General features: G+C 42.0%; 3 protein-coding genes across 6 annotated transcripts; 1 reads left to right on the plus strand and 2 right to left on the minus strand.

Annotated features, from left to right (window-relative positions):
• Positions 1-19850: 19850 nt before the first annotated feature.
• On the minus strand, positions 19851-27257 carry LOC121534965 (profilin-2). Of its 3 annotated transcripts, XM_041841609.2 has the most exons (4): positions 26929-27257; positions 23822-24014; positions 21898-21953; positions 21539-21635 (listed from the first exon to the last, which is right to left on the minus strand). In XM_041841609.2, exons 1-4 carry the CDS (start codon positions 27055-27057, stop codon positions 21624-21626), a joined length of 390 nt encoding a protein of 129 aa, XP_041697543.1. In that variant the 5' UTR covers positions 27058-27257; the 3' UTR covers positions 21539-21623. The 3 variants fall into 3 exon arrangements, with proteins under 3 accessions (XP_041697542.1, XP_041697543.1, XP_041697540.1); XM_041841608.2 differs by lacking the exon at positions 21898-21953 and having other exon boundaries at positions 19851-21635; positions 26929-27254; XM_041841606.2 differs by lacking the exon at positions 21539-21635 and having other exon boundaries at positions 21818-21953.
• Positions 27258-44454: 17197 nt separating this feature from the next.
• LOC121534966 (TSC22 domain family protein 2-like) lies at positions 44455-98812 on the plus strand. Of its 2 annotated transcripts, XM_041841610.2 has the most exons (4): positions 44455-47291; positions 83592-83657; positions 96376-96427; positions 96860-98812. In XM_041841610.2, exons 1-4 carry the CDS (start codon positions 45418-45420, stop codon positions 97334-97336), a joined length of 2469 nt encoding a protein of 822 aa, XP_041697544.1. In that variant the 5' UTR covers positions 44455-45417; the 3' UTR covers positions 97337-98812. The 2 variants fall into 2 exon arrangements, with proteins under 2 accessions (XP_041697544.1, XP_041697545.1); XM_041841611.2 differs by lacking the exon at positions 83592-83657.
• Positions 98813-104207: 5395 nt separating this feature from the next.
• Positions 104208-110288, minus strand: LOC121534967 (UAP56-interacting factor). The gene is made up of 9 exons (XM_041841613.1): positions 110096-110288; positions 109460-109597; positions 109105-109277; positions 108653-108909; positions 106841-106913; positions 106669-106733; positions 105488-105565; positions 105158-105290; positions 104208-104653 (listed from the first exon to the last, which is right to left on the minus strand). Exons 1-9 carry the CDS (start codon positions 110166-110168, stop codon positions 104552-104554), a joined length of 1092 nt encoding a protein of 363 aa, XP_041697547.1. The 5' UTR covers positions 110169-110288; the 3' UTR covers positions 104208-104551.
• Positions 110289-144179: the final 33891 nt, after the last annotated feature.

Raw genomic sequence — 144179 nt, forward strand, 5'->3', positions numbered from 1 at the left:
GGGAACCAGGAAGACACCTCTGCTTTCAGACAACCATCATTGGCTACGTCCCAAATGAAACACTATTCCCTATATAGTGCACTACTTTAGTGCTCTGGTCAAAAGTAGTGCACCATGTAGGGAATAGGGTGCCATTTGGGACTGAGCCATTATCATCGCCATGCATTGATTATCTCTGCAACATCGTACACCTAACACCTTTTTAATAAAGAAGCATCGACACTGCAAAGCTCCATTGCAGCGACCTCTTTCTCAACCACTAACCGTACTACAGTATCAATACTCCTTAATGCAGGTACTTCTGCTCAAAGGGAGTGCAATGCATGGTTAATGAGCTTTAAGTGCCGCTGTTGATAATGATCTTCATATTCCCCAAGGGTAGGAATTTACTAAGGGTAAGAATTTACCAGTGTAAGTGTTGATAAAACAAGTTTACTGGAGAACGGAGACCAAGTAGAGACTTTCGGACACGGTGGATAATTGTATAATATGAGGCAGTTTATTCAGAGGTAAAGATATCTGTAAATAGCGTGCACGGACCCGTTCGTCAACCTCGTAGGGAGATATCTGAGAGCGCGCCTAAACATTGTGTGCTGACATTTTATACAATAAAATAAAGTAGGTTGATTCTAGGAGTTCTGATCTTCTGATTGGTCCTGATGAGTTGGGCGAGGTCCCCTCCAGGTTAGCATCACTGTTGCATTGGCTCTGAGTCGGGTTCTCCGTCTTCAGATGTTCAGCCTAGAGAAGGGATTTTGTGTGTGCGTGTGTTATCAGTAATAATGTGTGTGTGTGTAATAATGTGTGTGTGTGTGTGTGTGTGTTTTGGGAAAATGTTCAGCCGAAAGAGGGGATTTTGTGTGTGCGTGTGTTATCAGTAATAATGTGTGTGTGTGTGTGTGTGTTTGTGTTTGTCATGGGAGAACTCGTGAGTTGGAAGGACTGAGAGACCTATGGCGTGGGTGTTGTTCTTAGCCACCTGCTGACAAGGCCGACAAGATAGAAGTCTTTGTCCATTGTATTAAATCCGAAGGCCCAACACAAGATGGGTCATGCACAAAATTTTAGCCAGACCAAGCTATAACATAATATATTTACTACGACATAAGCCTGTTCAGTATGGAAGCGTATAGCTGTCGAAAGCTGTACATTTACATTTCAGCATCAGAGTGCATAAACTGGAAGTTGAAATACCCTAATGTCAGCCTACTACCTGCCCCTAAATCGTATGTAATTCGCTTAAATTAACTTAAACTTGGTGCAATGGACCAGGTACATAGATTTTAGCTGGATAATTAATTATGCTTATGTATTACCTGTTGACCGAGAGGAAAGATTGTTGTAACACTCATTCTCTGACCAAATACTACTACTGTATATAATGCTAATTTAAACTGGATTGTTATAGCATTTTCCCTTTACTTCTAAAACATTTTGAATGACGGTGAATGAAGCCCAACGTTTCTCACCATGACAAACCTGTATTTACTTTATCTGGTCCATTTTTAGCTCTGGTCCAGGACCTTAAGTGCGGTTTAAGCTTTGAAGGCTCAAGCCGCACGTAATGCCCTGAACCAGAGCTACTCCGTGTCATACTCTCAGCTGTTTAAACTAATATACCTGTGACTGAAACTTTCTCTGCTGAAACTGTAATGACTGACTCCCTGTACACACTTTGTTTCAATAAAGTATTTATTAGTTGGAACACATTTGATTATAGTTTATGGTATTCCCTTTTTCCTTTACTGATTCTTACACAGTGACATGAGTATACAGTATGACAATGCACTTGGAATATGATATGTTTGGCACATATAAAATGGTAGGGTTTGGTACCTTGTGTCCCCTTTGGCTTCATATACATTCAAACAGACAATGAAGGCTCAACCAGGATCGTATTCATTAGTGCACACTGTAGCAAAACGTTTTGCAACAGAAAATGGTTTGAACGAAAACAATAGTTTCTTATTGGACAATTACAGGTAGTCCTGCCCTGTTTCGGTCAGTTTTCTTCCGTTTTGTGTCTAGTGAATACACCCCAGTGAAATCGTGTGGTGAGAGATCCAACACTCAGTTCTGGTGAAAAACTGATGGCATGGTTTTGAGCCCCCCTTCTTTTACTTGTATAAATACTGTATGTAAATACATTTAAAACACATTACCTGTTCCTGTTTGAGCTTGCCTGGCTTAATAAACCAATACAAAAGTCCCAAAACTGCAAACCCCGCACATCTGGCACTCCAGGCAGACTCAAGGATTGGAAAGGATTTTTCAAGTATTTGAACCCGGGGTCTGGTATGCAGTGAACTGTTAGCAGTGTTGGTCCTCTCACCAGTTGGCAGTAAAGTACAGCCAGGTTGACCAATGCTGTGGCCACACTGGGGTGTTTTGGTCCAAACCTCTTCAGCTCATAAAGGAACAGCTCATACAGGAGCAGCCTTCACCAGTTTGCCACACATCACATACACGTCACACATACACATCTCCTCTGTGAGCTTCACAGATCAGGATTACACACAAGCTACAAGCTAATAGAATGTGAGGTGAGTGAGGAACAAGAATTGAAGGTCTCTAGGCTAACTGTCAAACAGCAATGCACATCAAGTTACCAGACATGGGACGGTTGACCAGACTCAGATTAAGCCTACATCTGGAGTGGACTAAAAGCAATTTTAACACTCTCTTTAGATGAGGACTTTACCAAAGTATTTATTGCATTGTCTTTTTATTTTGTGTGTTTATCATGGGCTGGAGCATTGTGTGGTGTTCACTGTGTTTGTTGGGTCTGTTCTGTTTGTGTGTGTAAAAGCAATAGCAATGTTAAAATGTTTTTCATAAAACTAAAACTTAATGGGATAATATACAGCTTGGTTAGAAACGTCCCATCTTCTCAAAACTTTGCAGACCATGGCTAGGTGTTTGAGGGTGTAGGCCAGGGAGGGGTGGTCAGGGGACAGGGCTCTCTTCCTGATGTCCAGGGCTCTCTCGTACATGTCCTCTGCAGTCTCATACTCCCTGCTCTCAGTGTGGAGGGCAGCTAGGTTGTTGAGGGACTGGACACAGTCCGGGTGGTCCAACCCCAACACCAGTGAACGGGTCAGGAACACTTTGGCTGCCCTGGAAAAAACAGTAGGGAGGGACACAGTTAACACAACAACTTGATCAAAACCATTGGATGTAGCGAGTGAAAAACAGCAAATCATGTGCAAAAAAACATTGGTGACACTTTCCATGGAGCTTCTGTTACAGTGGGGAAAAAAAGTATTTAGTCAGCCACCAATTCTGCAAGTTCTCCCACTTAAAAAGATGAGAGAGGCCTGTAATTTTCATCATAGGTACACGTCAACTATGACAGACAAAATGAGAAAAAAAATCCAGAAAATCACATTGTAGGATTTTTAATGAATTTATTTGCAAATTATGGTGGAAAATAAGTATTTGGTCAATAACAAAAGTTTCTCAATACTTTGTTATATACCCTTTGTTGGCAATGACACAGGTCAAATGTTTTCTGTAAGTCTTCACAAGGTTTTCACACACTGATGCTGGTATTTTGGCCCATTCCTCCATGCAGATCTCCTCTAGAGCAGTGATGTTTTGGGGCTGTCGCTGGGCAACACAGACTTTCAACTCCCTCCAAAGATTTTCTATGGGGTTGAGATCAGGAGACCACTCCAGGACCTTGAAATGCTTCTTACGAAGCCACTCCTTCGTTGCCCGGGCGGTGTGTTTGGGATCATTGTCATGCTGAAAGACCCAGCCACGTTTCATCTTCAATGCCCTTGCTGATGGAAGGAGGTTTTCACTCAAAATCTCACGATACATGGCCCCATTCATTCTTTCCTTTACACGGATCAGTCGTCCTGGTCCCTTTGCAGAAAAACAGCCCCAAAGCATGATGTTTCCACCCCCATGCTTCACAGTAGGTATGGTGTTCTTTGGATGCAACTCAGCATTCTTTGTCCTCCAAACACGACGAGTTGAGTTTTTACCAAAAAGTTATATTTTGGTTTCATCTGACCATATGACATTCTCCCAATCCTCTTCTGGATCATCCAAATGCACTCTAGCAAACTTCAGACGGGCCTGGACATGTACTGGCTTAAGCAGGGAGACACGTCTTGCACTGCAGGATTTGAGTCCTTGGCGGCGTAGTGTGTTACTGATGGTAGGCTTTGTTGCTTTGTTACTTTGGTCCCAGCTCTCTGCAGGTCATTCACTAGGTCCCCCCGTGTGGTTCTGGGATTTTTGCTCACCATTCTTGTGATCATTTTGACCCTACGGGGTGAGATCTTGCGTGGAGCCCCAGATCGAGGGAGATTATCAGTGGTCTTGTATGTCTTCCATTTCCTAATAATTGCTCCCACAGTTGATTTCTTCAAACCAAGCTGCTTACCTATTACAGATTCAGTCTTCCCAGCCTGGTGCAGGTCTACAATTTTGTTTCTGGTGTCCTTTGTCAGCTCTTTGGTCTTGGCCATAGTAGAGTTTGGAGTGTGACTGTTTGAGGTTGTGGACAGGTGTCTTTTATACTGATAACAAGTTCAAACAGGTGCCATTAGTACAGGTAACGAGTGGAGGACAGAGGAGCCTCTTGAAGAAGAAGTTACAGGTATGTGAGAGCCAGAAATCTTGCTTGTTTGTAGGTGACCAAATACTTATTTTCCACCATAATTTGCAAATAAATTCATAAAAAATCCTACAATGTGATTTTCTGGATTTTTTTTCTCAATTTCTCTGTCATAGTTGACGTGTACCTATGATGAATAGGAATTACAGGCCTCTCTCATCTTTTTAAGTGGGAGAACTTGCACAAATAGTGGCTGACTAAATACTTTTTTTCCCCACTGTATGTGGCCTACGTGACAATCAAATTTAAAGTACACAACACCGTCAATTACAACTGTACTTGGTCATATACACTACATGACCAAAAGTATGTGGACACCTGATCGTCGAACATCTCATCCCAAAATCATGGGCATTAATATGGAGTTGGTCCCCCCTTTGCTGCTACAACAGCCTCCACTCTTCTAGGAAGGTTTTCCACTAGATGTTGGAACAGTGCTGCGGGGACTTGCTTCCATTCAGCCACAAGAGCATTAGTGAGGTCGGGCACTGATGTTGGGCGATTAGGCCTGGCTCTCAGTCGGTGTTCCAATTCATCCCAAAGGTGTTCAATGGGGTTGAGGTCAGGGCTCTGTGCAGGCCAGTGAAGTTCTTCCACACCAATCTCAACAAACCATTTCTGTATGGTCCTCGCTTTGTGCACGGGGGCATTGTCATGCTGAAACAGGAAAGGGCCTTCCCTTCCCAGGAAAGGGCCTTTCCTGAAACAGGAAAGGGCCTCACCAACATTTTTTGAAATTTTATTTCACCTTTATTTAACCAGGTAAGCCAGTTGAGAACAAGTTCTCATTTATAACTGGCCAAGATAAAGCAAAGCAGTGCGATAACAACAACAACAACACAGAGTTACATATGGGGTAAACAAAACAAAGTCAAAAATACAAACAGAAAATATATATACAGTGTGTGCGAATGTAGTAAGTTATGGAGGTAAGGCAATAAATAGGCTATAGTGCAAAATAGTTACAATTTCGTATTAACACTGGAATGATAGATGTGCAAAAGATTATGTGCAAATAGAGATACTGGGGTGCAAATTAGCAAAATAAATAACAATATGGGGATGAGGTAGTTGGGTGGGCTAATTTCAGAATGGCTGTGTACAGGTGCAGTGATCGGTAAGGTGCTCTGACATCTTTTTAACCCATAAGAGTCTAAGCCCTGTCTAAGCCGGGGGAGGGGGGGTAATACTAAGCTAAATGGAATTGTTTTAAGAAGGTCATACCAAGGATCATTTTGCAATTTCATTTTGAATTTTAAGATCCATTGAATGATTAAAAAAAGACATCAAAAAAATATTTGTTTACAAAAAAAAATGTGGCCTTACTGCTCTTAGCCAATACAAATGCATTGAATAACAGATTAACTACATGGAAACAGATAGTCCCAAAAATAAATCAAAAGGAAGTTTGTCTGAAGTGTCTGTCCTATATCTGAGAGATATTACACACAGCAGGATATTCCTACACAGCAGGAAATGCAAACTTGTGGTGTATTTTAGCTTTTAAAAGGCTTCTAAAGATTGTCATTTCCACTTTGGATTTTCATACTTGATTTGCCCTAATTAAAAATGTATCAACCCCTGTAAAAATTCCATGAATTATAATCCACATAATAATTCACATTTCCTGTTGCTGCAGGATTATTTTCCCGCTGTAGCAAACTGGCTCAAATTAAGATCCTACATCTGTATGCTTGAAAATATGTAGAGTGGTATTCAGTAATGTGTTGTTTTGGATTTACCCCAAATACTATATAACACTTTGTATTGACCATGGTACTTACCTACGGAGAAGCAAGAGGAACCTCCCCTCCCTACCTTCAGGCTCTGCTCAAACCCTACACTCCAATCCGAGTAGCCTTATTGTTTTCTGGCACATTCATTTATTTTCTTTCGCGTGTTTCATATAGCAGCCACCTTTCATTTATTTTTCAAGATAATGTTGGCAGTGGGCTATTTAAATAATTTGACAATAATTTGAAAAACAAACATAATTGTGGCATTTAATATATTGCAGAAAAACTGTAAATAAGACTTTCATCTCAAGAGAAGACAGGTTAAATATTTAAAACAGTTTTAATGTTCTTCTACTTAGAAAATAGTCCTGATCATATAGGCCTAGACAATATCCAAAACAACTAACAATACACTAAATTCATATATTTTCAGTCATTTCAAGTGTAAAGTAATGTCCACAACACATTTTTCCAATCTGGGAGGAAAATTTGATAACATATTCAATAATTTCGCTGTGTATTTGGGATGGATTCAAGCCAGATTAGAATGTACCAGAGGCCACCCCACAAAACATTGTCCGGCAAAAAAATATTTACCCATGGGGGCAAGGCCTGGCTGGCTACTTTTTTCTATTTGGCTGGCTGCTCCAGTTACTTGTGGAAAACCCCTTTCTCCAGCATGGTTTTTGCTTTGTGGCTCCAATGGGAGCTGCAGTGGTGGTTGGGGATGGTGGGTCGTGGACCTGTGCCACAGGGCTGCAGCAGAGGTAAGAGGGGTGTGTGACTGGTAGGGGCTGTCCATTGGTGTGCACTGTGGAGGGAGGGTAAGGGGAGTGTAAGGAGGGAGGCTGACTCAGGAACAGATCAGAACAGGTCTGAGACACAGAGATCTGCTTTAGATCTGATCTCAATACTGCCTGGGTGTTGTCTGTGGGTGGGACGCACTCAGAATCTGGTTCAAGGTCATTTTTTTTGGTCATTTAGCAGACGCTCTTATCCAGAGCGACTTACAGTTAGTGAGTGCATATATTTTTATACTGGCCCCCCGTGGGAAACGAACCCACAACCCTGGCATTGTAAGCGCCATGCTCTACCAACTGAGCTACAGTTGGGAGGACTGGAGCAGAGATGATGGAAGGCTCCGTTTTAGGTTTGGGCTTTCTCCTGTTCTTGGGTTGGGGCGGGACTATTAGCGCTAGCCTTGTGTTTGATTGGACAGCTGAGAGCTTACAGCTCATGAGCGATTGACTCTGATTGGTCGTGGTCTCTGAGGGATAGCTCCCCATTTCAGTACCTTCAGGTGGGCCCAACGAAGGAAAGCAAGACACCCAACCTGGTCTCATAGACTAGACATAACATAGTTAAAGTAAATCCGTGACACTCAAATTAGTATGATATGTTAAGTTTGGTATGGTTGCATAAGACAGAAGGTTACCTAAGGCAAAAACTGAAGTAGGGTGGTTGGTCTGGGTGGATGGGTCAGACGTGTAGCAACCCAATGGTTGTGTGTTCGAATCTCATCACTGACAACTTTAGCATTTACTTTGCAACTACTTACAAATGTTTAGCTTCTTTGCAACTACAAGCACATGTTAGCTAACCATAACCCTAACCTTTTAACCTAACTCCTAACCTTAACCCTAACCTTAACCCTAACCCAGCTAACGTTAGCATTAGCCACCTAGCTAACGTTAGCCACAACAAATTGTACGAATTGCAATTTGTAACATATCATACGATTGTAATCCGTAACATATCATATGAACATCCACAGATTAATACATACCATACGAAACATAATATATCATACTAATTGGAGTGTTCCGGATGTATTACTATGTTACGTCTACCCCTGAGTCCAGGTTGGACTATCCGACACACTACGATTACAAACTGGCACGGCACAATAACAACGTATTTATTGGCTACCATGAATCCTGACTACCGTTATGCTGAGCTAGTTATCGTAGCTAGTTAGCTAGCTAATTTAAACCATGTTTGAAGCTAGCCCTCACATGTCACCTCAGATTCTCCAACAACACACAGGGATTTGCGACCATAGCGTACCAAAAAAAACTCCAACCAAAATGTTTTAAACATTAAGACGCCAGCATGTTTAGTATTGTCTTGCCTGACTCAAATTAATACACAAATATGTAACTACTAGTAGCGCCAATACCTGGACCACAACGTTTTAATGTATACTTCCAATGAAATCCCAAGTTCAAGAACACTGGGGGAAAAAGGACAAAAAGACGTCACCTCATTTCACCTTTTTATTTTCGGACGAAAATAAAAAGTTGAAATAAGGTGACATATTTTTGTCCCTTTAAAATACATTTTGGAGTGCCGCCGTTTCCCAACGTTCTTGAACTTGGGATTTCATTTGAATTCATTGTCATATATGGCAGAGCACCCAGCAAATAAAGTGAGATAGCGCACATTACCCACTTTATCTTAATGTATACTCTCTTTGCCTGGATGACCAGACGCCTGTAGCTGAATACATAACGACTGATCACTGTTTGTCATGGTTGTGTGTTGATTTCATGCACATGGTCGCACGTTGAATACATCACGTCACTTTAATAGGGTACCTACCAATCAGAATTTAGGTAAAGGGGGATCAGAAGAATACATTAAATTATAAATAAATACATTGATTCAATTACAATAAATAAGGGTAATTTAAATATAGCCCTATGGGTTTCTGAAAAGGCAAATAAAAGGATGAGAGATGAAGACCAAAACCCTTTTGGGAAAATGATAATGCCACATTGCCTGCCACCTTATGCCATTTTGGTGAAATTACATCTATAAATGTCGATGTAAGAGATATTTATGCCTGCCTGCCTGTTGCACCTGTTGCACCTGTTGGTGAGTGGGGCAGGACAGGGATCTGTGCATGCTGTAGTAGGCCCATCATCTCCTATCAGCATGCTTGCAAATTGCTTGCCTCCAGCTTAGTGGCAGAGCCTCTATAATCCACCAGGTGTCATTGCATCATTGTTGATGGGGCTTTTCCATCTAATAGGAATTAGCCTACATTGGTAGCCTGGTGCCAGATCTGTTTGTGCCGTCTTACCAACAATTGAACAGCACAAGACAGCACAGACAGATCTAGGACCAGAATACACAAGATCACTCTGTCATGCTGATTGAGTTAGAATAACAGACTGGAAGCTTTAAACGGAGGGTGGTGCTTGAAATCATTGTTCTTCCTCTGTTAACCATGGTTACCTGCAAGGAAACACATGCTGTCATCATTGCTTTGCACAAAAAGGGCTTCACAGGCAAGGATATTGCTGCTAGTAAGATTGCACCTAAATCAACCATTTATCGGCTCATCAAGAACTTCAAGGAGAGAGGTTCAATTGTTGTGAAGAAGGCGTCAGGGCGCCCAAGAAAGTCCAGCAAGCGCCAGGACCGTCTCCTAAAGTTGATTCAGCTGTGGGATCGAGGCACCACCAGTGCAGAGCTTGCTCAGGAATGGCAGCAGGCAGGTGTGAGTGCATCTGCACGCACAGTGAGGTGAACTTTTGGAGGATGGCCTGGTGTCAAGAAGGGAAGAAAAATAAGCCACTTCTCTCCAGGAAAAACATCAGGTACAGACTGATATTCTGCAAAAGGTACAGGGATTGGACTGCTGAGGACTGGGGTAAAGTCATTTTCTCTGATGAATCCCCTTTCCGATTGTTTGGGGCATCCGGAAAACACCTTGTCCGGAGAAGACAAGGTGAGCGCTACCATCAGTCCTGTGTCATGCCAACAGTGTGGGGTTGCTTCTCAGCCAAAGGAGTGGGCTCACTCACATTTTTGCCTAAGAACACAGCCATGAATAAAGAATGGTACCAACACATCCTCAGAGAGCAACTTCTCCCAACCATGCAAGAACAGTTTGGTGACGACCAATGCCTTTTCCAGCATGATGGAGCACCTTGCCATAAGGCAAAAGTGATAACTAAGTGGCTCGGGGAACAAAATATCGACATTTTGGGTCCATGGCCAGGAAACTCCCCAGACCTTAATCCCATTGAGAACTTGTGGTCGATCCTCAAGAGGCGGATGGACAAACAAAAACCCACAAATTATGACAAACTCCAAGCATTGATTATGCAAGAATGGGCTGCCATCAGTCAGGATGTGGCCCAGAAGTTAATTTACAGCATGCCAGGGAGGATTGCAGAGGTCTTGAAAAAGAAGGGTCAACACTGCAAATATTGACTCTTTGCATAAATGTAATGTAATTGTCAATAAAAGCCTTTGACACTTATGGAATGCTTGTAATTATACTTCAGTACACCATAGTAACATCTGACAAAAATATGTCATAACACTGAAGCAGCGAACTTTGTGAAGACCAATACTTGTGTCATTCTCAAAACGTTTGACCACGACTGTATATTACAATGTCTTGTAAAGCTATGTTCTAAACACACAGGCTAAAAAAGATTGAAAGACGATCTAGGCTACAGTTTTCCTTTTCATGGCATCTTCTTAATAGCCTGGCTGATGCAGGGAGAGCTGTGACCACACTGGTCTGGAAAGGAGGCCGTTTGTTAATGCAATATTCACTCAGAAATTGTGCGGCGGGTTTGATTGGTTCTCTCAAATGTTTTTTTTTTCCCTCATGTGTTTATCATGGCTTTGTGACTAAGTTTAAAGTACAATATATATATATATATATATATATATATATATATATATATATATATATATATATATATATATATATACACTAAGGTGCATGGACTCAGTCCTGCTTCTGCTGTACCCCCTGACTACCTGCTACATCCTCTCACCCTGTCCCAAACCTCCTGATCATGAGTCGCTTGGGTATCGCCTTGGAATTACTGTTATGCTGTTTAATAAAAGATACAACTACCCAGGTTCTACCAGTCTACAGTTTTGTAGATGTTTGAGATGGATAAAATAGACATGATAATGTCTTAACTTTTAAAACCATGACCAGAGACAGACTGTCAAAGAATACAGCAAAGAGCTGCTGTTTTTATGACTGAGTTCATGTCTAATTTTTTTTCAGCACTGTCAACACTGTTTTTATTCAACACTATTACAAAACATAAAACACACTTCTCCCATAGCCATGCTGAGGGTGCTGCAGCACCCCCTAAAAAAAGATTCTGCTTTTACAAAATGTTATGCTGTTTTCAAATGAAGCACAATACCTTGCTCTTGTTAAAGCTTGTAGAATTTTTGATAAATTTTTTTCTTCACAAAAGTAGTGCACTGGGCCTTTACTAGTCCTTTATTAGCGGATCGATTTAGCCGTCTGTAGCGCGGGCAAAAAATAAATATTTGCAGCACCCCCACCCCCAAACATCTTCCCGTGGCAATTGCTTCTCCCTACTTTCACACGTGCTGCAGCTGCAATGAATTAGTAGCTAAGTGTATCGATAGCAGTGGTGTGTATTCATGGATGCCAAGGGAAGCTAGGCTTCCCCAAATATTACACCAATAAATAAATACAAATTGTAAAATTATTTATCTTTCATCTCTCTGTTTTTTCATAATTTCCATCAATTCGCAAGTGGCTGAATCTTACTGGAGAAATCATCAGAGCGAGGGAAACAGCACCCCTCTGTCTCAGTATGTGTAGCCCATGTATCTGATGCTGTCTGGACCAAAAGACTATAACATGTTGTCGAGGTAGTATTTGATTGATTGATGCCAGCAAGCAGTTGGCCTCCCTTGATAAAACAATTATAGAAGAATTAGCCAATCAGCATTGAGCTGAGATCAACTGTGCGTTGTCCTTGTGCAACAAAATGCCCCCCAAGGGAGGCCAATTTGGATTTGGCTTCAGACAAATCAAATCACTTCCTAAGCAAAATGTCAATTTCAGAAAAACGTGTCTGTTTCTGGTCTGCTTGTTTTGATGTCCTGCAGTAGCTAGCTTGCTAAATCGGCCCTTTCCTAAGCCATGAATGGAGATGGGGATTTGTGGTTTTGACTTAATTCTTTGAACAGGCCAATTATTATGACAGCGATTCTGATCTATCCATAAATTAATATGTTGTGCCACTGGCCTGAGATGATTGAAATTCAATATGTAGATGTAGCCTAGTAGGCTCACGTTAACTAGCTACAGTGGGGGGAAAAAGTATTTAGTCAGCCACCAATTGTGCAAGTTCTCCCACTTAAAAAGATGAGAGGCCTGTAATTTTCATCATAGGTACACGTCAACTATGACAGGCAAAATGAGATTTTTTTTTACAGAAAAAACACATTGTAGGATTTTTTATGAATTTATTTGCAAATTATGGTGGAAAATAAGTATTTGGTCAATAACAAAAGTTTCTCAATACTTTGTTATATACGCTTTGTTGGCAATGACACAGGTCAAACATTTTCTGTAAGTCTTCACAAGGTTTTCACACACTGTTGCTGGTATTTTGGCCCATTCCTCCATGCAGATCTCCTCTAGAGCAGTGATGTTTTGGGGCTGTCGCTGGGCAACACGGACTTTCAACTCCCTCCAGGCTTGACTGGCTTAGGGTCATAAGGATATTGGTAGCAAGGATGCTGCACTTGGCCCTGAGGAGCTTTGGTAGCAGGAGTAGGCACTTGGGGGGGGACGAGTTACAGGCTTGGCTGGCTGAGTGTAGAAGGGAAAGTAATGATGCTGAGGGTTCCCAGGAGGCTGAGTAAGAAGTGTTGGCTTCGCAGCAGGCTTTGAGTAGTAAGGATGCAGTGGGAGATGGAGTAGGCTAAGGAGGCAGCAATTTGGGGTTTTGCTGAGGTGCAAGAGTGGGAGGAACAGGATAAGGGATCCAATTGTTTTGGGGGTAATTGGGTTGAGGGACAGGTTGTTCAACAGAACCAGGAGATTAATGTGCAGAGTTGGGAGTGGGCTTTGGCTCAGGTGGCGGTGCAGGGTCCACAACATTAGAAGGGGGCTTTGGCTTAGACTTTCCCTGGTGTTGGAGTGGTCGGGTAAGGGAGGCTTGTTTGGACTCTGATGGGCTTGGTGAAGGCTAAGGATCAGATGGCTCATCAACATCAGAAACAGGCAGAGATGGACAGGACACTTTAATCTCACCCTCTCCAGCAAGTTCAAGGGTGAACATCCCATCATGCAATGAAAAGGTAAAGGTTTGAATCAAGTTGATTCCAGTCCATTTCCTTAAAAACCAGCAAGGACAATATTTACAGTGCCTTCAGAAAGTAGTCACACCTCTTGACTTGTTCCAAATTTTGTTGTGTTACAATTTAAAATGTACTGAATTTGGATTTTTTGTCACTGGCCTACACACACAATACCCCATCATTTCAATGTGGAATTATGTTTTTCAAAATGTGTACAAATTTATTAAAAATGAAAAGCTGTCTTGAGTCAATAAGTATTCAACCTCTTTGTTATGGCAAGCCTGTCCAGGAGTAAAAATGTGCTTAACAAGTTATAAGTTGCATGGAATCACTCTGTGTGCATAAATAGTGTTTAACATGATTTTTGTTATGACTGCCACATCTCTTTACCCAACACATACAAATTATCTGTAAGATCTATGATGGAATTTTTAATATTTGTGCTTTTCTATTTACCAATTTCTATGTTCTATGTTTGTGCTTTTCTATAAACCAATTTCTGTGTTCATGCAAGTGATTGATTGAATGAATCCTCACTATCAGTATCTGCAATTTGGCAGTACGCCCAGAACCTTGTTTAGAGAAAGAGATATCTCAGTTTCAAGGTCTCAGCTTAGAGAGAAGAAGCGTTGTGAGGTATTGGTCTGTCACATGCATGACCCAGTATTGGTCAGCCACATGAATTAAGCAAACGTTAATGATTAATTAATTATGAATAAGCTAAATCATGCAAATATGACTTGTCTGCAGTATATAAGAGAACTAACGGGACTGCCCCGTTAGAGCTTCTGACAGACGTTCACTATGGTGCATTAAGTTTGTTGGAACCTCTCCAGCGTGCTGACAATAAGCAATGATTCATTTAAGATTGACTTCGAGTGTCCCTGTGTAAGAATTTCCACGACAATTTGGCGTCACAAACTGGATTATTGATTCTGCCTGCGGAGCTTTCCGAGGAAAATCTGTGGCGCATTTTATGAAGTGTGAGGGAAATTCCCGTCTGACCAAAAGACGACTAGACCCGCCCAGAACAGACCCTTACTGTGAGCAGCCCAGGAGGAGACACATAATCCACGTACAATTGAGGGATTTGTGATGTAACACAAATGTATAATGGGTTACTAGAGATTGTCACGTCTCCTCCCGTTGCTCCCCTCTGGTGCTCTGATTCGCCGGTCTACTGAGCCACCGGTCTGAGCTCACCACCTCGGCAACACCGGAATGGAAAACCAACGCACCCTAATCACCTCCAGCGCACCTGCACCTCATCATCTCATCACCACGCCTATTTATCCCTGGACTGTTCTGGATTATGTTGTATGTGATTGTTTAGCTTCGTGTCGTTTACTCTGTCTTTGTTATTTCTCTTACTCATTGTTAAGTAAACCTTGACCTTGTTAATTCCTGCGTCCTGCCTCTTCGTATACTCAGTACGCGTCACAGAGATAAAGTAACATAATATTGAGTATAATGGGTTATTATGATGATCTGATGAAGTAACAATATAAAAATATTAATAAAATACAACTTGCAGACCCACACGTAGACGTACGTAAGTGGTGTAAAAGGTATTCTGAGGAATACTCAGAGTGGTCCCTTTATGGATCATTTGAGAACGATAAGGTTAAAACATTGTATGGGACTTGACTTATCCCTAACCAATAAAACTATAAATGCTTATGAGATTTCTTCCACCCTGGTAATACAGTGGCTTGCGAAAGTATTCACCCCCCTTGGCATTTTTCCTATTTTGTTGCCTTACAACCTGGAATTAAAATAGATTTTTGGGGGGGTTGTATCTTTTGATTTACACAACATGCCTACCACTTTGAAGATGCAAAATATATTTTATTGTGAAACAAACAAGAAATAAGACAAAAAAACACAACTTGAGCGTGCATAACTATTCACCCCCACAAAGTCAATACTTTGTAGAGCCACCTTTTGCAGCAATTACAGCTGCAAGTCTCTTGGGGTATGTCTTTACAAGCTTGGCACTTCTAGCCACTGGGATTTTTGCCCATTCTTCAAGGCAAAACTGCTCCAGCTCCTTCAAGTTGGATGGGTTCCGCTGGTGTAGAGCAATCTTTAATTCATACCACAGATTCTCAATTGGATTGAGGTCTGGGCTTTGACTAGGCCATTCCAAGACATTTAAATGTTTCCCCTTAAACCACTAGAGTGTTGCTTTAGCAGTATGCTTAGGGTCATTTTCCTGCTGGAAGGTGAACCTCCGTCCCAGTCTCAAATCTCTGGAAGACTGAAACAGGTTTCTCTCAAGAATTTCCTTGTATTTAGCGCCATCCATCATTCCTTCAATTCTGACCAGTTTCCCAGTCCCTGCCGATGAAAAACATCCCCACAGCATGATGCTGCCACCTCCATGCTTCACTGTGGGGATGGTGTTCTCGGGGTGATGAGAGGTGTTGGGTTTGCACCAGACATAGCGTTTTCCTTGATGGCCAAAAAGCTCAATTTTAGTCTCATCTGACCAGAGTACCTTCTTCCATATGTTTGGGGAGTCTCCCACATGCCTTTTGGCGAACCCCAAACGTGTTTGCTTATTTTTTCCTTTAAGCAATGGATTTTTTCTGGTCACTCTTCCGTAAAGCCCAGCTCTGTGGAGTGTACGGCTTAAAGTGGTCCTATGGACTGCTTTGCAGCTCCTTCAGGGTTATCTTTGGTCTCTTTGTTGCCTCTCTGATTAATGCCCTCCTTGCCTGGTCCGTGAGTTTTGGTGGACGGCCCTCTCTTGGCAGGTTTGTTGTGGTGCCATATTTTTTCCATTTTTTAATAATGGATTTAATGGTGTTCCGTGGGATGTACAAAGTTTCTGATCTTTTTTTATAACCCAACCCTGATCTGTACTTCTCCACAACTTTGTCCCTGACCTGTTTGGAGAGCTCCTTGGTCTTCATGGTGCCGCTTGCTTGGTGGTGCCCCTTGCTTAGTGGTGTTGCAGACTCTGGGGCCTTTCAGAACAGGTGTATATATACTGAGATCATGTGACAGATCATGTGACACTTAGATTGCACACAGGTGGACTTTATTTAACTAATTATGTGACTTCTGAAGGTAATTGGTTGCACCAGATCTTATTTAGGGGCTTCATAGCAAAGGGGGTGAATACATGTGCACGCACCACTTTTCTGTTATTTGTTTTTTAGAAATTTTTGAAACAAGTATTTTTTTTCATTTCACTTCACCAATTTGGACTATTTTGTGTATGTCCATTACATGATATCCAAATAGAAATCCATTTAAATTACAGGTTGTAATGCAACAAAATAGGAAAAATGCCAAGGAGGATGAATACTTTTGCAAGGCACTGTACATTTTTGAAATAAACCACATACCCTGTTAAATAGAAGCAATGATTTTCTGTATTCACCTACTCAACCGTTTAACATGCTAGGTAGAGACTTATTATGGACAGAGCATTCCATCTACAGGGGACTGATAGACAGTGCCAGCTCAGTTAATACATATTGATCCCTCCAAAGCATTACACATGAATCTTAAAATAATAGACTTTTAATAAATATTTTAGCAGAAAGTGAATATCCAACAGAGATTGGTAATACAAATACAGAGTAACTTCTTGAAGTTATACTAAACTGAAAACAATGCCTTCCAATATGGAGAAAGTTATCATCTTTGTTTTATTTTGTTTTAAACCTTGCAATAGGGGGAAGAGCAGAATGTTGTTTGAGAGTGAACTGTGTGTATTAGTAGTAGTAGATTGAGAAGGTCTTCCTATTGGGAAGAAGGGAGTCCTAGTTTAAGGAAATTGATATGGAGACTAGTGAAAGTAACAAAGTGAATGGTAATTGGCTTTCAGATAGCATTCTAATAATGCAATATCTTAGTAATTTGAAGAAGATTGAGCATTGAGACTGATATTAAATTAGAGTCTACTCACTCTTAAAGGCCTGGTCCACTGCTCTCGTGTTTAAGTTATCTGTGGTTTGGGTTAGATATAACCTTCCTGTGAAACAATAGAGATAGCCACCAGTACACACTGAACTCAAACAGGCTGTAAGAGAGACAGTGGGGAAATTAGGGACAGTTTGTACAGAATTGTATGTCAACGCAACAGGTAAAAATGACGCCAGCACCCACACACAACCCACCTGTTAATAAATATTTGTTAGTGGTGTTAATCCTGATTTATGGTGTGGGGTCTATTTATTAGATTTTAGGATACTGTACACAAATGACATTTTCTGAAGTTTCTATTTTCAGAGCTTGTGTTCACACATGTAAATTCTATTGATTAGAATACATGGACTGAAAAACACAATGTAAAGCTGATACACAAAATGTTTGAAATGTTTGAAATATCTATAAATAATGTCTGAGGTACAGGAAAACAAGCACTCACTTAATAGGGCTGACTGAGATCGGAAATTATAAACAGAAACATATCTAAATTAGTGGTGAAAGTAGCCTAAACCAGCAGGTTATAAGGTCCAGTAGAGTGTATCAGCAAAATAAGTTATGGAATTATTATGGTGGATCTAACTGTGCAGGTAGAGCCTCCTTTTTAAGTGATTGGTTTGAGATTCCGATTAAAACCATCACACAACACCCATGATATGTGAACCTGAGTATGCGCAGACCGCGAAAAACAACAGTTAACAGGATGCCACAGTATCCCATCTAAGATCAGCATATCCCAGGCATCTTATCTGGGTTTCTCATAACCAGGATACAAGTTTTTTCTGGTCATTGTAAACGGGATAGGATGTTTATATGCATCTGCTCAAAAACGGAATACTTGAGTATCCCGATTAATAACGGGACATTGGTGTGCATGTAAAGGTGGTCACTGTCAGCAGATTCTGGGTTTATACAGCTGTAAGGATACTTGTGGGCAGAAGATGTTTACCGACCAGACTTCAGAACTCCCATTCACAGGTGTCTCTAATCAAATGACCCGTGTCACGTTCAGAAGGGTGAATTTGTTGTATATAGCTGAAATTCCCTATTCTACATGAGGCATGTCTTACCTACAGTACAGCCTACATTTCTATCTGAACGTTGCACCCAAGTGAAAGCAACTATGATGATACGCGCCTATTCTCAATTAGTGTTTCTTTCCATCAACGGTCATCATGTGCTAAATTTCACTACTAGAAGACATTAGCTCAACCCCGAATAGACCCTACACATTTGTGGACATCAAAGGATGCATTTAGACAGGCAGACCAATTCTGATATTTGTTTCACTAATTGGTCTTTTGACCAATCAGATCAGGACCCTATTCGAAGTACGTGGTTTGAGGAGTTAGCGAGGTAACTTTGGTCAACTCTGAGTTCAACAACGGGATAGCCAGTACCACGAAAGTGGCTCACCTTTTAGCAAGGTAAATTTATATGGCAACGCATCCTCTGAACGAACCTGCTCCTGGGCAGGCTTTATCCTGAATGAAGTGTCTGAGCTGCGAGTTGAGGACCAATGAAATCAGATTCCCTCCTTCTCGCAAATATTGCGTTATCATCCCCTTCATTTGAGTTAGACTGAATCAATATTTTATTAATCAAATGTTTTTTTTTTTTATAATGTTAAAATACCTATCGTATTTGAAACTTCAGGCATTGTAAAAGGTGCTTGTGCATTGATAAGCACACCAAAGACATCATTAACGTTAATCAATAAAAAAAGACAGCACTTCAACAAGCCTATTTTACACCATAACCTGCAGAATTTGCAAGATAACTTTTATTTAGTTTTGATTTCAGCACAAATTAAAATGTGGCACTGACTCGCCCATTGATTGATATTTCAGCATTGTCTCAATGAAAACTTTGGCGTTTGACTAGCCACGTGCGAAATGCACGCACAATTACAAACCTGCTACTTAGCCTAATATCCATGGTCGTAGTGCAGATAAACCCTGAGCTGGAATGTGAAACTGACTGAAGTTGGCTAGCTTTAGAAAACCCCAAGTAGATTTAGCTTCAATCACAATATACCCCTCAGCTCTGAAACATATCCGGATGTGAATTTTTTGTTTGTTGGAAAAGACCAATTTGTGGAAATAAAATTCAGAATTAGGCTGCCTGTGTAAACGCAGCCTGCGTGACAGCCATAACCAATATTGCTTTCACAGATAAAAATCCTCTCAGGCTGTGTTTACACAGGCAACCCAATTCTGATCGCTTGCCCAATTATTGGCAAAATAGCTTATCTGGTCAAAATACCAATTAGTGGAATAAGATCAGAATAGGGCTGCCTGTGTAAATGCAGGATATATTGTAAGGTGTCCTGCATGTTTCCCCACATCTCTATTGCAGCACTTTTACCATAAAGATCAGTTTTAATCCAACACCAACAGAATTCAGGTAATAAAGCAAGAACACGTTTACAGTTCTGGTTGGAATAACTTTTATTTGATCTGTCTGTAAACAAGGTGATTTATCAATTTATGGCATTTTCCCCAAAACATTTTTGAAAATGCATATTACATTTTTTTGACTGAATCCAAATGCATAAGGGAAAGAAAAGCACAAATCAGTGAGTAATTATTTTTAGTTCTGTACATATTCCACAAAGCCTTTACCGAAGGAAAAGTGCCATGGTCCCTGCTGGGGCAGAAGTCAGAAATCTAACCTCAGCAGCAGCAACAGATCAGATCTATGTTATGGCACAGGATCGTTTTCTTAGAAAGTTTTCACAAGACAACTCATTAGTGTTTTTATTCCAACCAACACCATTTTCCATCAATTTAGTGTAAACACTTTCAATTGTTTTTAATATACTGTTAGGTACTGCACTGACAGTTGCTGATACATCTTTGATGAGTAGAGCACAAGGCAATTCATTCAAAGAGTTTGTTGACAGCAGAGCTTGGGTTTAGTCATTCACTTAGAATACTCTTGTTACCAGTTGTCAAATGAGACTGCGATTTCATCTGTTAACGACAAACTAGCAGTAAATCAATTCGTTTCAAAGTAATCTAAAGAAGCAGTATGTGTTTTACAGCCATCTGAAGTAGTGTCTACTGACTTAGTCAAACAAATGAGGCCAACAATCATCTTTCACAATGGTTTGAAGCTATTCTGAAAATCACCCTAACACCCTATTTGGTCCTATGAAAAAGAACTTGCCAAAACATGGTTTGTAGGGACGATACACTGCGCAATGTCAGCAGCGTGAAAAATTGCAGGAGCTGGTAGATCATAGATATGTGTCTGAGCTATTGCAAAGATGGAATGTCCATGGGGACTTCAAGACGTATTGAAGGTTCATGGGAGGAATAAAAAAAAAACCTCAGCAATGCTGATCTTATCTGCCATTAAACTCAAACAATATTCCAACACCACATTGAAGATACAACAGCAAAAGCATTTGGTGGAAGATAATGCAACCTAAAAAATAAAAAGGTGGGATGACTCAGCTGGAGGGGTTTCAAGAAGTGTATGTATAGAGGATTTTGCTGGAGAAAATATTTACCTTAATGATGCATGTATCAAATGACAAAGCAAGAAACAGAGGTCTGAATGAAAATAACATTTCTGGATGGAATATAAAAGGTTTGGGAAGGGCAAGGAAAGAGAAGTTCTGTATACTAAAAGATATGCATGCAACTTTCAAACCCTGACATGCTGAGGAAAGGAAGACTACACCAGACGGTCATCTCTTCAAAATGCATCGTCATATGCAAAACTATCTGCACCATCGAATGACGCAGCCATTTAAGGTGTGCTTCCTCTTGTCATTTTCATATTGCTACGTATTTGTTTATACAAGCCAAGTCCAAATTTGGTATACAATTTAATTACAATTCTCATTTATTTTGGTAAATATAGATTAACCATTTCTGATGAACACGCTCTTCTTACTCTAGTGTCAGAAACAGTACATAGTGTTAACGCTCTGAGAAAAGTATGGGGAGGAGATGGGAGAAAAAAACATGAATTAACATAAAAAATAAAACTAATAAAGGGTGTACAGAAAAATAGAACTGGGGGAAGAGTAACAATGTGTCTGCTAACTAATCCTCAAAGTACTGTCAACACAATGGAGGTGAGTAAGATGGATGGGTAGAGGCTGCTTCAATATCCAGACTTCCTCAGGTACTCAGCCATGGTAAATGCTTTCTTGTTGAGCTGTCCGCCATGGACCCCTTCCTTTCCCATGACTAAAACCAATGCTGGAGCACACAAGGAAACAAAAGGAAAAACGAACAAAATTGTAAATAGTATTTTTCCCCACTAAGAGTGGGGATAAAGGTGACATAGGATGTTACCACCACTACTCTTCATTGCTATCAAAGTTTCCACGACATTTGACTGCTTGCAGGAGAAATCTTAACAGCAATATTTATTATCTTCCTTTTGTCCCTCAATTTTAACTAAGCAAGCTTGGTGACACTAGAACCCTGAATCCCTCAAGTATTTTGCCATTGAGTATGCCTTCTTATTCAATCCGCCTCCGTGGACCCCTTCTTTGCCCATTACAAGAACCAAGACTGAAAGAGAAGAAAGGAAAAGGGAAAGTTTAGAGGTGAAAGAGGATTAAGGAAAGGCAGTCAAGAGAAGAAAAGGTAAGTCATTATATGGAAGTGTACAGTTGGCATTATTGAAGTTAAAGTTATGGCTACTTGTTTCGCATGTGTTACAAGGAAGAGCATGCATGGAGGAAAATACCCATAAAACCTCTGTCAGTGGTCAAAACACCTACAATACTACAGCCAACTATTATGGTATGATTTATCCTTTTTGTAGGAGTAAATAAGTGTTTACTATAAGCTCTGAAGCCTTACATTAAATCAAGTAGACAGTAACTTCAGAGAATAGCCTATCCTTCACAAGTCCACTGAATACTTGCATACAAGTTCAATGCGCACTTGCAAATGTTGACGTTAAATGTTTTAGAAGCTGTTCAACTGTACAGACACCAGGTAAAAGCAAAATTGACAAAAAATAAAAAAAGGTATGTCAAAAATATTTCTGCCCCTTAGGAGTGCATGCAAAGTGAGGCTCAGGCCAGGCTCATATAATCTCTAGTTTATTAGGCTACTTTTAGCAGGGGTCATCAAAACCACTCCACAGACCAGCTGATTTACTACATGCATATATATGGGACCTTCCATCTGAAGAGAAATGGGTGAGGGATGTGTGTGGTATGTTTTTAGAGCCACTTCTTCACTGGCATCTGAGTCAGGGTTATTAGTGACGTTAGAGGCAAAGTGTCACAGGGAGATTGGACAGCCACCTACCATTTCTCTTCATAATACTTGCCAACGTCTTACCCAAAAACATGAGCCAGAATATTATATATGCACGTAGCATATGAAACGTGACAGACAGACTTGAAAATGGAAGTCCATGGACTGCTAGTTTATCCAAATTTAGGCTACAGACCCATATTGCTTGCATACAAGTCTAGTGTGCCAAAATGTGAAGAGACATTGTAGGCTACTGTCCAAGGAGACAAGAGGGCTAGGAATAATGTAGGCGTTAGACTACCCAAAGCATGCAGCTAAAATGTTAGTGAGGTTGACAACCACACAATAGTTAAGGTACAGCTTAAGAAAATAATCATGAAAGGTAAAGACCATCAGAGTTGTTGATTAGACTCAGGTGAAGACAGACGGTCAGAGTAAGGGCTCAGACACACCAATAGCAGGCCAAGAGTACTTAGCGCCTCAAAGTAATTTGTGAGCTGAGTGCGCACCGATTTTACATGTAGAATCTGTGAAAAATGTCAGCAGTCAGACATCTACAGCAGGTGGTCCATAAAAAACAGCGCACTCAACGTTCGGCATACGAACGCTAGATTCACATTCGGTGCGATGTGCACGAGCCTTAAGGACCACAAAAGCAGATTGACTTAGTAGGTAAACCTTGGCTTCTTGTTTATTTTCTCATGCCATTTCTTATCTCAATTCAATACACTAAATAGAATGAAGCCTAATTCACAACTAGCATTTCTCTCATACAAAGTATGGATCCGAGGAAGTAACATCAACTTTTCCTCAATGGACATCCGACCAGTGAGGAAATGTAACAGTTCTCAGATTTCCATCTGAAAGCCACAGCAATGTCATACTTTACAATTGTACCCATTGTCTAAATTGATGGAACAAATGCAAATTTTCCTCTGCAATTTTACATGCTCAGACTAACAATAATATATTCTGCTGTATTGTTTTTCAACAAAAAAAACTGCATATACTAATATGGGAACAGAGTGCATTAGAGAATAAATAATCACCAACCATCTGCTTGCATTGACTAAAGACAACTTGAGTATGTTATAGCCCTAGATACATCCTACAATGTTGCAATCACTAAAATATTTTGTTTACCACTATAAAAAGTGGTCCCCCTTTACCTTTGCCGGCTTTGCCTACAGTAATGTTGTATGTTGGCTCTCCTCCTTGACTCTTTGTCCTGATGTCCATTGTCCAGTCCCCTTCACTATGGAGGCTGTCTCTGATGACCGAGCACTTCTTTGAACCCAAGGCCATGCCGTTGGTGAAGAAGTTAGTCCTGTCCTTTCCAATGAGGACATCAATTTCTTGAGGCTGAAAAACAGTGGAAGTACATATAGAAAGTTAATGCAGACTCAAAAGTGGACATGGTAAGTTTAGAAATGCTGGCGCTACTAAAGGCTTCAATTGAATGGGGTGCTCATATGGATTTAAGTCATATTTCAACAAAGGGTGATGGCATCTCCCGAAAAAGAGCACAACAGAAGTATTCTAATGCACAAGTGATCTTTTAATAATGTAAGAAAGCTGATGCTTTTCAACCTCAATCCGTCTTTGTCAAAGCGTGCTCATATTGGTGGGTGTGGCACCACTGGAAGGGGGATTTTTTTTTAATGAATAAATAGAGCATGCAATAGTTCTTTTTTGTACAATTCTAAACCACCCTGACCCTTTCATCACACACAGCTGTGGTAAATCACAGGCGTGTTCATGTTTGCCGATATTGCTTGTTAATTTATCAAGTTTGAAGGGGAGTATGAATGGTACTTTTGAACCAGTGGTGGTCAGTGCCGTTTAAGATGAGGGAGGAATAATTCTCTCTCATGGGCATGTCCATATTTCTATTACAGCATATTGTAGGACTGTCAGTCATATTCCATTCACCCAGTTCAATGTAACATCGATAGGTTTAGGCTACTACATGATACTCGAGTTTTCCCTACACCCATCATGAGGTTGCTACAACCTAGCCTATGAAAGAAAGTTTATAACGAAGCTGCACACAGGTTAAATACTGCCTTCCACACTCTTGCCTGCATCTAGTTAATCTAGGGTGCAATCATTAGTCCAACAGTTGCAAACAAGAGTTTCTGTAGGAAGAATTCCAGTATATTTATCTCAGTTTTGTTTGCTTCCATTTATGACTACACCCTTGATCACAGTTCACTTTCATAGCAGCCACGTTGTATTCCTTCTTAAATATATGTGCTCCCCTTTCACCTTTGCTTGTGGACTTCAAATGCACAACACATGAGCTGTATGTGACCAGGCGGAAAAAAAAAAACTTTCCAAGGCAAACCATATAACCGCTACACACAGCCTACGTTGTCACCATATTAGCTAAAGTAACGTCAATGTCAACATAGCTAATAGAAGTAACGTGTTAGTAAACCAACTACAATAATGCAGTAACGTTACAGTATGCAGTCAGTAAGCAGTTTAGCAGTTACACCAGCAGGGCCCGGTGGCAATACATTCGTAAAACCAAAAGCTTACCTTGACTTGGAAGAGTTCCAGCATTGTGTTGGATAGTCATAGCCAGCTAGCTAACATAGCATCCCTATGTTTGAGTAGGCTAAACTAGCTTGCTGCATTGGCTAGCTAAGTGTAAGTGAAAAAAAAAAAAAAAATACAACCCTCTTCATTTAAGAAATTAATTGGTTAAAAACTGTTCAACTATTGTCTTTCTCCTCCTTTAATTCAACTACTCACCATATTTTATGCACTGTGCAGTGCTAGCTGTAGCTTACACTTTCAGTACTACATTCATTATCTGATCCTTTGATTGGGTGGACAACATATCAGTTCATGCTGCAAGCGCTCTGATAGGTTGGAGGATGTCCTTCGGAAGTTGTCATAATTACTGTGTAAGTCTATGGAAGGGGGTGAGAACCATGAGCCTCCTAGGTTTTGTATTAAGTCAATGTACCCAGAGGAGGACAGAAGCTAGCTGTCCTCCAGCTACACCATGGTGCTACCCTACAGTGTGTTTTATTCAATTATGGTGACATGTGGATATATTTATAGTTTTAGCTAAAAATGATAACTTCAATGTTTTACTATTTTTTTGAAATTCACTGAGGATGGTCCTTCCCTTCCTCTGAGGAGCCTCCACTGTTTTGAACACATGCCGAATTACATTTACGTCATTTAGCAGACGCTCTTATCCAGAGCGACTTACAAATTGGAGTTACAATTACCAGTTGGTTTGATTATACCTGGGGAATAATGTGCAAGTAGTACAGCACTTAGCATAGCGAGTCTAAATTCAAAATGCAATAGCTAGTTGCAAACTAATCTAGGTAGTTAGCAAGCTTACCCATTGTGGAAGACATGGGGAGCAGCCATCTTGGGCAGCAACAAGCCTAGCTAGGTCCTGACTTGAGCAAAACGTTAAAGCGTTCTTTCTTCAGCTAGCTAACATAAGCTAATATCTACCTACCAACCACATTTACTTATCCAACTAGCTAGATAGCTAACATAAAATGTCGGAATATATGCACAATCATTGGCTAGCGTCTCCAATTTGAAACATTAGGTAGCCAACTTGGCTACTAGCCACAATAACTTAACTACTAGTTAGCAACTAACGTTAGCTAGCATACCCGTATAGAATAAACAGTTGAGGACGCTAGCAAACGTTGGCAAGACAAGTGTTGACTTTCCAATTCACATAGCTAGCCAACAAACGTTAGTTGGCTAATGGTTAAGTTAGCCTCGTAGTGAGTCGAATAATATATGGCTGACGTTAGCTAGCTAGCTTCAGACCACGACACTCATTCATTGTGTCTAACGTTGGTAAGCAAGTTCCAGCATGACATTTAGCCAGTTAGGCTAATCAGACTGCTAGTACATAACTCTAGCTAACATTGTTAGCAGCCAGCAAGTGTTGCATAATTGGCATTCGAGTAGTTGCCTGGTTAAATTCACATTAGTTTGAGTTTGATATTATTGGCGAACAAGTCGTAGTGTACCAATTTCACGTTAGCAATAGCATACTAGCTTGCTAACTTAACGATTTTACTGGCCAAACGGGGATAGGCGGTGAAGCTAGCTAGCTTACGGTAGCAGGCTGCTAGTTAACTGGCTAACACTAGGTAGCAAGTTAACCCTTTCCTTAAGCTAGGTCCGGCGAGGTTGTGATTATCACAGGCAGCATTCATTCTGATTCATACAAAGATCCACATAGTGGCATTCATTAAAAAATAGTTTCCCTTTCATTTCTTACCGTTATGTTGTTAAAAGTACCACCGGCATGTGCTGCCCAAACGTATTTGGCGTCCGTATACCCAACAATGGCGGAATCCTGACAGCTGCCGTCGGCCATCAGGTTATCCACGTAGCTTTGCCAAGACATTTTTGAAAGTTAAAATATACAGCTCCCTATGCACTCAGAAATGTAGTTTCTAGGATAAGACCTTTACAGCCAATGTTGCACTGCTAACGGGTCAATTTAGTGTCTCCAATTCTAGCTACCCCCACTTCGACGTTGACACACGTCTTGGCTCGGGCAGGAAAGAAAGCCCATGTAATCATGCAGCGCCTGGGTGTAGTCCGTATCAGATCCCTCCGCACAATGGGCTCACTGGCAATTTATAGTTAAAGGGGCGGAAGCATAAAATAAAAAAATGGGACGTGTGTCGTACACTTCAGAGTTGTCTGGAGAATGTCCTCACGGTTTTGCAATGCATTGGATTATAGTCCTTATGTGATTTGTGTAATATTCTTCTCGAAACTATATTGTGAGATAAATTGAGGAATAGACAGGGTGAGTGTCTATAGCATATTGCTGCAGTAAAGCAATATCTTTCATGATTTGTGGACCTCTGTATTTCAGACAATACTGTAACAACCCATGTATACCTATGGGCTCGTTACAATCTCCTTAACAGGAAAAGTGGTTAGCAAATTGCACAGGTTCGAGACCCATATGAAGGGTCGGCAGTGTTGCCAACTCCTCAGTAAGGAAAGTAGCTATTGGCTGTCCTAAAAGTCGCTAGAAGTCGCTAAATGACGTAATCACCTAATTTGCATAATTAGCAATGTGCATGTAATTGTGATGGAAGCTGTAGGAGAGGGGAATAACCTTGTGGGAGAGACAAAAAGTGAATAAAAAACACCCTAAATATGTTTAGAACTACAAATGAACTTTCTTCTGTCGATTCTTGTTTTTTTTATGTCACAATTCCAAACCTCCTCCTTTATCCGGGCTTGGGACTGGCAAAAGTGACCCAAAAGAGACACTCTGGCGGAGTTACTTAGTTTACATTTTTTTATATTTTTTTATATTTTTTTGTTTAGTTTTCTTAAGTTTGGTTTGGTTTTTAACCTTATGGTCCACTTAGGAGCCTACAACAAGTCACAGTCAAACATTAACATTTTTAACCATAACATTTTAAACATTTTTTTGTATACAATTAACAATCTAAATGGACTAAAAAGAGACAATAGAAAAAACTGTCAATGGCAATGTGAGAAAATGATGGTAACTAGTCTGGCCCTAATCCATTATTATTATTTTTTTTTGACCCCCCTCCACACACACACACACAGGCTGTGCTGGCTCACAGAAAGAGTGGGTCATCGTCATTTTGGTCAAGGCTCTCTATGGCAGGTTCAGCAACTGAGGGAGATTACTTAAATGAGTAAGCAGCTGATGTGCCAAAAAGCTGCAAAACATTATCAGGCAGCTGGTGCTCATAGCAAGCCTCATCAGACAGCTTCAGTTCATATCGAATGTACAGGATGGAGTTAAGGGTCTGCAAGGACATCCGATTTCTAAGTTTGCTTTTTACCACACTCATCTGGCTGAATACTCTCTCGACTTCAGCATTCGAGTGTGGCAAGGACAACACAGACACAGCAGCCATGGCAAGTTCTTGAAACGGGTTGATATCAGCTGCATCCTTGAACTTCCAAATCTCACTCCAGAAGCCCAGTGTGTTTTTTGTCTCATTCCATTTACTAAGATGGATGGCACGCCACTGCTGGACAATCTTGTCTATCTCTGCAGGGGAGTAGCCAAGGAGCTTGGCAATTTTTTCTATTGCTTCAGGGCTCTTATTGTGCTTTAGAGTTTCCTCCACATTGAAAACTGACATGTACTGCAATGCTTCGATGTTGTCCGGCAGTCTCACCCTCAACTCATTATTGAGTGAGATGGTGAAGGCTACACATCGCTTTCGGACATTGTTTTCATCCTCAGGTGCAAGGTGGAGCTCAGCTGCCTTTGACTCAAAAAGGTAACCAAGGTACGGTTTGGGACTGATGTATCCATCTATTGGCCCTTTGAGTACATCAACATTTGCCAGTGGATTCAGCACCCTGCTGCTCACAGACTTGATCAGGCTAACCAAGCTGTCAAGTAGCTTAAGAGGATCTACTTGCTCTCCCTCAAAAGCCTTGATGGCCAACTGTACCTCACCCAGCACTGACTTCAAAAAAGTCAGTTACAATATGTTTTGAGGATCACTGTACATGGAGTATAAAACCTCAGCCATGTAGCAGTGTTCATTGGACTTGGTGACTGCGAAATGCAGCCTAAGCTCCTCCCACTGGTCCAAAATGCATGAAACCGTGGGTTCAATGGAGAGCCAACGTGTGGCACACACCTTGGTTATCTGTAAAGGTTTCTCCCCACAGTTGATGGTCTCATATATGGCCTTGTAGGCCTCCCTGCGCTTTGGAGACACTGAAAAACAGTTCTAAGGAAAGCCACAACAGCACGGGCTATAGATTTTTCATCGCCTCCCTCCAACTCAACATGCCCCAGAAATGTTGATACAATTGTCTGCTTGGTGTCACTAAAGTACCTTATCACAACCCCCAGGTACTTAGAAACACTTACATCCGTGGACTCATCGAGGAGGAGGCTGAAACGTTGGTCACCCACATCTGCGACCAACTTTTTCAGAAAGTATGGCGCTAGAACACCATTAATAATTTCTGTGCACTTTGTCCTGTGCATTTTGAAGTGGGTAGCAGCAGTGGAGTCTGAGAAAGCAGCTCTACATGCTTCTCCAATGTGATCACATGCCAGCATGGAACAGTGTTCAGCGATAGCTAATGCCATGGTGGCCTCAGCCTTTTTTGCAGAGTCAATTTTTTAAACCATAAATGGCAGCTTGTTTTGGGTGGAACTGTTATAAGGCTTTGCCTTTTGAGGATGTTTTTGAGTTGTCATGTGTTTTTTTACATCACTAAGTTTGGCGTAGAAATCAGCCTTACAATACAGGCAGTATGCCTGTGTATCATCTCCAATAAACGGCTTCAACCAGCCTTTGAATTCAGGGTTTGATTCCCACTCCTTTCTGTATTTTTGAGTGTACAGTTTAGACTGAGACATGATGAGCTAGCCAGCTAGATGTTTAGCTTATGTCACAGAGAGGCACACACACAGTGGACGAGGTGAGTAAGTGACTGAGGCTGTGTGAGTGAAATGCAGTGATTTATTTTTGTGCAGTGATTTATTTTAGACAAAGAACATTTTACATTTACATCCCGCCCTGAATGTAAGCCAAGGCGGGATCAGCCAGCGGCGGCTTCCCGCATGCGCGATTCATTTGCAGTCTGGACGCGGATGGGTGAACATCTCCTGCTCTGACTGCAGCTGGGAGGGACTGCTGCGCGAGGACTGGGCCACCTGTGAGTGCTTTGGGACGGGGGTGGGGCCCACGGCAGCACCCGCTGATCGTTGAGAAGAGTAAGAACGATACGTGCTTTCACGTCAGAGTCTCCAAGTCTCCAATAACACCAGAAAAAGTCGCTAGATTTGTCGCTAGTCGATTTTTTTGAAAATGTGTCGCTAGAGGGGTATGAATACTCGTTACATATAGCGACAAAGTTGCTAAGTTGGCAACACTGGAAGGGTCGGACCTAGCCTTTTGTGGGCTCTAAGTGAGATTTTTTAATTTCCTGCAATTCTACAAATTTTGCCATGGGGCGTAGAGAAAATGTGGCCATTCTAAAGCAAGTTTTCTGTAATTGTACACATTTCAGTTACAGCTCATTTCCTGCAATCCTACCCATTTTGGAATGACTTATGCCATGTTAATATGATATCTGAGTGGAAATGACTAACAAAACCAATGGGGGACCCCTGGAGCCAGGGCACGTGCCCTGCATCCCTGGTCAGGATTTGGCCATGATTAATACAAGTTTAGATGGCTGGCTAGACTAACTACCAGTCTAAAAATTGTTAGCTGACATGGCTAATTGAGTGACTGTCAGTGACTGATATAACAAGAGACAAACTGCTGATGCACAAGCAACTTTCGAAATTGCAGTTCCTAAAAAATAAAAGAATAGTGTATATATATATATATATACAGTGAGGGAAAAAAGTATTTGATCCCCTGCTGATTTTGTACATTTGCCCACTGACAAAGACATGATCAGTCTATAATTTTAATGGTAGGTTTATTTGAACAGTGAGAGACAGAATAACAACAAATAAATCCAGAAAAATGTCAAAAATGTTATAAATTGATTTGCATTTAAATGAGGGAAATAAGTATTTGACCCCTCTGCAAAAACATGACTTAGTACTTGGTGGCAAAAACCTTGTTGGCAATCACAGAGGTCAGACGTTTCTTGTAGTTGGCCACCAGGTTTGCACACATCTCAGGAGGGATTTTGTTCCACTCCTCTTATTATTTTATTTTTTTATATAATTATTTTTTAATAATAAAAAAAAAATTCGGGGGGAATGGATCAGCTTCCACTCCTCTTTGCAGATCTTCTCCAAGTCATTAAGGTTTCGAGGCTGACGTTTGGCAACTCGAACCTTCAGCTCCCTCCACATATTTTCTATGGGATTAAGGTCTGGAGACTGGCTAGGCCACTCCAGGACCTTAGTGTACTTCTTCTTGAGCCACTCCTTTGTTGCCTTGGCTGTGTGTTTTGGGTCATTGTCATGCTGGAATACCCATCCACGACCCATGTTCAATGCCCTGGCTGAGGGAAGGAGTTTCTCACCCAAGATTTGACGGTACATGGCCCCGTCCATCGTCCCTTTGATGCGGTGAAGTTGTCCTGTCCCCTTAGCAGAAAAACACCCCCAAAGGATAATGTTTCCACCTCCATGTTTGACGGTGGGGATGGTGTTCTTGGGGTCATAGGCAGCATTCCTCCTCCTCCAAACACGGTGAGTTGAGTTGATGCCAAAGAGCTCGATTTTGGTCTCATCTGACCACAACACTTTCACCCAATTCTCCTCTGAATCATTCAGATGTTCATTGGCAAACTTCAGACGGCCCTGTATATGTGCTTTCTTGAGCAGGGGGACCTTGTGGGCACTGCAGGATTTCAGTCCTTCAAGGCGTAGTGTGTTACCAATTGTTTTTTTGGTGACTATGGTCCCAGCTGCCTTGACATCATTGACAAGATCCTCCTGTGTAGTTCTGGGCTGATTCCTCACCGTTCTCATGATCATTGCAACTCCACGAGGTGAGATCTTGCATGGAGCCCCAGGCCGAGGGAGATTGACAGTTATTTTGTGTTTCTTCCATTTGTGAATAATCGCACCAACTGTTGTCACCTTCTCACCAAGCTGCTTGGCGATGTTCTTGTAGCCCATTCCAGCCTTGTGTAGGTCTACAATCTTGTCCCTGACATCCTTGGAGAGCTCTTTGGTCTTGGCCATGGTGGAGAGTTTGGAATCTGATTGATTGCTTCTGTGGACAGGTGTCTTTTATACAGATAACAAACTGAGATTAGGAGCACTCCCTTTAAGAGTGTGCTCCTAATCTCAGCTTGTTACCTGTATAAAAGACACCTGGGAGCCAGAAATCTTTCTGATTGAGAGGGGATCAAATACTTATTTCCCTCATTCAAATGCAAATCAATATATAACATTTTTGACATGCGTTTTTCTGGATTTATTTGTTGTAGTCTCTCACTGTTCAAATAAACCTAACATTAAAATTATAGACTGATCATTTCTTTGTCAGTGGGCAAACGTACAAAATCAGCAGGGGATCAAATACTTTTTTCCCTCACTGTATATATATATTTAGAGAGAGAGATTTGTATTTTATATTGATTTAGTGTTTTTTGGGGGGTTGGGGCCCCCTAGTGGCCGGGGTCCATAAGCAACCGCTTATGTCGCGCTTATGCCTAGAACCGGCCCTGCCCATGTGGTGAATTGCACAGTTGCTTTTTGCTACATGGTGTAACAATCTGGACGGCACACCTGTAAGGTCTATGGAGAGGCCTGTACACATCTCATGAGGAACTTTAGCTACAGATTGTTGAACCAGATAATGTGATTTAACCAAATATTTTTTGGTATCCATTAATGGGAGTTACAGGTTAGGTTCTGTTTGGTGTAGCATAGAACATTTTCGACCCACCTTAACTTGTCTTCTAAAATGTATGTGTCCAGTTGCATGTGGTGCGTTTAAATTTAGAAAAATATTAGATTTTTTTGCTCCATGAAGTAATCCAACAATGTGTACGCCGCCATATTGTCTATTGTCTATTTCTTCTCTCATTGATTGAGAAAGGTAGGTCCACCCCAAAGTGCCACATGTCATTTTACATTTACATTTACGTCATTTAGCAGACGCTCTTATCCAGAGCGACTTACAAATAGGTGCATTCACCAGTGGGGAAAAAAAGTATTTAGTCAGCCACCAATTGTGCAAGTTCTCCCACTTAAAAAGATGAGAGAGGCCTGTAATTCTCATCATAGGTACACGTCAACTATGACAGGCAAAATGAGAAAAAAAACTATGACAGACAAAATGAGATTTTTTTTCTCCAGAAAATCACATTGTAGGATTTTTAATGAATTTATTTGCAAATTATGGTGGAAAATAAGTATTTGGTCAATAACAAAAGTTTCTCAATACTTTGTTATATACCCTTTGTTGGCAATGACACTGGTCAAACGTTTCTGTAAGTCTTCACAAGGTTTTCACACACTGTTGCTGGTATTTTGGCCCATTCCTCCATGCAGATCTCCTCTAGAGCAGTGATGTTTTGGGGCTGTCGCTGGGCAACACAGACTTTCAACTCCCTCCAAATATTTTCTATGGGGTTGAGATCTGGAGACTGGCTAGGCCACTCCAGGACCTTGAAATGCTTCTTACGAAGCCACTCCTTCGTTGCCCGGGCGGTGTGTTTGGGATCATTGTCATGCTGAAAGACCCAGCCACATTTCATCTTCAATGCCCTTGCTGATGGAAGGAGGTTTTCACTCAAAATCTCACGATACATGGCCCCATTCATTCTTTCCTTTACACGGATCAGTCGTCCTGGTCCCTTTGCAGAAAAACAGCCCCAAAGCATGATGTTTCCACCCCCATGCTTCACAGTAGGTATGGTGTTCTTTGGATGCAACTCAGCATTCTTTGTCCTCCAAACACGACGAGTTGAGTTTTTACCAAAAAGTTCTATTTTGGTTTCATCTGACCATATGACATTTTCCCAATCCTCTTCTGGATCATCCAAATCCGCTCTAGCAAACTTCAGACGGGCCTGGACATGTACTGGCTTAAGCAGGGGGACACGTCTGGCACTGCAGGATTTGAGTCCCTGGCGGCGTAGTGTGTTACTGATGGTAGGCTTTGTTACTTTGGTCCCAGCTCTCTGCAGGTCATTCACTAGGTCCCCCCGTGTGGTTCTGGAATTTTTGCTCACCGTTCTTGTGATCATTTTGACCCCACGGGGTGAGATCTTGCGTGGAGCCCCAGATCGAGGGAGATAATCAGTGGTCTGGTATGTCTTCCATTTCCTAATAATTGCTCCCACAGTTGATTTCTTCAAACCAAGCTGCTTACCTATTGCAGATTCAGTCTTCCCAGCCTGGTGCAGGTCTACAATTTTGTTTCTGGTGTCCTTTGACAGCTCTTTGGTCTTGGCCATAGTGGAGTTTGGAGTGTGACTGTTTGAGGTTGTGGACAGTTGTCTTTTATACTGATAACAAGTTCAAACAGGTGCCATTAATACAGGTAACGAGTGGAGGACAGAGGAGCCTCTTCAAGAAGAAGTTACAGGTCTGTGAGAGCCAGAAATCTTGCTTGTTTGTAGGTGACCAAATACTTATTTTCCACCATAATTTGCAAATAAATTCATTAAAAATCCTACAATGTGATTTTCTGGAAAAATTTGTCTCATTTTGTCTGGCATAGTTGACGTGTACCTATGATGAAAATTACAGGCCTCTCTCATCTTTTTAAGTGGGAGAACTTGCACAATTGGTGGCTGACTAAATACTTTTTTTCCCCACTGTACCTGTCTCAATCAATGAGAGAAGATTTGAAGTAGACAAGATGACGGCATACACATTGTTGGATTACTTCATGGAACAAAACATTTATTTATTTTAATAACGGAGCATTTTCTAATTTCAAACGCACCACTGTGCTTTGGTGTATTCCATTTATTTTTATCCTAAAAAACTCCCTAGTCCTTGCTGATGACAAGCATACCCATAACATTATGCAGTCATAATCATGCTAGAAAATATGAAGAGTGGTACTCAGTGATGTGTTGTGTTGTATTTGCCCCAAACATAACGCTTTGTATTCAGGACAAAAGTTAATTTCTTTGCCACATTTCTTGCAGTATTACCTAAGTGACTTGTTGCAAACAGGATGCATGTTTTGGAGTATTTGTATTCTATACAGGCTTCCTTCTTTTCACTCTGTCATTTAGGTTAGTATTGTGGAGTACCTACAATGTTGTTGATCTATCCTCAGTTTTCTCATATCACAACCATTAAACTCTGTAACTGTTTTAAAATCACCATTGGCCTCATGGTGAAATCCCTGAGCAGTTTCCTTCCTCTACGGCAACTGAGTTAGGAAGGACACCTGTATCTTTGTAGTGACTGGGTGTATTGATACATCATCCAAAGTCTAATTAATAACTTCACCATGCTCAAAGTGATATTCAGCGTCTGCTTTTTTTTTTTTTAACCAATTGGTGGCCTTCTTTGCAAGGCATTGAAAAACCTCCCTGGTCTTTATGGTTGAATCTGTGCTTGAATTTCACTACTTGATTGAGGACCTTACAGATAATTGTATGTGTGGGGTACAGACATGTTAACCACTATTATTGAACAGAGAATGAGTCCATGCAACTTATTATGTGATTTGTTAAGCACATTTTTACGCCTAAATTTATTTATTTTGACCCCTTTTTCTCCCCATTTTCAATCTTGTCTAATCGCTGCAACTCCCCAACGGGCTCCGGAGACGAAAGTCGAATCATGCATTCTCCGAAACATGACCCGTCAAACCGCGCTTCTTAACATCCGCCCGCTTAACCCAGAAGCCAGCCACACCAATGTGTCAGAGGAAACACCGTTCAACTGACGACCGAGGTCAGCCTGCAGGCGCCTGGCCGCCACAAGGAGTTGCTAGAGTGCGATGAGCCATGTAAAGTCCCCCCGGCCAAACCCTCCCCTAACCCGGACAATTGTGCACCGCCTTATGGGACACCTGATCACGGCCGGTTGTGATACAGCCCGGGATCGAACCTGGGTCTGTAGTGACGCCTCTAGTACTGTGATGCAGTGCCTTAGACCGCTGCGCCACTCGGGAGGCCCAGACATTTCAGGTTTTCATTTTTGTATTGTTCAGCGTTGCTAGCCTCGAAGCGAGCATAGAAGGCATTTGGCTCGTCTGGTAGGCTTGCGTCACTGGGCAGTTCGCGGCTGGTTTTCCCTTTGTAGTCCGTGACAGTTTGCAAGCCCTGCCACATCTGACGAGTATCAGTGTAGTAGGATTTGATCTTAGTCCTGTATTGACGCTTTGCCTGTTTGATGGCTCGTCGGTAGGCGTAGCAGGATTTCTTATAAGCATCCGGATTAGTGTCCCGCTCCTTGAAAGTGGCAGCTCTAGCCTTTAGCTCAGTGTGGATTTTCTTGTAATCCATGGCTTCTGGTTGGGATATGTACGTACGGTCACTGTGGTGATGAATTTGTCGATGCACTTATTAATGAAGCCGGTGACTGATGTGGTAAACTCCTCAATGCCATCGGATGAATCCCGGAATATATTCCAGTCTGTGCTAGCGAAACAGTCCTGTCATTTAGCATCCGCTTCATCAGACCACTTCCGTACTGAGCTGGTACTGGGTACTTCCAAGTTTTTGCTTGTAAGCAGAATTAGGAGGATAGAGTTATGGTCAGATTTGTCAAATGGAGGGCCAGAACTTTGTCGGAGCCTACGACCACACGTAGTGGTACTTAATCGTCAGACCTAGACCCTGTCACACTGACCGAGCCAAGACTTCCGACAATCGTTTACGACCTAAGAATTTGCCCACAACGTGGACATTTTGTCTGGGACTGCAAAATCTTGGCATAAGATGGCTAAAATCGTACGGTCTGTGCAGGCCTTTAAGTGTGAACTGTAATTTTGTATTTAGCCTATACCCAAATTGAATACAAAACTGCACGCCCCAATGAAAAGTATGCAAAATAATAGTCCCTTTTCCCTTTTTCAAGTGAACTGGAGAGACGCTTCCTGCATTCCTTTTAGTGTGGTGGGAAAGGTCTGCAGTGAGACCTCTGTCAAACCACACCACATTACTTTGCAGGATACCATATGGAAATGCAATACAAACACCATGAGGAGAAGGAGGAGCATAAAATAAGTCATTTTTATAGTGTGTTTATGGACCGGCATATCATTATTTGGTGGGTATAGTAGTTCTGCATTTTGTTTGTCAAATGGTCCAAATTAGGTATCTTAGCATGTCGCCTCACTATTAAATATGTCAGAGACCAGGACAGAAATTAAATTGACAATGCGTCTTATAGCGAACAGGGTTGGGGGTCAATTCTGAATTGCGTTGCGAATTACTCTTATTCCAATTTAATTCTTGAATTTTAATTTAATTTCAATTAAAGGAAGTAGAATTGAATTCAATGAAATTCAAACGGTTTAATTATTCTACACATCACCATAGAAATGTTTATTTTGAAATCATGTATGGTTACCAATTAGGGCTGCAAAGCTAGCTACCGGTAATTTACCAAAAGTTACAAGAATCTTTGGTAATTAACAGGTAATATATGGCAATCTATGGTAACTTTGGTCATTTATACCTGAATAACTTTTAAACAATTTATTCATATATAGTATTCAAAAAAGTATATATGTGTCCACATTGTCCATGAGTTTCTAGTGGATAGGCCATATGGTTAAAGAGAAAATAGCCTAATGAATTACAAAAGCATATAATCAACAATGGCATTATTTTCAATTAACTCTGCAACTCTTCCAACAATTGACTTTTTTTCACAACTGCCACCATTATAAACTATTTTAAATAATTACAGTGGTCTGGAAATATTCTAAGATCATGTTGTGGGTTGTTTATAATAATTAATAATTCCCGTAATGTTTTTTTAATATCAGAAATAAATAAATAAATCCCAGAATGCATCAGATCAAACACTGCAGCATTGAGATCCTATTAAATTACGGATTGTAATTCCTAATTCTATGCACATCCGTATCAACAATCTAACAAAGAAATTACATGACAAAGAAAAATACTGTTTGACAGATTTGAGTTATAATCAAAGTAATATTTGTAATGGTACAGTGCCTTCAGAAAGTATTCACACTCCTTAACTTTTTCCACATTTTGTTGTGTTACAGCCTAAATGTAAAATGGATTAAATGTAGTATGGCCTAGTCACAATACCCCATAATGTCAAAGTGGAATTATGTTTTTAATTTTAATAAGTATTTAATTTAAGAGTCAATAAGTATTTAATCCCTTTGTAATGGCAAGCCTAAGTTCAGGAGTAAACATTTGCTTAACAAGTCACATAATAACATGCCTGGACTCACTGTGTGCAATGATAGTGTTTAACATGATTTTTGAATGACTACATATAGGCATACAATTAGCTGTATGGTCCCTCTGTCGAGCAGTGAATTTCAAACACAGATTCAACCAGATTTTCCAATGCCTTGCAAAGAAGGGCACCTATTGGTAGATGGGTAAAAAATATAAAAAAGCAGACATTGAATATCCCTTTCAGCAAGGTGAAGGTATTTATTACACTTTGGATGGTGTATCAATACACCCTGTCACTACAAAGATACAGGCGTCCTTCCTAACTCAGATGCCGTAGAGGAAGGAAACCGCTCAGGGATTTCACCATGAGGCCAATGGTGATTTTAAAACAGTTATAGAGTTTAATGGCTGTGATAGGAGAAAACTGAGGATGGATCAATAACATTGTAGCTACTCCACAATACTAACCTAATTGACAGAGTGAAAAGAAGGAAACCTGTACAGAATAAAAGTATTCCAAAACATGCATCCGGTTTGCAACAAGGCACTAAAGTAATACTGCAAAAGATGTGGCAAAGCAATTATATTTTTGTCCTGAATACAAAAGTATTATGTTTGGGTCAAATCCAATACAACACACTACTGAGTACCACTCTCCATATTTTCAAGCATAGTGGTGGCTGCATCTTGTTATGGGTATGCTTGTAATTGTTAAGGACTTGGGAGTTTTTAAGGATAAAAAATTAATGGAATGGAGGTAAGCACAGGCAAAATCCTAGAGAAAAATCTGGTTCAGTCTGTTTTCCACCAGGCACTGGGAGATGAATTCACCTTTCAGCAGGACAATAACCTAAATCACAAGGCCAAATATACACTGTAGTTGCTTACCAAGACAGTGAATGTTCCTGAGTGGCAGAGTTACAGTTTTGACTCACATCTACTTGAAAATCTGTCGCAACACCTGAAAATGGTTGTCTAGCAATGATCAACAACCAACTTGACAGAACTTCAAGAATTCTAAAGAGAATAATGTGCAAATATTGTACAATCCAGGTGTGCAAAGCTCTTAGACTTACCCAGAAAGACTCTAGCATGTACAGTGGGGAGAACAAGTATTTGATACACTGCCGATTTTACAGGTTTTCCTACTTACAAAGCATGTAGAGGTCTGTCATTTTTATCATAGGTACATTTCAACTGTGAGAGACGGAATCTAAAACAAAAATCCAGAAAATCACATTGTATGATTTTTAAGTAAATAATTTGCATTTTATTGCATGACATAAGTATAAGATACATCAGAAAAGCAGAACTTAATATTTGGTACAGAAACCTTTGTTTGCAATTACAGAGATCATACGTTTCCTGTAGGACTTGACCAGGTTTGCACACACTGCAGCAGGGATTTTGGCCCACTCCTCCATACAGACCTTCTCCAGATCCTTCAGGTTTCGGGGCTGTCGCTGGGCAATACGGACTTTCAGCTCCCTCCAAATATTTTCTATTGGGTTCAGGTCTGGAGACTGGCTAGGCCACTCCAGGACCTTGAGATGCTTCTTACGGAGCCACTCCTTAGTTGCCCTGGCTGTGTGTTTCGGGTCGTTGTCATGCTGGAAGACCCAGCCACGACCCATCTTCAATGCTCTTACTGAGGGAAGGAGGTTGTTGGCCAAGATCTCGTGATACATGGCCCCATCCATCCTCCCCTCAATATGGTGCAGTCGTCCTGTCCCCTTTGCAGAAAAGCATCCCCAAAGAATGATGTTTCCACCTCCATACTTCACGGTTGGGATGGTGTTCTTGGGGTTGTACTCATCCTTCTTCTTCCTCCAAACACGGCGAGTGGAGTTTAGACCAAAAAGCTATATTTTTGTCTCATCAGACCACATGACCTTCTCCCATTCCTCCTCTGGATCATCCAGATGGTCATTGGCAAACTTCAGATGGGCCTGGACATGCGCTGGCTTGAGCAGGGGGACCTTGCGTGCGCTGCAGGATGTTAATCCATGACGGCGTAGTGTGTTACTAATGGTTTTCTTTGAGACTGTGGTCCCAGCTCTCTTCAGGTCATTGACTAGGTCCTGCCGTGTAGTTCTGGGCTGATCCCTCACCTTCCTCATGATCATTGATGCCCCACGAGGTGAGATCTTACATGGAGCCCCAGACCGAGGGTGATTGACCGTCATCTTGAAGTTCTTCCATTTTCTAATAATTGCGCCAACAGTTGTTGCCTTCTCACCAAGCTGCTTGCCTATTGTCCTGTAGCCCATCCCAGCCTTGTGCAGGTCTACAATTTTATCCCTGATGTCCTTACACAGCTCTCTGGTCTTGGCCATTGTGGAGAGGTTGGAGTCTGTTTGATTGAGTGTGTGGACAGGTGTCTTTTATACAGGTAACAAGTTCACACAGATGCAGTTAATACAGGTAATGGGTGGAGAACAGGAGGGCTTCTTAAAGAAAAACTAACAGGTCTGTGAGAGCTGGAATTCTTACTGGTTGGTAGGTGATCAAATACTTAGTATGTCATGCAATAAAATGCAAATGATTACTTAAAAATCATACAATGTGATTTTCTGGATTTTTGTTTTAGATTCCGTCTCTCACAGTTGAAGTGTACCTATGATAAAAATTACAGACCTCTACATGCTTTGTAAGTAGGAAAAACTGCAAAATCGGCAGTGTATCAAATACTTGTTCTCCCCACTGTAGGTGATTCTAACATGTATTGACTCAGGGGTGTGAATACTTATGTAAATGCATATTTCTGTATTAAATTTTCAATACATTTGCAAACATTTCTAAAAACATGTCTTCACCTTGTCATTAGGGGGTATTGTGTGTAGATGGGTGAGAAAAAAATCAATTTAATCAATTTTGAATTCAGGCTGTAACACAACAAAATGTGTAACAAGTCAAGGGGTCTGAATACTTTCTGAAGGCACTGTAGATATTTTAGATTGTCCAGATTCTTCAAGAATCTTCAAGAATCTACTCTTCAAGAAAGAGTCATTTATATTAGCTCTGGCTTCTTATTTCTTACAAATTGAATATAGAGCCCTTTTCTATAAGTCTAGGAGCAGTGGCAAACTGCAGTTTGGAGTTAATAGTTTACCCTAAATGTTGATACACATACTGATACCTAAATGTTAAAAATACAATTAGGGTAGAGAAGAGTTCTATCATGACACTACTGATAAGATAAGAACCAAATGATTTGTTAATATCACCTACTAAATAATGAAATCCTTTCATGAAAAACAATGGAACCATTTTTGTTCCATCATCAACATCTATTGAATTATCATTCTGTTTATAACTGATGTTGCTCAGAGCTTGGCCCTGATAAGTTACAGGAAAATCTACCAGAAACCGTATGTCAAAGCCGTTCTGATGCAGTCTTTTTTCTAGCACAAACCTTACAAAACATTACAAAAGGGTTACAAAAGATAACCAATTCAACCAATTCAGTTTCCTCAGGTTTGTGAACATGCCACTGGTTCATACTGTTTTCTTCTGTTCCCTTTCAATGACTCCTTTAAATATACTGTATTATGTGGGTGAAAGTTTAGTGCAAACAAATATCCAGAAAAACCTGTTTTGTCTATAATGTATGTAAAATGTATGCAAAGTTTTACCTTAAAATGCCCAATTAAATCAAACCAAGTTTCTAGGAAATTTGTAAAGAACATTCCCTTTGTGCTATTTGGATGTAAATTGGGATTTGTGTATATAACAAAACTGCTAAGACCATTATATACATATTCTAAACCACATATTCCCTTTGATATGTAATGCTTTTATGTTCCTCTAGTGACAAAGAACACATGATCTATCTATGTAACTACCTGATGCCACACCAGAAATATGTCAGCGATGTTACACAGACTATGCAGGGTTACGCAGTGTTTTCTTTTTCAAATATAAGAACTGAATCATGGGTTTTTCAGTGGAGGCTGTTCATAAAGTGCCTAAAATGCTTTGATACAGCACTATGACCAATTTGTAAAGGACACGAATACAACCAAGTCTGGTAATCAGAGAATTGTAGTCATAAGACATTGCATATTGCTGCTGTGGCCCAAAGCAAAGAAAGTTACCAAGAGCTAATTCAGTAAATAAGCATCTAAAGAAATACAATATTACAGCCCACCTGGAAAATGAGATCTCATGGTGACATTAGAGCAGAGATAAATGAAAATGACATAATTTTGAAGAAGTTGGGTAATATTAGGACCAATCCAATAATCTCAAACTACTAAAACAAAAATCATCATGACGTGCTTGGAATGCCCCTCTAAATTAAGACAGTTATACCATGAACAATGTCAAACCTAAATATCTTTAGGCACAGGTTCTAACTTGCCAAATCCTAATGCAAACTACACTACATGTCATTCCAAAATCATGGGCATTAATATGGTGTTGGTCACACCTTTGCTGCTATAACAGCCTCCACTCTTCTGGGAAGGCTTTCCACTAGATGTTGGAACATAGCTGCGGGGACTTGCTTCCATTCAGCCACAAGAGCATTAGTGAGGTCGGGCACTGATGTTGGGCGATTAGGCCTGGGTCGCAGACGGCGTTCCAATTCATCCCAAAGGTGTTCAATGGGGTTGAGATCAGGGCTCTTTGCAGGCCAGTCAAGTTCTTCCACACCGATCTCAACAAACCATTTCTGTCTGGACCTTGCTTTGTGCACGGGGGAATTGTCATGTTGAAACAGGAAAGTGCCTTGTCCAAACTGTTGTCACAAAGTTGGAAGCACAGAATCGTCTAGAATATCATTGTATGCTGTACCGTTAAGATTTCCCTTCACTGGAACTGAGGGGCCTAGCCCGAACCACGAAAAACAGCCCCATTAAAAACAACCATTATTCCTCCTCCACCAAACTTTACAATTGGCACTATGCATACAGGCAGGTAGTGTTCTCCTGGCATTTGCCAAACCCATATTCGTCCGTCGGACTGCCAGATGGTGAAGTGTGATTCATCACTCCAGAGAACACGTTTCCTCTTCTCCAGAGTCTAATGGCGGCTAGCTTTACATCACTCCAGCCGACCCTTGGCATTGTGCATGGTGATCTTAGGCTTGTGTGCACTTAAAGTTGACCGGGGCAGCTCTAACAGGGCAGAAATTTGACAAACTGACTTGTTGGAAAGGTAGCATCCTATGACGGTGCCACGTTGAAAGTCACTGAGCTCTTCAGTAAGGCCATTCTACTGCCAATGTTTGTCTATGGAGATTGAATGACTGTTTGCTCGATTTTATACACATCAGCTACGGGTGTGGCTGAAATAGCCGAATCCACTAATTTGAAGGGGTGTCCACATACTTTTGAATATATAGTGTATTTTGCGAGGGATTCACAACCATCTACAGTTCTATTGAACTGACTGAATATTTTAAGATTTGCATACATTGGTGTGCTGAATGAGAACCGTTTCAACACAAAGACCCCCGGGGGTACATGGCAGGGTTTTATTTAGGATTGTTCCTGCTCCCTTCAATATTGTTATTCACCCATCCCTTGAGGATAGTAAGGGGTGCAGTCCCCTTCCCCCCCAAAAAGGGTGATGTCAGCCAAGTGAGTAATACAAATAGCAAACAAGTTTAACATGTTAACATTTTAAATATTTCAAATGTTGTCTTAAATTGAGAGATCTTGAAAGAAACATACAAAATGTAATGTATAAATGCCTTTCAAATAATACAAATGGTCTAAAAATAAATAAGACATATGGTCTAAAAATGTAGTATGTCACGACAGAGCGAGAGCGAGAGAGGGTGCCAGAGAGAGAGAGAGAGGGAGAGAGCGAGAAAGATAAATGAAATTCTCAATCATCATGTACGTAAATATGGTTGCGTTAGCTACCCACGATGCCGTGCGATTGTACGTAACCAAATATTTTCTGTTATATTGACAAGATTGTCGAGTGACTGCTCTAACAACGGAAATACATGTCCTTGAAGATGGAAGGCAGGCGGGAAGATACGAGATCTTGTGGGGCCATTCTAGGTAATGAGAGGGCAGATACGCTTGTGAACAACAGTTACAACTCCGATATAAAGTAGTTTTTACTAAGTTGCCGAAATTCTACGTGCTTCTACTTATATCCGTGCGTTCGATATTCTATAAAATAAGCCTCACGTAGCAAATTAGCAATTACATTTTTTGTTGACCAAATTCGACACTGTCATTGACCTCCATACAACAATTCCTCATTGGTAGTGTTATTTTCGTGGACAGATTTTGGGCGGAGTAAACCCTCTCGCTTTGCCTCTTCCTCTCTGACATAACTAGCTAGTCATCTTCTTGACAAGAATGAGGTAGGGGAGGCGCTGTTTGGAATGTCAGTTCCATGAAGTGTGAAATAGAGACAGTGTATTCTTGGAAATGTGTTACATTGACCTTTTAAACAGGTGTTAGTATTGAATAATTTTTAATTCTCAAGTCAAGAGGGGAGAGTAGACTTGTTCCGCATGATGTCTTACATACTTGTTCCAACGTAGAGGAGTGTTGTAGCTAGCAAGCTAGCTAGCCAACGTTAGCTCTTTGAGTGGAGGGGTACGGGCCCGCCTCAGACTAAAGTAGCTCCTGCAGCTGGGGAGCTCTATCTGCGACAGCGGCTATCTGACAACTACGGAGTCGGGACATTACTTATTGGGCAGGCCGGTTCGGACGGATCAAAGCTTTGGACCAGTTATTGAATAGCTAGCTACTTATTGGCAAACACCGCATTTCTGGACTTGAGAGGGTCGGTCTTCAATGTTATGAACTCGTAAAATGCAACAGGAGACGAGAGGAGGAAGGATGACATACTCATCTTGATAATAGAAAAACTGAAATCGATGCAAATACGCTGTTTCAGATAGCCATTTGTCAGCTGATACTAGCTCACTCGCTTTTGACGCAGGGTATTTAGACTAGAGTTGTAAACGCAGGCTCTCAAAATGTCTAAAATGCCGGCTAAAAAGAAGAGCTGTTTTCAGATCACAAGTGTGACACAGGCTCAGGTGGCGGCCAGCAGTGCCACGGACGACACAGAGAGCCTGGACGACCCAGACGAATCACGGACTGAAGACGTGTCGTCGGAAATATTCGACGTGTCCCGGGCCGATTATGAGCCAGAGGTATGTGATCGAAGTTCATCTGAGGAAACACTAAACCATGTAGGGGAGCAAGAGGCACCTGGCCTTATGGCACCGCCACATAGCAACGTTATACCTCAAGTTGGGCAGCTACCTTCAATGTCGGGTCCCCCAAATGGGGGTTTTGCTATTCGAAAGGTGGGAGTGGCAGGCTCTCCTCATGCTAGCCAGCAAACTCTGGGAACTGGTTCCTCAAGCGGCCTCCCTAGTATCGCTCAGTCCAGGCTCATGCAACAGCCTGCCCCAGCAACCAGTGGGGGGGCTACCAACGTGTCAGTGAGCACATCCCAGCCAGTAGTGACTAGTTCAACCCCTACTTCTACTACGACGTCGACAACAAGTTGCAGTTCACGCTTCAGGGTCATCAAACTTGATCATGGTACTGGAGAGCCCTTCAGAAGGGGCCGATGGACTTGCACAGAGTTCTATGAGAAAGACTCGGAGGGTAACACAGTGGTTAACAGGACTATGGATAACATTAGGCATGCCAATGCGTTGGACCCCAGCGCCGACAGGGACAGTGGGCTGGGGTTGACAGTAACTCTCTCAGGCCAGGGCCTAGACTCTATAGCGGACGCAGCTGCACTTAATGCCTTGCACATTCCCCCAGGGGACACACTGCAACAGCAGCAGCAGCTCCACTACCAAAACTACAACATGGGTCAGCCTGGAACAGCCACATCCAACGCTTTCCCCACCAACAAACCCATAGCTGTCCCAGTTCAGCAGCCTGCGCTGGGCACTATCCAACCCGCTGCCCCCCAGAACCTCCTTGTGGGGTTCAACGGTCTGCCTCAAACTGGCATCCACATACAGAAATCTCATAGCGTGCCCCCGGCAGCCCAGACCAAGCCGCTGACCTACCCTCTCCAGCAGCAGCAACCCATGCTACAGCAGCTTCCACTGGGACACCACCTGTCCAACCAGCCCCCAGGCCTGCCCCAGAACCAGGCGGAATACTACCAACACCAACAGCACCAGCCTGTCATGGAGGCAGTGGCCTCGGCTGGCCAGACCCTTTCCGTGGCCAGCCTCTCCGTGGGACAACCTATGGGTCAGGGCCCGTCGCCGGTCATGACTCCCGCCGCCGGGGCGCCGATGCTGGGCCAGGTAGGGGAGTTGGCAGCGGCGGGGGGAGGAGTCCCTTTACCCCTCAGTCAGCCAGCTCCAGGCCTGATGGGTGCAGGTATGGGAGGTGTCGGGGCCTCCATGCTGCTGGGCAGAGGCTCTACTCTGCAGCAGCCTGTGGGTCAGTACGCCCTCACAGGGATGCCTCAGCCCCTCGGCCTCCACTCCATGCCCGCAAGTGTCCAAAACGTGCCTACCGCCGTCGTAGCCATGACAACCAGCATCGCCGGCATGCCCACCACTGTGCCCAGTGCCTCCAATGTCGGCGCAGCAGTCCCTGCCACCATGCCAAACCTGACTGCCTTCTTGTTGCCCGGGCAACAGGCCCCCATGGCCCACAACGACGGGGGGGCGCAGGGCCTCCTGGCTGCTGGTTTTGGCCAGGTGGAGGAGGGCGGTAGGAAGGTGGAGGGCCTCGCGGCGGCCCAGCCTCTCGCCATCTCGGAGAAAAACCTGATGAAGACCCCAGAGGGCCTGCAGCTGGCCGTCAACCCCTCTGTGAACAGCCTGTTTGGAATACCCATACAAATGGACTGGGACGAGGACAGGTAAGCCCCCACCACCATTGTTCACCCTGTCACAGTTCACCATTAATCATATAGAAGGGAATAACCTAGCTAGAAAGTCAACAAAATGCTGTCAGGCCACATACTATGGACTCTCAGGGGCAGAGCCATTCAGATACATGACTTAGGCCTAGCCTAAAATTGCCAAAGACTCCAGCCACCCAAGCCATAGACTGTTCACTCTGTTACCAACCTGCAAACAGACCAACAGGCTCTGAGACAGCTTCTACCCCAAGCCATAAGACTGCTAAATAGTAAATTAATGGTACCCAAACAATCTGTACTGACTCTTATCTTGCACTGCCCTTACGAAAACTCACTAGACTATATATACACACACACTACATTGACACTCCCACACAAAACCCACACACATTAAAATACACTACATACACCCACACACACATAGCACACGCATACCAACACAACACAAACGCACACATTACACACACGCACACACACATTTACACTCATAATTTCCTGCTGCTACTCTGTTCTTTTATTTTACTCTTATCTATCCTGATGCCTAGTCACTTTACCGTGCCTTCATGTACATATCTACCTCTAATACTTTTGTACCTCTGCACATTGATCTGTATATGGCTCTATTCTTGTGTATTTAATTGTATTCCTCGTGTTACTATTTTATTATTTTAAAACCGGTTCGTTGGGAAGGGCTCGTAGGCAAGCATTTCACCATAAAGTCTACACCGTCTACACCAGTTGTATTTATGTGACAAATACAATTTGATTAGCTATAGCGAAACATAATCTCAATCTTCTTGGTTGAGGTATAAATAACTTTGGTACTGTTTCGCTCAGTAAGCAGTACAATTGGCAGGTTTCTATAGCAGTGTGGAAAAACATTGCAGCTGTGGAGTGGTTTTATAAAGTGCAGGGTGTGTGGGGGCTATAAGCGTGTGTGTGTTCACATGGGGGAGAGTCTGTGTTTGAATTTATATGGCCGCATGTTGCAGCCAACCAGCTCCCTGGACATACAGTTCATTCGGAAAGTATTCAGACCCCTTTACTTTTTTCACATTTTGTTACGTTACAGCCTTATTCTAAAATGTATTACATTTGTTTTTTTCCCCTCCTCAATCTACACACAATGACAAAGCAAAAACAGGTTTTTAGAAACGGAAATGTCACATTTACATAAGTATTCAGACCATTTATTCAGTACTTTGTTGAAGCCCCTTTGGCAGCGATTACAGCCTTGAGTATGACCCTACAAGCTTGGAACACCTGTATTTGGGGAGTTTCTCCCATTCTTCTCTGCAGCTCTGTCAGGTTGGATGGGGAGCGTCGCTGCACAGCTATTTTCAGGTCTCTCCAGAGATGTTAGATCGGGTTCAAGTCCGGGCTCTGGCTGGGCCACTCAATGACATTCAGAGGCTTTTCCCGAAACCACTCCTGCGTCGTCTTGGCTGTGTGCTTAGGGTCGTTGTACTGTTGGAAGGTGAACCTTCGCCCCAGTCTGAGGTCCTGAGCACTCTGCAACAGGTTTTCATCAAGGATCTCTCTGTACTTTGCTCCGTTCATCTTTCCCTCGATCCTGACTGGTCTCCCAGTCCCTGCTGCTGAAAAACATACCCACAGCATGATGCTGCCACCACCATGCTTCACCATAGGGATGGCGCCAGGTTTCCTCCAGACCTGATGCTTGGCATTCAGGCCAAAGACATCAATCTTGGTTTCATCAGACCCAAGAGTCTTGTTTATCATGGTCTGAGATTCCTTTGGGTGCCTTTTGGCAAACTCCAAGTGGGCTGTCGTGCCTTTTACTGAGGAGTGGCTTCCGTCTCGCCTCTCTACCATAAAGGCCTGATTGGTGGAGTGCTGCAGAGATGGTTGTCCTTCTGGAAGGTTCTCACATCTCCACAGAGGAACGCTAGAGCTCTGTCAGAGTGACCATCTGGTTCTTGGTCACCGCCCTGACCAAGGCCCTTCTCCCCCGATTGCTCAGTTTGGCCGGGCGGCAAGCTCTAGGAAGAGTCTTGGTGGTTCCAAACTTTTTCCATTTAAGAATGATGGAGGCTACTGTGTACTTGGGGACCTTCAATGCTGCATACATTTTTTTGTACCCTTCCCAGATCTGTGCCTCGACACAATCCTGTCTCGGAGCTCTACGGACAATTCCTTCGACCTCATGGCTTGGTTTTTGCTCTGACATGCACTGTCAACTGTGGGACCTTATATAGACAGGTGTGTGCCTTTCCAAATCATGTCCAATCAATTGAATTTAGCACAGGTGGACTCCAATCAAGTTGTAGAAACATCTCAAGGATGATTAATGGAAACAGGATGCACCTAAGCTCAATTTCGAGTCTCATAGCAAAGGGTCTGAATACGTATGTGTAAATTTTTGTTTTTGTAATACATTTGCAAAAATATTACAAAAAAGGAAGTCTTTAAGTCTCGTATGAGTGTTTTAAGTTTGGGTGGCGTGGCTGGACAGAAACTGGGCTTTCCCCTGCTACTAGGATTGCGTCCCAAATGGCACCCTATTCCCTACATAGTGCACTACTTTTGGTCAGAGGCCTGGCTCTGGTCAAAAGTAGTGCACTATAGGGAATAGGGTGTCATTTTGGACGCAGCCTAGCTATACAGGGAAGGGGATTGGAGGGAGGGAGCAGAGGGGTCACACAGAAAGTAAATATCATGTTTGGTGTTTCTCAGTAGGCCGACTCTTGAAAGAGAGCTGGAGTGTAGCCCACTACAGGAAAACACAAATGACCACCACCCCCATCTTAAAAACAACTGGGTTAGAAAGCAATGAGCATATTCACTCCTTACTGGTGTGCAGTAGTAGTTTGTACATGTTGCTTTGATATATTCTTGGCCTGTTTTCATTTGTTGACAGTCTTAGTACAGTGTTGCTAAGTTGATCTAGGCTAATCTCCAGCATTCCTTGTTCTCTTGCTATCACACAAGAAGTCAATTTCGAAGTTGATGGACTCTGTAACAAACTGGAAATATAATCTTTATAGCTAGCTTCTACACTAGATGCGAAACATTCCTTTTGTCTTAGTCCTCTCGTGGGCTTGACCTTTTTGAAATGTTAGCGCCTGCCCCGGATGTAATGCGTTTCAATGGGGACGTCCACAAAGGCTTGGAAACACAACGCCCCCTTGCGGTTGAAGGCTCCGTTGCGAGAGTCCATCGAAGAACAGGAAGTTACCAAACCACAGAAGATGAAAATATGTGGTTTTCGGTGATGGCTTTATGGGATATCTAGCAACTTGTAAACAATTACCCATTCCTATAAGTTAGTACTATTTTAATAGTAATGTTAAATAATACACATTGGCTGTTAAGACAATTTAGATTATGACTGTTGCCTCCCGTTTAAGTTAATTGTGATGGTAATGACATTTGTTTTTGATAATTATTAGGTGGAGGTCGCTAGCTACAATGCTATCTTCAACCTAGCATGTATTTTAGCTAGCTAGCTGCTCTGCAGTGCAAGCTAGCTTGACTTGCTATGAAGTTTGAGAAACAAGTTGACAAAAGTAATTAAACAAAACTTGTTTTATTATCGCCTGAAACAATATTTATCCTGCCTTGAATGAAAAGGTCATATTTTGTAATCTCCCAAAATAAATGCAATCTCTGACGAGAGACAGGCTCTCCTCCATCTTGCGTTACAAACACTAAACTTGTCTGTTCAGTAGCGGGGCAAGACACCGTGAAGATTACGTACGGCACAATGAAATACGTCACAAACGGGGCAACTTTAGAGTTCAGAAATCAGCATTTTCAAAACACAGACCATCAAAAATCTGTGTTTTTAAACCATTTGACCTGCGTTTTATATTGAAAGTCAACAGTGAAAATTATGGAGTGATCAGGGCGTGCATCTAGGACTGACCCCATTGTAATCGACTGGTCGATTGTGTAGTCGATAGGCTGTTGGTCGACCTAGATTTCTTTAGTCGAGCAGTCGCAAAAAAAGTCATGGTGCACACGACACCTGTCTGATTCGCGCATGTCTGAGTGGACTAATCCATTGTGGGGGCTGTGGGGATGTGCTACTGAAATTGTACATGATTATATTATGTAAGAACAATGGTGCAACTAATAAAAAAAAATATTTTAAAACATGCGCTTTCTCCAGCGCTGAATAGCGGTCACTGTCCATGGTTCTGAAACAGCAGTGGGCTGTTGAATTGGCGCCTTTTCCATGTTGCTATGTGCATAATAGCAAAGTGAACCAGCATATTGGTGTTGAGAACAAAGTGGAGGAGGCAGAAGGGGAATTAGGAGATGAGAAAACAGCCCTTGCCTTAATGTTCTAAGAAAAGGGAAGAGAGGGGAAACCCCAACTTAATTAGGTCTATAATCAATAGTCTAACTGTTAAATGTGCCTGACTTTATAAATCATCCATATATATCGAAATAAATAAGAAATCCTGCTTCTGTTGCCTGTTTGAGTGTTTGTTTAATTGCCTACTGATTCTGTGAGCGCCAAGCCTCATTCAAACACATGTCAATATTTGCTATGCTTTAATAAAGGCTTTACACTTGATTTTCGTTAGAGGAGCCTCTAATGATATTCTAACAGCACCTGTTTGTCACACATAATATGCACGCAGCTCTCGCTCCTATACCCTCCTTTTTCTTGATCTCTTATTAGTGTTAGTATTACAATTATTATTATTATTATGATCATTATATTAATAATGTCGTCATTAGTAGGTTTAGTATAGTAGCCTTGTATAACCACCATCGAGCTGTAGGCCTAAGAGCGCATCCTGTTTAGTCTTAATACCGTAACTTACTTAGGCCTATATGTCAATATATAGGCTACTGTATCAATTAATCATTCATTCGTTCATGTCCTCACACAGGGATCCAAGTCATTCATGATTTGAAATGTAAATCAAGTATTTTACTTTTTAAATGAAATTACAAAGGGACCTTTTGAAGAATTTAGCGGAAACAATAAATATACCGTTCCATGTTGGCAATTGCATTCACGAATGCATGCTACTGTTTTTAGTCTGTAATAAAGGCTTTACAACCAAAATAAAATTGTCAGAACAGACTCTGGTAGGCTTATAATTGAGTGTTTACATTGTTCCAAACAGTCCAAAAAACCCAAAACAAATTGAAATGGAACCTGTTCGGCACACAATATGCATTCATCTCCTTACCTTCCTCCTTTTTCTTAGTCACAACTAAATCAAATGTATTCCACACATCTGACTTCCTCTTTCCCTCCTGCAACCAGTAAATATTCCCCCGTTTCGAGTTAATTTTTTTATAGGGAATGTGTTTTCGAAAGAAAATGAGGGATTTTGGTGAAATGACTGTAATTAAGTTGCAGCTTCAGCAACACGGACTGCGCGATAAACACTGATGTTCTCTGGTGGTCGCTGCAGCAGGGAGGAGAGAGCGAGACAACGGGTGCACAAAGGCTCTTTAAAAAAAAAAATTACACAATGAAGGAAGTCTGACCCCGGCCTGGCACAATCAAATAAATTGTGGTCGGACTCCCTCTAGTCATTTGTGTCTTTAAATATTTAATCTAACAGTGCGCTTAAATCATCATACAAGCTCAGTGCATATACCTGATTTGATTAAAACATATAGAAAAATCAGTGTTTAAAAATTTGGACCAATCAATTGGTCGAAAGAACAGACGACCTTCGGTCAACCAATATCTTTTTTTAGTCGGGGACAACTCTACGTGCAACTAGTTTTCCTTCACAGAAAATAGATTAGTGCAACACATTCGGCAGAAAATTGCTTCATTTTCATCAGATGACAACAGAAGTGCAACGCTATTTGGCTAGTCTTTTTATTTGTAATGTTTATCATAGAAGGAATGCAGCCAGCTACATTTGTTTTGCTTCAAGTTAATCTTGCGTTTTCCTGAGAAAAGTAGGCTACACCTAGAAAAGTACTGGAGAAAAGTAGCTACATATCACTCAGAGCGCTGTCTGCTTATAAAATGAATTCTCATCCGAGTGGAGAAGTGCAACTGAAGCACAAAATCAGTCTGATGCCGAGCAGAAATTACAATAAGAAGCATTTTAGATCTGCGTTTACAAAACGCAACAAGATATTTCTTATCCATTTTATTGTATTATTTTTGTGGGTAAAAACGTGTGATTCATCACTCCAGAGAACGCATTTCCACTGCTCCAGAGTCCGATGGCGGTGAGCTTTACACCACTCCAGCAGACGCTTGGCATTGCGCATGGGGATCTTAGGCTTGTGTGCGGCTGCTCGGCCATGGAAATCTATTTCATGAAGCTCCCGACGAGCAGCTCTTGTGCTGACGTTGCTTCCAGAGGCAGTTTGGAACACGGTAGTGATTGTTGCAACCGAGGACTTTGCGGCTGAGCCGTTGTTGCTCCTAGACGTTTCCACTTCACAATAACAGTGCTAACAGTTGACCAGGGCAGCTCTAGCAGGACAAAAATGTGACAAACTGACTTGTTGGAAAGGTGGCATCCTATAACGGTGCTATGTTGAAAGTCAGTGATCTCTTCAGTAAGGCCATTCTACTGCCAATGTTTGTCTATGGAAATAACATGGTTGTGTGCTCGATTTTATACACCTGTCAGCAACGGGTGTGGCTGAAATAACAAAATCCACTAATTTGAATGGGTGTCCATGTACTTTTGGCCATGTAGTGTGTGTGTGTGTATATACTGAACAAAAATATAAACGCAACGTGACGTGTTGATCCCATGTTTCATGAACTGAAATAATAGATCCCAACATTTTTACATAAGCACAACAAGCTTATTTATCTCAGTTTGTGCACAAATGTGTTTATATTCCTGTTAGTGAGCATTTCTCCATTGCCAAGATAATCCATCCACCTGACAGTTGTGGCATATCAAGAAGCTGGTTTAAACAGCATAATCATTACACAGGGGCACCTTCTGCTAGGGATAATAAAAGGCCACTCTATTCTCTTTTAGAGAATTTGGCAGTACTTCAAACCAAACTCACAACCACAGACCATGTATAAACACGCCAGCCCAGGACTTCCTCAATTTGAATGCACAGCGATACCGTGACGAGATCCTGAGGCCCATTGTCGTGCCATTCATCTGCCGCCATCACCTCATGTTTCAGCATGATAATCCACGGCCGCATGTCGCAAGGATCTTTACACAATTCCTGGAAGCTGAAAATGTCCCAGTTCTTTCATGGCCTGCATACTCAACAGCCATGTCACCCATTAAGCATGTTTGGCATGCTCTGGATCAACGTGTATGACCGCGTGTTCCACTTCCCGCCAATATCCAGCAACTTCGCACAGCCATTGAAGAGGAGTGGGATAACAGGCCACAATCAACAGCCTTATCCAATTATATGCTAAGGAGTGTGCCACGCTGCATGACGCAAATGGTCACACCAGATACTGTCTGGTTTTCTGATCCACGGCCCTACCTTTTTTTAAGGTACCTGTGACCAACAGATGCATATCTGTATTCCCAGTCATGATAATCCATAGATTAGTGCCTAATGAATTTATTTCAATTATTGCGTGTTGCGTTTATATTTTTGTAAAGTGTACAATTAAAAACATGACATTTCACAATAGATTTCACAACACATTGTGTGTCCTCAGGCCACTACTCTACTACCACATATCTACAATACAACATTCATGTGTGTATACTGCATATGTTATTGTGCCTGTGTGTGTCTCTTCAGTCCCCACTGTTCCATATTTGTATTTGTTTTTTAAATCAGATTTGACTGCTTGCTTGAGTTACTTGATGCGAAATAGAGTTCCATGTAGTCAGAAAAGACATACCAAATAATAGAACAAATATACTAATTGATAAAGCATTATTTTTCCCAAAAAATATTTAAAGGTATAATCTTTGTAAATGATATCATAAATAGGACTGGTGGAGTTATGTCACACATGCAGATAACACAAATATATGGAAATGTCTGCTCTACCCAAAATTACAACCAACTAATTATAGCATTACCGCCAAAATGGAAGAGGCAAGTGAAAGGGGGAGAAAGTAAGTAACTTGTCTGTAATTGGCTAAAGAAAATTGTGATGAATAAAAAAGTATACCAGTTTCATTTAAGGGCCAAAAAATTGACAGCTGTGCCATATAGATTGCAAAATAGTTTTCGACGTACCGATTCCATGACACATGGTTGATGAATTGATACGCAAAACGACGCCGGATTCAAAACTTAGAATTGTTCAATTTAAATTATTATACAGAATTATTGCAACCAATAGAATGTTATATATGGGGGATACAATCATCCCAGCTCTGCAGATTTTGCTGCGAAGAGACAATCATTAGATCATTTGTTTTGGTACTGTCCATATGTTGCTTGTTTTTGGTCGCAGGTCCAGGAATGGCTGAAGAATTGCAACATTTACCTGGAGCTACCTCTGCAGATAGCACTACTGGGTGATTTGAAAAGTCATAGTCAATCGAGCAATAATATAATACTTTTAGCAAAAATGTTTAATTTACAATCTGTAGAAACTATGAGAATGGAAAGGTTCAGAACTTTTGTAAAACAGCACAGTTCAAAATATGGCAAATAGAAATCAAACTGGATGGTCTTCAGAAATAGATGGGAGGGGTAGAGGGTAGCGGAAGGATAGGAGTAAAAACAAACAAAAGATTGTCCGTAAAACGTATATAGTAAGTAGAAGCTGGAAGTAGAAGCCTAAGTGGTGGTGTTCATCAGGTTACTCCAATTAGGGGAGGACTGGTAGGGTTAGTGGAAAATAATAAAAATATATATATTTTAAAATTGTGTGTTGAGAAAGTATTCAGACCAATTGACTTTTTCCACATTTTGTTACGTTACAGCCTTATTCTAAAATTGATTAAATAAATAAAAATCCTCAGCAATCTACACACAATACCCCATAATGACAAAGCAAAAACAGGTTTTTATAAATCTTTGCATATTTATTATAGATAACTATTCAGACCCTTTGCTATGTCACTCGAAATTGAGCTAAGGTGCATCCTGTTTCCATTGATCATCCTTGAGTTGTTTCTACAATTTCCACCTGTGGTAAATTCAATTGATTTGGACATGATTTGGAAAGGCACCGGTCTATGTAAGGTCCCACAGTTTACTGTGCATTCTAGAGCAAAAACCAAGCCATAAGGTCGAAGGAGTTGTCCGTAGAGCTCCGAGACAGGATCGTGTCGAGGCACCGATCTCGGGAAGGGGTACCAAAAAATAAAAATGTCTGCAGCATTGAAGGTACCCAAGAACACATTGTTAAATGGAAGAAGTTTGGAACCACCAAGACACTTCCTAAAGCTGGCCGCCCGGCCAAACTGAGCAATCGAGGGAGAAGGGCCTTGGTCATGGAGGTGACCAAGAACCCGATGGTCACTCTGATACAGCTGCAGAGTTCCTCTGTGGAAATGGGAGAACATTCCAGAAGAACAATCATTTCTGCAGCACTCCACCAATCAGGCCTTTATGGTCGAGTGGCCAGATGGAAGCCACTCCTCAGTAAAAGGCACATGACCGCCTGATTGGAGTTTGCCAAAAGGCAACTAAAGACTGTCAGACCATGAGAAACAAGATTCTCTGATATGATGAAACCAATATATAATTCTTTGGCCTGAATGCCAAGCGTCACGTCTGGAAGAAACCTGGCACCATCCCTACAGTGAAGCATGGTGGTGGCAGCATCATGCTGTGGGGATGTTTTTAAGCGGCAGGGACTGGGAAACTAGTCAGGATCAAGGGAAAGATGAACGGAGCAAAGTACAGAGAGATCCTTCATGAAAACCTGCTCCAGAGCACTCAGGACCTCAGACTGGCGCAAAGGTTCACCTTCCAACAGGACAACGACCCTAACCACACAGCCAAGACAATGCAGGAGTGGCTTCGGGACAAGTCTCAATGTCCTTGAGTGGCCCAGCCAGAGCCCAGACTTGAACATCTCTGGAGAGACCTGAAAATAGCTTTGCTGCAACGCTCCCCATCCAACCTGACAGAGCTTGAGGATCTACAGAGAAGAATGGGAGAAACTCCCCAAATACAGGTGTGCCATACCTAAGAAGACTCGAGGCTGTAATCGCGGCCAAAGGTGCTTCAACAAAGTACAGAGTAAAGGGTCTGAATACTTATGTAAATGTGATATTTCAGTTTTTTTATTTGTAATAAATTAGCAAACATTTCTGAACCTGTTTTTGCTTTCCCTCGATCCTGACTAGTCTCCCAGTCCCTGCCGCTGAAAAACTTTCCCACAGCATGATGCTGCCACCGCCATGCTTCTCCGTAGGGATGGTTTCTAAACCTGTTTGTCGTTATGGGGTATTGTGTGTAGATTGAGGGGGGGAAAAATGTATTGAATCTATTGTAAAATAACACTGTAATGTAACAAAATGTGGAGAAGGGGTCTGAATACTTTCTGAATGCACTGTATGTGTATGCATTGATGGAAGCTACAATCTATCTGCAATATTAAAGCTGATCTACCCCAACAAAAATAGAGTTCCATGTAGTCATGACTCTATGTAGTACTGTGCACCTCCCATAGTCTGTTCTGGACTTGGGGACTGTGAAGAGACCTCTGGTGGCATGTCTTGTGGGGTATGCATGGGTGTTTGAGCTGTGTGTTAGTAGTTTAAACAGGCAGCTTGGTGCATTTAAACATGTCAATACTTCTCACAAATACAAGTAGTGATGATATCTGTCTGTCCTGTACTTTGAGCCAGGAGAGATTTAACATATGTTAGCTCTCCATGTACATTTAAGGGCCAGCCGTGCTGCCTTTTTCTGGGCCAATTGCAATTTTCCTAAATCCCTCTTTTGTGGCACCTGACTACACGACAGGACAGCAGTCCAGGTGCGACAAAACTAGAGCCTTTAGGACCTGACTTGTTGATAGCGATGTTAAGAAAGCAGAGTAGCGCTTTATTATGGACAGACCTCTCCCCATCTTAGATACTGTTGCATCAATATGTTTTGACCATGACAGTTTACAATCCAGGGTTACTCTAAGGAGTTTAGTGTCTTCAACTTGCACAATTTCAAAATTATTCATTACAAGATTTACAGTAGATACAGTCTTTACTCAGTGGTAGGTCATTAGTAAAGATTGAAAAGGGTAAGGTGCCTAGACAGCTGCCCTGGGGAATGCCTGACTATACCTGGATTATGTTGGAGAGGCTTCCATTAAAAAACACCTGTGTTCTGTTAGACTGGTAACTCTTGATCCACAATATAACAGGGGATGTAAAGCCGTAACACGTTTTTTTCGCAGCAGAGATTGTGATCGATTTAATGTCAAAAGCTGCACTGAAGTCTAACAAAACAGCTCCCACAGTCATTTGATCAATTTCTCTCAGCCAATCATCAGTCATTTGTGTAAGTGCCATACATGTTGAATGCCCTTCCCTATAAGTGTGCTGAAAATCGGTTGTTAATTTGTTTACTGTGAAATAGCACTGTATCTGGTCAAACACATTTTTTTCTTAACATTTACTAAGGGTTGGTAACAGGCTGATTGGTCGGCTGTTTGAGCTAGTAAAGGGTGCTTTGCTATTCTTGGGTATCTGAGTGACTTTTGCGTCCCTCAAGGCCTGGGGGCACACACTTTCCTGTAGGCTTAGATTGAAGAGATGGCAAATAGGAGTGGTAATATCGTTTGCTATCATCCTCAGTAATTTTCCATCCAAGTTGTCAGACCCAGGTGGCTTGTCATTGTTCATAGACAACAATTATTTTCTTTACCTCTTCCACACTCACTTCATGGAATTCAAAATTAAAATGCTTGTTTTGCATAATTTGGCCCATTATGCATGGATATGTAGTTTCAGAATTTGTTGTTGGCATGTCGTGCCTAAATTTGCTAATCTTGCCAATTAAAAAATCATTAAAATAGTTGGCAATATCAGTGGGGTTTGTGATGAATGAGCCATCTGATTCAATGAATGATGGAGCTGAGTTCGCCTTTTTGCCCAGAATTTCATTTAAAGTGCTCCAAAGCTTTTTACTATCATTCTTTATATAATTTATATTTGTTTCATAGTTTAGTCACATGATTTCTCAATTACAGTACATTTTCCAATCGGCTGTGCAGCCAGACTAATTTGCCATTCCATTTGCCTCATCCCGCTCAACCATAGAATTGTTCAATTCCTCATCCAGCCATGGGAATTTAACCGTTTTTACAGTCATTTTCTTAATGTTTGCATGCTTATTAGTAACTGTGTCAAGTGCAGCGTCTGGTTGCTACTCATTACACACCACAGACCAGCAAATATTCTTTACATCTAGGAATCGTAGGAGTCACTACAAAACCTATTGTATAACCTCTTATACACTCTATAAGGCCCAGCCTTTGGAACTTTTCCTAGATATGGCTACTATATTATGATCTCTACATCCAATGCATTTGGATAATGCTTTAGACCAGATTTCTGCAGTATTAGTAAAGATGTGATCAATACATGTGGAGGATTTAATTCCAATGCTGTTTGTAAATACCCTGGTAGGTTGACTGATAACCTGAACCAGGTTGCAGGCACTGGTTACAGTTTTAAAGCTTTTTTTGGAGTGGGCAGCTTGATGAAAGCCAGTTAATACACTGCTCAAAAAAATAAAGGGAACACTAAAATAACACATCCTAGATCTGAATGAATGAAATAATCTTATTAAATACTTTTTTCTTTACATAGTTGAATGTGCTGACAACAAAATCACACAAAAATTATCAATGGAAATCAAACTTATCAACCCATGGAGGTCTGGATTTGGAGTCACCCTCAAAATTAAAGTGGAAAACCACACTACAGGCTGATCCAACTTTGATGTAATGTACTTAAAACAAGTCAAAATGAGGCTCAGTAGTGTGTGTGGCCTCCACGTGCCTGTATGACCTCCCTACAACACCTGGGCATGCTCCTGATGAGGTGGCGGATGATCTCCTGAGGGATCTCCTCCCAGACCTGGACTAAAGCATCCGCCAACTCCTGGACAGTCTGTGGTGCAATGTGGCGTTGGTGGATGGAGCGAGACATGATGTCCCAGATGTGCTCAATTGGATTCAGGTCTGGGAGGCACGGGCGGGCCAGTCCATAGCATCAATGCCTTCCTCTTGCAGGAACTGCTGACACCTCCAGCCACATGAGGTCTAGCATTGTCTTGCATTAGGAGGAACCCAGGGCCAACCACACCAGCATATGGTCTCACAAGGGGTCTGAGGATCTCATCTCGGTACCTAATGGCAGTCAGGCTACCTCTGGCGAGCACATGGAGGGCTGTGTGGCCCCCCAAAGAAATGCCACCCCACAACATGACTGACCCACCGCCAAACCGGTCATGCTGGAGGATGTTGCAGGCAGCAGAACGTTCTCCACAGTGTCTCCAGACTCTGTCATGTCTGTCACATGTGCTCAGTGTGAACCTGCTTTCATCTGTGAAGAGCACAGGGCGCCAGTGGCGAATTTGCCAATCTTGGTGTTCTCTGGCAAATGCCAAACGTCCTGCACGGTGTTGGGCTGTAAGCACAACCCCCACCTGTGGACGTCGGGCCCTCATACCACCCTCATGGAGTCTGTTTCTGACCGTTTGAGCAGACACATGCACATTTGTGGCCTGCTGGAGGTCATTTTGCAGGGCTCTGGCAGTGCTCCTCCTTGCACAACGGCGGAGGTAGAGGTCCTGCTGCTGGGTTGTTGCCCTCCTACGGCCTCCTCCACGTCTCCTGATGTACTGGCCTGTCTCCTGGTAGCGCCTCCATGCTCTGGACACTACGCTGACAGACACAGCAAACCTTCTTGCCACAGCTCGCATTGATGTGCCATCCTGGATGAGCTGCACTACATGAGCCACTTGTGTGGGTTGTAGACTCCGTCTCATGCTACCACTAGAGTGAAAGCACCGCCAGCATTCAAAAGTGACCAAAACATCAGCCAGGAAGCATAGGAACTGAGAAGTGGTCTGTGGTCACCACCTGCAAAACCAGTCCTTTATTGGGGGTGTCTTGCTAATTGCCTATAATTTCCACCTGTTGTCTATTCCATTTGCACAACAGCATGTGACATTTATTGTCAATCAGTGTTGCTTCCTAAGTGGACAGTTTGATTTCACAGAAGTGTGATTGACTTGGAGTTACATTGTGTTGTTTAAGTGTTCCCTTTATTTTTTTGAGCAGTGTATTTGGGTCACCTGTTGATATCACACATTATCAAGCATTTCACACAAGAGAGGATTTCGACACCCACCATCTCAGATTGTTCTGAAATTGTTTCTTTTAGAAACCGATCAAATTAGCATTCCTGGAACATTGTTTTGTTTAAATATTTTGATCTCTGAGAAATTAAGCTAATTGATTGCACCCAAATTGGGCATTTTTTATTTATAGGATTCATATAATATTCATTAAATATATAGTACCTAACAATGAGTTAGACATGAGGAATCCAAAGAAAGACCCTCCACACCCCATGCCAATCCCACCCCAACAACGAGTATCAGTTCTCCATGTCTGACAAGTATTATGGCGCTGTGGCTCAGAGTATTATTTCTTCATACTATGTAATGTACTTCCCAGTGAATTCAGCAATGTTTTTTTCCCTTGGTCAGAGAAATTAGTCATTGAAGTTGTTAGGTCTCATCCTACATCCTGATATTACCCGTTTCTGACCACTAGATGGTGCTGTTCCAGGTGATTTAATTATTTATATACCCCCCTCAATGTCAAAGAGTTCCCCCAAAACACAAAATTCCTTATTGGTTTCCTTACCCTGTAAACAGTCTATGGACAAGGTATGACTGCAATCCATGCGTTGGTTTTGTTGTCCACTGTTTCAAATGCTAACTATTTTGCATTTGTGGCACATCCAATGCAAGTCGATGGTACCTATATTGGCATTTTCACGCTTCATGTCCAAATCATCCTGAAGTAGCACATTTATTGTGTAACTCAATGATGTTACTTATGGATATGAAGCTCGAAAATGCTAATATAGGTACCATTGACTTGCATTGAATTTGTAACACAAATGATAAAAAGTTAGCATTTGAAACAGTGGCCAGGTAAACAACCAAAGCATGGGTTGCTGTTATACCTTGTCCATAAACTGCTTACAGGGTAAGGAAACTGATGTCATGGGAGGGGGAGAACTGATACTGTAAAGTCATTGTCAGGGTGGGATTGGCGTAGGGTGTGATGGGTGGCTTTTGACAATTTCTTATTGTTAGAAAAAGGTTTGGTCCAAATTGTATGTTCAGTACTATATTTATTGAATATTATAAGCATCCTATAAATTAAAAATGGCCTAATCAGAAATGATTTCAGAACCATCTGAGATGGTGGGTGCCATGGCTTGCTGAAATGGAGCATTAAGTTACAGGTACTAACCCTTGACTGAAAACAGTCCGTTTAGTGTATATATGCAGTTTAGACTAGAACTTTTCACAGAATCTTAGTGCATATGTTAATCTGTACAGATTCGGTTGAGAGGTGTCACTCACACTTCCTTTTCATATGCTAAAACTTTCAGTTCCTGAGCTGAGCACTTGCCGTGAGAGGAAACGGTAAAGTGCCTTGAATCTCTTGGTAATTTCCATAAACAGGTTTTATAGACAAATATAGACCAGGCATCCTATGCAGCAGCGCAGGCATTTTGCTTTCGGTCACACATGGCCTAGATACCTAGTTTAGCCCTTTTGTTTTACAAGTCCAACTTGCCTTATAGGCTTTTTCGGAAAGTTGTTTAGTGTGTTTTTGCAGCACAGGCTTTTGTATTTTGAAGGCTCTGGTTTTGCCCTTTGTTGATCCATGAGCCTAACTTGCCTTTTTAAAAAGTTATTTAGTAGTACGTGTAGGCTACTCAGTTTCTCAGTTTTGCCATTTCTAAGTTGCGGTGTTTCAAACGGCAATGAGTCACGCCTTGCAACAAAGTGACTGGTTATCTTCTTTTAGCTGTTGTGAGTGAAGCAAGCAGCCACTTATCCCATGCTTGTGAGAATATATAAACTCTCCAAATGATTAGAGTAGGGGTCTCTCATGATAGTAGCAGCCCTATCGGGCAGCGAAGTGGTCTTTCCACCGTGCCCCCATTCTACAGATAAGGCCCCGTCAACGGGGTGTGTCGGACATTAGTCACTACGCTAGTTGTCACGTTGTTGTTCTTCTACCATATACCATTTTCTCTCTCTTTCAATATCTGCCTGAAACGTCATCGAAATTCGTCATTGTCACCCACCGCCCCTTGTCCGGAACCAAAACCACACTGGGGCCCTGGCTGGCGAGACCTGGCTGTAACTTTGCATCTGTTCCACCTCCATGTCTTTTGTGCCAGCAGCCACTGGGAACATCCTGTGTTGCAGTGTCTAGAGCCAGGCCCCTTGACTGACTGACAGGCATAGAGAGGCAAACTGGCAGTTGTGACTGAGGTACTAGTGATAGGCCTAGTACATAGCTCATATCTCCCTTTAACATCCAGGCCTAACCAGTTGTAGGTTTCTCATTCTCACAATATAAATATCAAATGTCATCAGCTGTTGGTAAAATTGGGTGTCTGACGTGTTGCTGACGCAGTGACTGCAACTGTTAATGCCTAAGCCATGATCTGATTTTGGAGGGGCAAGTAGAAGTGAAGGAGTGATTGACACTGAAATGAGCCTGTGTGTGTGTGTGTGTGTGTGTGTGTGTGTGTGTGTGTGTGTGTGTGTGTGTGTGTAGGAGGTCAAGGTCGTGTTAAGGGAAGTCTTATGTATTTTGTGTGTGAGACAACGATCGGCACTTGGCATCTAACCCCAGGGTGTCCTGCTGTTTCCTGTTTTGCTCACCCGAGAGCGAGAAGAGTGGGCTGATCACTGTGTCCTGACCATGGCTTCCATTATGTAATTTACCGGACATTTGAGAAATGTACTGGATCCGTATGCTTTGGGTGCGTTACTTGATTTGGGTGTCTACCCACAGTGCTCAGAATAACAGATCACACTTAGATTATGGTAATTCATTTTAACAGTACATTGAAACTTGAGGATGCAACGTGCGTCCTTCTTACCGAATTACTATGCAAACTTTGAAGAGGTTAGAACAACTGTCCACATTTACTTTTCCTCAGCCAACAAGATGAGTAACGAACAGCAAAATCACTAGCCTATGTCAATCTACTATCCCCCATAGTAGAAAAGTTAACCTATTCTATTGGTTGGTTTGTCGAGAAAGCTGACCAATTCCAAACAGACTCTGGGACAGTTGGGGGACGATAGATCCCAAATGCATACAACCAGTTAAAAAGCAATGAGGCTGACGCAACAGATCAGAACGTTTAGCTTACAATTTTGATACTGAACAAAAATATAAACGTAACATGCAACAATTTCAAAGGTTTTACTGAGTTACAGATAAGTTCAGATAAGGAAATCAGTCAATTGAAATGAATTAATTATGCCTTAATCTATGGATTTCACATTACTGGGAATACAGATATGCATCTGTTGGTCACAGATACCTTTAAAAAAAAAGTAGGGGCATGGATCAGAACCAGTCAGTATCTGGTGTGACCTCCATTTGCCTCATGCAGCGTGACACATCTCCTTCACATAGAGTTGATCAGGCTGTTGATCGTCCAACTCCTCTTCGATGGCTGTGTGAAGTTGCTGGAACTGGAACACGCTGTCGTACACGTTGATCCAGAGCATCCTAAACATGCTCAATGGGTGACATGTCTAGTGAGTATGCAGGCCTTGGAAGAACTGGGACATTTCAGCTTCCAGGAAGTTTGTACAGATCCTTGCGACATGGGCCGTGCATTATCATGCTGAAACATGAGGTGATGGCGGCAGATGAATGGCACGACAATGGGCATCAGGAACTCGTCACGGTATCTCTCTGCATTCAAATTGCCATTGATAAAATGCAATTGTGTTCTTTTTCCGTAGTTTATGCCTGCCCATACCATAACCCCACTGCTACCATGAGGCACTCTGTTCACAGCATTGACATCAGCAAACCGCTCGCCCACACAACGCCATACATGCTGTCTGACATATACCTGGTACAGTTGAAACCGTGATTCATCCATGAAGCGCACACTTCTCCAGCATGCCAGTGGCCATCGACGGTGTGCATTTGCCCACTGAAGTCAGTTCAAGACCCTGGTGAGGATGACGAGCACGCAGATAAGCTTCCCTGAGACTGTTTCTGACATTTTTATGCAGAAATTCTTTGGTTGTTCAAGTCCACAGTTTCATCAGCTGTCCGGGTGGCTGGTCTCAGACAATCCAGCAGGTGAAGAAGCCGGATGTGGAAGTCCTGGGCTAGTGTGTTTATACGTGTTCTGCGGTTGTGAGTTTGGTTTGAAGTACTGCCAAATTCTCTAAAACGACGTTGGAAGCAGTTTATAGTAGAGAAATTAACATTTCATTATCTGGCAAAAGCTCTGGTGGATATTCCTGCAGGCATCATGCCAATTGCACTCTCCCCAAAACTTAAGACATCTGTGGCATTGTTGTGACACAACTGCACATTTTAGAGTGTATTTTTTATTGTCCCCAGCACCTGTGTAATGAGCTTGCCGTTTAATCAGCTTCTTGATATGCCACACCTGTCAGGTGGATGGATTATCTTGGCAAAGGAGAAATTGGCACTAACAGGGGTGTAAATAATTATTATTTCAGCTTATGAAACATTTATTTCAGTATATTATTTATTCACATTATAAGTGCAGTAAGGCGGTAGGTTACGCACAAATATTCGTAGCATAATGCAATTAGCGGGAAAACACGTTGTCAAAAGCACACCGCCCATGCGAACGGTTTCATGTGACAGAAATGAAAATATCTGTAGAAGTTTAGAAAGAGGAGATCTAAAGATGCAACAACTAGAATGGGTTTCTAATATGACTAGGATTGTGTCTTTGGCCACTGGACAATGAAAGAAAGTTGATTTGAAAACCAATAGCACATGAGAGAAATGGGCTACTATTTTCAATGGCATATGGAAGTCTTTTTTAAATAATTGCCTCCGGATATGTTCGGATTTTGGCTGGGCTACTTAGTAGCAAGGTAAAACATGCCTCATATGTCGTAAAACGTTCAGGTTTCAAACAGTTAAGTACAGTTGAAGTCGGAAGTTTACATACACTTAGGTTGGAGTCATTAAAACTCGTTTTTTAACCACTCCACAAATTTCTTGTTAACAAACTATAGTTTTGGCAAGTCGGTTAGGACATCTACTTTGTGCATGACACAAGTAATTTTTCCAACAATTGTTTACAGACAGATTATTTCACTCATAATTCACTGTATCACAATTACAGTGGGTCAGAAGTTTACATACACTAAGTTGACTGTGCCTTTAAACATGTCATGGCTTTAGAAGCTTCTGATAGGCTAATTGACATCATTTGAGTCAATTGGAGGTGTACCAGTGGATGTATTTTAAGGCCTACCTTCAAACTCAGTGCCTCTTTGCTTGACATCATGGGAAAATCAAAATAAATCAGCCAAGACCATTTTCCAAATGCCTGAAGGTACCACGTTCATCTGTACAAACAATAGTACGCAAGTATAAACACCATGGGACCACACAGCCATCATACCGCTCAGGAAGGAGACGCGTTCTGTCTCCTAGAGATGAACGTACTTTGGTGCGAAAAGTGCAAATCAATCCCAGAACAACAGCAAAGGACCTTGTGAAGATGCTGGAGGAAACAGATACAAAAGTATGTATATCCACAGTAAAACAAGTCCTATATCAACATAACCTGAAAGGCCGCTCAGCAAGGAAGAAGCCACTGCTCCAAAACCGCCATAAAAACCTGACTCAGTTACACCAGCTCTGTCATTAGGAATGGGCCAAAATTCACCCAACTTATTGTGGGAAACTTGTGGAAGGCTACCCGAAACGTTTGACCCAAGTTAAACCATTTTTAAAGGCAATGCTACCAAATACTAATTGAGTGTATGTAAACTTCTGACCCACTGGGAATGTGATGAAATAAATAAAAGCTGAAATATATAATTCTCTCTCCTATTATTCTGACATTTCACATTCTTAAAATAAAGTGGGGATCCTAACTGACCTAAGACAGGGACTTTTTACTAGGATTAAATGTCAGGAATTGTGAAAAACTGAGTTTAAATGTATTTGGCTGAGGTGTATGTAATTTTCCGACTTCAACTGGATATGATTTCAAAATGCATACTGCCTTCAGCACTTGAATGGAGACTGGGAAGTGCGCAGTTGAGAAATAAAAATAGTAGCTCTTTTTTAATCGTGGCCATCAAAACTGTTTTTAACCTCTATGGGATCGGTGTCCTGAATATGGGACGGGTGAGCTAATGTGATTAGCATGAATGTTGTAAGTAACAGCAAACTTTCCAGGACATAGACATGTCTTATATGGACAGAAAGCTTAAATTCTTGTTAATCTAACTGCACTGTCCAATTTATAGTAGCTATGACAGTGAAAAAATACCATGTTATTGTTTGAGGAAAGTGCACACAACAAAAAAACTTACCACGGCAACTGGTTTGATACATTCACCTCTGAAGGTAAATCATGTACTCACATTCAGTAATCTTGCTCTGATTTGTCATTCTAAGGGTCCCAGAGATAAAATGTAGCATAGTTTTGTTTGATAAAATCCATTTTTATATTCAAATGTAGGAACTGGGTTCTTCAGTTTGAACCCCTGCTGTCTCTGGCTCTACACCCACCCTGCCAGGCCATCTAGATGTGTGAAAGTTAGTGTATAAGCTAATGATCCATCAGGTATGATATTCCTGGAAGTGTGTGTGTGTAAACTTATATTTTGTATTACCATGTCATTTTTGTATGTTCTCTGTAGTTATGTACTTGAAAATTTATCAATTGACCAATTCGGCACATTTGGGCAGACTTGATACAAAATAGTCCAGTATTGCAACGCTTCACTGGATCAATCTGAAACTTTGCACACACACTGCTGTCATCTACTGGCCAAAATCTAAATCGTGCCTAAACTGCAATATTATATTGTGGCCTTTCTCTTGCATTTCAAAGATTATGGAATAAAAAAAAACAAATGGTAAACGCACTTTTTTTTTTTTGTATTATTTTTTACTAGATCTAATGTGTTATTCTCCTACATTAATTTCACATTTCCACAAATGGTATCAAGAATATGCATATCCTTGCTTCAGGTCCTGAGCTACAGGTAGTTCGATTTGGGTATGTCATTTTAGGCGAAAATTGGAAACAAAGGGTCCGATCCTTAAGAGGTTTTAACACGCGATTTGGATTAAGAATTGTTATGCAATAAAATCCCGTTTAATTCCAGCAGTAACGAAAGAGCTGTTTGTGGAGCTGTAGCAGCAGCTCTCACGCTGTCTGACAGATTTTCCGCTCAGGCTCTATCTGTTTACTGTGTGCGTGTGATACATAAGATGCATAACAAATTCCACTAAATTATGCAAATTAAACTATAAGCATGACCGTTCAAATGTATTTACATAGACTGTCATTTCCATAAATGAATAGGCTAAAAAGCATTATTTCAAAATGGGATTTTATTTATCAATGTTCTGTAAAAAAAAATTGTGCCCAAAAGCTGGACATTACTGGCTAACGGAAACCCTGGTCCTGACTCTCCTGCAACCTCTGCTACTCATTTACAATGTACAGGAAACTGCCAAAATATAGGAAACAGTTTAGTAAATGATGGATACAAAGTATATAGAAAGCAGGTGCTTCCACACAGGTGTGGCTCCTGAGTTAATTAAGCAATTAACATCCCATCATGCATAAGGTCATGAATAAAAATACCCAGTTGCCCATTTTTGCAACCATGGCTAGAAGAAGTGACTTAAAAAGGAGGGTCTCAAAGGAGCATATGGGGTTTAAAGTGTGTGTGCATCTCAGTCACCAGATCTCAACCCAATTCAACACTTATGGGAGATGCTGGAGCGGTGCCTGGGACAGCGTTTCCACCACCATCAACAAAACACCAAATTATGGAATTTCTCCAGACACATGTAGAATCCAGCCTGTCAAGGCGCACTGACGCTGTTCTGGCAGCTTGTGGTGGCCCAACGCCCTATCAAGACACTTTATGTTGGCGTTTACTTTATTATGGCAGTTACCTGTACATGAAGACAAAAGCCTACATCCAGCCCCATAAGCTTTACTTTGTTACCATTCAGCAGGCAGGGGGCCCTTTTGGCTAAAACAGGTTAACAGAATTAGCCTACCACCGGTAATCTTCTTCACTGCTTTGAACTCCCTTTAACTGCTTATATGATTTGTCTCCACTGCCTCCCTTGAGTCCCATCTGCCTTTAATGCTATTCTAAAGAAAGATGTATTGTTCTACGCGGACCCACCCTGCCCATCCCCGTCTTTAGGTTCTTCCTCAGTCATCACCTCTGCTCCAGGTACAGAGGCCCTCCATTGTTTGGCGAGAAAGGCACGTCAGCCCTGGCTTCAGGCCCTATGGCAGCTCCGCCTCGCTGCCAATAATAGACTAGTTAAACAGTTCCTTCATGGGGAAGTACTGTTACTGTATGTCACAAAGGGCTATTTATGGTAAATCTGAAAGGAGTGAGTGTTAAAGCAATGTCACAAACGTCATGCAACTTTTCTACCTATTCTATCCACATCCTTACAAGAGGACATAGGCTATAGGACAATAAACCACAGTTCCTCGAAAGTCAGTTCCCAACTTTCTCCATAGTCTCGTTTTCTGTCACCCCTGCGTCCTGACAGAACAGGGGAATATTCCCCAAAGAGCGGCCATATTAATGAATTTAGAGTGGCGGCATTGGGCCCCCTTCTCTTACTCCCCACCATCCAAACCAAACGTGGCGCAGGGGGACTCCCACAGGGTGCTGGAATCAAAATAGTCCTAACATACTTCTGCCCGGGCTCTGATGGATGGGGCAGATGACAGAAGGCCACGCAGCCAGCGCCATCAATAAACAAAGGATATTGGCCAAATGAGCCACGTACGTGTCCGTAGCCCTTTACATTCGTACCCGTATACGGGTTGAACATTTTAGATTTGGGCACTAATAAGCGTCTAAGTTGGAATGTAGAGGCTGTACATGGTATACATGACGTCAGAGCTCTGGCTCGCCACTTCACAGCGCTGTATGGGTTTTGACTGACAGCCGTTCTAAACTTGAGTACTGCGCACGACAAGAACTTGCCCCCTCCCTCCCGGTAATTTTTTGTTATCAGAGTGAGTGAAATGCTGTAAATTTAAGATGACTCGATCTATTTTGAAAGATGAGACGTTAAGGATTATGATAATATACCACTTTGATTTCATGCTAACAAGCCATCACCCGTGAGTCCAAATGTGCACTTCATCTCCAAATCAAATAAAATTAATGTCATATACAGTGTCAATGTTTATTGTCACTATGTTTGATGTACAGTTGCAAGATGACATGTCGTCTTACCCTGGGTTGTTCTGAACAGAATGAGCTTGTGTTTGTTTGTTGTGAAGAAAATCTGCCGCCGCACATGTATCTGTATGCAGACATGACTCCTTTCTATGCGAACCAAAATTACGATCTGTTTCTCTGAATCACCTTGTGAAAGCCTAACACTGCAAGTTCATATTTTATAACTTAGCTAGTCATGTTGGCAATAGAACAAGCTTTAAAATCATGCCCACCTGACCTAGATTGCGATTTATAATGGGATGCGTGAACAAAAACAGTAATTGTGTGACGTCGGGGATGCAGGGTTGTGTTCCAAACGAAACAACTAAAAGTGAGCTTGCTATAGTTCCTCAACGGCACAGCTAAGAGAGCTCAAAAAAGTATTTTATAGTTGAAGAGTCTTCTTTGAGTCATAAGTGCATTGAAATTGCTTAGGAACTGTGCACACTTTGGAGAGGTGTGGCCACTTGGAGACACCAGTTAGTCCTCTCACTCAAACCCTTGGAATTGTTTTGTCTTATGTTGCACCTACCCCACATTTTCCAGGAATAGTCTTATCATGTTACTGAATGTATCCAGAGTATTTTCAGATTCGTTATCAACAAATGCGGCAAAGTATAGTTAATGTAAAATGCACATAAAATCAAGTGCAATGTTAGGATTCAGTCTTGTCAGGTGAACTGTTGTGTACTCACCTTTGGTCTAATCATTTTTCCATTAGCTCAAAATGGTTCCCTTTCAATTGCTACCGTGGTTATGCCTTTGGTTTTCAATATTTCCTCTGTAAGAAACATTTCAGTTTAGCCAATTACCACGAGTGTTAAGAATTAAAAACAGCCTATAACAAACGCGATTCCTTGTGTTTCGATGTGCAGCATTTGCAAAACTTTGTAGCCTATTGTTTTATTGGTTTTTACTTTCCTAAAACAATTGTCCACCTCACGGTTCAGCTGTCTGAGATTTTAGCAGTAAATGCATCAGGGCATTGCATGCAGAGGCCTATGGGATAAAGCATCCACTGTATGATATTCAAATAAAAAACAAATGTATAAAGGAAGAGAAGTTTAGGCCTAGCCCTAGAGAGAGAGCGAGAGATGCGGCAGCGTCAAATAAAATCAAATGTTATTTGTCACATGGTTGGTAAACAACAGGTGTAGACTAACAGTGAAATGATTACTTACAGGTCCTTTTTCAACAATGCAGAGTTAAAGAAATTGAAATAATGACAGTGAATAGCGAGTATAAATAACATGGCTATATACAGGGAGTATCAGTACAGAGTCGATGTTATTGAGGTAGCTATTTACATATAAGTCGGTGTAAAGTGACTAGGCAACAGGGTAGATAGACAGTAGCAGCAGCATATGTGGTGGAAGTGTGTGTGCTGTCAGTATGCGTGTGCGCGTGTTGTGTGTGTGGCCGTATGTAGTGTGTGTGTTGGGGTGTCAGTAAGTACTGTATGTGTGAGTGTGTGCGTAGTCCGTGCAAGAGGGTTAGTGCAAAATAAGGCCAATGCAGGTAGTCTGGGTAGCCATTTGATTAGCTATTTAGCGGTCTAGTTTTTCATTCTTATGACTTGCGGGTAGAAGCTGTTCAGGGTGCTGTTGGTTCCAGACTTGGTGCAGTGGTACTGCTTGCCGTGCAATAGCAGAGAGAACAGTCTATGGCTTGGGTGGCTGGAGTCTTTGAAAATTTTTGGGGGGCAGTCCTCTGACACCGCCTGGTATAGAGATCCTGGATGGAAGGGAGCTTGGCCCCAGTGATGTACTGGGCCGTACTCGCTACCCTCTGTAGCGCCTTGCGGTCAGGTGCCTTGCAGTTGCCATACCAGGGCTCAACATTAAGGCTTGTCCGGGGCAAGTAAAAAAAAATATATAGAATATAGATTTCAGTTGTCCGTATGGACAAGTAAACAATCACAATATCAAACAATTACTCCAATCAGAATTGGATCAGGTAGGGCAGTGCATGGTTGACATTGAGAAAATTGCCTATATTCTTATTTGCTATAGCCTATTTCAATAAATATGTTATATTTCCATAAAGCAAGAGAACAATGTACACCAAGCTAAAAGTCTCACCAAAGCAGCGCAAAATATCCGGTCAGAATTTATTTGTGTGAATGTAGGATGATCTGGGCCAATAGCCGAATTCTATTTTTATTTTTTTAGGACACTGGTGTCTTATTGTTATAGAAGCCCATATCATATTATTTTCTTTACATTTGTGACCCACCATCTGGATTCGGTCCTATGAAGCAACATTTGGAATGGTCTTTTTTACATAGGATAAAAGTAGAGACACCGAGCTAGAAAATGGTGTATCATACACTGCAGTTGAGGAACAATGAGAAAGTAATTCTGCTTTGAAAGTTGATTAACTTGTAACCCCACTTTTGAGAAAATGGCCCGTGAATGTTTTTGTACACCTACTGGAGAGCTCTTCTTTGTCTATACCCATTCAGCATAGTTCACACCCTCTTAAGCCCCACCCATCTCTTTAAGGATTAACAGTGTAGTAAACAACCAAAGATTTCAAGACTAAAAGTAGTAGCAAAAATAAACATTTTCAGAACTTCATATCTTTCAAAAAAAGACGTGGTAGACAGGATTATCAACACATACTTAGCAGCTCATGTTATAGACAGAAGCATGCTACATGGCAGACCAATCCAAACTCCTCTCTTGTCATATCCAGACCATTCATTCTCAGCCAATCATGGCTAGCGGGAAGGTTTCTGTATTTTTCCGTGGCTAAACCAACCAGTCTTCTTATTGAACAATTTTATTCATATTTACAGATAGCTTACAAGTTTGTTATTAAGGCACATAAAAGTTCACGTTCCAGAAGGCATTTCTGCCAAAAAACGTATTTTGATAAAAAAAAATATTAAGTTAAAATGCCTCTCCTGTGAAGTAGTGATGTGCGACATACGGCAAGTTTCGTGAAACGGGTCACATTTTGATATATGACTTGGTGTATTACCACGTTATTTCATGATCAAACAATGAAAGAATCTAACAGAGTTCTAGGCTATCTCAGAAAGTTAAGTTGTTTTTGAATAACCCCAAAACATAGGAGGCCTAAGGTAATAATGAAAGAGATGGAAGAAACAATAAATATATTAAAATCAAATGCGAAATTTGAACAAACCTTACAGTTGAGCAAAGCATTATAAGACATAAATGATGCATGCATAGTAGGCCAGAAAAAAAAAATCCCTACTTGCCATTGCGAACCAAACAAACCAAAACCTAATCCTACTAAAAACCAGTAAGACAAATGAAAGTTATGAGTAGTTTCCAAACTTTTCTAATAGTGTTTAATGTCCTAAAGTTGCAGCTTTTAAATGGGAATAATTATGAAAGTCTATGCTATTCTCATTAACAGATTTATTTTGAATGACAAATAGCCTATTTTAGGGCACAAGAAGGGAAATTGAGCAAACAATAGCAAGATGGAAAAATTGAATGTGGAGTCAAAAGAGAACTTAAGCTACAGCTGAGGAAAGCTAATGAAAGAAATAAATGCATAGTTGGCCTAGGCCTATTTCCATATTATTTTAGCAATGTGCAACCTACCTACAACTGATATAGTAGCCTAGGCCAAATAAGAGAGGAGGATGCTTTTTTTTGAATCAGTTTATAATTATTCAGTTCTTAGAACAGCAGAGTTGCTCTGCTGCAGCTCTTGATGATTTACAACCCATCTGCGGCACACACAGATAACCAGATAGGCCTAGGCAACTACACATCTATTTCGTGCCACAGCTCCACTAGAGTGGAATAGGCTATTCAAAAATATTTGGCTGCAATAAATATATTATGTCAATGTCATGATTCCTCTCGTCCCTCCCGTTGCATGCCAGCCAGGTGTGTAGTAGTCTTTTTATTACTTTAAAAAAAAAAAAAAAGGGGGTGATAACATTGTCTATGGGCAAGCGCAGAAAATGATTTTAGATCCCTCCTATGTACTTTACTATTTTTCAGTCACCCTTTTGCTCAATGGTGTTAAGGACCTTTTTATTTTTGGGGGGACAATTGACTTCAGCTTTCGGACAAGTAAAAGATCAGACCTACCAAGCAGTGATGCAGCCAGTCAAGATGCTCTCAATGGTGCAGGTGTAGAGCTTTTTTGAGGATCTGAGGGCTCCTGCCAAATCTTTCAGCCTCCTCGGGGAAGACGTGTTGTCGTGCCCTCTTCACAACTGTGGGTGTGTGTGTGGACCATATTAATTCCTTAGTGATGTGGACACCGAGGAAGTTGAAGCTCTCGGCCCGCTCCACTACAGCCCCATCGATGGATCCTTTTTCAACAATGCAGAGTTAAAGAAATTGAAATAATGACAGTGAATAGCGAGTAAAAATAACATCGGTTTGCATCGGTTTGTGTTGGTAAATAGACAGCAATGCATGACAAACTTTTTTTGCCACTTGTCCTTTGGACCTTGTGTTGTTGAAGGGCCGGATGGCAGTAGACAAGAAGGATTTAATTCATATTGATGTTAATGATTCATATTGAGTCATGATTATTGGCTCTCTCTGACCAAAAAGAGATCTCTAACAAACACAAACTACTAGGTCATCATTTGGAGGTCCACAATAGAGTAAATTGTCATGGAGACCCAAATGTTTTTAAAACACACACACAAAGAAGGGGCTCTTTCCTCTTCAAACCACTCTCTCTCGCTCTCTCAATGAATTAACATTAACGTGTTGGCTACCTAACTTGTTTTGTGGGTTACAGTGTTGAAAAATACCATGACTGGTGAAGTAGTCAGTGAAACATTTAGGCTAACGTTAGCTATAGCAGCTTGTCTTCAAACGTGTTTTCAATAGTACTGTCACTCCAACAACACTGGCTATAGCCTACCTTGACCAATACAAAGAAGATGCAGGTAGTGAAGGCCTGATCGTTTAGCTAATGCATTGTGTACTTAACTAGCTAGCTAGCTTAACTTACCTTGCTTGCTCCTTGTTGAAGATTCTCTCATCTCTCCATCCATGATCTGAGGTGACAGACGATCGTTGGGACCACTCTAAAAATAATACTTGATTACCATTAATTCAGAGCATAGTGGCAGCTTTGCCTGAAGTAGGTGTTTTCATGTTTTATGTACCATCCTTTTTAAGCACATGACCAAATGAGTTTCCCCCTGGTGGGATAATAAAGTTGATCTGAATCTCTGAATCTGAGTAATCAAACAAGGAGCTAAATCAAACAAGCAACATCACTATTTATCTGAGAAGTCAGCTGTCGGCTTCAATGATAATTGATGACTAACTAGAAAACGGGAAGACAGCGTGCATGCACCCCTTCACACCCCCTCAAAGATTAAAAGCAGTGGATTGGTGTAACTAATTGGTACTGACGAAGATCCGTTTCGGATCTAAACGTTGTCAATAAAGTGGTGAATTGGGAGCTTCAACAGTGTGTGCGCCTTCTTGTTTTTTACTAGTATTCTTCCTAAGTAAGCCCAGCACCTATATCAAAATGACATGGCTAACCAATGACCTCTCGCTTCCAACAAGTTTAGGATAGGATGTCGATTGTTTTTCTTTCTAAAATCAAAGTAATTCTGAACTGTGAAAATTACTGCAATACTGTTAATATATTTTGATCACTTTTCATGTCATTTTGGCCAGCTAATAGTCCTACCCACTGATCAAGCAACATTGGAAGAAAAGTGTGAACCTCTTATGAACGTTACTCGTTAGCTCCGGCGTACGGCTACTTGTACACAAAATCCACCCCACTTGTATTCATAACTACAATGTTGATTGTAAATTACAACTTTATAATACTACATTACTAACTAGCTAGCTAATTTATTCTGTGTCTAAACCAGCCTGATTTTAATTGTTCTGTAGCATGTTATCTTGAATGGGCGAAGTCTGTTGCGACAGTCTAAGGTCAGGGAAGTTGGCGCTAGCATTTTGGGCATGCTAGCTATTGTCAGAAAACCTTGGAAACTAACAATTTTCCTTAAGTAATCATACAAGGTTTTTACAATAAAGTAAAGAGTTTAAACTATTCAACTTTAAACTCTAGGCCGTCTCACATTTGTCAAACATGACTGGTGTTTAGCCTGTATTTATGTAATTAAAAGTCTAATTAAAGTTTGGCTACATTTTCTGGTACCACATATCAGCATCAGTTTGGACATGAGGTTGTAGCGAATATGCATATCACCTACACTTTGACATGTAGGCTTTTTTATTTATGTACATGAAAAATAGATTGGAATATTATTCCCATCTTGGCCTCTGATCCAATTATGATATGAGTAATTGTTTGATATTGTGATTTTTGTGATATAAAAAAAAGAAATTGCGAATGGACAACTTAAATCTATATTCTTCTTGTCCGACTATTTTTTTTTTCTTGTCCCGGACAAGAGGACAGGCATTGATTGTCGAGCCCTAGATGATACGTTATGACAACAACATCCATTTATTTATTCTTGTCAGATAGGCTACTGCGTCGACTATACAGATATAGGCGTACAGAATAGGGATGTTAATCGGTTAGCCCCAAAAATACATTTGACCAGTCATGCTTTATCGGTCTATAGGTTAATTTGCATAATTTAGTGGAATTTCAATTGACGCGTGTGTGTTTTTGTTAGTCGTCATGCATCTTATTTATCACCCACAGTATACAGAGCCTAGTTTGAGGAGCGGAATAGCCGATCACCTGTCAGACAGGGTGAGACCAGCTCCTCACAAAGCTGGTGCTTTTATAAGCCCTGTCATTGCGCATTGGTCAACAAATTACAATTTTAGATGTTATTAATGGCCACGATTAAAAAATAGTTTTTATTTCTCAATCTCAACTCGTAATTCGAGCACGCCTCCCATTCGCCATTCGAGTGCATAGGCTATAGTCAACAGTAGGCAGGCTACCAGCGTGTCACCCACCGCTTTGCAACGTGAGCTAAAGGCAGTATAATTGTTTGAAACCTGAACATTTTACTTTACTTCTAATAATGAGGCATGTCTCACCTTGCTTCAAAGTAGCCTAGCAAAAGTACAACCATAGAAACGTGGAGGCAATTATTTTATAAAGACTTACTCATGCCATTAACCATCATTTCTCTACTGTTCTATTGGTTTTCATATCAACTTTATTTCGTTGTCCAGAAGCCAAATGCACAATCCTAGTCATATTAGCAACCCATTGTAGTTATTGCTATTGGCTTGCCCATCTTTCTAAGTTTCTAACGGAAATGTTTATTTCTGTCACATATGGAACCGTTCGCATTAGGTGCGCTGTTTAGAACTGTTTTCATGCGAATTGCATTTTGGCAAATGTTTGAAAATGTTTTATTAGCTGCTTCATTACAGGAGTTGCATGTTCAATGATGGGCTATAACCTTTTGACTGTAAGACAATAGGCTTGTTATAGGTCGTTATCAATAAAACGTCACAATACGATGCAGAGTGTGCGATTTGGCTGACTCGGGGACAGGGAGAACCCCATATCAGCTACAACCATTGACAACTACGTGCCGTTTTCAAGTTATTGTTAAATAAATGTTATAGCTAACTATTTGGTTTTAATATCTCCTCTTGAAGAGCATAGTCAGAACTACACATTTCTGATTATTCCACATTTAGCACTATCAGAGTTATACAGCAAGTAACTGCATTCTTTTCATGCTCAGTAAATATAAATTGATCATGTAATTTCAGATACATCAGGGTAGCCTATCCATTTGGCATGTAACTAAGCAAGCAACGTGTCATTTATACTGAACAAAAATATAAATGCAACATGCAACAATTTCAACGATTTTACTGAGTTACAGTTCATATAAGGAAATCAGTAAATTGAAATAAATAAATTAGGCCCTAATATATGGATTTCACATGACTGGGCAGGGGCGCAGCCATGGGTGGGCCTAGGAGGGCAAAGGCCCACCCACTAGGGAGCCAGGCTCAGCCAATCAGAGAACGTTTTGTCCCACAAAATGGTTTTATTACAGACATAAATACTCCTCAGTTTCTTCAGCTGTCCGGGTGGCTGGTCTCAGACGGTCCCGCAGGTGAAGAGGCCGGATGTGGAGGTCCTGGTCTGGTGTGGTTACATGAGGTCTGCGGTTGTGAGGCCGGTTGGACGTAATGCCAAATTCTCTAAAACGTTATTGGAGGCCGATTATAGTAGAGAAATGAACATTAAATTATCTGGCAACAGCTCTGGTGGACATTCCTGCAGTCAGCATGCCAATTGTACACTCCTTCAAAACTTGAGACATCTGTGGCAGTGTGTTGTGACAATACTGCACATTTTATAGTGGCCTTTTATTGTCCCCAGCACAAGGTGCACCTGTGTAATAATCATGCTGTTTAATCAGCTTCTTGATATGCCACACCTTGCAGGTGGATGAATTATCTCGGCTAAAGATAAATGCTCACTAACAGGGATGTAAACAAATTTGTGAGAAATAAGCTTTTTGTGCATATGAAACATTTCTGGGATCTTTTATTTCAGCTCATGAAACATGGGTCCAACACTTTACATGTTGCGTTTTATATTTTTGTTCAGTATAGCTTGCTTAATTAGAGATTAGGCTTGACATTGGCAAGTCCTTTTCCTGGTAAAGTTGTCCGTTGGACTTCTGTCATCACCACTATAGATTGCAAGCAAATCAAACTAAATGTTCAGAGTTTATCCCCTGAAAGTTAGCTTAACTAGCCATATGTGACTCGTTTCAGGAAACTAGGCGTATGTCGTGCGTCACTCCTTCACAGGAGAGCCATTTGAACGTAAACTTTTTTTTAATTATCAAAATGTGTTTTTTGGCAGAAATGCCTTCTGGAACATGTGAACTTTCATGTGCCTTAATAACAAACTTGTATACAAATAAATACAAATAAAACGGTTAAATTACGAGCCTAGTTGGTTTAGCCACAGAAAAAGACAGCAACCTTCCCGCTAGCCATGATTGACTGAGATAATGAGTTGGCTGAACATGCCGAGAGATGAGTTCGGATTGGTCTGCCATGTAGTACGCTTCTGTGTATTTGAGCTGGTCAGTATGTGTAGGTAATCCTGTCTAACGCTGCTTTAAAAAAAATATATATATATATCGCATAGTAGAACTGCATAAGTGTTGCTCTCCACTTTCTGGAGGACCAAGTTGTGGAATTAGAGTATGATAGCTAAGGAGATGGAGAAAACACCTCTCTCCAGATTACATCTTCAAACTAAGGGCAACCATGGCATCTGTGAGAGGGAGTAGTGTCCATCCATGTGTACGGGTAAGATAGTCTAGCTAGCTACATTTTCTGATATTACACGTTTCTAATTTAGTCAAAGTCGTTTTCATTTCAAGTTAGTGTACTGTTAGCTAGCTAGCTAACGTTAGCTGGCTGGCTCGCTAGCTAGCTAACATTACGTGTATGATTTGTGTAGTAATATTAGTATCTCAGAGCCATTTGCTTTGCTAGTTATAGCCTAATGTTAGCTAGCTAACATTGAACCTGGTTGGTTAGCTACCTGCAGATTCATGCAGGGTAGTAACATCATGAGTTGGGATTATGGTTAATTGTTTAGCTAGCAAGCTACATGTCTTAACAAAAGACTCCACTATGCAAGTAACCATTTCAATAGAATGTTAATGATGTCACTGCGACAACTGTTGATATATACGTAGCTGGTAAATTCGCTCTGGCTATCTACTCCGATTTCAGAGCACTCTCGTCTGTGTGTGCCAGAGCACAGAATAACTGACGAATTTACGAACGCTCAACACCTGTTGAATATGGCCGGTGTCAGTAAACGTTGGCAAAAAAGCTTAAATTGTTGCCAGCAGCACAGTTGCAGTCACCAACGCTCTGGATAACATAAACAGCCTAACCAGCTCTGCTAGGGCGAGTAAAATGGTCAGAGTGAGCTGTTCTCTCATTTGTGTCTGGAAGTAGCTAGCAAGCTAGCCAACATTAGCCAGTTAGCTTGGGTGCTTGACTGCTGTTGTTAGGACAGAACGCTCCGATCAACCCTTAAAGAGATGGGTGGGGCTAAAGCTTAAGAGGGTGTGAACGATGCTGAATGGGTGTAGATAAAGAAGAGCTCTCCAGTAGGTGTACCAAAACATTCAAAGGCCATTTTCTCAAAAGTGAGGTTACAAGTTTATCAACTTTCAAAGCAGAATTACTTTCCCGTTGTTCCTCAACTGTAGTGTGTGATATTCTATTTTCTAGCTCTGAGTCTCTACTTTTGTCCAATGTAAAAAAAACACAGTTTCAAATGTTGCTACATAAGACCGAATCGAGCCGGTCGGTCACACACAGATGTGATTTGTTATTAGCTAGCTAGCCAATTTGACATGGTCCATCAATCAATGTAGCCTATCTTGTCTGTCAGCAGCAATCGTGATTAAACACTTGAAAAAGGGATCATGTTAGCTAACTTCGTTAGGTAGGCCTACGTTGGTTGGAGAAAAAAGTACATTAGGTCTACTTACCACTCTGTTTAGCCAACTGTACAAAGTTTCTACCAATAGCTTGCAAAGTAAACATTATCAGCTAACAGTACATCGGCAAATGCGCCCTTCTGCTGCCAATATTGAGAGATATCGTGAGGCTAACTTCACGTATCTGAAATTACATGATAAATTGATGTTTACTGATCATGAAAAGCATGCAGTTACTTGCTGTATAACTGATGGAGCTAAATATGTGCAATTGTTTTGCATGGAATAATTGGAAATGTATAGTTCTGACTATGCTCTTCAAGAGGTGATGATATTACAACCAAATAGTTAACATTTATTTAACAATCCCTTAAACGGCAGGCAAATTGAACACTGCACCTTGTGACATTTTATTGATAACAACCTGTTGTTACATGTTTCCATTAAGCTCTTATTGAAAAATGTCAGTTCCTTGTATGCGTGAATAGTATTTCCTGTTGGTCATGTGATTTTACTGTTTGGAATTTGTTTCACCGTTTATTGACCGATTTTAATGAGGGTCTGTTAGTCGGCAGCAAAATGTACCTACATTTTCATCCCTAGTACAGAAGGAGGCTAATTCGTTAATTTTCTATCAGAATATTTGTTATTAAGATAAGCACTTTATTGTTAGATTATAGGAGTAACTCTGGTAGGCCTAAAACATTCTTCGTCACCTCAAGTTCAACTGTCTGAGTCAGAGCGCCGGTGTCCACTGCCTTCATATCATATCCCCTACTGCCTTCATATCATAGCCCCTACTGCCTTCATATCATAGCCCCTACTGCCTTCATATCATAGCCCCTACTGCCTTCATATCATATCCCCTACTGCCTTCATATCATAGCCCCTACTGCCTTCATATCATAGCCCCTACTGCCTTCATATCATATCCCCTACTGCCTTCATATCATAGCCCCTACTGCCTTCATATCATAGCCCCTACTGCCTTCATATCATATCCCCTACTGCCTTCATATCATAGCCCCTACTGCCTTCATATCATAGCCCCTACTGCCTTCATATCATAGCCCCTACTGCCTTCATATCATAGCCCCTACTGCCTTCATATCATAGCCCCTACTGCCTTCATATCATAGCCCCTACTGCCTTCAAATCATATCCCCTACTGCCTTCATATCATACCCCCTACTGCCTTCATATCATAGTCCCTACTGCCTTCATATCATAGGCCTGCAGTATAATAGCCACACTACACCAAACCTTCACCAAAGTTTCTAGCCTGTATTAGGGTAATATCTAAAGTAAGTCAAGCGATTTTGTTTATAGGGAAAATATGAGCAGGATTGGATATTGTATTACGGCAAACACAACATTACAGTTGGATCTTAATTTGGCCAAAGAAAACTGCTCAACAGAATGAAACAAAACTCTTGCGAACTGGTTCAACCTTTACAAAAGTTTTGAACAGGCTATATTGCAGAAATTACCAAGAAAGGCTAGTGACTACCATACCCAACAAACGACAGCAATAGGCTATTTATTTTACAACAAGCCTACTTATAACTAATCTTAAACTAAATATGGCGCACACAATTAAAAATACATCTCAAACTTAATTTAGCCAACAAATGTCTCAACATTTTTTGAAACAAAACACGTTTTGAATATTTTAAGAACTGGTTTAGATTAATAAATAGGCCTACAATAATAATTATATATAATAATAATAATAATAATGATTCTAAATATTAAAAAATAAATCAATACAAGTTCAAAAATTGCATCCTACCTGAATAGTGAGTTGCCCATAGCCTGCATTTGGCCGCACCAACGTTCTTATCGTTGTCCACATCAATATTAAAACTTATTGGCATAGTCTCTAACTTTCATTCTACCTCAATGAAAAAGGCACCTCCATTTTTGCAATCAACAGTAGCTTGGGGGCTGGGCCATTTCCCCTCTCATATGTCTCATCATTAAACAGTGTACTTGTGGCCTCAAAGGCCCCATAGTCAGGACATAGGCGGTAATGTTATTCATCTGAGCTCGCCCCCCTATCAACGCAGCGGTTGGCAAAATATCATTTTCTTACTCTGTAGACCTCAACACTTGGGCGATTTAACAGTTTTAGCCTCAGTTACCTGCACTGCTTTCAAAATATTTATGACTCTGGGGGTTAAATAAGTACTGTGTTGTTTCTCTCTACGGGCACTTTGTTCTTTGAAACTCCCCCAAAGCGAGTTTTATTTGAATATTTGTGAATAGCGTATTGTTCTGTTTGTTACCTTGAACTCGTGACAGCCAATTTAGTGAAACGCTTTTAGGCATAGCCTCTATCCTCCTAACTAGTTAGCTATGCACACAGGGTATTCTACCTCTAAGACATTTTACCATACAAGCCTTGCTTTGTCTTGTCTTTCTTCTCTGATTCATCCCCTCACTCTCTTCTTTCTCCCTGTTTTCTCTGACTTTGGTTGGCACAGGAACCCCTCCATTGCGTTCTACCAGGCCTTCCAGTCTGGCAACAGGCTGCGGGCCCACAGTGATAGGTACTGTACTGGACTGGATTGGATGGGACAGGCCTGCCTGTGTGTGTTTTATGGTGCAGTGCAGCTCAGCAGCAGCAGTGAGCTTTCCTTTGTGGATGTGCATGGATGGAAACAGAGCATGGCTGCGGGGATGTGTTGGCCAGCCAAACCTCTCACACTCAGCCAATAGGCCTACATGAATAGCTGCCTCCTCAGTAACACTAAGTCCCACTAAAGCCCATAAACAAACCGTTGTTCCCTGAACCTCCCCTTAACTGACTCACACTGGTCAGTGTATGACACTGAACCGAGTGGTGCTATAAAGGGCAAACCACTTTTAGTCATAATATGAAGTCATCAATAGGAAGAATCGGATGATTAAATAGAACATGCCACATCCAATAACTTTCCCTAACACTCCCACTTACAAAGCAGATGATTTGCCAATATATTATGACCTCTCACCTACCCCTTTCGAAGGGCTAGATGGAGGGTGCATTCAGGAGGCAGGACATTCTTGAGAAGCCTCTATACAAATGAAAAGGGGAACCATATGAAACTGTATGTGAGGGGAGAGCACCAGATGGGAAATGAAAGCGTGCTGTTAAAGCAACGCTCAGCTGACAGACACCACAGAGGAGAACTGTACACATAGGCAGTAATTTCATACACCCAACCTCCTCCAGCCATAACGCTGTGTGCCTGAAACCCACTCACACTAAAGCATCGATTGACTGACTGACTTAGAAAGCACTGACTGAGTGCTTTCTAACTGGGACGCTGCAGTAACATCATGTACTTCTTCCGCCTGGAAGAGTACATGCAGATTTCAGTTGTGCTGTGTTGTTTGGATACTTTACTGTTACTGCAAGCACCTGGAATGTACTGCCTATCTCTAGTTGGCTTCCCTCACCAGCACCACCACGGGATGGCAGGGGCGTTGCGCTTGGTGCCATCGGCCCCACTTCCTGCTTCACTTCCTGTTTTAGAGGTGCTGTATGTAGAGCGTTCCGTGGGTATCCACTTCCACGAGTGCCCGTTTCCATGGCAGAAGCTCAAACAGGCCAGGCTTTGTGCAGAAGTCATCTGTAGATCTCAATGGTGCCCCTGGTGCTCTGAGTCTGTATTTCATGTCAAAGTTATTCAACCTCATTTTGAAACAGATTGGGCTCTCTCAACATGATATCATAGAGATTGTTCAGATGTCTGTCAACATCATGCTACACGGTTTCCTCCTGATGTTTCCTGTAAAAACTGGATGGGATTGCCAAATAGCCAATTCTCTTGCATGAACAAATGCTAGTGTGTTTGTGTATCCTTTCACATTCCGTCAATTTCCTTCTAGTTACGAAAGGAATCTGCTTGTAGTCACGCATGTTTGTGAAATGCCTTTAATGTTAGCAGCAGGTAGGTACACTCAAAGGTGTTAAGGTAGTCAAGCCCACCTGCAGATACTGAACATGTGGACTGGCCTCGTTTTTGAGCTTTGAGCTGGTTTTATCATATGCCAAGCTGAGCCAGATGCCCCAACTGGGCTTCCCTCTGTCACTGAAGCACTGAAGATACTTATCCCAGTGATCGCATGAGGCAACTGTGGCCAGGGGCAAGGTATGAGAACTATCCCAGTTTCTCCCTCCTCAGTCCCCGTCAATGTAGGAGTGCTTCGTGACTGTCCACTCTTCGGTGGCTAATGCATCTTTGATTCACATTCTTCTCTTGAACCCTTGAGGTTCGGAACCGTCTCGGTCATTCTGCTAGGAACAACAAACCCCAAAATCGAGCTCCATTAAGCTCGGTCCAGTGATTGTAGAAAGTAAACTTTACAGAGTTGCGCAAGATGGACGATAGCAGCTTTTTGTTTGATCTCAGCCCAACCCTAAGCCCTGTGGGCTCTGATGAACAGAGGCAGTTTTACACTGTTTACCTTTACCCAGGTAGAGCCGGGATAAGTACCTTTATACTACGTACTGTACATGTTTGAAGTCAGGCTTTAGCAAAGAGGTAGGCCTACGTGGCTTTAACTAGAAACTAGTGGCTAAGAGAAGAGCACATGTTTAAAGGGGCTTGGGAAAACTGGAGCTTGTTACACCACCTGACCACACATTGTTTTGCCTTCAACCAAAGAAATTACAACTTTCAGGGGTAATTTAGCTTGTTGAACAATTTGCGCAGGACTTTTAGACATTCAAGCTGCCATTTTGGCTTTTGTAGCTAGTTCTGTTATTTTTCTTGGTCTGTTGAGGTGTGCAAGGATTATGCAAATAGAGGGATTTTACAGTTTCATTTTTTCCCTTCAGAAGCATATGCTTAAAGTAGCTTAATTTGAGTGGGCAGTGGGCACTGCCCAGACTGATCTATGATCAGCTAGTCTGTGGCAGCTCTGACCTGTGCTGAATACGACCCGTTCTGGTCCAGCACCAGCTATTTTAGCTCCCACCCCCACAAGTCCTTTACACTGAATAGCACAGTCTCTTCTATTTACTGTGCTTATTGGCCAGAACTGACCATGGTGTCAGACTGTCCTCGTGGTCACACGTCTAGTGTAAATTCACCTCTGCCACAGTCGTATAGTTAGACTCTACCATCCTCCCCAAAATGGTGGGGGGTCCACCATAGCCCTGCCAGTGTCTACCAGTGGCTGGCTTTATCCATTTGAATTAAAATGAAGAAACAAACCCCACTTCAGTCTGTCCCAGCATCTGAATCCGGGAACGCTGGTATTAAAGGTTTACGCCCAGTTAGGCAGTTTAGTGTACACCAGCGCGCTAGAGCCTAATGTTTATTACTGGTTGTTTGATATTATTCATGCACTACTAGCCTAGTTGTGTAAGACGTTCTTGTCATTAAAGTGCAATTGGACCAGTGACACCAGGGCGACAAGTGTTTGGTTTAGGAAAATGACTAGGCCTACTTCAAATGATTAGGCTAGGCCATGATTGCATTCATGCAGTTGATTAATAGTTTGAACTGATTTAGTTTTTGGTCTCTTACTGGCACGGGACCAGTCTGGAGGTATTTGAGCTTGGGGCCCACCACAAGGTCTGTGCTTTTACAGACTGAGATTGCCGTTGGGTCAGACCTATTGAAAACTCACAGCAGGCAGGAAACTTATAGGAGGGACTGTGTGCACGCCAGGAACGGACCTAATTAAACACACATTTGGGCAGTGTAGGGTGAAGTTTGTGTTTTGCCTCTTTCTCTAAGGTTTTTCTGGCTTACATAACTCCTTGGCAGTTGGGACCTGGCTTCAAATACAATTTGAAATCTTTCTAATACTTTGAGCGTTTGCTTTAGCCTGCCTGAAGGTCCAGATGGGCGGGGTTTATACTTTGAAGACTTTTCAATTAGTTCCATTGCAACAGGCAAGCTCAATCAAGCACAGATATAGTATTTGAAATGATTTCAAGTAGTATTTGAACCCAGGTCTGGTGTAGTGAGTGTGTGTGAGCGTGCGCTGAGCTTGCCTCTTCCCTGTGTGTTTTTATACGTTTTGGGGGAGTGTGCCTACTGCCTCCTTGCATGTGACATGTTTTGTGTCTTACTCAGCCATCATCCTCTTGTCAGCGAGAACAAGGTGGAGGTTTGTGGTAAGAAATGTCGTCACTGTACTGGCTGAAGAGCTGGGAGAACATTCCTCCCTGGAGGAGCCTGTTGATGGTAATCTGCTTGTGCTTCCGCTCCTCTTGGACAACTAAATTGGATGGTGAAAGAACATAATGTCTTGTGCTGCTCCATGTTCATCAACACTTATTTTGAGGGAACGTGTGTGTGTGTGTGTGTGTGTGCTGATTATAATGACCATTCGAATGGCACCAAATGTCAACCCATGCAATCAGTCTTTGCTGATTTAAGGTAAACACATCCATATCTGGTGGTGATTACACATATGCATGTCATCTATAAAATGTCTTTCAGATTATTTAATAGGCTAAGAAGGGAAGTTTGATAGTAGAAAGTTCTAGACATTATATATAGGTTGTGAGCCTGGTGCATCAAGTGAACAGCTTGAAAGGTAATGGTTATGTAAAATGTTGGCTGTATGGTTCATACATATGATATACACTGAGTGTACAAAACATTAGGATCACCTGCTCTTTCCATGATTTAGACTGAATCCAGGTGAAAGCTATGATACCTTATTGATGTCACTTGTTAAATCCACTTACATCGGTGTAGATGAAGGGGGGAGACCGGTTTAAAGGTATGGATTGTGTATGTGTGCCATTCAGAGGGTGAATGGGAAAGACAAAAAATGTGGCTTTGAACGGGGTATTGTAGTAGGTGCCAGGCACACTGGTTTGAGTGTGTCAAGAACTGCAACGCTGCTGGGTTTTTCACACTCAACAGTTTCCAGTGTGTATCAAGAATGGTCCACCACCCAAAGGACATCCAGCCAACTTGACACAACTGTGGGAAGCATTGGCATCAACGTGGGCCCCCTGTGGAGTCCATGCTACGATGAATTGAGGCTGTTCTGAGGGCAAAAGGGGTTGCAACTTAACATTAGGAAGGTGTTCCTAATATTTTGTACACAGTGTAGTATCACAATGTCATGAGACCACACAAATCCTTTGTTGGGTGTGGGGAGGGGTGCCCTTTCCCTAACCTTTTATTTGAACCAGCATTTTAGTGCATAGTCAGCCTAACCTGCTCCAAAATGCACACACGCAATACATGTTACCGGTACTAAAAAGCAAGGTGATTGCGGATCCATTCCATTTTACTACTTCCCCTGCTTTGTTGAGTCATTCACACTTGGATAAATGCTGTTTACCCCAGTCATAAACCGCCATTTCATCTATGATGTAGTGTGATAACTGTTGCGCATCTAGGTGGATTTTGTGACTTTGTTTCTATTTGATTGACATGATTATGAATATCTGAATACATTTGCCATCATCTCCCTGCATGTGCATCAAAGCGACCGCAGGAGGTATGAAATGTGTCCCTGCGTACTTGTCAACCCATGTCTTCCTGACGTGCAGTTTGCAATGCATGTCTTCTTCTTGACGTGTGCGGTTTCATGTTTTATTTTTCTCTATGTAGCCTAGTGATACCTAAGCCCTTCAGTGCTCTCGTGGAGTACTCTCTCAACCATACACTACACACTATCCTACAAGCTACTGTGCTGTCCTGGTTCTCCTCTTAGTTATTCAGTATCATTGGTCCATTACAGGGAACAACACAGGTAACTCTTTACTTTTAGTGTTGCTCGTTTCAATAGTGGAGTGTTGGTTTTGATGATGATGGTGTCTAGTTGTCGTTGGATTTATGTTCCTAAATTAGGTGAAATGTGGTCTCAGTAGAATGTTTTGTAATACATTTTGTGCACACGTTCGATAAATGTAGACTACATTTCCTGAATCAAATCATATCAAAGTTTATTTGTCACACTCGCCGAATACAACTGGTGTAGATTTTTACAGTGAAATGCTTACTTACAAGCTCTTTCTCAACGATGCAGAGTTAAAAATAAGAAAATAAAAACACGAGGAATAAAATACACCAGTACCATATCAATGTGCAGGGGTATGAGGTAGTTGAGGTAGATACAGCGCATTCTGAAAGTATTCAGACCTCTAGACTTTTTCCACATTTTGTTACGTTACAGCCTTATTCTAAAATTGATTAAATTGTATTTTTTCCCTCATCAATCTACACACAATACCCCATAATGACAAAGCAAAAACAGGTTTTTAGAAGTGTTTGCAAATGTATTACAAATAAATTGAAATATCACATTTACATAAGTATTCAGACCCTTTACTCAGTACTTTGTTGAAGCACCTTTGGCAGCGATTACAGTCTCGAGGCTTCTTGGGTATGACGCTACAAGCTTGGCACACCTGTATTTGGAGGGTTTCACCCATTCTTCTCTGCAGATCCTCTCAAGCTCTGTCAGGTTGGATGGGGAGCGTTGCTGCACAGCTATTTACAGGTCTCTCCAGAGATGTTAGATCGGGTTTAAGTCTGGGCTCTGGCTGGGCCCCTGAAGGACATTCAGAGACGTATTATTATTATTATTATTATTATTTATTTTTTTTTTTTTTTCTGGGGGGATGGATCAGCTTAATATTGCAGATAGATTGACATTCAGAGACTTGTCCCGATACCACTCCTGCGTTGTCTTGGCTGTGTGCTTAGGGTCGTTGTCCTGTTGGAAGGTGAACCTTTGCCCCAGTCTGAGGTCCTGAGCGCTCTGGAGCAGGTTTTCATCAAGGATCTCTCTCTGTACTTTGCTTCGTTCATCTTTCTCTCGATCCTGACCAGTCTCCCAGTCCCTGCCGCTGAAAAACCTCCCCACAGCATGATGCTGCCACCACCATGCTTCACTGTAGGGATAGTGCCAGGTTTCCTCCAGACGTGATGCTTGGCATTCAGGCCAAAGAGTTAAATCTCATGGTCTGAGAGTCTTTAGGTGCTTTTGGCAAACTCCAAGCGGGCTGTCATGTGCGTTTTACTGAGGAGTGGCTTCCATCTGGCCACTCTACCATAAAGGCCTGATTGGTGGAGTGCTGCAGAGATGGTTGTCCTTCTGGAAGTTTCTCCCGTCTCCACAGAGGAACAGTGTGGTCCTCTGTAGCTCAACTGGTAGAGCACGGCGCTTGTAACGCCAAGGTAGTGGGTTCGATCCCCGGGACCACCCATACACAAAAATGTATGCACGCATGACTGTAAGTCGCTTTGGATAAAAGCGTCTGCTAAATGGCATATTATTATTTTTTATTATAGGAACTCTAGAGCTCTGTCAGAGTGATTCTCCCCCGATTGCTCAGTTTTGCCGGGCGGCCAGGTCTAGGAAGAGTCTTGGTGGTTCCAAACTTCTTCCATTGAAGAATGATGGAGGCCACTGTGTTCTTGGGGACCCTTCCCCAGATCTGTGCCTCGACACAATCCTGTCTCGGAGCTCTACGGACAATTCCTTCAACCTCATGGCTTGGTTTTTGCTCTGACATGCACTGTCAACTGTGGGACCTTATCAAATCAAATCAAATCACATGTTATTGGTCACATACACGTGTTTAGCAGATGTTATTGTGGGTGTAGCGAAATGCTTGTGCTTCTAGCTCCGAAACTGCAGTAATATCTAACAAGTAATATCTAACAATTTCACAACATATACCCAATACACACAAATCTAAGTAAGGAATAAATGAAGAATATATACATATATGGACAAGCGATGTTAGAGCAGCATGGACTAGGATACAGTAGAGTAGTATAGAATACAGTATAAACATATGAGATGAGTAATGCAGATATGTAAACATTATTAAAGTGGCCAGTGATTTCTAGTCTATGTCTATAGGCAGCAGCCTCTAATGTGCTAGTGATGGCCTTGAGATAGAAGCTGTTTTTCAGTCTCTCGGTCCCAGCTTTGATGCACCTGTACTGACCTCACCTTCTGGATGATAGCGGGGTGAACAGGCAGTGGCTCAGGTGGTTGATGTCCTTGATGATCTTTTTGGCCTTCTTGTGACATCGGGTGCTTTAGGTGTCCTGGAGGGTTGGTAGTTTGCCCCCGGTGATGCGTTGTGCAGACCGCACCACCCTCTGGAGAGCCTTGCGGTTGCGGGCGGTGCAGTTGCCGTACCAGGCGGTGATACAGCCCGACAGGATGCTCTCAATTGTGCATCTGTAAAAGTTTGTGAGGGTTTTAGGTGCCAAGCCAAATTTCTTTAGCCTCCTGAGATTGAAGAGGATCTGTTGTGCCTTCACCACACTGTCTGTGTGGGTGGTCCATTTCAGTTTGTCAGTGATGTGTACGCCAAGGAACTTGAAGCTTTCCACCTTCTCCACTGCGGTCCCGTCGATGTGGATGGGGGGTGCATCCTCTGCTGTTTCCTGAAGTCCACGATCATCTCCTTTGTTTTGATGACGTTGAGGGAGAGGTTATTTTCCTGGCACCACACTCCCAGAGCCCTCACTTCCTCCCTGTAGGCTGTCTCGTCATTGTTGGTAATGAAGCCTACTACTGTTGTGTCGTCTGCAAACTTGATGATTGAGTTGGAGGCATGCTTGGTACAGGAGTGGGCTGAGCACGCACCCTTGTGGGGCCCCAGTGTTGAGGATCAGCGAAGTGGAGGTGTTGTTTCCTACCTTCACCACCTGGGGGCGGCCCGTCAATGTCCAGGACCCAGTTGCACAGGGCGGGGTTCAGACCCAGGGCCTCAAGCTTAATGATGAGCTTGGAGGGTACTATGGTGTTGAAGGCTGAGCTATAGTCAATGAACAGCATTCTTACATAGGTATTCCTCTTGTCCAGATGGGATAGGGCAGTGTGCAGAGTGATGGCGATTGCATCGTCTGTGGATCTATTGGGGTGGTATGCAAATTGAAGTGGGTCTAGGGTGGCATGTAAGGTAGAGGTGATATGATCCTTGACTAGTCTTTCAAAGCACTTCATGATGACAGAGGTGAGCGCTACGGGGCGTTAGTCGTTTAGTTCAGTTACGTTTGCTTTCTTGGGTACAGGAACAATGGTGGCCATCTTGAAGCATGTGGAGACAGCAGACTGGGATAGGGAGAGATTGAATATGTCCGTAAACACACCAGCCAGCTGGTCTGCGCATGCTCAGAGGATGCGACTAGGGATGCCGTCTGGGCCGGCAGCCTTGCGAGGGTTAACACGTTTAAATGTTTTACTCATGTCGGCCACAGAGAAGGAGAGCCCCACAGTCCTTGGTAGCAGGCCGCGTCGGTGGCACTGTGTTATCCTCAAAGCGGCGAAGAAGGTGTTTAGCTTGTCCGGAAGCAAGATGTCGGTCTCGGCGACGTGGCTGGTTTTCCTTTTATAGTCCGTGGTTGTCTGTAGACCCTGCCACATACGTCTCGTGTCTGAGCCATTGAATTGCGACTCCACTTTGTCTCTATACTGGCGTTTTGCTTGTTTGATTGCCTTGCGGAGATAATAACTACACAGTTTGTATTCTGCCATATTCCTAGTCACCTTGCCATGGTTAAATGCGGTGGTGCACGCTTTCAGTTTCACGCGAATGCTGCCATCTATCCACGGTTTCTGGTTAGGGTAGGTTTGAATAGTCAAAGTGGGTACGACATCTCCTATATACTCAGTTACGGTATCGGTGTATTCGTCAATTATTTTTGCAAGCTACCCGGAACATATCCCAGTCCGTGTGATCAAAACAATCCTGAAGCGTGGATTCCGATTGGTCAGACCAGCGTTGAATAGTCCTTAGCACGGGTACTTCCTGTTTGAGCTTCTGCCTATAGGAAGGGAGAAGCAAAATGGAGTCGTGGTCAGATTTGCCGAAAGGAGGGCGGGGGAGGGCCTTGTAAGCTTTGCGGAAGTTTGAATAACTGTGATATAGAGTTTTAGCAGCGCGAGTACTACAGTCGATATGTTGATAGAACTTCGGCAGCCTAGTCCTCAAATTTGCTTTGTTAAAATCCCCAGCTACAATAAATGCGGCCTCAGGATATATGGCTTCCAGTTTGCATAAAGTCCAGTGTAGTTCCTCGAGGGCCGTCGTGGTATCGGCTTTAGGGGGGATATAAACGGCCGTGGCTATAACGGAGGAAAATTATCTTGGGAGATCATATGGTCTGCATTTTATTGAGGTATTCTAGGTCGGGTGAACAAAAGGACTTGAGTTCCTGTATGTTACTACAATTACACCATAAGTCGTTAATCATGAAACACACACCTCCGCCCTTCTGCTTCCCGGAGAGATATTTATTCCTATCTGTGCGATGAACTGAGAATCCCCCTGGCTGGACCGATTCCGACAGAGTATCCCGAGAGAGCCATGTTTCCGTGAAACAAAGTATGTTACAGGCCCTGATGTCTCTCTGGAAAGAAATCCTTGCCCTGAGCTCATCAACTTTGTTATCCAAAGACTGAACATTAGCAAGTAATATATTCGGAAGCGGTGGGTGGTGCACACGCCTCCTAAGTCGAACCAGCAGGCCGCCTCGAGTGCCTCTCCTCTGCTGGCGATGTTTTGGGTCGGCCTCTGGAATCAGTTCAATTGCTCTGGGGAGAGCGAACAAAGGAACTGCTTAGGGGAAGTCGTATTCCTGGTCGTAATGCTGGTAGTTCTGGTGAGTTACCGCTGCTCTGATATCCAATAGTTCTTCCCAAACATTTCCTGAGCTAATAAAGTACAAAATTATAAATTAAAAAACAAAATACCGCAAAGTTTCCTAAGAGCTAGTCGCGAGGCCGCGATCTCCGTCTGCGCCATATTCCAGGTTTGTGTTTTTCCAAATCATGTCCAATCAATTGAATTTACCACAGGTGGACTCCAATCAAGTTGTAGAAACATCTCAAGGATGATCAATGGAAACAGGATGCACCTGAGCTAAATTTTGAGTCTCATAGCAAAGGTTCTGAATACTTATGTAAATAAGGTTTCTTTTTTTTATACATTTTCAAAAATTTCAAAAAACCTGTTTTCGCTTTCATTATTGGGTATTGTGTGTAGATTGCTGAGGAAAAACGTTTATTTAATCCATTTTAGAATAAGGCTGTAATGTAACAAAATGTGAAAAAGGTCAAGGGGTCTGAATACTTTTCGAAGGCATTGTATGTACATGTAGGCAGGGATAAAGGGAATATTAGAATAGATAATAATAAAAGTACAAAATAAAGTAACAGCAAGAATATTTGTGTGTATAGAGTCCTGTGAGTGTGCGTAGAGTTAGTGCAAAATAAAGTCAATGCAGATAGTCCGGGTAACCATTCAATGAACTATTCAGCAGTCTCATGGCTTGAGAATTGAAGCTGTCTCGGAGCCTGTTCGTCCACTTGCCGGAATGTAGCGGAGAGAACATTCCATAGCTTAGGTGGCTGAAGTCTTAAGCAATTTTTCGGGCCTTCCTCTGCAGAGCCTAAAATATTTAAAATCTACCAGCCACTCAGATTTTTTTTACCAGCCAAAACAGTTTTGGTTGCTAAAATTATACCAACAAAAAAACACAAAACTGATGTGCATGCTTTGTAATGATGCGCATGCTTTGTAATAACCTGGGGGCGGCCCTTCAGGAAGTCCAGGATCCAGTTGCAGAGGGATGTGTTCAGTCCCAGGGTCCTGAGCTTGGTGATGAGCTTGGAGAGGACTATGGCATTGAACACTGAGCTGTGGTCAATTAACAGAATTCTCACAGGTATTCCTCTTGTCCAGGTGGGAGAGAGCAGTGTGAAATAGGGCTGGACGGTATACCGTATTTTACTATATACCGGTATTTATATATGGACCGGTTTGGGTTTTTATTTTACCGTCTATAACTGTACTTCAATGTTTGGTTTGTTAAATGTGATACGCAACTCCGGCGCGTGTAATGTCCGTTTTTATAGTTTACTCCATTTGCTACTTGCAAGTCAGCTCCCTCCCTCTCCTGCATGCAATGATTAAGGTCAGGGCTGGCAACTGGCGGCCCTTTTGTATGCCCGCGGACCTATAACATCAAATTGATCAGAAATACAGTGTAGACATTGTTAATGTTGTAAATGGCTATGGTAGCTGGAAACGGCTGATATGTAATGGAATAGCTACATAGGCGGACAGAGGCCCATTATCAGCAACCATCAGTCCTGTGTTCCAATGGCACGTTGTGTTTGCTAATCCAAGTTTATCATTTTAAAAAGCTAATTGATCATTAGAAAACCCTTTTGCAATTATGTTAGCACAGCTGAAAACTGTTGTGCTGATTTAAAGAAGCAATAAAACTGGCCATCTTGAGACTAGTTGAGTATCTGGATCATCAGCAATTGTGGGTTCGATTACAGGCTCAAAATGGCCAGAAACAAATAACTTTCTTCTGAAACTCGTCAGTCTATTCTTGTTCTGAGAAATGAAGGCGCTTCCATTCGAGAAATTGCCAAGAAACTGAAGATCTCGTACAACGCTGTGTACTACTCCCTTCATAGAACAGCGCAAACTGGCTCTAACCAGAATAGAAAGAGGAGTGGGAGGCCCCGGTGCACAACTGAGCAAGAGGACAAATACATGAGTGTCTAGTTTGAGAAACAGATGCTTCACAGGTCCTCAACTGGCAGCTTCATTAAATAGTACCCGCAAAACACCAGTCTCAACATCAACAGTGAAGAGGCGACTCCGGGATGCTGACCTTCTAGGCAGAGTTGCAAAGAAAAAGCCATATATCAGACTGGCCAATAAAAATTAAATATGAAGTGAGTTACGGGACAATAGACGATAAAAGGTCACCTGACGTTGAATGAATGCATTTTATTTGATAGATTTAAAATACATGGTTGCGTCAGCAATGAGAGTACAACAATGCAATTGTTGAGGATACAAAAATAAGTTGAGACTTATTTCCATTCTGGTCCTCATAACTTTCATGGACAGGGGTCACACGATGTGTTAGCTGTAGTTTTGTCAGTTTCCGTTGCACATTCAACTCGTGATTGTGAAAGCACAGTATATACAGTGGGGTCCGGAATTATTGGATCCCTTTATAAAGATAAGCAAAAAATACAAATACTGTAAAAAATATATATGTATTACAAATAATATGATTTTTTACTAATACAATTGCTCAGAGAAAAATGTGGTTTAATTATTGGATCCCCGGTTTTCAATAGGCTACTACAGCACCCTCCCCTTGCGAGGCTAACGAGAATATTTGGAGAACACATTGCTGTGCGTGGTCAAAGACCTCTATTTTCATCATATGACCATAATAATGATTGGTTGAATAATTCACCTGTGATTGTCTTCATTCTAATATTCTCCTCTCTTCCTTTTTACAGTGCCTCTGGAGCCAGTGTTGTTGCCATTGATAATAAAATAGAACAGGCCATGGTAAGGGTTTTTATTGAATCATATTCATTTTATAGGATCATATTTTGCTGTCATTTTCATTTTAAACAGTCGTGTTGAAATGGAACCACTGTATTGGTAAGGAATGAATATCAACTCATTTCCTCAAGTGCCACTGGTTTAGGTCTCTCCTTGGTACTTAACTAAAAAACTAAACTAATTAAAATAGGTTGCCATCTAGAGTTTCCCTGCTCTGAGCTGGTCGCTGTGTAGATGACGAGGACGTAAACGAACATAAACTGTGGTCTGTCTTATGGCTGAATTTTGTGCATGTTAGAGCCATTATTTAGCCTACAGGGTTTGCTTTGTTCACAGTTACTGTGCATAGGCTAGTTGTTTTCTGTTCTGTCCTCTCGTAATGGCTGTTAGCGAGCTAAATGCTAATAGTGTGTCCCCTGTTTTCTCTCTCTTCAGGACCTGGTGAAAAGCCATCTGATGTATGCGGTGCGTGAGGAGGTGGAGGTGCTGAAGGAGCAGATCAAGGAGCTGTTTGAGAGGAACTCTATGCTGGAGCAGGAGAACGCTGTGCTGAAATCCCTGGCCAACAGCGACCAGCTGTCTCAGCTCTCTGTCCGGCCGGCCGACACAATCTCCTCCTGCAGCACACCTCCCCAGCAAGGGGTGAGCCAAGGCCAGCCGCAACTACAACTACAGGCTCCACCACAGGTCCAGCTTCAAACACAGCCTCCGCTCCAGGCCCAGCCTCAAATCCAGCATCTCCAACCCCAGTCCCAGCAACTTCAACCCCAGCCTCAAGTGCTGCTTCAGGTCCCTTCCCAGCAACTGCAGCCTCGGCCTCAACAGCCCCAGCTCCACCAACCCCAGCTCCAGCTCGACGCCAGCCAGCCCCCACCTTCGCAGCAACCGCAGCCCAACGTCAACTCCGTTTGAAGTGCATCCTCCCTCCCTCTCTCTCTCCGCGACAGGAGAGGGGCGAGAAAAAAATGAGAAAACATCCTCCAATTCTAAATTAGCATATGAAGCAAAAAACTATATTGTCTTGTTCACCACCAGCTTGACCACCACAACCAAGAGCAGTGCTTCAGTGTGTCTGTGTGCGTGTGTGTACTGTATGCCGGCTGTTCGGCCTTCCCAGTGTTAATACAATCATCGAGCAAGAGAGAGTATGAGAGAGAGAGAAAGGGGGGCTTTTCTTGTGGGGCGCCATGCTGGAGCTTGGACAGATTGAGTGCTGGGTCAGAGCCTGTGGACCAGAGGCTTTGCCCGATCCCCAGGCAGGGGCAACTCACAGAGGAGTGATGCAGCTCACGAGGACGAATCAGAGCGTCCCAGAGATTATTTTTTTTAAAGAGAATCAAGTCGGGAAGGGGTTTATTTTTAGCCTTGCAGTTTCATGTTGTAAGTAAGAAGTGGGAGAGATCTATTTTCGGAGCCGCGCCGCCATTTCTTCTTCGACATAAGTCCAATCCATGCATCAGTCTAAAGTTCTACTGTTAATGTTTATTTATTACTGGGCTGCTATTTTCATAAAGGAACAATGTCACACACAAAAAAAAAAAAAAAAAAAACATTGAGCCTTTTTTTCTGCTTTATTACTTTTTGGGGTCATTAGTGTTTAAAAAAATTGGCCGTACATCCAATGGGCAGTTTATTACATTAACCAGTTGAATATGTAGGCAACAATAAAGAAACTCTGACATACATGTCTAACACTAAATGGGCTGTTTTACAATGGAATTGTTAATCCGCATCAGTCAAGATCTAGTTTGAATGTACATTTTGTATAGAGTGTAAAGTATTATGCGCATAGAAAAGTTTGTACAGGTGAACACCAACTCATGTGACAGGAAATCTGAACATGAGTCTGCGGTAGGCTATTTTGACGAAGATAACTTCCAATCCAATTGCTAGTTTCTTTGTCTCAAAAATTGAAAGTTTATTGCCATACTTCCCCGCCCCTACCCTGTCTTCTTGTGCATTTGTTTCCGGGATGGGGGCAAAAAATGCTGTGAAATCGTTCAAAACCTACTTTGTAACCAAAGATGCAAAGCTGTGTAATTCGATTATTATTTTGCACACTTCTATGTATTTTTTGTTACTTTTTGTCCTTCACAACAAAATATTTTTGTTGCTGTTTAGCATGTTCTGCATGATCTGTAATCTTCAAACCACTTTCTTACCTCATTTTTATTCAGCACTCTTATTGTAAGATCTGTGAACAGTGTAAATGGGAAAAAGACATCGAGACTAGGGTTTTGGTTGAGTGACACAAACTAGTGTTAGACACTAGCTGCAAAAAATGAAGTGAGCCATGTTTTGTTCATTTAAATGGTGTTTGAATTTCATATGCCAATAGTTTTGTTACATTGCAAATTTGTATCTATTTAAATAAATGCAATATTCAGATTCAAATTGTGTGAAAACCGGAGTATTTTTTGTGAAATGACTACCCATTAGGAAACTACAGAACTGTGTGTAATTAGTCTCTCTCCATAAATGCCTAAAGAATGTACCATTTCTAATTTGTTTGCTTCTAGCAAACGTCACACACTTATTAACCAGAGAGGAGTAATGGGCCCAATCATTCCCTAAACCCAGCACCTAGGAGCTAAGAGGAATTGACAGGTGTAATCTAACTGGTAATAGCTCCACCTTGCCCTCTGATAGGCTAGGTGAGAGTTTCACTATATTGCTTATACCAATCAAATCCTCTCAGATCTCCACAAGTGCATAGACTGGTTGGCTGACAACGGCACAAATGATGTGCGTGCATCCATGTGGCTGTAAGGCGTGTTATGATTCTGAACGGTCGGATGGCTAGCCACGATGACAAGAAGCTGCCATGCTGGGAGTCGTAGGTGGCTCGTATCTTGTTCTTGATACCATGTTTTGAGGTGTTCCGACTGATTTCATGTCTATGCTAATATTCGCTAACTAACAAACGACTGTAATTATGTATTTAAAGGAGACAAGTGCTCATTGTGCAAATGTATTTATGTTTTAAATAAACATTTGGTAACATAATATAGTTTACATGTTAATAGTCTAAGCCAATCCCGTCTGTTTTGCCCCATAGTTGTGCACGCATCGGTTTTGTTGCTAAACAACCGACCCGTTTATAGGGCGCAGAGTTTAGGGGAGGATTTGGGATTGGCCTACACTTTCCTTCCTACAAGACTGGTTTGCCAGCTTGTCGAGAGTGACTCATTCCTTACTGAATGATTCGGTCTGAAAAGATGCCCAATCCCAAATCAGCCCCTGGCTCCTCTGAAATTACCTGTGACCTGTACAGAACAAACCCTCAGTCAGATTCTTTTATAAGTGTTCTCAAATGTGTTTATTTTGCTGAAAATGTTTGTCCTGAGTGTCCCTTCATGACTTGACTATTAACGATGTCATAGCAGTTGGACACTCCACATGGCTGATATTGTAGCCTATTTCTGAACATTTTATGAAGAGCTTGAATACCTATAATAACCCAACCTGAATTTTCAATTAATTTGTGTCATAAAAAACACGAGTATACGTTTTATAATTAGTATTTATTTATTAATGAAACATTGAAAACATTATTTTCTGAGAAATTTCAGGAAATCCAGGTAGTGGAAGCAGCATACCCTGGTCATATCTTCATCTGCGTCCTCCTCCTCTTGCTGCACCTCAGTTTTCTTGGCACGGGTCTTCTTCCTCTTGAAGTAACCTCGCAGCCTCTTCCAGAAGGACTTCTTGGCGGGGTTAGGTGCGTCATCCTCGACCAGCTCAGCTCTCACCTCCTGGAGTCTCCTCGGGCACGGCCTGGGTGATATGGTGGACCAGGATGGGCGCAACCTCCTCTGGGTGCTGGCGAGGTTCTGCTCCGAGGCACCGGAGCCCAGTGATTGGGCCGACCTGGCCCGGCGCTTACCGGACTCCTTTCTCACCATCTCCAGCGATGGTACCGCTCCTCGGGTAGACCGAGAAGGGCCAGGACTCATTGGTGCTGGTACTGGAGCATATGCTGGTGAGGCTGCATTCTGATCCGTCCCTGCTGGTCACCCAAGCGGCTTTGGGAGTGTGTGGGATGTCCATGGCTTGGCTCTCCGCAGATGAGATCCGAAGTAATGGGCTATGACGATACATGATCACAAGCAAGTGGCAAGCTGTAGTAGTAGGCTAACAGCAGGTTGTCCAGAAAATCATAAAACCGGTGTTTGAGTTATAAACAGCTATTCTGACCTTTAATAGCCTACCCCATTATGATGCAAGAATCCATGTTGAGCCAAAGTAACAACAGGGCTATGGTCAAAAGTAGTGCACTATACAGGGAATAGGGTGCCATTTGGGACACACTCTGTCTTGTGTTTTTGCCATTTCTGTTGCATTCAAGGCCAAAGAGACAACTGCTACAGAATAAAAACAATATGAATGGGAGCCTACCAACCAATTCCCCCTCTTTCTCTTTGATCCCTACCAAACTTTTGGAGGCATACTGCTCTCCTAAAATAAAATGGGTAGCAAATGTTTGGTGGCTAGCCTAGCGCAACAGCATCTGTTCAGGTACTGACAGGATAGTGTTTTCCTAAGGAATATATTTTCTATATTAAACACTGTGTATGCTCTGTAGCAGTGGTGTAGTGGAGGGTAAACACAGTTTACCCACCTTTTTATTTTCTACCAACTTGCCAGCAGGCATAGTTAGACAAGCTAGCTACTCTAACTTGATTGATAGCCTGAAATGGCTTCTTGGTAGCTAGTTATGAGTTTGGGAGATTGGGAATCTATCTGTGCAAGATAAAGCCAACTTCATACAATTGCTAGGTGGCTAGTAGTATTACAGAGAAACAAAATGTTTTGTTTTACAAAAAAATAAACTAAGGACAAATCTTAGGGGGCACATGCCCCCTATGGACATGACGCCTCTGGCTTCCTACATTATATTATTATGGACAAAAGAGCAAGATTGTTTTTATTTGTCAAATGACAGCCAAGCATTGATCATCATGTCACCAGAATAAGACCCTCTAGGCTATTTATTGGAAAGAGCATCAAGCTCATCACTGTGCACTTTCACCACCCTGTGAAGTTCATCAGAACTTATTTCATCTGTAGCCTAATAAACTGCATGCTTTCCCGAGTTGTAGTGGGAGCAGGGCCGGACTACCACTTTTAACAGCTAACTTCCTACATTTCAACACATTTTGCCATGGGGCAGAGAAAAATGTGCAGTTTATAATACTATTCTACATATTTTTCCATGAAGCTGAGAGACAATTTTGCAGTTTTAAAGCTAATTTCCTGCAATTCTACACATTTTGCTATGGGGCGGAGAGAAAATGTGCTGTTTTATAAATCATCTCATGCTATTCTTCACATTTTGCCATGAGGATGAGAGAACATTTTGCAGTTTTAAAGCTTATTTCCTGCTATTCTACACATTTTGCCATTAGGCTGAGAAACATTTTCAGTTTTAAAGCTACTTTTTTGCAATTCTACACATTTTAACATAGCATATGAAGACGTCATAATCAATCTGGGCCCCAAATAATCCGTCCCTGAGTGGGAGGACAATACATCATATCATCACATGACTCTTTACTTCGATATGATGGTTATTTCAATATTTGCGCATAGTCGTTTCCACTGATATTTCTCGCATAATTCATTTAACCGACACAAAAAAATCCCACCTTCTCTAGCGTGCTTTGTTTTGTCGACATCTGGAAAGTTTCCGACAAATTAGCTGTTTCCATCAGGCCTGTCGTGACATTTTCTATGCGACGTGTACTTCACTCACATATAAAGGTTGGATGGAAACCTGCTTACAGTTTTCTACTTGGGTATGAAAAGGTAGCAAAAAAATGCCACAGGTACAGCGACAAACATTTCATATAGGACAGCAGCCCACATTTATCAGAACCAAAAAATACACGTTTTTACCACGTTTGTGTTACATAAATTCCGTTATTTTACACCTATGAGGGGAATCAAAGGTGACGTGAACTGTGGTTAAGGATTGTATTGGACAAAAATACTTGAGCACTTAATTTTTCTACATAAACCACGTTTCCATCAACAGTTTTTATGCGAGTAAAGTCATACCGTATAATAAAAAAATCACAACAGCTGTGATGGAAACAGGTAGTTTCAGTGCAATTTTATTAACGCAGACAGATAATTTTTTTGTTCGACATGGTGGGTTATTTTTGTCTCTACAATTAATTATGCGAGAAATGGCAGTGGAAACACCTTTCTGCACAAATATTGATATAATAACCATCATATATCTACGTCAACTTGGGAGTCATGCGATGACATGATGTGGTCCTCCAACTACGACTCGGGAAACCATGCAGTTTATTAGGCTAAAATAAGATAAAATAAGTTATGAACTTCACAGGGTGGTGAAAGTGCACGGTGATCTGAATGCTCCTTTCCAATAAATATCGAGGGTCTTATTCTGGTGACCGATGTTTGACAAATACTCTTGCTTTTATCCATAATAATCTCATCATGTAGACTAGCCTACTTGCACAACCTACCCGCACCGTATCTGTGAGCTGTTGTCTAGAGCCCACATGCCAAGACCAGAGTAGGCACATTTGCTATTTAACGCAACAGTTTGTGACAAAACTATCAATCGAGTTGAAAATGCAATGGAAACACAATTAACTTTTGATTTTTATTCGGTACATGAACACTTCAGCGGAAAAGTAAATTGTGTGCACTACGTCATCACGCACCACTGATATTTTTATCTGCAACAAGTCAGTTTGGTGGAAAAACACTGGTGGGAAAATGTGTATATTTTCCTAATGCAGATCTTTGAATATTCGCATGAAAATCTGTCACGAATTGGATGGAAACCTAGCTACAGAGGGGGAAACAATGTGCCACATTTCTTTATTTGGAACATAAAACAAACAGTATTTAAAAAATGTGTCAAAAAAAACATACACTAAACAAAACTCTTTCCTACTGACACAAAGCAACATCCCTTTGAAAAACATTATTCCAATGGCCTTCAGTATAACTCCCACAGCTGCACTCCATGTGAGAAAAAACATTTTCCTTTATGTCCTGACAGATGTTGAGCTCCTGAAGACAACGGCTAAGTATACTGAACAAAAATACAAACTGAACATGTAAAGTGTTGGTCCCAGAAATGTTCCATATACACAAAAATATTTCTCAAATGTTGTGCACAAATTTGTTTACATCCCTGTTAGTGAGCATTTCTCCTTTGCCAAGATAATCCATCCTCCTGACAGGTGTGGCATTTCAAGAAGTTGATTAAACAGCATGATCATTACATAGGTGCACCTTGTGCTGGGGACAATAAAAGGCCACTCTAAAATGTGCAGTTGTGTCACAACACAATGCCACAAATGTCTCAGGTTTTGAGGGAGCGTGCAATTGGCATGCCAACTGCAGGAATGTCCACCAGAGCTGTTGCCAGAGAACTGGATGTTCATTTCTCTACCATAAGCCGCCTCCAACGTTGTTTTAGAGAATTTGGCAGTACGTCCAACCGGCCTCACAATCGCAGACCACGTGTAACCACACACGCCCAGGACCTCCACATCCAGCTTCTTCACCTGCGGGATAGTCCAAGACCAGCTACCCGGACAGCTGATGAAGCTGAGGAGTATTTCTGTCTATAATAAAGCCATTTTGTGGGGTCAAACTCATTCTGATAGGCTGGGCCCGGCTCCCCAGTGGGTGGGCCTATGCCCTCCCAGATCCACCCATGGCTGCGCCCCTGCCCAGTCATGTGAAATCCATAGATTAGGGCCTACTTTATTTATTTAAATTGACTGATTTCCTTATATGAACTGTAACTCAGTAAAATCGTTGAAATTGTTAAATGTTGCGTTTATATTTTTGTTCAGTATACATTGTTAAGAATAATGATAGTGTCCTATCACGGTACAAAAAAAATACAAATCTTCCACGATAATTGCACCCGTATATAGTTCTCACATTTGAGGAGTAGTGCACTTTGTATATCTATCTCTTTCTGCTGCTCCATGAGGAAAGTCACTCGGGAGAATCAGCTTAAGATCAGCGCAGGGACCTTTTGAAAGGTTCCAGCTCACCAGGTAAGTGGGGGTCAGTGTGCGTGTCTGTCTGTGAGTGGGACACAAAGGTGTCCTTTGTATTATTGGCTTAACCAACGGTGACAAATCGGCTGCCTTTGCTGGTCTGCGCAGTGGCGATGCGCTGGTCTTTCAGGATGCGGAATCGCTCATTCAAAGTAATCGCCGTCTGCTGTGATAACAGTTGGATAGAGAAAGCTTGTCAGAAAACAATTAATTCACTTCACACAACTGGGTCATGTTAACTAGGCACAATAGAGGCAAACTGGCCGACACAGGGAGGCACTATCTGAACTTGTTCAATACGAAACGCTTGTCTACCTTTGCAGTGCACGTTTTAAAACAGTTTCACGTTTTGATACAGCGTGCCCTAATGCATAGGACCCTGTATTCACCAATTCACAGGGTGAAACCTTGATTTTGAACCACTTGGGGGAGTTATACTCTTGACTACTCAGTTCAAACAACCGTTCATAAAATGTATACTAATGCTAATCAGAACAAGATCTGAGCCACTTGGGCTGCATTTACACAGGCAGGCTAATTCTGATCTTTTCCCAGTAATCAGTCTTTTGACCAATCAGATCTTCTGCCAATAATTGGGCAAAAGCTCAGAATTGGGCTGCCTGTGTAAACGCAGCCTCTGTGTGATTGTGCACTTGTATCTTATTCTCACCTGTTTCCCCACGCTGTTGATGTCAAACTGCAGGGGGACACCTTTAGGTGGGACTGGTTTCTTCTCCTCCTCCACCTTGACTGGGGCAGGGCTGATGGGTGCCGAGGGGTGCAGGGACCAAGCACTGGGAGGCCTTGGGGAACAGAGAAGAAAATACATGGTGAGTGGTTGTTTATCTAGGCCCAATAGTATTTCCTATGTGAATTGGCCAGGGAAAACTCTGGCCCTTCATTATGATCAGGTCATATGTTAAGGAAAAACTACTGGTCCTGTGTATTCAATCAGCCTCTGTTCTGATAGCGGTCTGTGTCAGCTCATAATGGGACTCACTCAGGCTGTGTCATGGTGGCAGTGGGGTTGTCGATGGAAACAGTCAGGATCCCACTGCTGTTTGTTGACGTGCGCCACCTGGTGGACAGACAGGCAAACGGCCACAGACAACATAGCGTAAGACAACCTGTGGACAATGACAAGCAAAGGTAACATTTGTGGTCTTCAAGAATGATGAGGGTGCACTATATTATACAGAGGAATGTGGTCTGTCAAGAGGTGACATTCAATGTGTTCATTCTCTCACACACAAACATCCATCCACACTAGGACAGCACGATATGGGCAAAAAAAATCTCATTTAGAATAGAATGATCAATATAATTTTATGGTTGGAACTTGGAATACATTGGGCACTTGGAATGCAGTTTTGTTGGGCATGACAACAAATGAAAAAGTAAGGGATGAGATGCTTGTGACAGTAGGAACCAAAGTGGTGGTCAGTGATTCCCATGGGACCCTAATTAGATTTTAGAATATTATTCGCCTTATCCTCTGATTAAGAACAAGCTGTTGCACTCCACCACTGGTAGTAGTCTGTATTAGAGTAAACGTTTGCCCTATCTCAGTGGATCCAGCTAGCTAGCTAACGTTAGCAATTAGCATTAGGGGCAAACAAATGTTTTACATTTAAGTCATTTAGCAGACGCTCTTATCCAGAGCGACATACAGTTAGTGAGTGCATACATTTTCATACTGGCCCCCCGTGGGAATCGAACCCACAACCTTGGCGTTGCAAGCGCCATGCTCTACCAACTGAGCTACACGGGGCCATTAGCAAGCAAGCTGCAAATGTGCCTAAGACCAACAAGCATTTTGAATAGAGCAAGTTACACAAACAAATAGTATAGAAAATATGTGGATTTATATTAAAAAGCAAAGTGGAAAGCTGCATCGTTATTGTTTGAAAAATGTGTTGACTGCATGCTGCTGTTTGGTCAATGGATGCAGAGTGAATCTCGAGCATTAGGAACTGCCTGCTTGAGTGACAGGAGGCGGGGCTTGGTGTGTGTGGGATTGGGAAGAGGCCAAAAGAGGAGAGAGAACTCTATCAACTCGAGCAATAAATCCAAAGTTTTAAAAAAACGGTAGGCAGCTAAGTGGCGTTTCAAAATATCGTAGCCTCTTGCAACATGGATATTTGCAGCCCTAATCCACACACACACAGGTCAAATACTCACTGGCGAGATCTTACTGGAGTAGCGGGTTGAGAGGTTGGAGCTGGCTTCTGCACCTGGGTGTGAACCTGCAGTATGGAAGAACGTACAGGTGAGACAACTTTTCATGCACTGGGTCTGTTGTAAAAAAGGCTGCCTAGGATCACAGACACCTACGAGCAAATAGAGAGCATACCTTCAGGCCCCTGTGGAAGAGAAATGTGGCCTGGCGGGCTTCTCTCTGGGTTTGATGGACAGGGGGCAAGGGCCTACAAGGAGAACACAAGACGGATGGTTGGTTGAGACAGGAACGGAGATTAAAATGTTCCATGACGTCCTTCGTTTGTGCAATGTCATTGGAGATAACTTGGAAAGCGTTAACAGGAGACAGTGATTCTCAGTGTCAGACAGAGCCAGTCCCAATTCGTTCCCTACCCTTTTGCCTTGAAGTTAACCCTTCGATGTTTGCAGATTTTACAGGCCTGGATAGGTATAAGATGTGTATATGGCGCAGGGTTTCAATTAGCCGGTAATAGCCGGCTTTTGTCCCCCCCCCCCCAAAAAATAGAAAAGCCGATAAATAAAATTGGCAGCGGCCAACACAAAGAAAAAAATCCCATTGCGAATTTATGCTTTTTAGCCTATTCACTGATGGAAATATCAGTCTATGTAAATTCATTTGACTGGTCATTTTTATTAGTCTATAGGTTAATTTGCATAATCTAGTGGAATTAAATTGGCGCATGTACAGTATATTCGTTATGTAGACTATTTATCAAACGTGTAGGCCTACAGCATACAGAGCCTTTGAGTGGAAAATCTGTAAGACAGCACAAGAGCTGCTGCTGGAGCATCTTGTGGTGCTTTCAAGACAACTAGGTAAAATCATGACGTCAGTGATCTTCATGTCGGAAAGTTGGAGCTCTAGAAAGAGGCTTGAGTTCCCGAGTTGGAATTCCAAGTTGGATGACCGATCAAACGATTTTTCCCCAGTCGGAGCTCGTTTTTCCCCCAGTTCCCAGTTGTCTTGAACACACTGAAGTCGGAAGTCAGAGCTCACCAAGTTGTTTTGAACCGACGACAACAGAAGGCAGGCTTCATCAGCGCGTCACACACCACTTTGCAATGAACTGGAGGCAGTATGCATTTTGAAAACATATACTTAATTGTTTGAAACTAACGTTTTAATACATATTATGAGGCATATCTTACCTTGCTTCAAAATGTCATCTCTGTCACATGAAAGCGCTCACATCTGCAGTTCCCTTTTGAAAATGGTGTTTTCCCACTTATTTTATTATAGAACGAACATTCGCTCCTAGTCTACTGCCTTGTGCGTATTGCTGTGCTTATAATGTGAAGAAATAATAATTAATCAACATTTAAAGCTAAACGTTCTGATCTGTTGCGTCAGACTGATTGCTTTTTAACGTTAAAAAAAAAAAGTTTAGCCTAGGCCTAATGGTTGTATGAATTTCGGATCTATCGGCCCCCAACTGTCCATAGTCTGTTTGGAATATGCTATTTATTTCTCAACAAGCTGTTAATCGTCGTTGGCTCAAGAAAAGTAAATGTGGACAGTTATTCTAACGTGTTTAAAGTGCACATCAGAATTAGGTTAGAAGGACTGCACATCGTTGCATTCTCGACTTGCATGTTCTGTTAATATGAATTACCATATTCTAAATATGATTCGTCATTCTGAGCACCGTGGGTGGACGCCGTAATCAGGTTACTCACCCAATGCACATGGGTCTGGTACATTTCTAAAATGTCCGGTAAATTCAAATGTTGCCAGTCAAATGTCCGCCGCCACATTTTCCTAATGGAAACCCTGATATGGTGCTTCCACCAAATTACTTAAATTATACAGATCTGCAAACATTGAAGGGTTAGGGCCAACTGGAAGGGGTAGATTGCAAATTCGGACCGGCTGCCAGTGTGACGTGGTCATATTTCATTGAGGGGAGTATTCCAGGAGTAAATGCTGCAATTGTAATTTCGTTACCGTCCCCGCAGCTGAATGGGTCTCGTCTGTGTCGTCGTGTTGGGGCCTCTCTGTACATCTGTCTGTCTGTACGGCCTCCTCTGGCCTTGCGTCTGTCTGAATTGGGCTGATTGGATAAAAGGCCGCGATTGATTGTTGAAGGGCCGCGATTGGTTGTTGATGGGCCGTGATTGGTTGTTGAAGGGCCGTGATTGGTTGTTGAAGGGCCGTGGTTGGTTGTTGAAGGGCCGTGGCTGGTTGTTGAAGGGCCGTGGCTTCTGAGAGGGAAAACGTAAATAGAGATGGTGAGCAGAGGAGCGAGGGTTCCTTTGGAAACTAACTCTCCCCTCCTCTTTGATCCCAACAAGGGTTGTGTTCATTAGGCATGAAAGAGGAAAACGGTCCAAAACTGAGTGCAACATTTTGCTAGTGTGCCCTAATGAACATGTTGCAGATGTACGAGCCCTTAGTACCTGGTTGACAGTCGGTCGGTTGAGCGGACTGATGCCTTTCTGTCCCGCTGCAGTCTTCCGGGCCGCCAGTCCAGTGATGACCCCTTGACCCCGGCGTCGACCAACCGGAGGGGGAATCTTCCGGCCTCTTCCAACACCAGCTCTCATTACCCCCCCTCTTGCTACACCACCTCCTGGAAATGACACGTGGACAATTCAAATGTGATGTCTTGGACAGGTCTAACTAGTTCATTGGTATTATAAGTGGAGCTAAAGTCTGACATTTAAAATATCACAGGCATGATTGTATGAAGTTATTCAACAATAGAAATCTAACTGCAGTAATGAGCACCACAAACAAAGCTACTGTACACACCTCTTTGGGACTGTCCCCCAGCTCTCGCGCCAACTGGTTTCCCTTGGACAAAGCCCTTTCCCTTCTGTAATGGCCTGCGGTTCCCTAGGCCCGGCCTCCGTGCTTGTTGCTCTTTCTTGTTCAGACGAATGATATCATCTAGGGAAGTAAGAAGAACAAAACAATATTATAAATTGACTTGTCAGTGAGCTCTTTTTCTAGTCAATGTTAAAATCAAAATGCCAAGCTTATGAATTAAAGTTTGACTCTTGGAAGTCTGGGCTGACTTTGTACATTATAGTTAGCTACATTCATCATTCACACTGACGTTTTGATGGGCAAAATAAATGAACATAGCTAAGTGTTAAACTCATAGACCTGCAAAATATTAACTAGCTACTGTAGCTAACGCGTTAGCTGGCTTGGTAGCATTGAATGAACGCAGCTAGCTAACAAAGTTGCCAGAGTAGTAAGCGCTTTTAGAGTTTGAAATAGACAGTGGAATGTATGTAAAATAAATATATTTAGTTATATAACACATTATGACCGTTTAGTTAGCTAGCTAACGTTACATGCGAACATTAGCCAGTGGCTAGTTACAACAACCAAACTCGAGCTTCTGGTAACCACCACATCAAGTGTGGCGAGCGGCCTTACCTAAAGACATGTCAACTTTATCAGGTCCCTCTGAGGTGCTCCCCCGTACAGCCGAAAACCCAACGTTGCTCATACTGTGCAAATCTGGAGAATTTTATGGATAAAATTACAAACTGCGCTTCAACTCCACACTATAGCAAGCTAGCTAGCTTCGCTATCTACGTCAAATTCAACCCCCTCTGCAAACGTCTAATACACGCGCACTTGACACGAATGGCATTTTGGGATGTGTAGTTTTGATGGCAGTAATAACAAAATACCCTCTGTTACAAAACAAAAAGAACACACCACGCCAGGGTTTTGAAATACTGGAAAAGGATTTTGCGATACACGTTTACAACCCTTTACAAGAATGTGTATGCATCAAATCTAAATCATTAATTGCAAACATTTCAGCCTATGGTCATTGAATAACCTCCTGGCTGACTTCAAGTTGTGCCTTGACCTGCACTATAATATGCTGTTTTGTCACGGTTGCTTGCATTATTTAATATGTATTGAATATAAACAATTATGGATTGTTGAACAGTGATAGCTCTGTTTTTAATAATTGTCCTCCAATACCTCCCTCCAGTGTTGTAGCTCGAGACCACATTTTGAGTGTCTCGGTCTTGTGCTCTGTGTCAGACAGTGAGAACTCGTAATTTCTTCCCGGAGACCAGCGGAGTAAAAAAACTCATAATTATCAGCTTCCATTCTATAAGCGCATAAAACCGCCAGATATATACACTCCTTTCTTGAAACAGTCTTTATATATATTATAGACATGTTTGCGCAGAGGCGAACCTATTGGACCTAGGCCTTTAGTGTGTGACAGTTTCGTGATGCTGAAAGAACAGCAACGGTAATACCAGCGCACTCATGTAGGAGAGTGCACTTTTGGTAAAACATAAAGGGCTAGTGGGGTAGTGGAGGCTATACAGGTGTACGCCATATACCCACTTTTTTTTCAGTGGGCATTGCTTATTGCACTTCTTAATCGGATTAAGAAGTGCAATAAGCAATGCCCACTGAAAAAAAAGTGGGTATATGGCGTACACCTGTATAGCCTCCACTACCCCACTGGCCCTTTATGTTTTACCAAAAGTGCACTCTCCTACATGAGTGCGCTGGTATTACCGTTGCTGACTTATCAATTATGTAGTACAATCATGAAATCATGCACAAAGTAGCCTACACACAAGTAGCCTACACTATCGCAAAGCACGTGCAATATATTCACATGCGCGCCGCACACATAGCCATTGCCTAGTTTCAACGGAATATCATCTGCAGGCAGCAAGAGCAGGCAGCTCTCAAGTGGTTTTGGCATGGAGCAGCTCACAGAAGAATGTCATCCGTAGCCGGTAGGTAGGAAATACGTTTCAACGTATGATATCTACCAGTAAATGCTAACTAAGGCAACAATGGGTATGCAAACCAGGTATTGAAAAAGTTTGGTCCGAAGTCTTGGTTAGTAGACTATTTGTGATGTGCAACTCAGTCATCATGAGCTGTTTGCATCAGGGGCGTAGGCAAGAGTGGGCCTGGGTGGACACAGGCCCACCCACTGGGGAGCCAGCTCCTGCCAGGCCCACCCAATCAGATTGAGCAAAAACAAAATAATAATACATTGTTATTACAAAAAACACAGTTCCACTCACCAGATGATGATAATTTGAAACAACCTTTTTCTGCAGTCAATTAACAAAAGTGCCCTCTTTGGCCTCATGGGTGGAATGTTATTAATATTTTTCATAATTTCATAATTATTTTTTAAAAAATACGATGGAAATCTGGTGTCTCTATGTCAAACAGTTTTGTTATATTTCAGTCTTCTGTGATGTACAGTATATTAGGGCTGTCCCTGACTAAAACAAATATTGGTCGACCGAGAGTCGTCTTGTTCTTTCGACCAATCGATTGGTCGAAATGTTTAAACTTATTTTTCCATATATAGACAGACACACTCTATGTGTTTGAATAAAATCAACTACATATGCACTGAGTTTGTCTGTTTGAATAAATAATTAAGACACACGAATGACTCAAGAAAGATCCCGATGGTCACACTGTGTTAAAAAAAAATGGCAGCGAGTGCCTGTGTGACTGACGCACGTTGTCTCGCTCTCCTCCCTACTGCAGCCAAAAGGCACCACAGCACAGCAGGTGTTTATTGCGCTGTCCGTGCTGAAGCTGCAACATAATTTCAGCCATTTAGTTTCTTACTTGTTTCTGACTGAAAAGTTCTGTTACCGAAATCCCTCATTTGTTTAGGAAAAACATTCCCTCAACCCTTGCTCTCTTTCCGTGAAACATGTCAGCATCGCATGCATGTGACCAATAGGGCCTGACCTATAGTTAACTTTGCTATTATGCATATAGCAACATAGGGAAAGGTGCCAATTCTACGGCGCACTGAAGATTATGTTTCAGAACCGCAGACAGATTTATTAGTGTTGCACCATTATTTTTACATAATATAACCATATACAATTTCAGTAGCACATGTCTTAGAGTGATGGACTGTGCCATCCCTGTGGCCTAGAACACAAAGACAGGCGCCAATCAGAGAGTGTCTTGTGCACCATGAAAAAACAAAACAATTGTGACTGCTCAACTAAAGAAATCTTGGTTGACCAACAACCTGTCGACCAAACAATTGACCAGTCGACTAAATGGAGTCAGCCCTACGGTATATAAATTGTAATATTGGGACGCAACAAAAAAATGAATACATTTCAACTCTATATCTGACATGGTACAGGTGTCTTTTTGTAAGCCCATAACCATGTGTGTGAGGTGTATTCTTTTGTTTCAAAGTAGATTTCTTTAAACTACCAAGAACCACTCTGTGTGACCCTGATTTAGCCCACTGCAGTAAAAGGTTTAACCTTCTTGTTGAAAGTTATTCTTGAAAAGGGAGAAGCTAACAAATTAGCAACAACATCGTCTTCGATAATACCTGCTGCAGCCGCTGCAAACTGGCCTACAACAAAAGATAGCTAGCTAGACCGTGGGAAAAATACTGCTTGCTATTGTGCAGTGGCCTGTTGGCCTTTGAGAAGGCAGACATTTCCATACGTGTTTTTAGTAAAAACGGTCCCACCCACTACAAGTAAAAATGTGACTGGTTGATTCCACTATCACTCCAAAATGTTGCCCTAAAACAGTTGAATGGCAGATGCCTTCTGTCTAGCTTCTGATGGCCTAGCCAATGGCTGACTTAGCTAGCTAGATTTATCTCCCCAGAGACCACCAAAGAAAAATCCTGATTGGATCTTTTTTTCTCTTCAGTGTTAACCCTTTCCTTTCCAACAAAAACGGATTTCATTGAGCGCGTTGACAAAACAGACTATGGAACGCCTTTTCAAACAGAGATTTATTAGTCAAAGGTCCACGGTGGGTCTGTGTAAACTATGCGATTATATTGGAGACCGGTTTATATCAGTGATTATAAACTGGGTGGTTCGAGCCCTGAATGCTGATTGGCTGACAGCCGTGGTATATCAGATCGTATATCACAGGTATGACAAAACATTTATTTTGACTGCTCTAATTACGTTGGTAACCAGTTTATAATAGCAATAAGGCACCTCGGGGGTTTGTGGTATATGGCCAATATACCACGGCTAAGGGCTGTGTCCAGGCACTCCGTGATGCGTCGTGCCTAAGAACAGCCCTTAGCTGTGGTATATTGGCCATATACCACACCCCCTCTGGCATTATTGCTTAAATGTCATCTATTAATTTACTGTTATAGTATTTCTAAGTAGGGACACTAATTGTTCTCACTTTATGATAGAACATTCAGATTTTTCTGTCTCACTGTGGAGCTCTTTACCTGAATTGTTAGGATTTTCTTGTGATCACAACAAAACTACTTATTTTGCTCAAATAGAGAGAGAATTAAATTGTTTTCTCAAGAAAGAAAATGGGCCTAGCTGAGAATAGAACATTCAGTTTTCTGCCTGAGCGTGGCCCAGTTCACCGCAATTTTCTGGATTATCTTGTCACCAGAACAAAACTACTTCTTTTTCATTAAGGGGAAAGGATCCACAGACACAGAGGCTGATTATCTTTCTGCACTTCTCTTTATATACAATGCTGGCTGTCATGGTTAACACAAACGCAGGACATTGAATGCTACTTGAATTGACTCAGAAAAGTAACATAAGTAGGGCTACAGTATCACAGCGAGGTCAAACAGGTGTGTGTGTTAGTCAGATTGTCCAGTGTCCACAGCAACACTATTGATTATTCTCTATCCCCAGTACATGTGGTGTACTATGGTCTTAGCCATGCTTTCGCTAACCCTAATCTTTTCTATTTTCTCTTTCTCTATCTCCCCTTCCGGAGGGCCTGAGGCTCTTGAACCGCAACTGAGGACACCCTGGCCTGACACCTGGACGTGCCTGGCCCAATCCCACCTGGCCCCGCTCTTCCTGACTGTTGCTGCCTCCACTGGTTCTTTCTCCCCCTCATCTCCCAACACACCCAGAAACGTGGATTCCATTACTTACCATGAAATCTTTATGAAAAGCCATCTGACCATAGTGTCCTGAAGTGTTAGTACTTTCTCTATAGTCATTATGGATATTGTCTGAGCCTGCTGGCCATTAATATTGGTATTGCTAATTCCTTATTGAAATTGTGAATAAAGGAAGACTGCTTTCATTTTTAATTCAGACACAATCAAGAGATTGTTAGATTGAATGTATGCTTTTATACTGTCTTTATCTGTGTATTATATCTATTCAAATAAAGATTTCTGTCTTCTTTCCCCAATGATTTCCTAAGGCTGAGGTAGTTTGTCAGTTATTAGTTATCCCATACCAAGGCTAGATGAGGCTGAATGGCCACTAATTAATGTCATTGGTACATGACTGTTCAGTCTGTTGAATATTCCATCAATGAAAAGGTGGATTTTTGGGCTAAATTAAGGTTTTATTAAACCTTCAAACCTTCAAAAGGGACACACATTGTCACGCCCTGGCTCTGGGGACACTTGTATGTTGAGCCAGGGTGTGCATTTCATTTGTTTATCTAGTATGTGTATTTCTATGTTGGCCTGAGTGGCTCCCAATCAGAGGCAACGAGTGTCAGCTGTCGTTGGTTGTCTCTGATTGGGAGCCATATTTAAACTGTCTGTTTCCCATTTGTGTTTGTGGGATCTTGTTTCAAGTCTGTTTATGTTAGACCGTGAACTGTCACGTATCGTTTGTTGTTTTTGATCGTGTCTCTAATTAAAGAGTATGTTTGCCTGCAACGCTGCGCCTTGGTCCTCATCTCTGTTCGACGAGTGTGACAGAAGATCCCACCAAGACTGGACCAAGCAGCAAGTCCAGGAGCCAGCGCCTGAGAGATCTCTAGCGGATCTCCTTCGCCTCCTCGACTGGGTCAAGCCATGTGAGGAAGAGAGGGGCTTGACGTTGAGGCAGAAGGGCGAAAGGCTGGCGAGGAGCATGGAGACCTGGTCCACGGGTAGGAGTGAAGCCCACAAATTTTTTAGGGGGGGGGCTAACGCCGTGGATGACGGGGCAGCAGGAGGCCGCCAGGTTACGGGAGTCACTGGTCACCAGGGGGAAGGAGGATGTAGAGGCACGGCGAGAGGTACTGGCGTGTGTTGCCAGTCCGGTCCGGCCTGTTCCTGATCCCCACGTAGGGCCAGTGGTGTGTGTTCCCAGTACGGTCCGGCCTGTTCCTGCCACTCGCACCAAGTCAGTGGTGCGTTTCGTCAGCCCAGCTCGGCCCGTTCCTGCTCCCCGCACCAAGTCAGTGGTGCGCTTCGTCAGCCCGGCACGGCCCGTTCCTGCTCCCCGCACCAAGTCAGTGGTGCGTTTCGTCAGCCCGGCGCGGCCCGTTCCTGCTCCCCGCACCAAGTCAGTGGTGCGCGTTGTCAGCCCGGTCCGGCCCATTCCTGCTCCCCGCACCAAGTCAGTGGTGCGTTTCGTCAGCCCAGCTCGGCCCGTTCCTGCTCCCCGCACCAAGTCAGTGGTGCGCTTCGTCAGCCCGGCATGGCCCGTTCCTGCTCCCCGCACCAAGTCAGTGGTGCGCTTCGTCAGCCCGGTCCGGCCCGCTCCTGCTCCCCACACCAAGCCAGTGGTGTGCGTCGTCAGTCCGGCACGGCCCATGCCTGTTCCACCGGTGGCTGGTCCGGCACCGGTCAGATGCTTCACGCCGGAGCTAGAGCATTCCGCTCCACCAGTGTGCAGTCCAGCTCCGGCCAGCGGGGCCAGACCGGACCAGGGGTACTTTGGGGGGTTGGAGCGGGGATCAGGCCCGGAGCCGGATCCGCTGCCTAAGCGGAGTGCCCACCCGGTCCCTCCCCTGTGGTGTTTGGTGGGCGCGGTCGGAGTCCGCGCCTCTAGGGGGGGGTACTGTCACGCCCTGGCTCTGGGGACACTTGTATGTTGAGACAGGGTGTGCATTTCATTTGTTTATCTAGTATGTGTATTTCTATGTTGGCCTGAGTGGCTCCCAATCAGAGGCAACGAGTGTCAGCTGTCGTTGGTTGTCTCTGATTGGGAGCCATATTTAAACTGTCTGTTTCCCGTTTGTGGGATCTTGTTTCAAGTCTGTTTATGTTAGACCGTTAACTGTCACGTATCGTTTGTTGTTTTTGATCGTGTCTCTAATTAAAGAGTATGTTTGCCTGCAACGCTGCGCCTTGGTCCTCATCTCTGTTCGACGAGCGTGACACACATACACAATAAAGGAAGTTGATAAAATAATGTAATTGACAGCAAAAGTAATTTACTACATCAATTATAGTCACAGCCTCTCCCCTTAATTTGTTAACTGGGGGAATGAAATGGTTTACAATAGGCAGGGTGGAATGCGTCCCAAAGGGAACCCTAATGGATCCAGAGCTGGATAGATGGGTTAGCTGATAACATCACAAACAATGCACACGCTTCAATAGAGCAGAAGTCCGTAAGCTGTTGTGATTCTGGATGGCCAAATAGCTACCAACAATGACAAGAAACTGCCTTGTGAGGAATCATAAGTGACTAGTTTCAGGTAGTTTCATCTTGTTATTGATACCATGTCGTGTTTTGACTGATTTCATGTCAATGTTAATATGGCAAAAATTCACTAGCTAGCTAACCAACAACTGTAACGATGTATTTGAGAGACAACAAGTGCTCATTGTGCAAAGGCTTAACCAGTATCGAATGTCATTAAACTTTTTGGTGTTCCATTCGTCAATTGGTCGCTGCACAGTTTGGATTGATTGATTGATTTTATTTGTCAGTTAAAAAAATACATACACTATATATACAAAAGTATGTGGACACCCCTTTAAATTAGTGGATTCGGCTATCTCACCCACACCCGTTGCTGATAGGTATATAAAATCGAGCACACAGCCATGCTATCTCGATAGACAAACATTGGCAGTAGAATGGCCTTATTGAAGAGCTCAGTGACTTTCAACGTGGCACATAGGATGCTACCTTTCCAACAAGTCAGTTCGTCAAATTTCTGGCCTTCTAGAGCTGCCCTGGTCAACTGTAAGTGCTGTTATTGTGAAGTGGAAACTTCTAGGAGCAGCTGCCTAAAAATCGTCTGTCCTCTGTTGCAACACTCACTACTGAGTTCTAAACTGCTTCTGGAATCAACGTCATCACAACAACTGTTCATCCAGAGCTTCCATGACTGAGCAGCCACACACAAGCCCAAGATCATGCACAATGCCAAGCGTCTGCTGGAGTGGTGTAAAGCTCGCCGCCATTGGACTCTGGAGCAGTGGAAACTCGTTCTCTGGAGTGATGAATCACGCTCCACCATCTGGCAGTCAAACGGACGAATCTGAATTTGGCGGATGCCAGGAGAACGCTTCCTGCCCCAATGCATAGTGCCAACAGTGAAGTTTGGTGGAGGAAGAATAATGGTCTGGGGCTGTTTTTCATGGTTTGGGCTAGGCCCCTTAGTTCCAATGAAGGGAAATCTTAACGCTACAGCATAAAATGACTTTCTAGACGATTCTGTGCTTCCAACTTTGTGGCAACAGTTTGGGGAAGGCCCTTTCCTGTTTCAGCATGACAATACCCCGTGCGCAAAGCGAGGTCCATACAGAAATGGTTTGTTGAGATCAGTGTGGAAGGACTTGACTGGCATGCACAGAGTCCTGACCTCAATCCCATCGAACATCTTTGGGATGAATTGGAATGCAGACTGCGAGCCAGGCCTAATCGCCCAACATCAGTGCCCAACCTCACTAATGCTCTTGTGGCTGAATGGAAGCAAGTCCCCACAGCAATGTTCCAACATCTAGTGGAAAGCCTTCCCAGAAGACTGCAGGCTGTTATAACAGAAAAGGGAGGACCAACTCCATATTAATGCCCTTGATTTTGGAATGAGATATTCGAAGAGCAGGTGTCCACATACTTTTGGCAATGTTGTGTATATACACAAAACTTGGTTTAAGTGACCGGGATTGCGCAATAAAGTCGAGGACTTATTTCCATTGTGGTCCCTATTTTTTGCAGAAATACATATACAATTACATATATACAGACACATTACATAGATACAGACACATTACAGAGATACAGACATATTACATAGATACAGACACATTACATAGATACAGACACATTACATAGATACAGACACATTACAGAGATACAGACATATTACATAGATACAGACACATTACATAGATACAGACACATTACAGAGATACAGACACATTACATAGATACAGACACATTACATAGATACAGACACATTACAGAGATACAGACACATTACAGAGATACAGACACATTACAGAGATACAGACACATTACATATATACAGACACATTACAGAGATACAGACACATTACATATATACAGACACATTACATAGATACAGACACATTACATAGATACAGACACATTACAGAGATAGAGACGAGAAATGCTCAACCTCCAGATGAGTATGAGGGGGGAGTTTAAGTACTATTCTTACAAGCTTGTTTGGCTGGTATCTTATTCTTTAGAGGTTTGTGGCTACGGGTGAACAATGATGTGCAGGCATAATCAAAGTGACACTGGACTAGCGCACTTGCCAGTGTCTTTAGGGTGTCTATAGCTAGGTTTCCATCCAATTGGCGACAGATTTTCACGTGAATATTTTAAAATCTTCATTAAAAACAAGATGCCATTTCAGAGTTTCCTTTAGGAAAATCTGGCGCCGGACAACATGACAGGGAAGATTTTTAATTTACCGGACATTTGGGACATTTTAGGGACATCCATTTGCATTCAGATCCAACCTGGCGCAGACAGCGCCATCAATAAACGAGGGATGATGGCCAAATGAGCCACATTTACGTGTCCTTAAAAACAGCCTATTATAAATTACAAAAACATTATTCCTTCTGGTTCGATGTGTAGAATATGTAAAACAATAATTGTCCACCTCACGGTTCAGCTGTCAGAACATGCATAGGTCTATAGGCTTAGGTGTCCACTGTATGATATTAATATATATATATAGCAGTGGAGGCTGCTGAGGGGTGGACGGCTCATAATATGTCCAGAATGGAGTCAATGGAATGGTATCAAACACGTTTTTCTTTGGTTTTTCATGTGCTTGATACCATTCCATTCACTCCATTCCAGCCGTTATTATGAGCCGTCCTCCCCTCAGCAGCCTCCACTGATATATAGCCTATAATGTATAAAGGAAGAGAAGCTTAGGCCTAACCCCAGAGAGATAGAGATATGCCGGTGGCGTGCTACAACATCGACATGCATTTCCTTATGTCAGATGGCTACTGCGTCTGCTATATAGATGTAGGCGTACAGAAGGACGGTAATTCGTAAATTTTAGATCCAAATATTTTGTATAAAGATAAGCATTATGTTGTTAGATTATTGGAGTAACACTAGTAGGCCTGAAACTGTCTTTCTCACCTCAGGTTCAACTGTCGGAGTCGGGGCACACTGCCTTCATATCATAGGCCTTGTCACGCCCTGGCTCTGGGGACTCTAGTATGTTGAGCCAGGGTGTGAGTTTTCATTTGTGTTTGTTCTGGTTTTGTATATCTATGTTGGCCAGGGTGGCTCCCAATCAGAGACGGCTGTAGCTCGTTGTCTCTGATTGGGAGTCATACTTAGGTAGCCGTTAGGCATTCATTTGGTATGGTTTCTTGTTCCGTGTTGGTTTGTGAATGTAACCAGGGACGTCACGTTTTCGTTTTGTTGTTTTGTTCGTGTGATCATCAATTAATAAATATGTTCGCATTCCACGCTGCGCCTTGGTCCTCCTCTGTTCCCGACGATCGTGACAGGCCTGCAGTAGCTAAAGCTTAATAATAGCCACACCATACCAAACCTTCACTAATGTTTCTAAAATGTATTAGGGTAATATCAAAAATAAGTCCAGCCATTGTTTATAGGGAAAATACGAGCAAATGTGAAGCAGGGAAAAAACGCACTACCCTCCCCTGTGCCCAATAAAAAACCACACAACCCTCCCCAAAGCAAAAAAATATACGTTTGACAACCTTCCCCTATTTTGGACCACCCCTCCCCACCAGTAAATGTTGATCTAAAGCCATAATAACATTTGCTGGTCAAAGATAAAAGTCAAAATATAAAGTCAAAATAAACACACAAAAAAAGTATGTTTGAACACTGAGGGGCAACGCTGTTACATCCAATGCCTGTTTGCCTGAGGCTGACCCAGCGCAGGTGCTTGTACACACACCACAGGAGGTTGGTGCCACCTTAATTGGGGAGGACGAGCTCGTGCTAATGTCTGGAACAGAGTAGGTGGAATGGTATCAAATACATCAAACACATGGTTTCCATTTCCTCCGTTCCAGCCATTATTATGAGCCATCCTCCCCTCAGCAGCCTCTACTGAGATGAAGCCATAGGCTACTACTCACGGCGATGGCCAATGCGCTTCTCTTGGCAATAACCTATCTCAAGATGAGCTACTTTGAAAACAGTGCTGCTGTTCGGAAAAATTGGGAGTTGTTGAATTTTTTTTTTCTTCTATTGGTTCTACAGACAGATTAGTCTTCTCTTTTCAGTGGTAGGCATTTGCTTTCTAAACTGTACGTTTTTCCTGAGATTGTATTTAGAAATTTGCAAAAGGCAAACAGACAGCCGCAACCAAACATAGAAATATAATCCATAGATGGTAGTTCCCATTCAAGTCAGGACTGGCAGCCATTGTACCCATGAGTTTAACACTCAAATTGCCAGAGTAAGAGGTTCCAAAACCCTTCTATGGATTATATGTCTATGGCCACAAAGCAACAAGCTGTATATTTGGCACGCATGCTGCCCAAATTGCGTAACTGCCCAAATAAAGGAAACACTTGAGTAAATGAGGGATACAAAGTTAATGTTATGGTGTGTGGGGTGCATTTTCCTGGCATGGTGTAGGTCCACTTGTAGAATCTTTGCCAAGGCGCATTGAAGCTGTTCTGGCAGCCCATGCTGGCCCAACACCCTTTTAATACACTTTATGTTGGTGTTTCCTTTATTTTGGAAACTATTGATCCTCTGTGGCTAAATTTGCTCTCTGGTGTATTTTGAACATTGAGAGCGGGCTCCTGTGGTTGAATAAAAGTCAGGGGCTTGAGACCAGCCCATGACTCACACAATTGACCAGTCACATGTATTTATTATTCAGTTAATTTTTTATTAATCAGTTACCCAATCAAGGCAGGGCCTCCTAGTTACCCACGTATGCCCTCTACCTCCTCTCCTCCCCCCATCTGACGATTAGCAGAGCAGCAGCAGGTTGTCTACACTCATTGAGAGCGGGCTCCTGAATCCTCCTGTGGTTGGTGGTTGCAGTAAAAAATGTTTACTAATGACTCAGTGTGTGACCATTAGTATTGACTGCATATCCATTGTCCTTCTCATAAAGTGTGGACTTGCATTTAGCGATTGTGTAAAGTAGCTCAAGCCAATGCTTACACCTATCCAATGCTTGGAAATCCATGAGGAGAGGAATGGACAATTGGTATGCAGCAATTGATTTCATGTGGATTCATCAACAGATGGAATGAGTCCCAAATGACACCCTATTCCATATACAATACCGTTCAAAAGTTTGGGGTCACTTAGAAATGTCCTTGTTTAAAAAAAAAAAAAAACATAAAATTGATCAGAAATACAGTGTAGACATTGTTCATGTTGTAAATGGCTATTGTAGCTGGAAACGGCAGATTTTTTATGGAATATCTACATAGGCGTACAGAGGCCCTGCCACGAATGTCGGTGGAATGCGGTAGGCCAGAGTCAAGTGCAGGACACAGAATGAGATGAAGAACCACTTTACTGAGTAGTTTACAAGCAAAACCTCCAACAACAAGGGAGTAGCAAACCCGCTCACAAAATGAAACTCGTACAAGAAAATAAACACGCACACCACACAGTGGACGGGAACAGGTTAAATAGGGAAGACAAACTAACATAATAGGGAACAGGTGTGCAACAACAGACAACAATCAAATGAACATAGAAACATAGAACATAGAGCGGCAGCAGCTAGTACTCCGGTGACGACGAACGCCGAAGCCTGCCCGAGCCAGAAGGAAGGGCAGTCTCGGCAGAATCCGTGACAGGCCCATTATCAGCAACCATCAGTCCTGTGTTTGCTAATCCAAGTTTATCATTTTAAAAGGCTAATTGATCATTAGAAAACCCTTTTGCAATTATGTTAGCACAGCTGAAAACTGTTGTGCTGATTAAAGAAGCAATACAACTGGCCTTCTTGTGACTAGTTGAGTATCTGGAGCATCAGCAATTGTGGGTTCGATTGAAGGCTCAAAATGGCCAGAAACAAATAACTTTCTTCTGAAACTCGTCAGTCCATTCTTGTTCTGAGAAAGAAAAAGCCATATCTCAGACTGCCTATCTTAATCTTTAATTTTTATTGGCCAGTCTGAGATATGGCTTTTTCTTTGCAACTCTGCCTAGAAGGTCAGCATCCCGGAGTCGCCTCGTCACTGTTGACGTTGAGACTGGTGTTTTGCGGGTACTATTTAATGAAGCTGCCAGTTGAGGACCTGTGAGGCGTCTGTTTCTCAAACTAGACACTCTAATGTATTTGTCCTCTTGCTCAGTTGTCCACCGGGGCCTCCCAATCCTCTTTCTATTCTGGTTAGAGCCAGTTTGGCTGTTCTGTGAAGGGAGTAGTACACAGCGTTGTCCGAGATCTTCAGTTTCTTGGCAATTTCTCGCATGGAATAGCCTTCATTTCTCAGAACATGAATGGACTGGCGAGTTTCAGAAGAAAGTTCTTTGTTTCTGGCCATTTTGAGCCTGTAATCGAACACACAATTGCTGATGCTCCAGATACTCAACTAGTCTCAAGAAGGCCAGTTTTATTGCTTCTTTAATCAGCACAACAGTTTTCAGCTGTGCTAACATAATTGTAAAAGGGTTTTCTAATAATCAATTAGCCTTTTAAAATGATAAACTTGGATAAGCAAACACAACGTGCCATTGGAACACAGGACTGATGGTTGCTGATAATGGGCCTCTGTACGACTACGTAGATATTCCATAAAAAATCAGCCGTTTCCAGCTACAATAGCCATTTATAACATTAACAATGACTACACTGTATTTCTGATCAATTTGATGTTATTTTAATGGACAAAAAGATTGCTTTTCTTTCAAAAACAATGACATTTCTAAGTGACCCCAAACTTTTGAACGGTAGTATACATAGTGCAATAATTTTGACCAGGGCCCATAGAGCTCTGGTCAAAAGTAGTGCATTATACAGGGAACAGTTGTAGGGAATAGGGTGCCCTTTGGGACTCATTCCACCTGTTGAGCCCCACCCTGCCTATTGTAAACCATTTATCCATCCCATTCCCCCAGTTAAGCAAATTAAGGGGAGAGGCTATGACTATAATTGATGTAGTAAATTACTTTTCATGTCAATGACTTTATTTGATCAACTTCCTTTATTGTGCATGTGTGTCACTTTTAAAGGTTTAATAAGAAATTCATATTTTCATTGATGGAATATTCAACAGACTGAACAGTCATGTACCAATGAGATTAATTAGTGGCCATTCAGCCTTGGTTTGAATAACTGATAAGTGACAAACTACCTCAGCCTTAGGAAATCATTGGGGAAAGAAGTCAGAGATGCAGACCGTATAAAAGCATACATTGAATATAACAATGTCTTCATTGTGTCTTAATTGAAAATGAAAGCATAGTCTTCCTTTATTCACAATTTCAATAAGGAATGAGCAATACCAGTATTAATGGCTAGCAGGCTCAGACAATATCCATAATGACTATAGAGAAAGTACTAACACTTCAGGGCACTATGGTCAGATGGCTTTTCATAAAGATTTCATGGTAAGTAATGGAATACAAGTTTCTGGGTGTGTTGGGAGATGAGGGGGAGAAAGAACCAGTGGAGGCAGCAACAGTCAGGAAGCAGGTAGAGCGGGGCCAGGTGGGATTGGGCCAGGCACATCCAGGTGTCAGGCCAGGGTGTCCTGAGCCTCAGGCCCTCCGGAAGGGGAGATAGAGAAAGAGAAAAGATTAGGGTTAGCGAAAGCATGGCTAAGACAATAGTACACCACATGTACTGGGGATAGAGAATAATCAATAGTGTTGCTATGGACACTGGACAATCTGACTAACACACACACCTGTTTGACCTCGCTGTGATACTGTAGGCCTACTTATGTTACTTTTCTGAGTCAATTCAGGTAGCATTCAATGTCCTGCGTTTGTGTTAACCATGACAGCCAGCATTGTAAATAAAGAGAAGTGCAGAACAGTGGAGGCTGCTGAGGGGAGGACGGCTCATAATAATTGTCGGAACGGACCAAATTGAATGGCATCAAACATATGGAAACCATGTGTTTGATACCATTCCACTTATTTCGCTCCAGCCATTACCACCAGCCCGTCCTCCCCAATTAAGGTTCCACCAGCCTCCTGTGGTGCAGAAAGATAATCAGCTTCTGAGTCTGTGGATCCTTTACCCTAATGTATTTTTCATGTTGGCCAGGCCCATCTTTTCAAAGACACACCATTTATTTAAATGTATTTCAATCTCTAGTTGAGTAAAATAAGGAGTCTATTGCTTCAGTCCTTGTTTTGTTTTCACTTATTGTTACCTGGCAAATAACCAACCACCATGGATAACCACAAGGAGAATAAGGTGAGAAAACAGTCCATGTCAGCAAGGCCTATATTTTTGAAGAAACACAATGTATTTCAATCTCTAGTTTAGTAAAATAATTGGTTTTGTTCTGGTCACAAGATAATCCAGAACGTTGCAGTAAACAGTGCCACACTCTGAATGTTCTATTCTCAGCCAGGCCCATCTTTTCAAAGAAAACACAATTTAATTATCTCTCTATTTGAGCAAAATAAGTAGTTTTGTTGTGAACACAAGAAAATTCTAAGAATACAGGTAAAGAGCGCCACAGTCACACAGAAAAATCTATCATAAAGTAAGAACAATTAGTTTCCCTGGCTGATATGGCTGCTACTTAGAAATACTATAACAGTACATTAATAGATGACATTTGCTGCTATAAACCGGTCTCCAATATAATCGCATAGTTTACACAGACCCATCTCAGACCTTCGACAAACAAATCTCAGTGTGAAAATGCGTTCCGTGGTCTGTTTGTTCAACAAGCTCAATGTATTCTAAACACTGGTCTGGTGGTAACCAGATGATCCCAATAATTTAAAGGTAGCCAAGTAAACAATGCTATGTTCTATTGCGAACTGTCTGGGACTTGTTGTTGTGTTCCTGTTTACTACTCAAAGATATTTTACTTATTAAGTCAAAGACTAAATGAACTGCAATACACTGGTCTCAAATAGATTACCATAACTAGGCTACACAGACTCATGGAGGACCCATTGTAAAATGAGAGGCTTTTCTTCGTATTAAAACGTGTCCCAGTGCAACATGCTTAGCTCTGCCCATTGGGATGTGGCTTACGGAGCGCTCTTTGAAATAAGGGCTCATATCGCCGTATTCCAACAAATCAAGTTATCTCACCACACCGGGACCACAGGGTCCAAGGTGACATAATCTCCAGTATCTCCACTACCAATAACAAGATGGCCGATAGAAAGTGCATTGAATGTAGCTATAGCCTTTTCACAGTACTAAGCCGAGCTGTACTATGCTTGACTGGTTATGCATCCACCGTAGTTAATGGAACCATGCTGGAAAGGACAATGGGAAAATAAACTATTAAAGCCAGTACAGTATGTTTAGGGTTGGCATCTTAATGGGAAATTTATTCTGAATTATTTTCATTATTTGCAGCCATATTCACCAAGAACAGATTGTGTTTGCTTCTCTCTTTGACTCTTTGTTGTAGATAACTGGGCGTTGATCCATGCCCAGCAGCTTGGCCTGGAAGAGAAGCTGCCCCTGCACATCTGTGTCTGTATGGGGGTACCACAAGACTCAGTTGCTGAGGCAACTGGAGGATGGAGACCCTCCGTCTTTGTCTGGGGTGAAAATGACTCAAGTGTGTGTGCATTCTCTTCCCTGTTCTTTCTGTCTAGGGACTGGCTCAAATAGTATAGCCTACCCAGCCAGAACTTTGAGATACTTTAAGATTGCCCAATCGGTGCAAAAACTGATTGGACCTATCAGTGCCAAAACAACTATTATCCAAAAACAAGTTAAAAAAACCCACACTAGAAAAGAAAGGCGACGACCTTGACTTTAGTTCTATTAATATTACATTTTTAATTTGCAGGGAATCAACAAACAAAACAAACCTGGAGAATCTGTACGTGAAACGCGTTGTTCGTTGATTCACTGCAAATAACAAATTCATTGAACCAAAGTCAAAGTCGGTCGTGTCCCGAGTTTCTGAGGCCTCTGTAATATTCTGTGTTCATGTGTGATCTGATGTACAGGGTTATGGAAAACACTTGTATTCTTCAGACCTTTTTAAGTTAGCAATTAAGCAGGTTACACATCTACTATTGTAAACTAATATATGTGAGGATATGACATCTGGGTCGTCGTCTTGGCATCTGGCACGGGTCCCCTCCTCAGTTTTTACACATGTTTATGGCCCAATCAGTATCGACCTATAACTGCTTCCTGCTTGTCCCACTCACTTATCTGTCCCCCCTTTCACAAGAATGCAGTGCCCTGGATATTCAGTTCCACCTGCTCCAGGGCTCTGCTGGAGAAATGCTGCTGGGGTTTGTGGCAGACCGGAGATTGTGGCCAATAGTGATCGACTTCTCCCATGTCAGGATCAAAAAGGTCAAAAAGGGCCTTTTTTTTCTTGGTCAGTGGTATTGAGGGTGCCTCTTGAGTACATCATTGTGCAGAAGGTTTGTGTCCCAGGTTGGGTAGACAGAGGGGACAGAACTCACTCTGTTATACCAACACTGAACACCTATTGACTTCCTGTAAGCTTTCTTTATTCAATTTCTCCGGCTTTGTTTACAAAGGATTTCCAGTCTCTCACCTATCACGTCTTCCCGTCGTCTTCCCATAACGTGGCATCAGACAAGCTGGAGTATGCTGCCAGGACGATTCGTACCAAGATCACCAAGCTCCTCACCGAGATGCCCTTAGTGGACAAACACCCGCACACTGCTGTCCGAACCTCCAAGGTAAGAGGCTGTTTATAGAAGGAGGGCCTCATTAAGATGAGGGGTTCCTTAATGGTGTTTGTATAGAGACAAGCCACTAAACTGTCTCTAGGTTGGTTAAGCCCCTTGGGTGCTGCCATAGAGTTACATTAGAAGTGCCCATCCAAGAAGGCTCAAGGTCATTGGCCACAGATAAAATAACGTCAAATCACATAGCTTTGATTGGACTGATCATGTCAACATCATACTTTCTAAATCTTAGCTAGCAGTCATCATCATGAATCAAGTCGACAATCTACTGGCAAATCGTTTTTAATCCTTGTCATATGAAGATAAATAATGAAGAGAAATTATAGATTAAACGTATAGGTGCTCATTGGCCATTGAACATAAACATTACACAACAAGTTGGAAATTGCTAATTCAACAATGAGTGGTTTGGAAGGAATCAGTGGCTAACTACAAGCATTGCAAAGCAATCACTAGCCTGCTATTCAGTGGAGTGGCTGTGTGGTCCGAAGTCTGGGATTAAGGGTCTCTTTTCCAAGCTTAGAATGATAAACATTCAACATTGGCCATGCTGTCAATGAAGCATGATTTGTGCCGCGCTCAAAACAACTGTTAACTCGGAACTGCGAAATCTGACTTCAGTGAGTTCAAGACAACTGGGAACTCGGGAAAAAACTAGCTCCGACTGGGGAAATACGTTTGAACGGTCATCCAACTCGGAATTGTAAGTCGGGAACTCGGACCTCTTTTCAGAGCTACGACCTGAAGATCACTGACGTCATCATGATTCGACCTTGTTTTTTTCCGAGTTCCCAGTTGTCTTGAAAGCACCATAAATCCAGAGAATGCCAGACTTTGATGACAAAGTTTGATGACAAAATGTGCCCACGAAGAACCGCCGCGCCACCTTCCTGTTCAAGTGAGCACAGCACAACAAGGTGAGTCCAAAAATGTATTGTATGCTGCTGCATAAATTATGTAATATGCCAGGGAGATATGTATACTGTAACTAAGAAAGTAATACTAAGTGTATGTTGTGTAATAAGCTGTTAGTAGCCCATGTGCCTCAACAAATGGTTATATTGACTAGCCAATAGGCAAAGGGTAGCATAATTTGTATGATTCTCTGTAATGGTATGGGAATAATAATGCATTTTATTTTGTAAAGTTGTTTCTTGCAACACTTTCAGTCACCTCCTTGTCTGAAGGACAAGTGGATTAACAGGTTAATGTCAAGCCATGCATGTTTTTTTTTCAAAGTCTCATGGAATTTAGGCCTACATTGAACACCACACATTGGCTGCTACTTTAGGCTGAATGATAGAACAGCTATTTCCATGTTAAAATGTTCTGGGATGCATTTTCTCAATTGTTTTTGATGGTAGGCCACTCTGGTAGGCCTACATTATGATCAAATAGCCACAGTAGCCTACTTGGCCATTGTTAAAACTGTAACTTAAAGCGGGAACAGCCTCAGTGTTCACAGTAAAAGCGCGCTGGAAGTTGCATAGAATGTTCAAGTTTGCGCTCAGCAGACCTGAAATTTGCTCAGTTTCCCAATAAATTAGAGGAAACATTGGACAGGATGGTAGAGGAGGTGGATTGGGCCAAGCCTGGCACTGCAGCAGGCATAGCCATGTTGGAAACATTCATCGACTTACAGTGAATTCGGAAAGTATTCAGACCCCTTGACTTTTTCCATATTTTGTTACATTACAGCTGTATTCTAAAATTGATTTTTTAAAAATAATTTAAAAAATAGATCCACACACAATACCCTATAATGGCAAAGCAAAAACATTTATACCTTATTTACATAACTATTCAGACCCTTTTCTATTTACATACAGTGCCTTGCAAAAGTATTCATCCCCTTGGCATTTTTCCTATTTTGTTGCATTACAACCTGTAATTTAAATGGATTTTTATTTGGATTTCATGTAATGGACATACACAAATTGGTGAAGTGAAATGAAAAAAATAACTTGTTTGAATAAAATTATAAAAAATAAATAACCGAAAAGTGGTGAGTGCATATGTATTCACCCCTTTGCTATGAAGCCCCTAAATAAGATCTGGTGCAACCAATTACCTTCAGAAGTCACATAATTAGTTAAATAAAGTCCACCTGTGTGCAATCTAAGTGTCACATGATCTCAGTATATATACACCTGTTCTGAAAGGCCCCAGAGTCTGCAACAACACTCAGCAAGGGGCACCACCAAGCAAGCGGCACCATGAAGACCAAGGAGCTCTCCAAACAGGTCAGGGACAAAGTTGTGGAGAAGTACAGATCAGGGTTGGGTTATAAAAAAATATCAGAAACTTTGAACAGCCCACGGAGCACCATTAAATCCATTATTAAAAAATGGAAAAAAAATGGCACCACAACAAACCTGCCAAGAGAGGGCCGCTCACCAAATCTCACAGACCAGGCAAGGAGGGCATTAATCAGAGAGGCAACAAAGAGACCAAAGATAAACCTGAAGGAGCTGCAAAGCTCCACAGCGGAGATTGGAGTATCTGTCCATAGGACCACTTTAAGCCGTACACTCCACAGAGCTGGGCTTTACGGAAGAGTGGCCAGAAAAAAAGCCATTGCTTAAAGGAAAAAATAAGCAAACACGTTTGGTGTTCGCCAGAAGGCATGTGGGAGACTCCCCAAACATATGGAAGAAGGTACTCAGGTCAGATGAGACTAAAATTGAGCTTTTTGGCCATCAAGGAAAACGCTATGTCTGGCGCAAACCCAACACCTCTCATCACACGAGAACACCATCCCCACAGTGAAGCATGGTGGTGGCAGCATCATGCTGTGGGGATGTTTTTCATCGGCAGGGACTGGGAAACTGGTCAGAATTGAAGGAATGATGGATGAAGCTAAATACAGGGAAATTCTTGAGAGAAACGTGTTTCAGTCTTCCAGAGATTTGAGACTGGGACGGAGGTTCACCTTCCAGCAGGACAATGACCCTAAGCATACTGCTAAAGCAACACTCGAGTGGTTTAGGTGATATTTGGGAGCTGTGGTCGGGAGAGTTTGTGTTTTCTCTAAGCAGAAGGTAAGCTTGGCTTCTTTTATGGTGTTGAGTAAAGCTTAAACCATGTATTTAGATCGTAGGTAGGTAGTTGTAGTTAGGTATTGTAGGTAGTTTATTTAGGTAGTTATTTAGGTAGTTATTGTAGGTTTCCGTAGGTAATTATTGTAGGTAAGTATTGTTTATGGCGGAGCCCGGCGAAGCACGAGGCTAGCTAGCTAGCGGGTAGCTACTGGTAACGTTTAGCAACGGTGGAGAGTTGTTTCCAATGTTAATGTGCCAGCTAGCCAACGTTTAATTTTTGCTGCGTTATGAAAGGAACTAGACACGGACACGAATTATCTGTTTAGTGTGTTAACACACTACTGGTAGTTTGTTGTAACCAAGTATTGGTGCTAAACTGTGTGTTATTGGATGCTAGCATGCTAGTTAGCTATGGCGTCATAGTTAGGCATCGTGGGCTGTTGTGGGTAGTTACTGTAGGTTAGCATTGTTTTTCGGCGGTGCCGGGTGTAGCACGAAGCTAGCTAGCTAGCCGTTCTTCAAACAAAGTCAACACAGTAGCCATTGCTAGCTAGCCAACACGACCAGCTAACTGTACTGTAGTAGCTAAATACAATATACTTGTGCTAGCTAGCCAACGTCTAATCATTGCTGCGTTATGAAAGGAACTAGACACGGACACGAATGATCTGTTTAGTGTGTTAACACACTATTGGTAGTTTGTTGTAACCAAGTATTGGTGCTAAACTGTGTGTTATTGGATGCTAGCATGCTAGTTAGCTATTGTGGTATCGTGTCGAATGCTGGTGGGTATTGCTGTCGATCAAAGAATCCCTTAGGCTGTATCGTTTTCAAAGGCCTTTATTAAAACCACGAGGTTACAGCGTAAGTACAGATCCCGCGAAGATCTGGAGAAGCAGTCCCAACTGAATCTTAATGCTTTCTACCTCTTCACCGTAATTTCCCCCTTTATATGGCCTTCCAAGAGTTGAATGGCTCCCTCTACTGTTCAATCCCCGTATCTTACAACCCCCTTCCTGTTTGTCATATGTGGAGTCACACTAAAACCTTCCCTCTTGATACCACAACTCAACATTCTTTCAGTTCCATTTAAAACATTTAACACCATCGTATTGTCAATACACTACATTCCCCCCTTTCGAGACAACCTAAACGTCTCGAAACTAAACAGAATAGGATTATAACAAGTAACAATTTACCTTATTGAGTATCTTTAACATTAACCCAAAAACATTCTTCTCTAGAGTGGGAATACATTACTATGACATATGAAGAAATCTCTATGGAGTGTAAGAGCGAAAAACTGTCCGGCAGCCATCTTTTCAGATATCCATCCATCAATCAAGACAGTAACATTCTCTCACGGTCCCTCTGCCCCAGGCAACCACCGTCGGTACTCCAGATAACCTCATTAACCATGTAAATGCATTTGAAACTATGATGTAATTAAATACCCATGTAAACAAAATCCTATCCATAAATATCCATTGTACGGCTGGTCAACCCATCGAATCGTACAATGAATCTCTCCCTTCCTAGACCTTCTGTCCCTAAACCCCATCGAAATAAACAAAAGCATCTAAGATCCTCATCTGCATTCAATAACATCAAACATCATTCTACTAAAATCAATACCTAAGAATATGACACAATTATGTATTACACATCAAATATGTCTATATTTCATTGCAGACACTGGAATGTAGTCCACTACACTTCATCTCCTCCGTAGTCTCGACTTCCAATGGACTGTTGATGATGGAATCAGCCACACCCTCCTTGTTTCATCTCCTCCAGTCATATTGTCCCTTCATATTGTCTTTGTTTGAGTATTTCAATCTCCACATGTTCTCCCAAATGCCTCTGGAAGAAAAAGAAAAAGACCAAACAGTATCTTTTCCAAAAAAACACTTTCAAATTAAACATCACTATCCACTAAGACTATAAAACTGATATATAAATGATGCATGAATCACATAAACCCATTCCCCCCTTGATTCATAAATCATACTAAAAATCACACTAATATTGAAAAAAATTGTAAAATGATCAAATATCAAAAAGGATATTTATCCATCAGTAGTCCATCTAGACCCCCTCGTCCATCTTCGTCCAGATCAGGAACAATCAACAACGGCATCTGAGTGTTGTCTCCAGGCATCACAACACCAACCCATCTTAATATCATAGCTTTTGCAAAGGTCAGTAACAAAGTACAAAAGCAAAACATCACACACAGCGCTATCAGAGCTGCGATTAAAATCTGAACCATCACTGCTCCTATTGGGCCTAACTGATCTTGCAACCAAGACTTCGCTGACCATCCAGCTTTCTCAGATCTTCCAAATGCATCCCTGATATTCTTCAAGGCATCGATAACACTCGTGATATTATCGGTACTATCTGGGATCAAAGTATAACAATCATCCCCCGTCAGATTCATAGCCAAACATAAGCCACCTTGTCTTGCCAAAATATAATCAAGAGCCATGTCATGTTTCAACAACGTTAGTCTGTGACTTCTTTGAGCATTTGACAGAAGGTTAAACCCTCTTATTGTTTCATTCGCAAAGCCCTGCAACGTATATGTAATATTATCAATATGATCTGCTAAAAATGTTACACCATACCATGGAAAAGACCAAGTCCCCACTTCTCTCCCAGACTTATTCTCCAATGGTAGGCTTCAAGATTAGTAAATTTAGCCATGTCTCTTTTAACCCTATTTTCAACAGTAATTTCAGATTGATCTGTGGTCGGTGCGACTCCTCTTCTAATTGTAAACACCTCATATGGAAGCTTTAACGTTGACATGTAACAACATCCTTTCCATCCATAAGGTAAGAATATATAGGCTTTATCCCCACAAACCCACCAAATATCTCTAAAATTCCCAATAGTTACATTCATAATGACAAATTGATCTCTCACTAGTAAAGTCCTGCCCTCCCTACTACCTGGTGCATAAAAAGTTACATTATATTGATCAACTTTAACCTTTTGTCCATTTTTACCCAAAGTCATCAAATAACTATCACAATCTGATATTCCCATGAACATACCATTTACTTCCTCTGTATTATTAGAACAAAAACAACTTTTAGCCCTCATTCCTCTCACCTCAAATGCTTCAGGGATCATTGTCACCTGACTTTCTTTACCATCCAACATATTCACATAGGGAAATTCACTTAACCAAGAACACTTATACCTAGGCCTATACAAATGTTGTGACAACAACATGTCTTTATCTGTTAATGCTCGTTGATGATACAACAACCATCTCAACGCATAGGCCTGACACCCACCCGACAATGGTTGCGCGACCGTCTGTAAAATTGAACCCCACGTCTCTGGTGCTGGAATCCTCAACAAACATGGACCCTCAAGATTCCTCACTGATCTTACAGCATGAGTTATCTGCTGAAACCAAAGATTTCTCCCCGCCCATTGATCTTTAATTTTCAAAACAGCCGAATCAAATCCAAATGCTTTCCATTTAGCGTCTCTTTTCCCTACTGAGCGATATTGATCAGATGTATCTTCTGATGTTAAGTTGAAGCCCAAGAAATCCTCCTGTACTTCCATTATATTATCCTGTACTATTTCAGATGAACCTATATTGTTCTCTACCACTATTTGCTGAGTCATTTCTTTTACATCATTTATTTTTAGAAAAGTTGTTAGTGTCGATATCATACCTCCTACATTTGTTATTGCCGTCGTACCATTAAATCCTTCCAAAGTTACCATTAAAGTAGTTGATTTAGTTGCTGGCACTATTGGTTCCTTTGTAATCGAATGCGATATATTTATGGCTTTAATACCTCTCAAAGTTGAAAGAGTTAACTTGTTTACCACCGTTGTTATAACAGACTGACGTGTTGGCGTTATTGTTGTTATTACATTCCTAGTTTTCGTAACGTTTTGGTCTGACTTTTCTCCTAACTGGTCTAGGCCTATTTTGTCCAACTGACTCACCAGCTTCTCCTGCAACAGAGTTGCCCTTGGTGGTCTCTGCTGCTTCACATCCCATTGAACTATTCCCTGTTGCTTCTGGGACGTATTGAAAATCAATTTCCCCAAATCCCCTGTCCTTTCCATCCCCTGCATAGTCATCTCTGGCATCATCAGAAGTGTCACCAGTATCAACGTTAACCCCAACACTGACAATCTCTCCCTCTTCCTGTTCTCCCCTATCTCCATCCTCTCTCTCTGCACGTGGCCCCTCTTCTGGAGGTGCTTTAACACAATGTGACAAATGATACCACGTAGGAGACCCCTTAACCTGGACAGCTGTTCCAGTACTACGAACCACTTCAAATGGTCCTTCACGACGTTCGTGATACCACTTCCTTCTGAATACCTTTACGAATACTTTGTCTCCCGGTTGTACTGTATTCCTCCTATCCTCCTCAAGCTCCTTCTGCACCTCTTCTTGTCTTTGCCTGTCAGAAACATATGTGGACAACTTTTTATGAAAATTGGCCATATATGTAACGTACACTCTCATTTCATCTTCCAACAGGGCCAAGCTTGGACCCTTTCCACTTGTTCGTAAACAAGGCGTTGGCATCCTCCTTCCTGTTAACAACTCATGGGGTGTCATACGTAAATCACGTAGCTCACTTGAGCGACACACCATTAGTGCTAAAGGAAGCGCCGCTATCCAGTTTAGACCTGTATGTTGACAAATCTTCACAATGCGATTTTTCAAGACACCGTTCATTCTTTCACACATCCCCTGACTTTGTGGGTGATAAACTGCTCCAAGACGTTGCTTAATTCCCAATTTTTGCAACATCAATTTTACTGATTTATCCACAAATTCTCTTCCATTGTCTGAGGATATTCGATCGGGTAATCCCCACCTGCTTATGACCTCTTTACATAAGAACTTGGCAACTGACTGAGCATCCTTACGCTTGGTTGGACAAGCTTCCGTCCATCGTGAAAATCTATCTACAACCACCAACATGTATCTTTTCCCATCAACTGGTTTTATCATATCAACAAAGTCAATGACCAACTCACGCATAGGACCCCTGGGTGTAGGAATGTAACCTGGATGAACAGGTATCCCTCTTCGAACATTATTTTTAAGACAGATAGTGCATCTTCCTATCAAATAATCAATTTGTTCAAACAAATATGGAGCCCAAAAACCATATTCCTTTGTGATCTTTCTGTGAACCTCCCCCTCGCAACATGAGCTAAGCCATGTGCTTCCTGAATCATCAGACCTAGAAGGTCTAGAGGCGCTACTATCAACCCCTCATGGTTTCTCCACAGACCAGTAGCATCTTTGACCACTCCTCGGTCTAGCCATAGCTGTTTGTCGATCATAGAAGCGGCTTCTTGCATCAAAATTACATCTCGAAGCGTAATTTTGTCTTCCAAGTCCACTACATGAGTGACCAGAAAAACTTTCCCCAATTTATCCGCTCCTGCGACGGCTTTTGCAGCTTCATCAGCAGCTTTGTTCCCTTGTGTCACTCTTGACATATCTGTCTTGTGAGCTGCACACTTAGCTATCGCTATCTCTGTAGGTTTCATCATAGCATGCAACAATTTCATGATTTGTGCATGATGCTGTATCGGAGAACCATCCGATTTCTTGAACCCTCGACCTTTCCATACCGCCCCAAACAAATGACATACACTATGTGCATATGCTGAATCAGTGTATATGGTTACTCGCTTACCTTCTGCTAACAAACATGCTTCTGTTAGCCCCACAAGTTCAGCAAGTTGTGCAGACGCAGGCTGTGGTATTACTTCAGCCTTTTCAACAACAAATCCCGTCCCTCTGCCTCTAACTACTGCATAACCAGCACATAACTTATCTCCTACCCGATAGCAAGACCCATCAGTCCAATACTCCAGGTCTGCCTCACGTAATGGAAAGGCTTGTAAATCTGATCGAAGCCTCGAATATCTCTCTGCCTCTTGGACACAATCATGTGACTCACCATCCTCGGAAGTTGGTAAACTCTCGGCTGGATTTATTGTATCACATCTCACAAGGGTGACATCCTCCTGCTCTAAGAGTCTATGATAGTCTCTGAGCCTAGGCATTGTCAATGTATACTTCCCATAGTTCAAAAGATTTCTGAGACTATGATGAGTAAGAATTGTCACGGGGTAGCCCATCGTGACCGATGATGCTTTGTCATACATGGAATACACCCCCACCATTGCTCTGTAGCATAATGGTAACCCTAGTTCTACCTCTGAATAAGCAGTAGAGTAGTAGGAAATAGGCTGAGGATTCGTCCCCATGCCTGTCGGTTGACAAAGAACCGCGCATGCATATCTACCTCCAGTAGAAGTAGACACATATAACAAAAAGTTCTTTGAATAATCTGGTAGTGCCAGTGCAGGTGCCTCCTGCAACCTCTGTTTGATAGTTTCAAATGCCACATGGCCTTCCTGTGTCCAGGAAAGATTGCTATGGAGTTGACCACTCTCAGTACCCCTCACCATAGCCCTCAATGGGGCCATCAAACTAGTATAATCCTCTACCCAAGCGGAGGAATAACCAGCAATACCCAGAAATGTCATCATTTCTCTGACTGTTCTAGGTTTTGGAGCCTTACGAATAGTTTCCACCTGCTTGTCCGAAATGTTTCTGTGGCCATGAGTTATGTTTTGACCTAAATATACAACTTTCTCCTGACAATATTGCAACTTTTTCTGTGACACCTTGTGTCCCTTTTCTGCCAATACCTGTAGTAATTTAATTGAGTCCCTATGACATGTTTCCTTATTTTGTGAGCAAACCATTATATCATCCACGTACTGAATGACAGTGCTCTGCAATATCTGATCTATCCCTACCAAATCTTCCTTCAGTACTTTATTGAAGATATGCGGCGAATGCCGTACCCTGTGGCATTCTATTGTACTCATAGAACTGTCCCTTATAGGTGAACCCAAATAAATCCTGACTCTCTACACTAAGTGGAACACTGAAAAATGCTCCACATAAGTCCAGTACTGTAAAATGTGTCGCATCTGGAGGAACTTGAGCTAACAAGGTATGAGGATCTGGCACTTCTGCTGGAAAGTCCATCACTATTTCATTTACTGCTCTCAAATCATGAGCTACACGATAACTTCCATCTGGTTTTTTTACAGGCCACAAAGGCGTGTTACTCCGAGGGTTTTTTGTTGTCTTTAAAACCCCTGCTGTCGAAAGTCCATCAATTTGTGGTTCAATTCCTTTGATTGCTTCCTCTTTCAATGGATACTGATTTTTCCATGGAGGTTTAGCTCCTGGTCGAAGTTCAACCTTTACAGGTTGAGCTGATTTCACAAGTCCAATATCAGTACTATGTTGAGACCACAACCCTTCTGGAACTTGTTGCAACATCTCCTCTTTCATAGGATCCGAATCCATTTTCATATGACAAATAGATTCATGTGTCATTCCTACAGCCTGTGGCTCCCCTTGTCCTTGAGCCGAAATCATTATTTTGAGAAATCGTTGATCTTCACTTCTCCAGATCGCCAAATTTTCTTTCATTGGTCTGAAACAAAGTTTCTCTGCTTCTGTCATCATTTCTCCCATTTGCTTTTGCTCATAGCCTTCTGAAACCAACAAGGTAACATGTGGCACACTCTTCTCAATATCAAATTCTTTATTCAGATAATCATCTGTGTTTATCTTCATAGCTGCTCCTTGTGGTCCTAAAATAATGCAACTTGAGCTAAGTTGAACATTCTTCGGTTGATGACTCAACCATTCCTCTGAGTGTGGTTGAGCAGCCTTCTTGAAATACTTGAGCGTACAATGGAATGGATATTCCGGAAGCTTTGCATCCGGCATATTTGCAACAATAAATCTTTCCCATATCTTAGCCTGTTTCATAAAATCTTCACTGAGATTTCCAATCCAGAATACTGAAGACGAATCCATCTCCGTCATCATCGACAATTGGTAAACCTTTTCCTTTGGCACTTCTATCAGACAGCCGTCTGGTGTACATCTAATTGTACAGTTCAACTTACACAAGGCATCTCTTCCCAATAATGCCACAGGTGTATGTTCTGATACCAGTATGGGTATTGTAATTTTCTGATCTTTATAGCAGAGCTCAATTGGTTCCGTAAGAGGAATCAGCTGTTTTACTCCCTCAAATCCGATTGTCCTAACGAGTTGATTGGACATAGGGAGATGTGTAGCATCTTCAGGTCGAACACAGGTGAACGCTGCTCCGCTATCCGCCATCACTTCCAATGGTCGATTGTTTATTTTCACCTCAATTGTTGGATCTTTTTCCGATCCTGACGCTACCAGCTGACACCCCCTTTCGAATCATCTAGGCACCTCTAGAATCCTGGCTCCGGACCCTGTAGGGGTTCACCGGTCCTCTAGATGATTTTGCCTGGCCCCTGTATCTTCCTCTGAAATTCCCTCTGATGTTTCCTCCTGACCAATTGCAGTGCCTGGCATAGTGACCATCCTGTCCACAATTATAACACACATCTTGAGATTGCTGGAAGTGTGGCTGAAACCTTCCTCTTTCTTCCAAGCCTTCTCGTCCTCCTCCTCTCCAATTTGGTGTCTGTCCAGAAATTGGCTGTGAATATGACTCAACTGGTGCCGTCCTTGGTGGCTGATACACTTGCGGTTGGAACTCTTCTGGTTGAAGCTGTGGCAGTGATTGTTGGTTTGGTGCGTACTGACTCTGCATCACCACAGCTTGTTTCTTATCCTTTTTATTCTCCCCCAGTTGTAGTTGATTGAGTTTTCTAAGAGTTTCTTCGTCCTGCTCTTTCTGGTTGAGTTCCTTCTTCCTGTACAGATCCACTTGATGAGCTATGTGATCTGTATAGACACCTTTTGTCATGCTTCCTAGTCCAACCACTTCTGCCAATTTGTTTCTTACTGAGGTGGGCAGTCCCATTTGCAGTTTAGCTCTCAAAATTGACTGCTCAATTTGACTCACATCTGGATCATTTCCAGTAATATTTCTCCACACTTGATGAACTCTTGACACATAGGCTCTCGGATTTTCTTGTTGTCCTAGTGGGTCAATCAGAATATTATCCGGATGCACATTTGTTGGAAATGTATCTTTCAATGCTCTCCACAGCCGATTCCTACTTGCAGCCAACAATTCAGGATCGTTCACTGCCGTCCCAACATATCTCATGAGTCCAGCCCTCTGGAAGACTTCTTCCATATCTGGAATCCCAATAAGATTAGCCAACAGTCTTTTAACATCTCCTATGGCAGACTGTGTTCCCACCGTAATTTCTTCCAATTTCGAAATCCAAGGATAGGCCCCATTCTGAAGAATAGGCAGCTTCTCAAGTATGTTCGACATATCGGTATTTTGCAACGGCTTATATTCAAAGTTTTGACCTCGAATGATAACTGGTACCATTTTGCTCGGGGTATCTTTCCTTGACCTTAATGCATATTTTGTCTCATCTTTTCCAGATTCTCTTCTCAGCTGTCTCTCCTTCCGTATGGTCAGCGTCTGAAGTTCTTCCTGTAACTCTCTTACTTCTCCTGCAGTCCTTGCACTCTTCAGTTCTGATAAGCATTGGTCTATATCTCCATCTATTTCTTCTGCAACAGTCTTTGCCGGAGAAACTCCTTTCGAATACGCAGCACCTTCAGTCTTCTCTTTATCGCTGTCTTCATCTTTGCTTCCCTCAGCACTCGAATATATTGTATCCTTCTTCTTCGAATCTTCCTCAGCACTGTAATATCTTGTATCCTTCTTCTTCAAACCTTCCTTACCCCTTCTCTCCGTTCTGGCCAACCTCCGTTTGATGACCGGATCATATCCACCCATGATCCCCTCTAAATCACTCTGATCATCCTCGTCCTCCTCCAGTTCCATCCTACTTAACCTCATACCACCCTTAGTTTTCAGACTTCTCGTTTTCTTTCCACCTTTGGTGCTTGGATGCATTTTTATGGTCGTTTCTGCTTGTCCACTCTCTATTATTTGTTGATCTTCATCCCTGATGTAATAATCCCCCTGTTGGAGGATTACTGGAAGCTGAGGATAAGCATCCCTAAGCTCAACTTCCTTCTCATACGGTGGGGGTCTTCTCGCCGAATCCGTATGTGAGAAAGGTATACCGACCTCTACCCTTAGTTTCTCTGTCGACGTCTCTTCCTTTAGCTTTTTCTCCATACCTTTGCTTCCCTTGTCTTTGGTATCTTTCATCAGTTTTTGTCCTTCCTCTTCAAACAATTTAAGAACACCCAGCTCCCTCTGTCTCTTCTCTTTACGCCGTTCCTTTTGTTTTTCCCTTCTTCTGATCTGCCTTGTAAATTGACAGAAGTACTCTCATGATGTTGATAACATCCGGATTAAGAGTCCCTTCTTCTGGCCAGGGTTGTTCAATGTCCGCCAACGTTTGTTCCATTTGCCGGATAATCTCGCAATACCCTTAACTAAAGGATTACTATGTTCGACTATATTAACTGGTGTAATAACTTTCATAGCCTTGCTATCCTTTCTCCCCATTGTAAGTCCTCTTTTATCTTCCTTTATTGTGAACTATTTATTTTAACCTATGACTTCCCCCCCTTTAATTATTAATATAACCTAAACAACCAGAGAGCAAACAAAAAAAAATTAATTAATTAATTAATTACTAAATAAAAACAAAAATTAAAAAATATGACTATTAAAAATTTTTACAAATTTGAATTCTAACTTTTTTCAAAAAAATATGAATATTTAAATTTTGAGAAAAATATGAATAATTAAAAAAATTAAAATATGAATATTAAAACTTAAAAACATGAATAATTAAAAAAATTAAAATATGAATATTTAAACTTTCTGAAAAATATGAATAATTAAAAATTAAAATATGAATATTAAAATTTTAATCAAAAATAAACCCCCTAAAAACAATTGAATTATTCAATTAAAATTTTAATTAACCACCATGAATAATTATGAATAATTAAGACCAATTTTTATTTCTACACCTATTTTACCAATTTAGGACCCACTTACCTTAACCCCTCCGGAAAGTGAATACCAGTAGTCAACTTCCACAGCAATCCAAACAACATGGAATTCCAATCTACAACACCATCACCCCAATAAATTCCATTGTTTAATCTGCACCCAAGTATTTTACTATCACAGAGTAAAACGATATGCACCCAAGTATTTTAATATCACAGAATAAAACAATATGCACCCAAGTATTTTAATATCACAGAATAAAAGACTTCCAATCTACCATAATACCACACCAATATAAACCATTGTTTAATATGAAGCCAAATATTTCAATATCACAGAATAATGTCAGTACCTGCTTTCCAACCGAATCCCCCAGTCAGGCCCAGTAATGCACAGAGACCCAAAACTGCAACTTTTATTCACTGATCAGTCCGTTGCCAAGCGTCTAAGAGAGTGTCATTGCATCCAACATCCTATGGAAAGATTTTGTAGACAAAAAAGTACTAGCCTGATTTTGAATGATCCTCTGCCTGCGTCACACCTTGTCACGTCACGTCACGCTAGCCCCCCTCTCTCTCCTTTGCTCCGTTCTATAGCCTCATAACAAGGGAAGAAAACGGTACAGACAAGCATTTAAAGCTTATACACTTAACCAAGTTATTACATTCAATATTCCCCACTCACATTTGCTACAAAACTGAACCCAGAACTAAATAAATCGCTCAGAACATTTTAAAACCTGAATTGAAGAATAAACAGATCGCCCAAAACATGTTAATTTCATTTTAATCCGCCATCCAATTCAATGCATTATACTTCGTCAACATATATTTAATTTATAAATTTACTACATCCCAACAAATAGTTTAACGTGCAAATAACAGTTACTTTACCGATTTTAAAAGATTCATGTCCCCCTTCCCTCTCGGTAGCTATTAAACCCCTTAAACAAACCCCTGCAAGAAACCCCAAAGACCTCTGACCTTAAGCCACCATTTTGTTTTGGAGGCTCAGCGCACCCAACGTGGTAGCCTTAGCCCTGTAAACTCAAGCACATGCGCACATCCAATCAAGCCCATGCTTACCCCACAATAGAACGCCAGCGTTCTACTTCAGTTTCTCTATTGACACCTATAACCAGACAATAACACATAACAACTAACATTTGCGTAGAACTCTGAATTCCACCCAAATGCAAACAAATTTATTAAATTAGCATTTACCTTAGCCACTATGTAGAATGTAGCATGATTCACACTTTAGCATTAACAAACTTAACCTTAGCAACGATGCCCCACGTGGCCTGAACCAATCAAGCATTAGCCACGAGATACACCGTGGCCCAAAACAATCCAGCATTAGCCTTAGCCTCTAGCTAACTGCGGCCTACGACACAATCACACATCCCGCACTTCCCTTAAACATAAATGTATCACTGCACATCATTATCAATGGAATATCAACGTATCATTGTCACACCGTTACCAATGAAATATAACCCCCTCATTGTCGATAGTTACCAATGACATATAACCCCCTCATTGTCGATAGTTACCAATGAAAAATATAACCCCCTCATTGTCGATAGTTACCAATGAAAAATATAACCCCCTCATTGTCGATAGTTACCAATGAAAAATATAACCCCCTCATTGTCGATAGTTACCAATGAAAAATATAACCCCCTCATTGTCGATAGTTACCAATGAAAAATATAAATTTTAGAATATTTTAAAGACCCGTAATCAACCGCAACCCCCACATCAACAACGATCCAAGTATCTTTAATCTGTACACGTCCACTGCCCTCTCCCCAATCAACGAAATCACTAATGCCCAAAGTTTGTGAGTAATCTCACCTTTCTTGGACCGTAGTCACCTCGCGTCTCAGGCAGGAAACAGCACAATGCAATCAGAATCTCGGTAGGACCTCCATTTGTGGTATCGTGTCGAATGCTGGTGGGTATTGCTGTCGATCAAAGAATCCCTTAGGCTGTATCGTTTTCAAAGGCCTTTATTAAAACCACGAGGTTACAGCGTAAGTACAGATCCCGCGAAGATCTGGAGAAGCAGTCCCAACTGAATCTTAATGCTTTCTACCTCTTCACCGTAATTTCCCCCTTTATATAGCCTTCCAAGAGTTGAATGGCTCCCTCTACTGTTCAATCCCCGTATCTTACAACCCCCTTCCTGTTTGTCATATGTGGAGTCACACTAAAACCTTCCCTCTTGATACCACAACTCAACATTCTTTCAGTTCCATTTAAAACATTTAACACCATCGTATTGTCAATACACTACACTATGGTGTCATAGTTAGGCATAGTGGGCTGTTGTGGGTAGTTACTGTAGGTTGGCATTGTCTTCGGCGGTGCCAGGTGTAGCACGAAGCTAGCTAGCTAGCCGTTTTTCGAACAGAGTCAACACAGTAGCCATTGTGTGCTGTACTGTGGCAGCTAAATACAATATATTTGTGCTAGGCTAGCCATCG

Source organism: Coregonus clupeaformis, chromosome 21 (assembly GCF_020615455.1).
Source record: "Coregonus clupeaformis isolate EN_2021a chromosome 21, ASM2061545v1, whole genome shotgun sequence".
Taxonomy (NCBI): domain Eukaryota; kingdom Metazoa; phylum Chordata; class Actinopteri; order Salmoniformes; family Salmonidae; genus Coregonus; species Coregonus clupeaformis.

Coding starts and splice junctions, on each gene's coding strand:
- LOC121534965 (XM_041841608.2), bottom strand. CDS start 27,057: ATGTCTTGGCAAAGCTACGTGGATAACCTGATGGCCGACGGCAGCTGT. Junction 24,015..26,928: donor GTACTTTTAACAACATAACG/GTAAGAAATGAA, acceptor ACTGTTTTTCAG/CCTCAAGAAATTGATGTCCT. Junction 21,636..23,821: donor TGTAGGCAAAGCCGGCAAAG/GTAAAGGGGGAC, acceptor TGTGTGCTCCAG/CATTGGTTTTAGTCATGGGA.
- LOC121534966 (XM_041841610.2), top strand. CDS start 45,418: ATGTCTAAAATGCCGGCTAAAAAGAAGAGCTGTTTTCAGATCACAAGT. Junction 83,658..96,375: donor CTGCGGGCCCACAGTGATAG/GTACTGTACTGG, acceptor TCCTTTTTACAG/TGCCTCTGGAGCCAGTGTTG. Junction 96,428..96,859: donor ATAAAATAGAACAGGCCATG/GTAAGGGTTTTT, acceptor CTCTCTCTTCAG/GACCTGGTGAAAAGCCATCT.
- LOC121534967 (XM_041841613.1), bottom strand. CDS start 110,168: ATGAGCAACGTTGGGTTTTCGGCTGTACGGGGGAGCACCTCAGAGGGA. Junction 108,910..109,104: donor ACCGACCGACTGTCAACCAG/GTACTAAGGGCT, acceptor TTTCCCTCTCAG/AAGCCACGGCCCTTCAACAA. Junction 106,914..108,652: donor CCCATTCAGCTGCGGGGACG/GTAACGAAATTA, acceptor TTCTCCTTGTAG/GCCCTTGCCCCCTGTCCATC.